The sequence below is a fragment of the Canis lupus genome, chromosome 6 (assembly GCF_011100685.1).
Source record: "Canis lupus familiaris isolate Mischka breed German Shepherd chromosome 6, alternate assembly UU_Cfam_GSD_1.0, whole genome shotgun sequence".
NCBI classification, from domain to species: domain Eukaryota; kingdom Metazoa; phylum Chordata; class Mammalia; order Carnivora; family Canidae; genus Canis; species Canis lupus.
Window position 1 is genome coordinate 67206259 of NC_049227.1, and position 144179 is coordinate 67350437.

At 34.8% G+C, this 144179-nt stretch overlaps 2 long non-coding RNA genes across 3 annotated transcripts; both read right to left on the bottom strand.

Moving 5' to 3' along the window:
* Nucleotides 1–4639: 4639 nt before the first annotated feature.
* Nucleotides 4640–65060, bottom strand: LOC102152021. Of its 2 annotated transcripts, XR_005360456.1 has the most exons (6): nucleotides 64928–65056; nucleotides 54713–54824; nucleotides 49253–49483; nucleotides 28951–29117; nucleotides 25190–25290; nucleotides 4640–4803 (listed from the first exon to the last, which is right to left on the bottom strand). It is a non-coding gene; the product is annotated as an uncharacterized LOC102152021 (long non-coding RNA). The 2 variants fall into 2 exon arrangements; XR_005360457.1 differs by lacking the exon at nucleotides 54713–54824 and having other exon boundaries at nucleotides 64928–65060.
* Nucleotides 65061–122067: 57007 nt separating this feature from the next.
* LOC119872369 lies at nucleotides 122068–129621 on the bottom strand. Its single transcript, XR_005360458.1, has 4 exons — nucleotides 129496–129621; nucleotides 123371–123463; nucleotides 122566–122625; nucleotides 122068–122193 (listed from the first exon to the last, which is right to left on the bottom strand). It is a non-coding gene; the product is annotated as an uncharacterized LOC119872369 (long non-coding RNA).
* Between the last annotated feature and the right edge of the window lie 14558 nt (nucleotides 129622–144179).

The window sequence follows — 144179 nt, forward strand, 5'->3', positions numbered from 1 at the left end:
GTAAACATAAAGGACTTTCTAAATGTGCTATTGTAATTTTAATGAAGGAGGGTTCTTTGTGGCGAGGCTTCATGCAGAAGAAATAAATTTTGCTGAGCGTAAGAATCTGAATTAATATGAGAAGAAAAGCTAAAATCTAAATAGCATTTGTGGGTGACTTTCAATCTCATTTTTACCCTCCACTACCCCTAATAATTCTTCTAGTAAACAAACCGGTAATGAACAGATTAAAGAAAAGGGTGCACGTTATTGGAGAAGTCTGGGTTATTATCCATGGTTGAAAATGCCTTGGACTTTAATCAGATAAAATACTGATGTCTTTCAACATTATATCATGATAACTCTGAGTACAAACAAAAAGAAACATGTTGATAAATTTATTTAATTTACCCTAGAGGGATTGTATGAAAAATCTATCACCACAATATGCCACTAACAAATTACCCCACAACTCAGTTCTTGGAAAAAGAACATATTCTCAGTTGGCACAAGTCTGTAGGTTGACAGTGGTTCAGCTGATCTAGAAGAGGCTTCGCAGGGTAGCTCTGCTTCAGGCTGTGTATTGGCTGTACTTGCATCTAGGCAAGTTCAGGGTTCAGGGTTTTTTTTTTTTTTTTTTTTTTTTCCATTTTTGATTGTTCTGGAACCCAAGTAATGATGCAGCAGCTGCCTCAGGCAAAGTCAAATATTATAATACAAGCATGAACAAAACACACATGCACGTTTAAAGCTTTTATATGAATTATATCCACTAAAATTGCACTGGCAAAAGCCAGTTATTATAGTCGAATCCAGTATCACTAGGGTGAGGAAATGTCTTCTACCTTCCAAGGAGTGTAGATGTAGTTTTCAACAGTAATTTAAGCTGTCACAGAAATCATCCACAAAGAAATTCTTTCTGCCCAAGTTGTCTTTAAATGGAGTTTCCATAATGCCATTTCTGATTCTGCTGTTCTTTAGAATCATCCTACCTACCTCGTGCTCACATCAAGGTAAGAAGGGTATCCACCGGCCACATCTTTAATTTGTAAAGTTTTTGGAATAGGAGAGAACATTATGTGAAATTAAGCATGCTATGTTCGTCATATTGGAGGTTCAAATTAAGATCTGCGGAAATAAATTTCTAGTTAACAGATATTTATTCATTCACGATTTTTTCTTTAAACATCTACTTTATGCTAGGCCCCGTGACAAGTACAAGCTGTAAGAGCAAAAAAGTCAACCTTTTCATGGAGCAGCCCACAGTCTCCATCAGGAGACAACATGTGAACAAACACAACACTGTGATACAAGTTTACCTTAACTATGGTGCTACTGAGAATGTCATGCCTGAGTGCAGATCTCTGAATGGCTAACAGGAGAACCTGATGCTTTCTGGAACCAAAGTGGCTAGGTACGAGTGACTTTGGGTAGAAGTTGGCATGAGGCAGGCTCCTAGACAATATCTAACGACCCTGCTTCTTTCCTGCCTGCTTTTGGGGTATGGGGTTGGAAACTTAAAAGAATTTTTAAATTATTTAATAATGCAGTTCAATCTGGAGAGTCACTTTCCAAGTATGTTTTTACTGTTCTTGTTTAATGATTATTTGTTTAAATAGTTATTTAGGACAGAGGTGATAGATTTCACCTTGACATTTTTACATAAAAGGGTTGAATAATTTAGGACGGTGGTTGCCACAGTTGAGTGTGCTTAGAAATCACCCAGGTAACTTATTAAAGGAAAGCTCCAGGCTTATGTGCCAAATAGTTCACATTCCACATGTTATGGGATGAGGCCCAGGAGATAGTATTATTAACATTCAGCCTTACTGTAGTCAATCCCCAGGTAATTCTGAGGTAAAAAGAACTTGTTTAGAATGTGAATACATTACTTCATTCCAAATCATCAATGTTAACACTGGCAATGGACTTTGCAAAATTCTGGCTTATGATTATCCAACTTAATGCTTAGAATCAGACACTCGGTTTTGTTAATGGAGATTTAGTTTCATGGGGCCAGGAGTGCCCATTAAAGGTTAAATGAAAGAAGAAAAAAAAATGACTGAGTTTTCCCAAAGCAAGTTTTCTCCTTTACTGAACAACACATGTGTGACTTCTGCAATTCAAATATATTTGAAAGTGATTAAAAGAAACCTAATGAAAATACATAAGCACAAGGTAAGGAATTTGACAATATATTTAAAACGTAAAATGTAAAAAAAAAAAAAAAGTAAAGGTGGGTTCGTGGGTGGGTCAGTCTGTTAAGCATCTGCCTTTGGGTCAGGTGGTGATCCCAGGGTGTTGGGATCAAGCCCCATGTTGGGCTCTGTGCTCAGTGAGGGGCCTGTTTCTCCCTTTCTCTCTGCCACTCCCCCTAGCTCATGCTGTCTCTCTTACTCAGCTGTCTCTGTCTCTCTCTCAAATAAATAAAATCTTTAAAAAAAAAAGTGAAAGCAAGTAATACAAATTTTAATAAAAGATAAAATAAGAATGAGAGATGGTAAAGCAACTAAAACCAACACTAAACATCATAAGCCTTAAATTGGTAAAATTTTAGGAAGATAATTAGATAAAAGTTATGTGTGAATCTAAGAAGAAAGACAAGAGAACTATATTACCAAGAAAAGACAAACTGAACAAAGAATTTTTAGATACAGTGAAACAGGTAAAACAATCAAAGAAGTAAAAAAAAAAAAAAAAAAAAAAAAGCAAAAAACATGAAAAAAAAACCCCACAACAACCCCAAAATAGAACTACTAAGAGATTATAAAGACATAACAGTAAAAGGAACTACAATAATAAAGGGGAATGTTTTAAAAAATTAAATGCAAAAGAGAAAAATGCTAACTGCTGAAAATGTCAAAGCTAATGGAGGTACTGACACGTGGTACAAGACCTAACCTTTCTAGAAGCAGCAACAGGGCTTTGCGTACCATCTGAAACTCAGTTTTTGAGATCGTGTGTGCAGTCTGTAGAAACATGTCATCAGGTTCAGGAGGTCAGCTAGCACAATTCTTGGCTTTTTGTCTTTTCTCTCACACTGCTGACAACTAGTCGACTAAATTTTCTGCGTGAGGAGGACAAAACTAAACATTTTGGGGCCACGGTTTTCAACTCCCTCAGACAGTGCCGCACATGCCCTTGCCCAGCAAGCAGCGTGCTTACTGGACAAAATCAGTTTTGATTTGTGTGCAGACTCCTCCCAACCCTACTTTTGTTGAGAAAAATGGGAGAATAGTACTTTCCTCAGCTAAATCGACAACTTCTACTCTACTTACTGATACATAGGATTTGTTTTCATCTGGAAAAAGAAGTACCTTTTCAATTATCAGGAAATAGTCCTACTAATGCTTTGGGCAAAATTCCTAAATATTAATTGAAAGTGCCATATTTATTAAAAGCCCATGTGTATATCAAATCTGGCAAGAATATGAGGATAGAGATTGCCTTGCACCTTTGTCACCCAGAGTTATTTAGCTATTTAGGCATTACTGCTAGAAAATGTTAGAGGTTTCATTTCTCCTTTGCTTCCCTTCATTTATTGATTGACTTGACAAATACAGAGCACCAGCAATATGTCAGGAGATACACTAGGTGCTGGGATCAGTGGTAAATAAGATGAACCTGATTGTTTTGACGAAGCTTATACCTTGACAGTTGATTCAGAGAAGAATAAAAAAATAGTCAAAATATCACACGAAGATATGTGTTATGGGGAGATTTTATTGTGTTAAAATGCTAGTGGGTAGCTACTATACTGGAAGTTTTAGGGTAGACTTCTCTGAAGATATGATTTCGAAGCTAAGCTATGAATCTCAAAAGTATCCTATCCATTAATAGATAATAATCTTTTAAAAAGAATAAAAGCATTGCAGGAAAAGTCCTAGAAAAGTCCTAAAGAAAGGGTATGTTGTGAGTTTAGCATGTTCTGGAAACCAGAGGGTAGCCAATGTATCAGGAGCAGAGTGGAAAAGGAGAGAGTAGCATGTGATGACATTGGCAAAGTGTAGAGAGGAGGCCAGATCTGAAATAGATTCTTGAATGTGGTGAGAAGGTTGTGTTTTATTCTAGGCACAAGAGGAAGTCATAGGAACATTTTAAACAGGGGATTGACACGACCTGATTTATATTTTTAAAAGGTTTCTCATGCTGTTGTGTGTAATGGGTCGGATAAGGGAAGAACAGCAACAGTTCAGACTGAAGTTCAGCCAAAGAGATCATGTGGGGTGGAAATCGATGAGGGACAGGGAGAAGCAGAAGGATCTGCATATGGTTCAGGTGGCAAAGTCCGTAGAGTTTGCTGATGTAGAAAAAGAGGAAGTTAAAGTATGATTTGAGGCCACCAGATGGAGGATTGCTGTTCTTGATTAGGGAGGACCGGAGAAGAGAGAACTCATGGAGAGAGCATGGTGGACTATAAAGGAAACCTGTCTTTTAAATTATGTCTATTATATTGATACAGGTATACCCAGGTAGTAATTGAAGGTTCTGGGAATGGAGAAATTACATCTTGATTTCAAGATTTGGGACTCCTGGTTTGCTGGGTCTTTAAAAGCTGTTCATTTCTTTGCAGTCATCTTTACCAAGAGGCCAGAACTATATGCCTACCCTATAATGACCTAACTTCCCTAGTTATCATTAAATTTGCTCATCCCTCTGACCATCAAGTACCCATCCAACTGTTACCTATGACTTGTGACTCAGGAAGATTAGTTCTTTTATTATTTAATGAGTATTCTCTGTCTTGCCTCTTTACTCCCATTACCTGTGTGTCCCTTGTCTGGGTTCCTTGAAAGCTTCTGGCCTTGGTGATGTGTCCCCTTTCTGGAATATAAACCCAACAGTAAATTTCTATCACTCTTTCTCCAATCTAAAACTTATTATTTTGTTATTATTGGTCTCTTAGGATTCTTACGAGATTTAGATATTTAAATGATCCTTCAATATATGCAGATAATTATATTCAATATTGTTGCTGTCAAAACAGATTTCACTGTCCATTTTTTTTTCCAAATAGGGCAATTATAACATAAACAATGTTATTAAGAGCTTCACTTAGAAGGAAGTAATCATATATTTTATTTACCTTGACGCAAGATTACTTTGGTTAGCTCACCTCAGCAAAAGAGAATTTAATGAAAAAATATTTAGAATTCTTAAAAGAATTAGCAGCAACAGGTCTTAGGGAAGAAGATGTAATAAAGTAGGAAGCTCAGCAACTATCCTGAAGCAAATCAGGCCTCTCCAAAGACTACTGCTGTTATGCCATAATAAATATTTCAAGGGTATTTGCTTGTCCTATTTCATCTAGATCAGCTTCCAAAATTCTGGAAGAGAGTACATCTTGGCTGAGTTCCTTTGAAGATCAGACAGAGAGATCTGACTCCTTTGGTCACTTTCAACAGTTTAGGCAAAGGGCTAGTAAAGTCATTGTTACTAAGAAAGAGTGTTATCGAAGAGGGACAGATACTAGATACCCAAAATGTAAGTACTATTGCAACTCTTTAGAGATAAATGCCTTCTCCCCTAATAAGTGAATAGTCTTTTGGAAATTTGCATATATATTTAAATGTATACATATTTACTGTCATATATATGAGTATATATTTATATATATATATGTTTTATATATAGTATATACATTACATTTACATATCTTATATTTAAATCCTAGACTTTGAAGTTTGAAAGACAGGGGTTTGAGTCTCAGGTCTTATACTTACTACTAATAAACATTATTGTGCTATTGCAAGATTTTAATGAAATTGCACCAGTAAAATACTAATACAGTGTTTGGGAAATGCTCAATAAACAGATATTGATTATCAGTGTTATCATTAATATAAATATGAACACAAGCTATTTATCTCTTCCACTTAAGGAAAATGAAATATATAAAATTTCTGTTAGATCGTATAATAGTTTAGCTCCAACATTAACAACAAAAAAAAATCTCATGACCATTATGAATCTATTATCCTCCCAGTATACATTTGTTCAAATGTGTACAATTCATTTTTTAATAAATACGTTATTTTTTTAAGGAACCAAACATCTGAAATACAATTCAAAATATGGCTCCTAGTGCAGTAAGTTCATTTCACTATAGTAACTCCTTCTCCTATAATACACTGTCAGGATTATAAAATACTGTTCTCACAATCTCCAAAGCTAATCAATGTTCAGAAAGATGCACCCACCATTATTAATCAACAAAAGTTTCTGTCAATCTCAGCCCTCAAATGTTAAATTGTATTCTCCCCAGCAAGCCACAAAGCCCTTTTTGATATTAAAATATCTTTAATCTCATCATGGTCTATTGCACAGTCCATTCCTTTAAGCTATTAATCTCATTATATAACCTCCCTGGCCAAGCCACTCACTTTAAAAGGACTTCCCTTTTGCCATCATTGTAAAGACCAAAGGAAAAGAAGATAGCTCTTTCCAAGCCTCAAAAGGGAAGGAAGTGATCTATTCTTTATTACACTTTATTATGTCCTTTTGAAAATCTTATCATGTATTAGCAGTAATATTCATGACACTGGAGTACACTTACAATAGTCAGCCCTCATGGTTATCAAAAAGCTTCACTTTAGCATTTAATCAACTCTAAAAGCCATTCATTGCTTTGGATATTCCCAGTGCAACGAACATTATCCATAAGCAATTTTTTTTTCATAGAGAAGCAAGATGGCATAGAGGATGGAATACAGCTCTAGTAGGGACTTATCCGATTTTTAAAAGGGCATTTTAATTTCCATAATACCTTCTCCAAGGAGTTTGCTGAGTGGTCGTTTAATCTACCAAGTTTAGAAAAAACTTAAAAGCATTGTCTCGCTTTCTGCAGTGAGGGCTCCTTTCAGGAAATGAGCAGGTGTTCTGGGGTAGCTACAAGAGAAGCAGCATGCCAGGGATTCTTCCTCCTGGTACGTAGGTGTTAGGACGTGGAAAGTTCTGCCAAATACAAACTACTTCTTTCTGTGGTGATAGTACCACTGTTCTTTCTACAGATAGCTTCAGATAGCTTCTTAGAAGCATGCTCATTAAATCTAGGTTAAGAGATTTGAATTTCTGAAAGAGGATGAGCCCTTGAACTTCTACTCCCATCCCTCTTATGTTGAAAAATATTATTTTTGAGGGCCCGGAGGAGCAATTAAGCTATTACCATCATCTCATTATTATTACTATATTATTATTAGCCTGATATAAATAAGTAGGTGCTCAATCAATGTTTCTGATAACATTAAACCTGTTTGTCGGTCTGGATCTGACAGCACTGAGGAAAAGGATCCTCTGCTCTCTAAACAATTCAACCAAAACCCAGAGATGTGTGTTTTTTTTTTATTTTTGTATACTTATCATACGTGATACCTAGGATGCAGTTGACACTTGATGAAATCTTTCTTAACTCTTTTATTTCCTGGTTTTCTAGATTTGTGAGCACTCATTACCTACTTTACTAATTCCTTTTAGTCATCCTCAATTTTGTTTTATGGAAGTTCACCAACCTCACAGCCTCAAAAACAACAGAAAAGGGGAAAACTGTTCTTCCTCTACATACTTCAAATACCTCTTTTATGCCTGAGCTCCAGTCTGACATCCTAACATTATTTTGAACTTTATGCTGGGAATTCTTGCAAGAACACCCCATTATCACTTCACACGCAACATTAAGCATGCACATACACAGCCATTTTTTCTTTCAGGTATGTTTGCATGCTTATCGCTTTGGCATCATAAGATCCTTGAGAGAAGGGACAATGTCTCTTCATTTATATCATTACAGTTCCTCATATTTTAACATTATAGATGTTTTAAAGATACAGTATAGGGGCACCTGGGTGGCTTAGTTGGCTAGGCGGCCGACTCTTATTTCATCTCAGGTCATGATCTCAGGGCCATGGGATTGAGCCCCTTGTTGGGCTCCATGCTAAGCAGGGAGTCTGCTTGGGGATTCCATCTCTCCCCCTCTCCCTTTGCCTCTTCCCACCTCACATGCATACACACACTCTCTCTTTTTCTCTCCCTCTAAAATAAGTAAACAAATCTTTAGGGATGCCCGGGTGACTCAGCTGTTGAGCATCTGCCTTTTGATTCAGGGTATGATCCCTGTCCCTGGATCAAGTGCTGCATCAGGCTCCCTATGAGGAGTCTGCTTCTCCTTTGGCCTATATCTTTGCCTCTCTCATGAATAAATAAATAAAATCTTTAAAAAAAAAAGAAATCTAGACTCATGATGAGCAAAGTCGCTCAGTATGAAATAAACTCCTGTGGTATGCTTTGTGTTCTTTTTATTTATTTATTTATTTATTTATTTATTTATTTTTTTAATTTATTTTTTATTGGTGTTCAATTTACTAACATACAGAATAACCCCCAGTGCCCGTCACCCATTCACTCCCACCCCCCGCCCTCCTCCCCTTCCACCACCCCTAGTTCGTTTCCCAGAGTTAGCAGTCTTTACGTTCTGTCTCCCTTTCTGATATTTCCCACACATTTCTTCCCCCTTCCCTTATATTCCCTTACACTATTATTTATATTCCCCAAATGAATGAGAACATATAATGTTTGTCCTTCTCCGACTGGCTTACTTCACTCAGCATAATACCCTCCAGTTCCATCCACGTTGAAGCAAATGGTGGGTATTTGTCATTTCTAATAGCTGAGTAATATTCCATTGTATACATAAACCACATCTTCTTTATCCATTCATCTTTCGTTGGACACCGAGGCTCCTTCCACAGTTTGGCTATCGTGGCCATTGCTGCTATAAACATCGGGGTGCAGGTGTCCCGGCGTTTCATTGCATTTGTATCTTTGGGGTAAATCCCCAACAGTGCAATTGCTGGGTTCGTAGGGCAGGTATATTTTTAACTGTTTGAGGAACCTCCACACAGTTTTCCAGAGTGGCTGCACCAGTTCACACTCCCACCAACAGTGTAAGAGGGTTCCCTTTTCTCCGCATCCTCTCCAACATTTGTTGTTTCCTGCCTTGTTAATTTTCCCCATTCTCACTGGTGTGAGGTGGTATCTCATTGTGGTTTTGATTTGTATTTCCCTGATGGCAAGTGATGCAGAGCATTTTCTCATTTGCATGTTGGCCATGTCTATGTCTTCTCTGTGAGATTTCTGTTCATGTCTTTTGCCCATTTCATGATTGGATTGTTTGTTTCTTTGGTGTTGAGTTTAAGAAGTTCTTTATAGATCTTGGAAACTAGCCCTTTATCTGATAGGTCATTTGCAAATATCTTCTCCCATTCTGTAGGTTGTCTTTGAGTTTTGTGTTCTTTTTAAAATTTCTTTTATAATAATCTATATTAGCATCTTCTATGAACTAATACAGATAAATATATATGTAGCTGCCAAAGAGCTAAACTTCTTTACAATATGCTTGATTATCTTATTCAGTATCGCAACAGAGTGACAGTACGGTCACTCCGGCAGTTTTTTATTACACGTATGAGAGCTGAAGAAATCGAGGCTCAGAACAATTAAGCTACTTGCCCAAGATGGCACAGCTAATAAGCAGCAGGGTCAAGGGTCAAAGCCAGGTCTGGCTAACTCTAGAAATTTACAGCCTGGCAACTTCTCAGGGAGACAGACAGCAAGGCTTCAGAGGGACGAGACCCAGTAGTGTGTTATGGTAAATGCATAGAATCAGACCTGAAGAGAACACATCAAATGGAATAAAAATATTCATGGAATATGGACAATGTGTTCATCAGAACTGGTAACCGATGAGAAAGAGGGGCTTCCTTGATATGTTGACATTGGATGTGTCCAAGTGCCTGCCTTCACTGGACGATAGTCACATTAAAAATAGCCAGGGCTGAATTTCTCCAGCACTAAGGGATGTGAATTCAGAGTAAAAATTGACACTTAGGGAAAATAAAGGCATGTGTTATTTTTACATATATGGTTACAACTGGAAGGATGAAGTTTTATATTTTCCCCTTTATTACAGCTTTAAATCATAAAAGTTAATTTTTAGATAGTCTAAACTTGCAGCAGTATTGCAAAATTGATTTGCCATTTGTGTTTCAGTTTGCGAATTCAAAGCTGTAATTTAAGAGATTAAAAATGTTCTTCTCCTTGTCTTAGCATTTTGTTTGTCTGGAATGGGACTGACAAGGAAAAATCAGGAGCTGTGCTCTCTAAAGGTAGACATGCAAGCATTAACCTCGTTTAAATTTCTGAGTGATTTGATGGTTGAATTTCCCAACAGTAAAGTTGCACCTAAAATTGATCACCTTCGGTGTCATCAACAGATGTCCCTAAAACCGTTAGCAACTAATGGATTGTTTAAAGGACCTTAATAGCTCATTTGTCTAGTCAAAACCCCATCAACTCAACCTTTGAAAACCGTACTTTGCTGTCATTAGAAAATTGAGTCCATTGTCCTTTAATTTTGAAATGACATGTATTTCAAATCAATTAAAGGCAGAAAGACCAATTATCTGGCGAATCTGTGACAACCAGAGTGTTTTGAATAGCTGATGAAAAAGATAGCTACAGTACAGCAGGCGGTGTACTGATGAGTCAGGTAGAAGAACCAAAAAAAAAAAAAGAGAGATGTATGTAATCTTAATATAAATATGTTAGTTCCCAAAGGGCTATTAAGTAAGATGTGTGTCTTCTTCCAACGGCTCCCAGTGGTTCTAAATAATGAAACCTTATATTTAAAGGCTTCTATCTTTTCTAGACCTCTTTGAAGGGTTTGGAAATATTCATGGCTTAAAAGTTCTCCATTGTATCTTACTCTTAAATACTTTTATCTCTCTTTTCTCATCTTTCAATCGCCATGGCTATAATCTACAATTTGTTGTGTAATTGAAACATAACAAATTTCATTTATAAAAACTGTTCTTAGAGAAAATAAATGAGGTGTTTCCCCCTCGTGTTTCTATATTATCTGTAATGATAACATCTGATCCCAATTATGGTCAGATAAATGCACACAGCCATGCAGATTTGCAGCATGCAATTTTTCAAAAGGCTATAGTCATGCGATGTTAATGTACTTTTAATTGTCAGAGCATTGCTGAAAACAAAGCCAGAATTTGCAAGTTACAAATAATGGCTTTGCTATCACTCATGGAAGACAGTTACATAAATTAAGAAATATGTGGTGAGGAAGCATATTTGGGCATATATGATACTCCAATGCCATAATATAGTCTTTATTTTCACTTTTTAATAAACATTCCATTATTTTTATCCATATGGACTGCATTTAACACAGTCTATTGGGGCAAAAAAACATGAACTTTTTACTTAGAGATTAATTGCCTTGCATATCATAGAGGTAAGTGAAGAATGATTTAGATTTGTCAATATAGCCAAGTTATTGAACTTTTCAAAAAAATATTTTATTTATTTATTTGAGAGAGAGAGAGTGAGAGAGAGCGTGCACAAGCAGTTGAAGCAGCAGACAGAAGCAGAGGGAGCAGGGGCTCAATCCCAGAACCCTGGGATCATGACCTGAGCCAAAGACACGTTTAACTGACTGAGCCACCTAGGTGCCCCCAAGTCATTGAATTTTTAATTTAATTGGGCTGTGACTTAGAGGGGACCAATTTAAATGGCAGTCTGTAAGGGACTGCCTTACTGAATATAGGATTTTTCCCCATTTTTAAAAATTAATTTTTAAAAAATTTTAGATGTGAAAGTACAATTTTGGAACAGCGAGAGTAATCTTTTTAGTGTAGAGTTATGCAAGTTTGGCAAATGCATATGCTTGTGTAACATCACTAAATAAAATAAAAGAGAACACTTTTATTACAGCACAAATTTTCTTCAAGTCTCTTTGTAGTTAACCCCTAGTCTTACCCTCAGTCCCTAGCAGCACGGATCTGTGATCTGTCAGTTTAGCTTTTTCCAGCTGGCATTATCAATGGAATTATTCATTAATCATTCATTCATTATGAATGAATCATTCATTCATTATCAATGGAATTATATAGTGGAATTATAATCAATATCAATATCAATATATTGATATAATTATATCAATGGAATTATATAGTGTCTGGAGTCTGACTTCTTTAGCAATGCATAGTGTATTTTTTTTTAAATTTATTAAATTCAAGGAATTAACATACAATATATTATTGGTTTCAGAGGTGGAGGTCAGTGATTCATCAGTCTTGTATAACACCCAGTGCTCATCACATCACATGCCCTCCTTAATGTCCATCATCCGGTTACCCCATCCCCCCACGACCCTCAGTTTGTTTTCTAGGATTAAGAATCTCTTATGGTTTGTCTCCCTCTCTGATTTTGTCTTGTTTTATTTTTCCCTCCCTTCCCCTATGATCCTCTGTTTTATTTTATTAAATTTCACAAATGAATGAGCTGATGTGATAATTATCTTTCTCTGATTGACTCGTCTCACTTACCATAATGTCCTCTAGTTCTTTAGAACCGTCTCTGTTGTGGGTACCAGTAGTTCATTCTTCTTTATTACTGAGTAGCATTCCATGTTACGGGTGCTTGTTCAACCATTCCTCAGTGCAGGGACGCTTAGGTTGTTTCCAGGCAGGGGCAGGTATGAATCAAGCTGGTCTAAATATTCAAATAGAAGTTTTTATGGGAGCATAGATGTTCATTTTCCTAGGGCCTCTACCCTAGAAGAAAGATTGTTGGGTCAGATGGTAAATATATGTTTAATTTTATGAGACTGCCAAGTTGTTTCCAAAGTGGCTGCCCAATCTGTCATTTCATACAAGCAATATGCAAGAGTTCCAGGTGCTCTGACTCCTCGCCATTTCTTGGTATGGTCAGGGGGGTCAGCTGTGGTATCTAGTAGTAGTTTCAATTTACCTTTCTCTAATGGCTAATGATGTTGGACATCTTGTCATGTGCTGATTGTCATTCTTTTGTAGAGTGTGGTTAAATCTTTCTTTTTCATCTTTGTTCTGTTTTAGTTGTTAGTTTTCTTACTGAATTTTAGACTCTTTTAATTTTTATTTATTTATGATAGTCACAGAGAGAGAGAGAGAGGCAGAGACATAGGCAGAGGGAGAAGCAGGCTCCATCACCTGGAGCCCGACGCTGGATTCAATCCCGGGTCTCCAGGATCACGCCCCGGGCCAAAGGCAGGCGCCAAACCGCTGCACCACCCAGGGATCCCTTTTAGACTCTTTTTGACTCTTTATATACACAATTATATCTATATTTTGTATATATACACACATATATAAAATGCATGTTTATGTATATATGAGCATATATATATATATATATATATATATACTCTAGACATATACGCTATATATTTTGTATTTTGAAGATATTTCTCTTGATCCATCACTCTCCTCTCTTCTTTTTTTTTTTTTTTTAAAGGAACCAAATTTTTTTTTTATTTTATTTATTTATGATAGTCACACAGAGAGAGAGAGAGAGGCAGAGACACAGGCAGAGGGAGAAGCAGGCTCCATGCACCGGGAGCCCTACGTGGGATTCGATCCCGGGTCTCCAGGATCACGCCCTAGGCCAAAGGCAGGCGCTAAACCGCTGCGCCACCCAGGGATCCCTCTCCTCTCTTCTCAACAGTGTCTCTCAAAAAGCAAATGTCCTTAATTTTGATGAAGTCCAATTTATTACTTTCTTTTTCTTTTATGAGTCATCCCTTTAGTTTTGTATCCAATGAATTTCACCTAAGCCAGGCTCATAATGATTTTCTCTTATGTTTTCTTCTAGATGTTTTATAGTTTTAGGAATTGCATTTAGGTCTGTGATTGATTCTGAATGAATTTTTTGTGTGGTATGAGATAAGAGTAACAATTCACTCTCTTACCTATGGACACACACTTGTCACATCATCATTTATTGAGAAGATTGTACCTTCTCTGTTGAATTGCCATTGTACCTTTGTAAAAAATCAGTTGCCCATATATGCGTGGGTTTATTATGGATCCTCAGCTCTGTTCCATGACCTATATGTCCATCATTTCTCCAATAACATACTACTTTTATTTCTACAGCTTTATAGGAAGGCCTAAATTCATGCAGCATGAGTTCTTAAACTGTGATCTTCTTTTTCGTTACTCTAGATCCTTTACATTTTCATATACATTTTAGAATCACCTTATCGATTTCTACACACAAAAAAAACTTTGAATTTGGATTGCAATTTTGTTGAGTCTTTAGAACAGTTTACAAAGAATTGACAATAATACCGAGTCTTCCAATCCATAAGCATAGTAAAACTTTGCATTATTTTAGATCTTTTCTTTTACTTTAGTATTTTGTAGTTTCCAGCAGAAAGATCTTACATATATTTTATTAGATATATGTACAAGTATTTCTTATATTTTGCTTCTACTATAAATGATACTTTAGAATTTTTAATTCCTTATTGTTTCTTTTATATTGAAATATTTATTTTTATATATTGACCTTGTATGCTGTAACCTTGCTAAACTTACTATTTTACTACATTTTTGTTATTATAGATTCCTTAGGGTTTTCTACTTAGACTATCCTGTTTTCCCATTTATATACATCTTATTTCTTGTTGCTGCTTTCTTGAACTTAATGTATCCTCTGATATAATGTTGAATAAGAATTGTACACTGAAACTTCTTGATTTATTTCTGATCTTATGTCATTCAGCAATAAGTATGATGTCAGCTGTAGGTATTTTATAAATCACCTTCATTAACTTGGAGATATTTCCTTTCTTTCTGGCTAACTAAGACTTTTTATCATGAATGGATGCTGAAATTTGTCAAATGCTTTTTTTTCTACAAATATTGAAATGATTATGTAATTTACTTCTTTTGTCTGTCAATATGGTAAATTATATGGATTACTTTACTACATTAAATGAATCTTGCATTCCTGGAGTAAACTAAATTTAGTCATGATGTAGTATTCTTTTTCTGTATTGTTTAATTCAATTTTCTAGTATTTTGTTGAGAATTTCTCTTCCTAAATTTCTGAGATGTAGGCCTTTAGTTTCTTTTTTTTGTTTGTTCATTTGCTTTTAATATCTTTGTCTTTAATAGCTTTAGTTTTTGTATCAGGGTAATGCTGGCCTGTTTAGTGACTTAAAAAGTATTAAATTAAATTTTCTTTAATATTCTAGAAGAATTGGTGTGAAACTGGAATCATTTCATCCTGAAATATTTGGTAGAATTCACCTGCAAAGCTATCTGCACCTGGGGTTTTCTTTTTTGTAGTGTTCTTAATAATAAACACAATTTCTTTAAAACATATAGAAATATTCAGGTTATCTGTATCTTCTAAAGTGAGCTTTACCAAATTTTGCCTTTCAAGGAATTAGCCTATTTCATCTAAAATATAAATTTTATGAGTATATAATTACTGCGGAATTTCATTATATTTTTTCATGTTTGTTGTCTGTACTGAAGTGACATTCTCTCTTTCCTTTCTAAAGTTGGTTTTGTGTCCCTTTCCTTTCTCTATTTCATCTCTTTCTCTCTCTCTCTCTCTCCCTCCCTCCCTCGCTTCCTCCCTCTCACGCACACACACCAATACACACACATATACTCTGTATATTTTGGGTCAGTATGGCTAGAAGCTTATCAATTTTATTATCTCCACCAAAAATCAACTTTTCATTTTGTTAATTTTATTGATTATTTTCCTGCTCTTCATTTTACTAATTTTTGGTTGCTTTTTCTTTCTGCTTGCTTTGGGTTTAACTTGCTCTCCTTTTTCTAATTCTATAAGCTTAGATAATTCTCTTGCAATCTACCTTCTTTTTGAATATAAGCAGATAATACCATAAATTTCCTTCTTAATACTGCTTGAGCAGCAGCCCTCAATTTTTCATATATGTTTAGTTATTCAAATAAACATATTCTCTGATTTCATTTTTATTTTTCTCTCCAACTATGGGTTATTTAGAAATGTATTATTTAATTTCCAAGAATATGGAGACTTTGCAGATATCTTTTTCATATGGATACCTAGTTTATTTTGTTATGGGCTAAGAACATATATGGTATAATTCTTTTATATTTGTTAAAGTTTGTTGTATGGTTCCGAATATGACACTATCTCTTTAAAAGTTACACGCATGATTGGAAGAAAGTGTATGTTTTGCAGTTTGGTGGAATGTTTCATAAATCACAATTAGGTCAAATTATTTATATTGCTTTCAGGTCCATTTAATCCATAGCGATTTTCACCCACAGTTTTGTCATTCGCTGAAATAGGTATGATAAATTCTTCAACTATAATTGTGGATTTGCCTGTCTCTCCTTTTAGCTCTATCAATTTTCCTTCATCTGATTTGAGGTTCATTTGTTAGGTACATAGCTGTTTAGGATTGTTATCAAGTCCTATGAACTGACTCCTTTGTCATTATCCAGTTTCCCTGTGTATCATTTGCAATAGTTCTTGTTTTAAAGTCCATGTTTTCTGATATCAATATAGCCACTCCAGTTTAATTTTGGAAAGAATATACTTTTCCTCTCCTTTTCGTTAACCTATCAATGTCTTTCTATTTTACACATTTTGTGCTGTTTTGTTTTTTTTAGACAGTTTGTAGGTAGGCCTTGCTTTGTTATTCAGCTGGGCAATCTGTCTTTTAAAATAAATGTGTGTTTAGGCCATTTACATTTACTGATGCTGATATGATTGGATTGAAGTGTATATCTTAAAAAAAAGTCTGTATCTTGTATATTTCTAATTTCTCCATATATTTTTTGCTGCATTTTTAGTCTTGCCATTCACTGAGTATTTTTGGATGGAGTATCTTTTACAAATCCATTTTATTTCCACTCCTGACTCATTACGTGTACCTATTGTTAAAAAATTTGGGGTTTGTCTTAGACTTCTATTTTTTTTTATTGTTTTTGTTTGTTTAGGAATCTCTATACCCACTGTTGGGCTTGAACTCATAACTCTGAGATCAAGAGTAGCATGTTCTTCTCATGGAGCTAGCCAGGCACTCCACCATGTGCCTCTTTAATCACAATTTACCTTCAGATAATAGATACTTCATGTGTAGGAAGCATATCATACAGCAGTTTCTCCCCACCATCCATTGTGCGATTTTATCATACATTTTACGTTTTTTAATAAAGATTTTATTTATTTGAGAGAGAAAGAGAGTGCACAGGAGCAGGGAAGGGGCAGCGGGAAGACGGAGAAGCAGACTCTCTGCTGAGCAGGGTGCCCAACAAAGGGGTCAATCCCAGGACACTGAGATCATGACCTAAGTGGAATGTAGACTCTTAACTGACTGAGCCATCCAAGCGCCTCATATGTTTTACTTTTATGTTTGCTATTAACACGTGGTACATTGGTACTATTTTTGTTTTAAGCAGTCAGTTATCTGTTAGAACAATTACATGAAAATTACATATCTATTCTATTTTCAATATTCTTAATTTCTTTGTAGAGGTACAAGTTTCGGCCTGGTATTTTTTGTGGCTGAAAAACTTTCTTTAAGATGTATTGTGGGATCCCTGGGTGGCGCAGCGGTTTAGCGCCTGCCTTTGGCCCAGGGCGCGATCCTGGAGACCCAGGATCGAATCCCACATCGGGCTCCCGGTGCATGGAGCCTGCTTCTCCCTCTGCCTGTGTCTCTGCCTCTCTCTCTCACTGTGTGCCTATCATAAATAAATAATAAAAAAAAAAAAAAAATTTAAGATGTATTGTGTCTAGGTCTTTAAAAACTGTTTCTGGGAAAAAAAAATATTTCTCCTTAATTTTTGAAAGTGTCTTCATGAGTATAGAATTCTGGGTTGACTTTTTTTTAAAAAAGCATATCAAGATGCGACTTTATTTTATTTTTACTGGCAAGAATTCTGATGGAAATTTTGCCTTTGTTTCCTCTATGTATAATTTGTTATGTTTTCTGATTGCCTTCAAGATTTTCTCTTGTCTTAGATTTTTAGCTGTTCCAATAACGTATGTGGTTTGTTTTAAAGTCATCCTGCTTATTGTTCTCTGAGCTTCTTGAAACTGTGTTCTTCTTTTAAACTTCTTATAACATTATCATCTTTGAATATTTCTTCTGTCCCATCTTTTCACTCTCCTCTTTGTACATGTATGTTAGATTTATATTTTCCCATAGTCCTTAGCTAATGTGTGCTTTCTTCTTCTTTTTCTTCTTTCTTCTTCTTTTCTCCTCCTCCTCCTCCTCCTCCTCCTTCTTCATCTTCATCTTCTTCCTATTATTTGGCATAATACTTTAGGTAATTAGTTAGGTAATTTCTATTGATGTATCTATCTTCAGTTTATGGATTATTTCCTAATCTGTATCATCTATGATGAGACCACTGTGAAACATTCCTTGCCTCTGTTACTGTGTATTTCATCTCTGGCATTTCTATTTTTTTTAATAGTCTACCATATAATCTTGCTTGTTGTTTACTATTTTCACTTCGCTCTTCAACTTATTAACTATATTTAAAATTCCAGGTCTGATAGTTCCAACATCATTGTCATGTCTGAATTTGGTTTTATTGATGGCTTTGTCTCTTGGGCATGTCTTATTCATCCTGCTTTATTTTATATCTTATAACTTGGGGATGAAATCCAGTATCTTATGTAGAATTGTAAAAAAAATAGGTAACTAGGGGCACCTGGATGGCTCAGTTGGTTAAACATCTGCCTCTGGCTCAGATCATGATCCCACAGTCCTGGGATTGAGCCCTGTGTCAGACTCCCTGCTCAGCAGTAGTCTGCTTCTCCCTCTCCCTCTGCCTCTCTCTCCTCTCATGGTCTGTCTGTCTCTCTCAAATAAATAAATAAATAAATAAATAAATAAATAAATAAATAAATAAAATATTTTAAAAATAGGTAAATAATAATTATGCTTGGAAATGTACACATCCTTTTTTTCTATTTTTTTTTTTTTTTTGGTGTCAGAGGTTGAATCAGTCTAGTCAGGATTTGAGTTAGGTTTGATCTGTTGTTGCTATTGCTTCCCTGAGTGCACCACAGGCTACAAATGCCCCTTAGTTATCTTTGTGTTTATGTTAGGAACTGGTCTCCCAGAGAGTTTTCTTATTGTTTCCCACACTTAGCTTAGGTCTTCACATTGCACTAATTTTCAGAGAAGGTAACTCTCTTTTGATTTTTTTTTAAACCAGGATTAGACTGTCATTACTCTTTACATAACACTTGCTAAGCTGTTGGACATGTGTACTGGAGAGAATCTCTGCTGCTCTGGTCCAACTTCAATCTCAGGGAAGTGCAATGCCTCAGGTTTTCAGGAATGAAGACTTCTCAGTGATATTACCCTTCTTCCAGCAGTAGGGGTATCATGATCTGGGCTCATGATGTATTTCTGCCCATACTTCAGGAGTAAGGGATTTGTTTTTTGTCTTTATGATATAAATTACATTAAATTTTATTTTTTATTCCTCTTCCCTTAGCTGTAGTGGGAGTTTGTATATATGCTGAGAGTGATGGTGTTCATTATGGTTCCCTTAGAAACTTTAGGCTTTTGTTCTGTGGGAGATGTTAGAGATAAGAGAAAAGGATCCCAGTAGGAATTTCTACCTTTCCCACAGCAGCTAGTTTTCTTCTCTCCCAGGCTTGCATTGTAAACAAAGTTTTCTCTATTCTCTTGTCTTCTAACCTGTCTTTTTTTGTGAGCATATAGAAAAGTCTGGGAAAGAACCTTCAAGGGGTGTGAATTCCTCTTGTGTCTGTTGCATCCTGGGTTTCTATACTTTCTTGTGAACTATCATACTCAGACTTTAGCCATTTATTTAAAATCTCAACTGAATTATTATTACTGGTGTGTCTGGCATTTGGCATCTGCTACAGGTGAGCAAGTGCTCCTATCCATTTTCTCCTTAGAGATTCTTATCTTTCAAATTGAGTTATTTGATTGTCATGTGGCCTCAAGTGTCTGGTAGATTCTTTAAAAGGACATAAACTTTGAAATTAACTAGCTTTTTGGGGTTAGTATTATGGTAGAAATGATACTTTTTACAGCTTTCCACAACCCAGCCAAAGCCAGTAGTGACAATTGACTGTAATTATGAGTAAAATCTAAGTCAGAAATATGAAGTAACAAATATGTTAAGATAATCAGAATTGTGTCATTTTATTTAGTTATTTTATTTTGGATTATTTTGTGTGTGTACATCTGTTTCTGAGTGTACATATGAATAAGTACATGAATATATATGTGTAAAATGTAGAAAACATTTTGACTTATGAAGTCAGAAAATAATGATATCCTTTTATTATAAAAGAGAGGTAACCCAATGATTATCTTTCACCTAACATGGCAAAGTTCCAGTTTACACACCAGGACAATAACTTCCTTAAAATACAAAAACAGGAGGTTTCAGTATGTGAAACAGTGAACATTTGTAGTCAATGGGAACATGAGTTTCTGAGAATTTTAAATGAAAATCATGATGAAAATCCTAATCTCATTATTCATAATGCACCATTTATTGATATGTTTAAACGGCTTCTGTGTTCTGATTATTGTGCCCCCCCCCCACTTTTTTCAAGAGGAGGTCTACTGGTTTGTTCTGAGAAATTCAATATTAAATTTCCAGTAGAGAATATACATAGCATTTTCCAAGATGGGACTTTGTTTTAAATATATAACAATATTTTTAAAGATTGCAAAACTGGAAAAATTAATGCACTTCCATCATAATAATGAAAGATTATATGTTCTGATTATGCTGAAAAGACTGATGACAGAAATGATTTGGGGCACACGTGTTGGACCTGTTTTCCTGACATGGGTGGTTCTAATAAAAAATATTTAAATCTGAACCTTCTGGTTTTTATTCCAGAAATGGAAATATCGGAATTAAATAGCTTGTACTCCCTCCCTCTGTTATAAAATACAAGATGTATATAATGGGGCACAGCTTGGATTGGAATTTTGTCTATTAATAAAAACACAACTTCATTATTTAAAGATAAAATATATACAATAGGAAAAAAGTGCTATGTTATACAATGAAAATATGAACACTGATGAAAAAAATAAAACCTCTTTCTCTCTACTCTTTTAAAAACTTTTTATTGAAGTATAATCAACAACCAGAAAGGATCACATATCATAAGTGTACAGCTTTATGAATTTTCATGGCTAAATAGCCTAGTCTAATCAACTTCGAGGTAAAATCCAAAAATGAACAAACATATACCCTAGATCATTACCAACACTACAGCAGCTTCTTCTTCCTTCCAGCCTCTACCTCTGTGAGAGTAACTGCTACCCTGAGTCTAACAGCATAAATTAGTGTTGTATGAATGGAATCTTGGTGTGGAGTGGAATACTCCTTCTGACTTTTGCTCAACATTATGTGTTTGTGCAATTGCTGGGCCATATGGTAGCTCTGTTTTTAACTTTTTGAGGAACCTCCATACTGCTTTCCAGAGTAGCTGCACCAGTTTGCATTCCCACCAACAGAGTAAGAGGCTTCCTCTTTCTCCACATCCTTACCAACAACTGTTGTTCCCTGAGTTGTTAATTTTAGCCATTCTGACAGGTGTGCAGTGGTATCTCATTTTTGGTTTTGATTTGTATTTCTCTGATGATGAGTGATGTTGGAATTTTTCATGGATCTGTTAACCATTTGTATGTCTTATTTGGAGAAATGTCTGTTCATGTTTTCACCAAAAAAAAAAAAAACAAATTACTAGAACCGATAGAGTAATTCAGCAAAATCACAGGATATAAAATCAATGCACAGAAGTCTGTTCCATTTCTATATACCAATAATGAAGTGGCAGAAAAGAAATCATGGAATTGATCCCATTTACAATTGCAGCAAAAGCCTTTAGATACCTAGGAATAAACCTAACCAAAGAGGTAAAAGATCTGTGCTTTGAAAACTGTAAGACACTTTTGAAAGAACCTGAGGCAGACACAAAGAAATGGAAAAACATTCCATGCTGATGGGTTGGAAGAACAAATATTGTTAAAATGGCTATTATTACCCAAAGCAAGCTACACATTCAATGCAATCCCTATCAAAATAACACCAGCATTTTTTGGCAGAGCTGGAACAAACATATCATCTTTAATTTCTTTTATGCTGTTTGGAGTTTTTAGTCTAGAGCAATTTTGTTCACATCTTTTGTTAGATTTATTTAAACATTTGATACAGTTTGTTGCTAAGGCTATTAATATCTTTAAATTTCAACTTTACCTGTGTTGCTAATATACAGAAATACCATTTATTTGTGTGTTGTCTCTATATGCAGCCTCCTTGCTAAAGTTATTTATTAATTCTAAAAATCTGTAGTCTTCTGAATTTTCAATATAAACAATTATCTTGTCTTCATAAGATGCCAGTTCCATTTCTTTTATGTAAAAATTACTGTTATTTCTTTGTTCATTTTTTCCCTTGCTTTATTGTATTGGCTGGTTACAGAGTGAATAAAATGTTGAATAAAAGTGAGATAGTTGCATTTCTGTCTCATTCCCAATTCTAGAGATAGAGTTTACAGTAATTGAGTATAATGATTGCATTTATATTTTCTGTAACTTCCCTTTCTTTTGCTCAATATTTTTCTTCAATCAGGTTACATTTAAATGTTCAATGGATCCATTAGTTCAAAGGTAAAAAGAGGAAATTTCTTTCCTCTTCTAGTAGGTCAGGAAAAAATGGACAAAGGGATATAATGGATTATTTCATTAGTTCTTATCCTGTGTGGAGAATAGGAATGTTTAAAGAAAACAGGAAGGCAGAGAAAGGATTCAAAGAGAAGAATTCTGAATAATCATTGACATTCTTTCGTAGCTGCAGTATTGAGTATAAAAAGAGATAGCACAGAAGAGTTGATTCTGTGACTTCCCTATATCTAAAACACTTCATTTTTAAAATACCATCTATATTTGTTAAAAAATTATACTCAAGAAATTTAATATACTGTAAAGAGATGCCATACTTTAAATATCTGTGTCTGTTATGATGTGAGATCATTCTCTAGATCCCATAAGATTTTAATGATTTTTATTTATTTATTTATTTGAGAGAGAGAGGGAGAGAAGCAGAAAGAGAGGGAAAGAATCTCAAGCAGACTCCCCACTGAATGAAGAGTCTAATGCAGGGATTGATCCTATGATCCTGAGATCATGATCTGAGCCAAAATCAAGAGTCTATTGATCAACCAACTAAGCCACCCAGGCCCCCTTAGATCCCATAATTTATTTACAATATTATTTTGATATATATCACCATTGAAACTTTAAGGCATGTTTTAATATCTGGAGTTTTGTTTATCTTCTCAAGGCTTAATTAAACCAAACTTTGAATGCCATATATTCCTTAGAAAGGTACAAAATTCTTTGGTTATTATGGTATGATCCATGGACTATATTATGGTCCCACCCAAAGATGCATATTTATTCTTTAATATAAAATATTTATTGGAATATATTAGGTCTGAAAAACTGCAATGGCATACAAATGCAAAGATAAAGCACATCAGGTGACTATCTGGAGCTTATTTTGTGGTATAGACATCATAAGGTGATTTTATTAGATTATCAAGGCATTGTCACAAAGGATTCAAGAAATGTTTTGCTAAAATTTATTTTAACAAGTGGTTTTCTGGGGACAAAATCTCAAATTTTTAGCACCCACCAATTACCATAATGTAAACTAAAAGATGCCATTGGTTTAACAAATTGCTCACAAAATTCCTGAAAATTTAGAAATTGGTTCTTTTGAGTCATATAAATTGGCTTCATTACATCACTTGATTTAAAAAATAACAAAAAGCTACAAGGGAAGAAAAAGCACTAACTCAGGGTAAGGCCTAAGCATAGTCCCAGGATTTTGTCCCTGGATCATATTATAATTTTTATTTTAGAAATGTCATGTGCCCTAGTAGAAAGTGGGATGGCAGGTCTTTAAAGAAAAAGTCACATTCAATTATAAGTAGTTAACATACCCTTACCCGAACTGGATATTTTTTCATGGGTTAGTTGGTATTGAAGATATTTGGGATATAAAGTTTTAGACTAGAGTTGTTTTTTTTTCCATTATGTTGAATTTTATTGATTAATACAACTCCTCTGGGCAGAATTAAGATACTAATTTTAGGCTTCTGACCTATAACAACTTTAAAATATAACCTGGCCAAAGATTTTCCTAAAACAGGTTCATAGTAAGAAATATTTGCTAGCCTAAGAAAGAAGTGTTGAAACAAACGAACAAAAACTTCCATTTAGTAATTGCCTGCTCTGGATGTAGTATGTACAGAACAATATGACAGGCTTTACCAGTAATATAGGAAATCAGATATGTTTCTTTTCATGTTGCTCTTAGTTATGTAATTGCCATAGAACATACTGCCAATTAATAGAAAAATAGAGTAATAAGGGAGATCATAACAGGGGAACCTAACATAGTCAAGAGGTGGGGTATGGAATCAGTTATCTAGTTAATACATTTTATTCTTTTTTTTTTTTTTTTCTAATCTACACTGTGGGACTAATATACTCTCAGCAAAATGAAAACAGTGATTAGAAAAAAGAGTATTGTTCTTCTGGTCATAAAATCTAGAGTCCAGTCTTTTAAGGGATGGAAAAATGATGCCCCCCCAAAAAAAATACCCAAATAAATATATACATTCAAAATGTATAAAACATTATTAAACAATGTGAAGGGTGTTTTAGTTGGATATAACACGGGACCTTACCTATTCTGTGGGTCAGAAAAGACTTTTTATGAAAGGTCTTTTGAGCTGATATCAGAAGGATGTATAAGAATTAACTGAATAAAGAATGGGGAAGGGAACATCCCCAGCATAGATAACAGCACTTAAAGGCCATGAAGGCAAAAAGGAACATGATGTTATTTCAGAAGGTCATTATGGTAGTAGCAAAAGAAGCAAGGGAGAAAGAAGCTAGAAATGAGGCTGGAAAGGTGGACAAGCGGTTTTTGTTTTGTTTTATTTTTTTTGTAATACATGGCAATAAACTTGAACTTTACCCTAAGAGCTATGAGTAGTTTTTTAAGGATTTGGCAGTGGAAACAAAAAGGAAAAATATTAAACTATGTTCTGGGTTCCCAATACAATCTACTGATAACGTTAGGAAAATAGTTTTTTATATTAGTCAGCAGTTGAATCTGCTCCACTGGAATTTGCTATTTAATGCAGATTTTATAGATTGACCTTAAAGAGAATCAGTGTACCTTACTTTCCCGTTTAGAAATGGTTTACACTACTATTTGTGGTAAAAAAAAAAAAAAAAAAAAAAAAAACATAACAAAAATGATCTATTTACCTGAAGTGTGATTATGTCTTCAAGGCCAGTTCGTAAGGCCATCTACCACTCTTGATTTTGTCCCTTTTGTTGGTTTTTCCCCTCTCTCCAAGAGCTGATGGCTAAGTAAAACAAGAATTAAGGCTGCAGATTTAATCATAGAAGTTTTAAGAGTTAAAATGACAGGTGTCAGAGGATTTTGGATTTAGAGAACTTCTTTGGCCCCATTAGGTGCTTCCTTTAAGTAGATGCAATCTGCCAGATGGATGATACATATGCTAGTGTGAGGTGGGAGAAAAGAATCTGTGTCCAGAGCTGATATCTACTGTTATCCACACTGGTATTGTTTGAACTCTCGAACTCTAAATCTTATAAAGTAGTCATTCATTCAATATTTATTTATTGAGTTCCTACTGTGTGCCAGATGCTTAGGATATGTCAGTGAATAAATCAGACAAACATGTTAGTCCTAACTGAGTTCAAATATTAAGAGAGGGAGATGTATAATAAACAAGCCTCCTAGTAAATACAAATATATCAAAGAATGAGAAATAAAAAACACTTTATATTATGTTGGAAGATGGTAATTGTTGTAGAATAAAAAGAAAAAGAACAGAGTAAGGTGAATTGAAGTGTTAGGAAGGAGGGGTATAGAGTATGAAATAAAGTACTTGGGATAAACTTTTTGAAAATATGAGATCTCATCCGGGACTTGAGTGAGGTAGGGAATGAGCAAAAACATTGTCTGGAGAAATACTATACCAGGAAGGGGGAGCAACTAAGACAAGTATCCTAAGGTGGAAGCATACTTGGCATCTTCTAGGGCCATGTAAGCTGTTGTAATGAATTTTGACTTTACTGTCAGTAAAAGGAGGATCCAATGAAGGGAAGTTTTTTGTTGCTGTTGGTTTGATTTTTCTTTGTTTTTGTTTTAATATAACATTCTGGCTGTACTATTGATAAGACTTCAGAAATGTAAGGATAAAGATAGGGAAAACATTACAGTAACCAAAGTAAGAGATGATAGTAATAGATGGTAGTCCAGACCAAATGTTATAATACTTGGTGAAGAAATAGAATCTGGATATATTTGGAAAGGAGAGCTGAAAATATTTGTGTATCAGATGTGACACAAAGAGATGTCAAACTGTCATGTCGTTTTTCCCTGAACAACTGGAAAGTGGCCCTTATCTCAAATGAGGAAGGCTGTTATTAGCGGAACAGATTTTGAGAAAAGATTATCAGGACATGAAACATCCCAGTAGAGGTATGAAGGCAGTTAGATACATAAGTTTGGGATTTAGAAGAAAGTTCTGAACTGGTGATATTATTTTGGAAGTCATTCACATAAATATTATTTAAAGCCATTACACTAAATACAGTCACTAAAGGAGCGAGTATAGATAGAAGAGGACAAAAGTCTTAACTTGTGGCAATCAGTATTGAGAGTGTGGGGAGAAAATGAGAAAGCAGTAAAGGATATTGAGAAGTGACCGTGGAGGAAGCTAGAAAACCAACAGTGTGCAGTATCCCGCTATCAAAGTTAAAGTAAATTATTTAAGAGAAAGTGAATAACCAACTATGTCAACTATTGCCAATGGGACAATTAAAATGACTGAAACATAACCATTGGATAGCAATTTGGGTCATTATTGCCTTAAGAAGAGCAGCTTCAGGGGGAAAGCCAGACTTCAGTCGGTTTTACGGATAACAGTAGGAGAGTTTCTAGAAACAGTACTAGAATCATATGGTGTTTTCATATAACAAGAAAATAATAACTGCAGTAGTAACTAGAAGGAGAAGGGAGAGCAATAAAGTATATTTTATGACAGGAAAATAATAGTATGTTAATATGTTGAAAGCACATTATAATAAAAAATGAAACATTGATGATGTGGAAGAAATGGAGGAGAATATGGCTGGAGACAGATGAGGGGGTAAGTGAATGGCATGTAGTGTAGGAGTTATAGAAAGCCTGGCTTAGGTGGAAACACGGAAATTGATCCACAGGTAACAGAAATGGAGGCATGTGGTGTAGGTACAAATGCTGTAAAGGGTGTTCTTAGGGTGTTGGCAATCTGTGAACATCCTCTTCTGATTGCTTCCGTTTTCTCTGTAAAATCATAGGTCATCAGCTGGAAGAGGAAAAGGGAAAGAAGTGTGTGGAGGACAAGGAGACAAGGTTATAAAAATAATCATCAAGAATAGTGAGAAAAGGTATGGACTTTGTTCTTATGCTTGGTCTCAGCCAATGAGAGTCACCAGTAAATAGATCAACGGAAGGATAGAGGAGTCAGAAATTCCAGTCCCCCCTGCCCCCCACCCTGCACCAGCTTCCTGCTGCCTGACTGAAGTTTGGCAGGGATCATGTTCCCATTGGGAAGCCTTTCCGATAGCTACAGGTCTGTCTGGAATTCAGTAATTACTCCTTTATCTTACCACTTCCAGCCTAAAGTTGGTGGTAATTTGCCACTGCCTGCTACTCCTGGAGTGTTTCATAATCCCCTCTTGGTTTACTTAAAGAAAAAAAAAATTGTTTCCTCCATTAAGTTTTTCTTACTACTCCAGTAGGGTGTGTCATCTGTTTTCTGACTAAAAAATGTAATTGGCCCCAGGAGTAGCTCCAGGAAGGGAGCCTTAAAATTAAGATTCTGAGATTTGATTGTTTACATATTATAGAAGCAGGTGGATATCCTTCTTACAGGGTGGGGAGGATAATGGGCAAGTGCTTGCATCTCAATTCCAAAAATGGATCATGAGCAAAAAAGCATTGAGGAAGTACCAGTGGAGGGTGATGTGTGGTGATCAAGTGTCTGTGTCACTTAGTGGCAATGGTGACAATAGGTGTTACAAAGATCATAATGTGGGAAAAGCTCCTCTGAAGGTCCTAGAGAGCCAACAAAGAGAAAATGAAAAGCTGAGGGTCTTGGATGCTAAACATAGCGTTCAGATGGAAATTTCTGAAAAGCTGGGAAATTCCCAAACCTAGCTAAAACTGTCTTGTTAATGGAGGCAGCTCCTGTCTCCATAAGCTGGAGCAGTTGCCTCACAATGGAATACCAGTTATCTCAGGTTTAACTCCCAGTCCTCTTTTGTTTTCTTTTTTTCTTTTCTTTTCTTTTCTTTTCTTTTTTCTTTCTTTTTTTTTTTTTTTTTTTTTTTTTTAACTCTCAGTCCTCTTAATGGCCTGCAGGTATAGGAAGAATCAGGTGACAGCATTGTTTAAATGGAGAAGTACAAGTACTAATATGAAAAGAAGTAGTTTATTCACTGAAAGAGTTGTAGGATCTTGCCAATTTGTATCCTGAGGAGTCTGAAGAGCATGAGTGGGATATGTGATAAGGTTGTTAGGCCAAATAGCATGAAATATAAGATGAGTATGGGTTGGTTGAATTTATTGAAAAGACTGTACTTAGCATTCATGATTTGTGTTTGGTTTAAACACTAGGGGTAAACATTAATAGTATTATGCTAGGATGCTGAATTGAAGGTGGGACTATAATCAATGAGCTTGAGATGTTGGAATTTGCAGGGCACACTGAACAAATTCTTTGAGCCTTTGGGCACAAAGGCTCAAAGAATGCATGTGGAGTCTGCTTAACCCATTGCTAGCTTCAACTCTAGGGGAGCCTAGAGTTGAAAATCAGGGACATGCTTTTCTCCACAGCTTAGGCACTCTGTAGTGACCGCAGTTGGTGGTGGGAGGTCATGTTATGGAATCGCGATCTCCAGGGTCCAGAAGAGTAGTGGAGTTCTGATATTCTGCAGTAACACAGACTTACCTGATAGTAGGAAGATAGGGACAGGGCAGCCCCTGGTGACTCAGCGGTTTTAGTGCCACCTTCAGACCAGGGCATGATCCTGGAGGTCAGGGATCGATTCCCATGTGGGGCTCTCTGCATGGAGGCTGCTCCTCCCTCTGCCTGTGTCTCTGCTTCTCTCTCTGTGTCTATCATGAATAAATAAATAAAATCTTAAAAAAAAAAAAAAAAAGATAGGGACAGAGTACTGTCCAAGCCAAAGTCTATAGCTAATTGATCATAGGATCTCTAGAGATAAAATAGGTGGGGAGGCTCTTAAGGTACTTTTGTAAGTGGGAAAATTCTAGATCAAGTAAACAGAAATCAGTTTCAAATTGCTGTAGGAGACTTATGGTCTCACAGAGTCTAGATCTAAGCCATTTCACAGAATTCAAGATGTGTGTTTATGGAGAAAGCCAAGTCTCTTGGAGAAAATATTCTTCAATGCAACCACAAGTAAATTTTCTCCACAGTTTCTCCTAGAGAGACTTACAGCAATTTTTAAACATGTGTATAAGGAAAGAATAGAACTCAACCCTTGAGTTTTGTGGACACTGGCTCTAGATCCATGCTAACCCATGGTGACTTAACACACTAGACAGATTTAGAACCTAGAGAGATTATAAGACAGACTTTTAGTGTAAGTCAAACTCATGCTTATTGTTTTCCTAGTCCCAGAATAAATAGTGAAAAATGCTATATTTAATGCATAACAAAATAAACCACATTAGCTCCTTGACTGCTGAACTATGTACTGTATTGGTAGAAATTGCCTAGCAGAAGCTACTGGAACCTCCCCATGATATACTAAAAACAATAATGCATGCCTAGGAATTTTTCAGAGATTAGCACCACTATTTTTAAAAGTAGAAAAAAGCAAGAGTAACAGTTCCTGTCATATCCCCACTTACCTCTCCTGTTTGGCCAGTGCAAAAGCCAGACAGATGAGCCTTAAAGCATGACTGGATTTTGCAAATTTAAGGAGGAGTCTTGCCCAAAAGAGCTGCAGCTCCAATGCTGTGTGCGGTCACTGGCCCTACCATGCAACTTAGATATAGATTTTTTTTCTAATTTCTACCAGTAAATTTAATCATGAGTCATTCGCCTTTACTTGAAAAGAAGAGCAATACACTTCCATTGTCTTATCTGAAGATTATGTCTGATCATTTGCTCTCTGTCATCATAAACCAGAGGTACCTTGATTTTCTGGCTGTCCTACATCCCATCATATTATATTCATGATATTTTTCTAACTGAATATACCAGTCAGGAAGTAAGAACTTTATTGCAAGAGGATGGAACTTGAACTGCAAAACCCTCTGCCAAATCAGGTTTCAATTATATCTCAATAAAACTGGGGAAAAAGTTAAAAATGAAAAACAAGGCACCAATTGACACTCTCAAAAAAAAAAAAAAAAGCTTCTGCAAAGAGAGAGAGAAATTGCTGGGCCATTTAGAGTTCATAAAGAACCTGGTGCTTGATGAAACTCTGGATGTTGGGGATAATGCACATCACCTCTAGATGTTCAGCTCCAACTCTTCTGCTACTTAATTCAGAAAGTATTTTAAATTGGGATAAAATAAAGGTTCTGTACCGCCTCAAGGCTATAGTATAAGTAGTCCTGCACTTAGACCTCCCACCCAGCAAATCCCACATTATAAAAAATGTCTATGCCAGATAGAAATATTGGGCAGAGCTTCTGGCAAACTTCAGTGGAAGATTCTGTTATGGAAGCAACCATTCTCCATTAGAAAAGTAGATTTTAGATTTCTACTTGGCCCTGTTAGTCTCTAAAAACTTGACCATGGGATACCATGCAACTATGTGACTTGAATTTCCCATTATTAAACAGATGCTACTTAATCCATAAAGTGGATGTGTACCACAGCATCCCATGCTGTTTCAAGCATGTCTGAAACTGTAAGTGCATAACCACCTGGCTCAGACCCCCATGATACGTGTTTCTGTCAGGATCATGTGTTGCCTTCAGCTAGAAGGTAGCCATCTACAAAGGAGGAAAAGAGCTCTCACTGGAACCTGAATGTGCTGGCACCCTGATCTCAGATTTCCAGCCTTCATAACTGAGAAAATCAATTTCTGTTAAGATACTCAATTTATGGTATTTTGTTACAGTATCACACGTAAATTAAGGCAAGGTTTTTTTGCTTCTATCCCATAATCTTATGCTATGTTCACTTCGAAGTTTTAGTGCTTTGAAGTTTTGTTTAATTAAAGTGGAAGCTGAAACCTCCCCCTTACCATTTTGAATGCTGTGGTCTACTGAACAACAGGCAGAGAAAAAGTTCATTCTACTCTTAGGGTAGTTGAAAATGGGGTTGCTTCTAGACACCATAAGCCAAGAGAGAACAGAACCCAAAGAATTCACTGGGGTGCTTCTTAGTACATTTTTTTTAAAAATAATCAGATCAATGAGAAAAAGAAGCAAAAACAAGTCAGGATGACAAAAATCCTTGTATTCTTCATGAATCAAGAGTTGAGTCATCTCACCAGGCAAAGAGCTCTTGAAATTGAGGTGTTGGCAAAGAGCAAATGGGAAGGAGTATGGAATTTGAGGGGGACAAAAGCAGGAGCGATACCTACTTAGGCTTGCTTAATGGCCAGCTACTGAGACAGGGACTGGAATGATTAAATTGTTATGATTTCTTTTCATCTTTCTGCTTGGATCTTAAAAAAGAAAGAATAAAAATATTTGTTGGGGATCCCTGGGTGGCTCAGCAGTTTAGTGCCTGCCTTCCACCTAGGGCGTGATCCTGGAGTACCAGGATCCAAGTCCCTGCATCGGGCTCCTTGCATGGAGCCTGCTTCTCCCTCTGTCTCTGTCTCTGCCTCTCTCTCTCTCTCTCTGTGTCTCTCATGAATAATAAAATAAAATCTTTAATAAAAAATTAAATAATATATTTGTTAATGTTTTAGGTTTCAGGTATTAGCCCAACTAAATTGATAGCGTGGCATGCCAGCCTGATAAGACAGCTGAGGGGATTTTGTGCATTCCTTATTTGCAAGACATGAGGAAGAGAGAGCATGGTAGAGACTGAGGGGCAAAAAGTAGACTCCTTCATTTATCTTCAGTTTTAACCTCCATATCCATTTTGCACCTCCTCCTCCCTTACTGCTCAACCTGGAAGGCTCACCTCTATGGACTGGTCTTCTATGAGCTTTGCCTACTGATTGGAATTGGCCAACTAGCCTCAGAAGAATATCAGAAGGAGGGAGAAAATTGATGTCAGAAACTTCATGTTTTGAGATCTATCACCTCCTATTTCCACTTTTGTAAGTGCCTAGCACCCTTTCACGCCATGCCATATAATCTCTATGCCTCTTCGCGTAATGTCCTCTGAAATTCCCTTCCTCCACCCGACCTTTGCAAAATAGTATTATTCAGAATAGATTCAGGTTTAGCCTTTTCTATATAACCTTCCCTGATTCTTCAGGTGACTCTTGTTCCTCTTCCTTGTATTCTTGTTTTATTTTTGTGTGTATCACGATAACTATCCTAAATATATTATATCATAACCACCAGTCTTAAAAGCTTTCTCTTCCCTGAGACTGCTGACCATATTTTATTCATGTTTATATTATAAGATATAAAAAATAATACCTGCCAGTTGGTGGGTTTTAACAATATGTGTGAAATCAAAGTGGAAATAAGCAGAAAGAAAAAGGTTGATGTATGGCATTTGGAAATATGGCTTTGGAAGGCAGGAACAACTGAAATTCCTGGTTCAGGGGATCTCAGGCTATTTGGATGATGCTGTAGGAGCAAGGACAGCTAGGCAACAAAAGATGGTGAAAGCAAACCTCACCAGTTCTTTTCTGTCTGTAAGTTGTAAAGCTTTGATGCAATGGAGGATTCAGTATATTAACCTTCAGTAGAAGATTAGTAGAAGGGAGAGAATGAGACTATGTTTAAGAAACATCTTAGAAATGTCAATATAGATTCATCTTTCCCAGCTGTGCCTGTTCCTAGGTATTTCTAAGCCTAGGACAAAACTGTTTTTTAAGATCTACTCCCAGTGTTCAGTGCCCCAGCTAAATGCTGAAGGCAGTTTAAAATTGAGCAATTAAGAACTCAAGAGAAATCCTCATGAACACTTTAAAGACACTGGCTTAAGTGTCCCTGTTTCTATTAAATTCCTTATCTGGTCTGTTCCTATGGGTAGTGATGAATATAACCCTAGTAGTCCATCACATAGTTTTGGGGAAGCAGACACAGTTGATTATCTCGATTTGTCATTATGTAAACATTTAAATTTTGTTATGTGAATTTGTCTCTGAAACGTTGAGAGAGAGACATTTGTAGTGCAGCTTCCTTCCCCTCAAATCAGTTTAATACGATAATCCAATTTAATAAAAACTCATAAAATAGTAGAATTTAGAGGAAAAAATCTGGAATAGAATATATGCATTCTAAAACAAATGTGTATCTGAAAACCTAGCATAGAGGAGACATTTCATAAATATTTGTCAAGTGTATAAATCTTGGGCCACATTCAGTGAAAATGAAAATTAATGGATCTATCATTACTAACAGAAATCAGAGACTTTTTTCTTCCCCTACTTTCTTCGGGAGTCAATAGCACTGCATGGTGACACCAATGTGCCACAGCAAAATGTGTGGTACGAGTCACTGCCTACAATCAGGTGTGAATAAGTCATTTGTTTATACCTCAAGTGTGTGTATGTGTGTATGTATGTATGTGTGTATTTAAAAGATTTATTTATTTTAGAGAGAGAGTATGGGGCAGTGGCGGGGTGGGCAGACATAGAGGGAAAGGGGAATCTCAAGTAGATTCCCTGATGAGCAATGGAGCCTGATAAGGGGCTTGATCTCATGACCCTGAGATCATAACTTGAGCTGAAATAAAGAGTCAATTGCTTAACAGACTGAGCCATCCAGGTGGTCACCTTGAGTGTTTTTAGACACATCCTTTCTGGGTCTGTATACAGGCCTGGCAGCTTTTACAGCTAGTGTGCTGAATTGGCTTTGTCCTTGGATCAGTGTCTTGTTGAGAATTATTCCTGTTCTGCTTCAAAGTAAACATACTGTTGTGAGAAATATGGTGAGAAATGTTTCTCAAGAAAACATCATCCACTTATCTTATTCCAAAGGATAATGAGTCATTCATCGTCTTTAATTTTGGCAACCATCTATGACTGGGTAAGCAAAATTGTACCTGAAGACACTTGAGCATGCCCATATAACATTTTTTTTTTTATGAACAAACACAACAACAAACACAACACTTCCAACAAATCAACCGGAATCTTACACTGAAAAAAAAAAAAGAGCTACTGGCAACACCACATGTGAGCATACTCCGGCCTTAACAGCTACTGGTGATTTAGAATTAAGAAAAAAAAAAAATTATAAGTGCAGTATATAAACATGCAATTTACATATATGAAATATACAAATGATTGAAATACCAGTTTATCCACTTCCTTTTTGGTTCAGATGTTGGTTGTTATTTAATGATATGGGTTTTTCTTTTCTTTTTCATCCTGAAATTCTGTGTTGCTACTGTACATTGCAACATTAAGAACTAGAGTAGCAGATATTTTTTGAAAGATGACAAAGACATAAACACTTTGATTTTTATGTTAGGCAAATTAGTTTATTTTCTTTTTATATTTTTAAAATTTTTATTTTTATTCATGAGAGACACAGCGAGAGAGGCAGAGGAAGAAGCAGGCTCCCTGCAAGGAGCTTGATGTGGGACTCGATCCTGGGACCTGGGGATCATGACCTGAGCCAAAGGCAGACACTCAACCACTGAGCCACCCAGGTACCCCAGCCAAAGCAGTTTAAAATATGGAATTGACATATGGGTCGATGAAATGACCCATATGTGCATTTTATTCACATTTTCACTGAATTTTTGAAACTCACGATGCCAAGTGAAACTATATTTCCATGTAAAGAAGGTAGTTGTTTCTTCTTTCTGACCTTGTCTCCATCAAAACTGGAATTTTAAAATTATCAGGCCACAGCAGGTCTGATGGTGATATGGGATAAATAAGATGAAAAGTGAAGTGGAACTTTCAATGTGTCCATTTGGCTCATTAACCTTTTCTTCTTTATAGTCTTCTTCATTCCCACAGAGACAGCAAAAATTTCAAAGTAGTGGTTTGATACGCTTTTTGAAGTTTCAGTTTCAAAAAGTGTTTATAAATTGCCTTGTTATATTTACTGTATATGAGGGAGCAAAAGGAATGCAGAAAAAATAGAAGGGATGAGGGAAACAATATATTCACTAGTTTTATATAAAATGTTCCATTTTTTAATAGAAAAGGGGCACTTGTAAAGACTTTTATAAATTAGGAAAGGTGTGAACAGTCCCTTTTAAATGTTCTGATCAAAATAAAGTGTTCTGACCAAAGTGATTAATTACTTGAAGAAATAATCACTGCTAGTACTAACCAGTGCCTTTGCTTGTATACTTCTTTTGAGTTTACAAAGTACTGAGAGTTCACAAAACCCCATCAAATAAATAATACCTTCACTTAAACTCTTCGACATACACGGCAAGCCATTTTACAAATGACAAAACCCAAACTGCAGAGAATAAATGACCTTTTCGTGGCCACACCCATTAAAAAGTGGCAAGGTCAGGTTATAACTCAGATTATGCTCAGATCTCGCTCTAGTTTTAGCACTGTATCACGGACATTTTGATTAGCATTAATTAGCTAATTAATTAGCTAATTTAATTAGCATTTAATTAGCATTCTGGTTAATGTGGCCAATTGATATTTCATACAGTTACAAATCCAGGTTTGTCTCTCTCCAACTCCTACTAAAAACATCACCTAAATTAAATTTGATAATATTTCATCTGTTATTTTAGAATCAGAAAGTCAGAATTCTTTTCTCAGACATGAAAACTGGTCTCACTTAGAGGTTTGCTTCTTAAAAAAACAAACAAACAAAAAAAAAAAACAAAAAAACAACAAAAAAACCATTAACCCCTTATGACTAAAGATGTAAACCCCTATCTGATAAAGTTTGAAAATGCTTTCATATAACCAGGATAATAATAAAAGTCATAGCATTTTTGGAACAATTCTATTTCAGAAAAATTTCCTGAAGGAAATCCCATTAACATTGGACATGTATAGTTCAAGGTCAGTGATACAAATGGGAGAAGATGGAAGGAGTAATGAGATACCCTAGAAGAAGCTTCTTTTACTTATTAGTTCAAGAACATAGGCTTCCAACTGAGTTCCTGGCAGGGAGTAAAAGAGATAAATACTCTTTTAATTCCCATGATGCTGTTGTGACACTGGATACCATTTCTGCATTACAACAAAATGCAACATGCCAAAGCTACACGGTGCATGATTGGAAGTAGATGGAAAAATTGTCTAACGCAGAACAAATTAAAATAAAAATTCTTATCACTACATTGTCCCTTCCCCTATTATATCTTCAAACAGTGACAGGTGCTGAGTTACATAGTAGTTGTAATTTCATCTGAGGTCAGATTATCATTCTGAAACACTAATTACAAGAGCCATGTTTTAGATAGCATGAGGCAAACACAGTGTGGCACTTTATCAATATCAGCCCAAACAGAAGTTTCTCCCTTTTCCCTTGATCTTGATCAGTACCTGGTTCAAACACTGTCTGGCACTTGGTTAACCCTGAACAAATGGTAGCAGTTACTGTCATTACCAACTCTTCCCAAATGAGATTTTTGTCAGTTCACTTCACACAGTTTCTTTACCTAGTCTGCGGTCCTCTACTTTGTGAAGCTTTCAATTTCATCTTTTCTGGGGAAGGCTCTTTTCAGAACTAGACCAAGCCACATGGCCACTAGAAAAACATCATTCTTCTAGCAGTTAAGTGGAAAGATTTGTGATATAGTTCACATGTCAAGCTTAGAGACATTTGACAGACGATTTGCAAGCTTGAAAGGGTTACTAGCCAAATCTTAAATCTCTGGAATTATTTCTCTAAACACTTTAGAGATTTTATTATTTAACTCCATTTACTCTACCACAGACCTTTCTTTATACCATGACATTACAAAAATACTTAAAACTACACATTTTCTGCAAAAACATAATGGTGTTCGAAATAATTTTTCTAAAAATAAGTTCTCTCTGGTTCATATGACCTGTATGCAGGAAATGGGGTATCTAGGTTCTCAGTGGTTTTTGTCTGATGGCCAGTTAGTTCAGCATTTGCCCGTCATAGTGGCCTGCTATAGTATTAAAACACTGATCCATTTTCATATTACTTTGATAGGGAGTTCTTATAGCAAAACAAGTTTCTTTACTCCAGTATCTCTTTTCTTTTTTAAGATTTTATTTATTTATTCACGAGAGACACAAAAAGAGAGGCAGAGATATAGGCAGAAAGAGAAGCAGGCTCCCTGCAGGGAGCCCAATGTGGGACTCGATCCCAGGACCCCAGGACCCTGGGATCTCGCCCTGAGCCGAAGGCAGATGCTCAACCACTGAGCCACCCAGTCGTCCCTACTCCAGTATTTCTTAAAGCCCTGGCTAGACAAATATATATATTATAAATCAAGAAGTTGCTATACAATAATGTAGTATTTGCCAAGCACATTTAGCTGTGGAGTATATTTTTTTAGGTCCATTGAGTACCATCTCCCAAAAAACAAGTGAGGACCTACTGGCATACCAAATAGTAATATTTTTGCGAATTTTTATGAGTGAATCATAGTTCAATTACAGAAAGTGCTTAATCAATGAAACAATATTAATGAAGATACAAACCAGAAGAAAATACATTTCATTATTTCTTAATTATTAGATTACATTATTAGATCAAAAAGGATCTATAAAAGCTTGTGAATCATTTTATTAGATTGTAGGTTTTCATGGAAAGACCATAAAATTGCTGCCAAATATTTCATATTATCTAATATATTTAACGATTTGCAAAACATGAGTCATATTTTATTGTTAAAATTATTAAATGAGGTTGATATATTTAAATTATATTTTAACTTGGAAAAAACCCTGAATTGTGGATGAGATGCAGAATAAAGAAATGAAAATGATACATTGAGATACATAATGATACATTATAGCACATTCAAAATTCACTGTTTCTTTCTCACTTATAAAAAAGACTTCTTAAAATGAACAATGAGGAATTTAATGGCTATATCATTCTGCACAAAAATTAAAAATAAAAATAAAATATGAAATGAAATGAAATGAAATGAAATAAAAGAGGTCTTTGTGACTTAAAACTCAATATATGTCAATATAAGCTGGGGTTTATAAAATGTAAGATGAAGTATAATCCTTATATATTTTCAACTAGAAATATTAGAATTAAGAGTCTGGCTTTAATGACATGTTTCAGAGTTTAAAAAGACATAGATTGGTAGTGAAGAATTCAGTTTAAAAAATTAAAAATAAAAATATGATCTAACAACAAAAGTGTATGTCAGTTAACTAACTTTGGGAACCGTAAATGAGGGTAGACATGACTATCTTCAGGATGATTTAATGTATAATCATTACATTATATGAAAGGAAATATTAATATGCCCATCATCAACTTTAGAAGAAAAAGAACAATATAGTTTGGGAACATTTTTGGGTTTTTAGATAGAAAAGAAGATCTTGAACTGTTTTTTAATGTAAAACTTAGGATATAGATGGTAATTTATTTTTTACAATGTTCTATACTATTTTATTTGAAGATATATATATATATATATATATATATAAGCACACATATATACCTAGTAGATATTATATATACATAAATAATGCATTCAGAAGAAAACCAAAATCTATGTGAGGTGCTACTTTAAAAATTTGTATGAGTCTGAACAGTGAGGATGTTCAATAATCTAATTAACAACTCAACCAACTCAAATTTTAAATGATCAATTTAACAGTGGAAAATTCAGTGAAGCAGAGTAGGGGAGGAAATTATGACAAAGAGTCACAAGCGTAGCAGTGAACAACTTTAATGTGTGTTATGTAGTACAGGGAAATGAACGTGTATGGGTTTAACATTATACAGATTTGATTTCTAACCCCACTTTATTCACTTATTCGTAGTCATTTTCTTTTTTTTAAGTTTGTATTCTAATATCAGTTAACATATGGCATAATGTTAGTTTCCAGTGTAGAATTTAGTGATTCATCACTTACATATAACGACCATAGCTCATCACAGCAAGTGCCCTCCTTAATATCCATCACCTGTTAAACCTCTCACCTCCCCACCCCACCCTCCAGCAACTCTCAGTTTGTTCTCTATAGTTAATAGTCTGTTTTATGGTTTGCCTCTTTTATCCCCCCCATGCTCATATTTTTCTTTTTCATTTCTTAAATTCCACATATCAGTGAAATAATATGGTATTTGTCTTTCTCTGACTGACTTGTTTCATTTGGCATAATACATTCTAGCTCCATCCATGTCATTAGAAATGACAAGATTTCACTTTTTTGATGGCTGAGTAATATTCCATTCCAGGACATCTTCTTTATCCATTCATCAGTCCATGGGGATTTGGACACTTTCCATCATTTGGCTATTATTGATAATGCTGCTAAAAACATTGGGGTACATGAGTACCTTCAAATCAGTGTTTTTGTATCCTTTTGATAAATATCTAGTAGCCCAGTTGTTGAATCAAAGAGTAGTTCTATTTTTAACATTTTTAAAAAATATTTATTAGTTCATGAGATACACACATACACACACACACACACACACAGAGGCAGAGACATAGGCAGAGGGAGGAGTAGGCTTCATGCAGGAGCCTGATATGGGACTCCATCCCAGACCCCAAGATCATGTCCTGAATCAAAGGCAGATGCTCAGCCACTGAGCCACCCAGGCACCCCTATTTTTTAACATTTTGAGGAACCTCCATACTATGTTCCAGAGTGGCTGCACCAGTTTGCATTCCCACCAACTGTGTAAGATGGTTCCGCTTTCTATGCATCCCTGCCAACACTGGTTGCTCCCTGTATTGTTAATTTTAGCCATTCTTACAGGTGTGAGGTAATATCTCATTGCAGTTTTGATTTGTATTTCTCTGATGATGAGTGACGTTGATAATTTTTTTCCTGGTAGACCTCTATTTGTCTTCTTTGGAAAAATATCTACTCATGTCTTCTGCCCATTTCTTAATTTAATTATTTGGGGTCTTTTGATGTTGAGTTTGAAGAGTTCTTTATAGATTTTGGATACTAACCCTTTATCAGACATGTCATTTGCAAGCATCTTCTCCCATTCCAAAGGTTGCCTTTTAGTTTTGTTGATTGTTTCCTTTGCTGTGCAGAAACTTTATCTTAATGTACTCCCATCAAGTTCATTTTTGCTTTTGTTTTCCTTGCCTCAGGAGATGTATCTAGTTAGAAGTTGCTACACCATTGTCAAAGAGGTTGTTGCCTGTGTTTCCCTCCAAGATTATGAAGACTTCCTGTCTTGTATTTGGGTCTTTGATCCATTTTGAATTTATTTTTGTGTTTGTGTAGGAAAGTGTTCCAGTTTAGTTCTTTTGCATGTTGCTGTCCACTTTCTCAACACTATTTGTTGAAGAGATTGTCTTTTTTTGTCCCCTTTGGATATTCTTTCCTGCTTTATCAAACATTAGTTGACCACATTCACCTATTCATAGTAGTTTTAAAGCATATTTAATATATAAATTTAGCATATTTATGATATATCATATTTATGAGCTACTGCTTCTTCATGTATAAAATGTGGGTAGTAATGTATTTTCCAGAGGGTTATTAGAGGAATTAAGTGTATTGTAGGTAAAGTATCTAGCTACTAATAGCACTATTTATTGATAATATGTGTTTTAAAATTAATTTTGGAGAGAACTAATGGAGACTCAGAAAAAGCAAGATATACAATACAAGAGAAATGTCAGATCTGAATCCAGCTCTTTGGACTTATAATTCAGTCCCTAAATACTACACCAGAACAACTTCTCCCTATCTTTTATAGTTCATCACAATTTCACATTTCCTTGTTGAAAATTTATCATTATATTTTACCTGTCTTCTTATATTTTTATGTATTACCTTTATTCATAAATTATAAGCTTTTTAAAAGCTCATGCATATTTATATCTCTCATTTTATTGCAAAAATGATTTAAATATCATGGATGTTCCAAAATGTCTATTGAATGAATACATTAATGAATTAGAAAAGAATGGCTGCAATAATTAGATTCCCTTTGAATGGATCCAAAAGCTTACCTAATTCTAAATTCTTAAGTGAATGCTACATTGATACGAGGTTGCAGTGTTTAAAAATTATTATAAATATCCCAACTTTACCTTCTGGCAAACCCTACTGAGATATATAATCATAATGCTAATTTGAACTTTACATTTAATGCTCTCAATAATTTTATTGCCATTGATAACAGCACTAATTTTTCAGTACTTGAAAGTTTAAAACTATTGTGCTTATAGAAAAAATTAACAAAAAATTCAGTTCCAGATTTTTAGCAAGAGCTCATGCAGTTAGTTAATAAAATGCTGAAAACTACACTAAATGCCATTTTGGAGAAAAAAAAATCAAAGAAATTCCTCTGTGGACACATATTGTACGTTTAAAGGCCTAATTGAGATATGTAAAATTTATAATTAAGTTGCAATAGGAAGACAAAGTCTTCTCTGGTTAATAAATTGGTTACTTTTCTAAGGTGGCTTAATATCATAATGTGGTGTTGTGTTGACAAAGATATATATGTCTCAATAACAGTGTTTAAGGAACAAACATTAGAATCATGGAAAACTATTTTAAATAAAAGAAAGAAAACCAGAAGTTTGCCCCTGAATTTTTTCAAAATTGCAAAATGCAAGGAGAGGAATTAGGCTGAATCATTTGTCTAACCTGCAATCTACGTTTGATGGGAAGCAGCTGAGTGATGATTACTGTGAAGAAATGACACCAAATGAAATGGAGACATCTGAAAGTACTCAAACTCACACCACCAAATGGTGGCGTATGTAAATTCTCCTGGAGTCTTTGAAAGCTTATGATTAAGTGCTCTAACAGCACAGTAGCAAATGTTTTCCTCTCCTTTAGTCCATGTTGAAATCCTCATGTTAATTAGTGTTAGGGGCAAATGTCACATGTGGATTTAAGTGGAGATTTCTAAAGGATAGAAAATACAGATCCCGCGTTTGATGGAAAATAGTGAAAAGAAGCACAAGGGAAGAAATCACCCTGTAGGGAGATTGTTAAGACAAAATCAATAGCTCTTTGGGGGACCTTATTAATTTAATTTTATCCAGGTTCATGTATAACACCTGGCACTTTTGTGAAACTGCAGTCCTAACGATATAGAACCAATCAGAATACACAGGTAATACATCCTACTGGGGAGACCAAGGAAAGGAATGTTAACAGGTATGGTCATAACCAAACTCTCACTAAAGGAGCCAACCGAGGTACGTATAATCCGTTTTTCCTTTAGCTGCCTTCACTGTTGTTATATAGCCCTATACATTTTTAAGTTCCTTTTGTTACAGACCGTGTTCAATAATTGTTCTGTTTTTAACTAGTACTCTTCATTTTTGGCAGAAATACCAACTTCTAGGTGCTCATGAAAGGTACTGGCAAGAATGCATGCCCATCAGAATTAATGGGATTTATTTAATCCGCGTGTAAGTGTGGTATATTCAGCAAAACCCTCTGTATTAGAAATTGTGTGGCTCTGAAAGACATGTCATAAGAGGACGGTAGATGTAAAGTGCTTGCAATTTAGTTCAGTATATAAGGTAAAACGAGTCTTCCATCTACCAGCTCTAGTGAATTATCTTGTATACTTACTCCTTTCATTCATTTTATCAGGAAGTCCTCTTGTGTGACCTCTAAAATCGACTTCATATCTTTTCATATCTTTGCAAACACTCCGCTCTAAGTTTCCATCATTCCCTCCAGGAATAATGCCAAAGCTTTCTAAAAGATATCTGCGTCCACTGTCCCCCTCTTCCTTGCTCCCCTCCTTCATCTAATACAGCCTCTGAAAACAGCATGAGTAAATTTTTCAAGCTAAATTCTTTCTCTGCTAAAATATCCATCAACCGGCTTTCCACCAAATTTGGAATAAATCCAAACTCATAGCCATGATCTTTATAGCTTTAAGTAAGTTGACTTCTTCCTATCTATTCAAGCTCACTTCATACCACTTTTATTTTCTCTCAGTGTATGAACCATATCAACCTGCTTTCTGGCTCTGATTCCAATGTATTTGTAATTCTTCTAGGGTCTTTATATTAGTTGTATGCTTTATCTAGAATGCTCTTTTGTGTGCTTCTACGTCTCCTTCACATAATGTATAGCTCTCCTTAAACATTTTCTCCTTAGGTAAACCGTATTGTTTAAATGTTTCTGTGTCACAAATCATACAATAGTTTAGTCACATAAAACAACAAATGTGTATTACATCACATTTTCTGTGGGTCAGAAATGGCTTAGAGTGACTTAAGTGCCTCTGGCTCGGGGTCTCTCTCTCACAAGGGATCAGCCAAGGCTCCAGTTCAATTCAAAGCTCGACTAGGGGAGGATTCACTTCCAAGCTCACGAGTGGCTGTTGTCAGAACTTGGGTACTACTCACTAAATAGTGGCAAGAGACATTAGTTTTTCATTACATGGGCTCGTTCACAGGGCTCCTTAAAACATGGAAGCTGATTTCCCTCAGAATGAGCCATCAAGAGAGGGAGAGCCCTGTCTTCCAGCTCAAGATGACATCTTTAAAGATATTCATCTTTGCAGTGTAATAGCTTTCTTAGCCGATCTCCTGCCAGTAGAATTGAGGGGATCCTCTTTACATTTTATCTTATCTTGGTCTCCTTCACTCCACACTAGGAGTATTTCTGCTGACTTAATTCTTTTTTGAGGGGAGTGAGGGGTTCATTTTAAAAAAAAAAACAATTCCAGTATAATTAACATACAATCTTTTATAGTTTCAAGTTTACAATAATGTGATTCAATAATTCTATGCATTGCTCAGTACTCATTCTAAGATGTGTACTTTTAATCCCCTTCACCTATTTCACCCATCGTCTCCACCCATCTCCCCTTTGGTAACCATCAGTTTGTTCTCTATAGCTGAGTCTGTTTTGTGGTTCGTCTCTTTTTTTTTTCTTTCATCATGTGTTTCTTAAATTCTACATATAAGTGAAATCATACTGTATCCATCTTTCTCTGACTGACTTATTTCACTTAGCATAATACCCTGTAGATCCATCCATGTTATTGCAAATGGCAAGAGTTCATTCTTTTTTATGGCTAATACCTCAGGTATATACATACCATATCTTTTTTAACCATCATCTATTGATGGACACTTGGTCGGCATCATAACTTGACTATTGTAAATAATGATGCCATAAACCTATAGGTGCGTATGTTTTTTTTATGTTTTTTTTTAAATTAGTGTTTTCATATTCTTTGAGTAAAAACATAGTAGCACAATTATTGGATCATATGGTAATTCTATTGTTAATTTTTGAAAACCTCCATACTGTTTTTCACAGTGACTGCACTAGTTTGCATTCCTGCCAATAGTGCATGAATGTTCTATTTTCTCCACATCCTTGCCAACACTTCTTTCTTGTATTTTTTATTTTAGCTCTTCTTTTTTTTTTTAAGATTTTTATTTATTTATTCATGAGAGACAGAGAGAGAGGCAGAGACACAGGCAGAGGGAGAAGCAGGCCCCATGCAGGGAACCTGAGGTGGGACTTGATCCCTGGTCTCCAGGATCAGGCCCTGGGCTGAAGGCGGCGCTAAACCACTGAGCCACCTGGGCTGCCCATATTTCAGCTCTTCCGACAAGTGTAAGGTGATATCTCATTGTGGTTTTGATGTGCATTTCCCTGATGATGAGTGATGTTGAGCACCTTTTCATGTGTCTCTTGGCCGTCTGTATGTCTTCTTTGGAGACATGTCCATGTATTCTGCCCATTTTTAATTGGATTATTTGGGTTCTGTTGTGTTGAGTTGCATAAGTTCTTTATATATTTTCAACACTAACCCTTTGTCAGATATGTCGTATGCAAATATCTTCTTTCCTTCATTAGGTTGCCTGTTGGTTTTGTTGATTTCCTTGTCTGTGCAGAAGATTTTATTTTGATGTAGTCCCAATAGTTAATATTTGCTTTTGTTTCCATTGCCTCAGGAGACATATCTAGAAAAATGTTGCCACCATTGATATTAGAGAAATTACTATCTCTGTTATCTTCCAGGATTTTTGTGATTTCAGGTCTCGTATTTAGGTCTTCAATTCATTTTGAGTTCATTTTTGTGTAGGGTATAAGAAAATGGTTCACTTTTATTCTTTAGAATGTAGCTATAATTTTCCCAGTACCATTTGTTGAAGAGACTTTTTTCTCATTGCATATCCTTGACCCCCCCCCCTTTTTTTTTTACCTAAGATTAATTGACCATGAAACTGTGAGTTTATTTCTGGGCTTTCCATTCTGTTCTATTGATGTATGTGTCTATTTTTGTACCACTACTAAACTGTTTTGTTTACTACAGCTTTGTAGTATATCTTGAAATCTGGAATTGTGATACCTCCAGTTTTTTTTTTTTTTTTCTTTTTTTCTTTTCCAGTATTGCTTCGGATATTTAGGGTCTTTTGTGGTTCCATACAGATGTTAGGGTTATTTGTTTGAGTACTGTATAAACGTTGGTGTTTTCATAGGGATTGCATTAAATCTGTAGATTGCTGCTTTGCATACTGTGAACATTTTAACAATATCTATTCTTCTAGTCCATGAGCACGGAATATCTTTTCATCTGGGTCAACTTGAGTTTCTTTCATCAATGTTTTATACTTTTCAGAGTACATGTCTTTCACATCCTTGGTTAAGTTTATTCCTAGGTATTTTATTATTTTGGGTGCAATTGTAAATGAGACAGTTTTCTTAATTTCTCTGTCTCCCACATCATTATTAATGTATAGGAATGGAATGTATTTCTGTATACTGATTCTGTGTTCTGTCACCTTACTGAATTCATTTATCAGTTCTAGTAGTTTTTTGGTGGTCTCTAGGGGTTTCTAGATATAATATTTCTATATATAATATAGAAATATTATATATAATATCATCTGCAAATAGTGAAAGTTTTACTTCTTCCTTACTAATTTGGATGCCTTTCATTTCTTATCTGATTGTTGTGGCTGGAACTTCTAGTACTATGATGAATACAAGTGGTAAGAGTGGGCATTCTTGTCTTATTCCTGATCATAGGAAAAAGCTGTCAGTTTTACCATTGAGTATGCTGTTAGCTGTAAATCTTTCATACATGGCCTTTATTAGGTAGAGGTCTGTTACCTCTAAACCTAATTTGTTGAGGGATTTTATCATAAATGGATGTTGTACTTTTGTCAAATGCTTTTTCTGCATCTGTTGAAAGGATCATATGGTTTTTATCCTTTCTCTTGTTGATGTGGTGTATCATACTGATTGATTTGTGAATATTGTATTTTTTAAATGTGATTGTGAATTATTTTTAAATGTATTATAGTGAATGATTTTAAATGTATTATTGGATTCAGTGTTAATATTTTATTGAGGATTTTTGTGTCTATGGTTATCAGAGATATTGGCTTGTAGTTTTCTTATTTTGTAGTGTTGTTACCTGGTTTTGGTATCAGGGTAATGCTGACCTCATATAATAAATTTGGAAGCTTTCATTTTCCTTCTATTTTTGCAATAGTTTGAAAAGTATAAGTATTACTCTTAACTGTTTGATAGAATTCAGCTGTGAAGCTGTCTGGTCCTGGACTTTTGTTTGTTAAGAATCTTTTGATTACTGATTCAGTTTCATTGCTGGTAATCAGTCTGTTCAAATTTTCTATTTCTTCCTGATTCAGTTTTGGGCATTATATTTCTAAAATTTATCCATTCCTTCTAGGTTTTCTATTTTTTGGCATATAACTTTTCATAATATTGTCTTAATCCCTTGTATTTCTGTGGTGTCAGTCATTATTTTTCCTCTTTCATTTCTGAGTTTGTTTATTTGAGTCCTCTCCCTTTCTTATTTTTTTGGATAAAGATGTATCAATTTTGTTGATCTTTTCAAAGAACCATCTCCTGGTTTCATCGATTTGTTCTATTATTTTTTTAGTTTCGATTTGATTGTTTCTGCTCTGATCTTTATTGTTTCCTTCTGTATGCTGGTTTTTGGGTTTTGTTTGTTCTTTTTCTAGTTCCTTTAGGTATAAGTTTAGGTTGTTTGTTTGAGATACTTCTTGCTTCTTAAGGTAGGTATGTATTGCTATAAAATTCCTGATTAGTATGGCTTTTGCTGTAACCCAAAAGGTTTGAACTGTTGCATTTTCATTTTCTTCTGTCTCCATGTATTTTTTTTTTCTTCTTCTTTGATTTCTTGGTTGACCTATTCATTGTTTACTGACATGTTATTTAACTTCTATGTATTGTGTTCTTTCCAGTTTTTCTCTTGTGGTGGATTTCTAGTTTCATAGTGTCATGTTTGGGGAAAAAAAAAAATGTATGCTAGGACTTTAATCTACTCGAGTTTGTAGAGACTTGTTTTCTGGACTAACATGATCTTTTCTGGAGAATGTTCAATGTATACTTGAAAGGAATGTGTATTTTGCTGTTTTAGGATGGAATGTTCTAAATATATCTTTTAGATCTAACTAATTCAATGTGTCATTCAAAGCCACTGTTCTGTTGGTGAATCTTGATTTGGATTATTTATCCATTGATGTAAGTGTAGTGTTAAAGTCCTTTACTATTATCATAGTACTATTGATTATTTTGCTTATGTTTGTTATTAGTTGCTTTACGTATTTGGGTGCTTCCCATGTTGGATGGATAAATATTTACAATTGTAAATTCTTCCCTTTATGATTATGTAGTGTCATTCTTTGTTCTTGCTATAGTCTTTGTTTTAGGCTGTTTTCTCTAATTAAGTATTGCTACTTCAGCTTTCTTTTCACTTCCACTTACATAGTATGTGCTTTTACACCTTTACTTTTCATCTGTATATGTCTTTAGGTCTGAAATGAATGAGTCTCTTATAGGCAGCATGTAGATGGGTCTTGCTTTTTCATCCATTCTGCAACCCTCTGTCTTTTGATTGGAGTGTTTAGTTCATTTAAATTCTTAATAATTATTGACAGGTATGTACTTATTGCCATTTTGTTATTGTTTTATGGTTGTTTTGTAGTTCTTCTCTGTTTCTTCTCTTGATCTCTTTTTTTTTTCACAGTTTCCTGGCTTTCTTTTTTTTTTTTTTTAATTTTTTTTCCTGGCTTTCTCTAGTGATATACTTGGATTCATTTCTCTTTATTTTTGCATGTCTATAACCAGCTTTTGATTTGTGGTTACCATTAGGCTTATAAATAACATCTTCTGCATATACCAGTCTATATTAAGTTGATGTTCACTTAAGTTTGAAACCATTCTAAAAGCACTAACTTTTCACTTATCTCCCTACCATGTTTTAAGTATATGGTGTCATGCTATACACCCTTGTATTTTGTGAATCTCATGACTGATTTTTATAGATATACTTCCTTTATGCTTCTTTTATTATTTCTGCTTATGATCTTTTCTTTCCACTCAAAGAGTCCCCTTTACCATTTCTTGTAGAGCTGGTTTAGTGATGATGAACTCCTTTAACTTTTGTTTGTCTTGGAAACTCTTTATCTTGTCTTCTATTCTGAATAATAGCCTTGCTGGGTAGGATATTCTTGGTTATAAGTTTTTTTGTTTTTCTTTCGGCACTTTGTCTGCCAATTTAATTCTTTCAAAACCTGTGGGGCCCTATAAATCTCAGTGGAGTTTACTCTGAAGCCACATCTGTAAAACTCTTCTGACACTTGTTCCCTACCTTGGGGTCCTCCAAGAGATGGCTGCTAGACAACATTCTTTGGTTTCTTAAAGGACCTATTGATTAACTGAATCTGTGAGGCACATCTTTAATTTTTTTTGTAACTGACTAGTATGCTGTGGCAAAACCTTTGATTTTTCACCATTCTTGACAACAACAAGTTTCACAGTCACACCGTCAGCTTCTTCTCTACATAATGTTTTTCAGGCAGAACTTGTATTTGTTCTTTTCAAAGGCATTTATTGATTTTTATTATTACTTACTGTGTGGAAAGGCTAAGAATTCTCAAACCATCAAGTCCTGACATTTTTTGTTTACCAGTCCTTCCTTCTATTTATCCCTCTTATCTTCCACTTTACTATAAACAATAACAAACATGTTACTTAGCATCTTAGAATATAAGAAATAGTAATTACCTCTAGTTTCCATAGGTCAGGAATCCAGATACAGCTAACGGGGTGAATGTCTTGGTGTCTCTCATGGCTCCAATCCCACTGTCAGCCAGGACTTCAGTCATCTCAGTGTTTAACTGGAGCAGGATACTCTCACAAGCTCACTCATGTGGCTCTTGTCAGGTGTTAGGTTCTCATGGATTGTTGGCCAGAGGTATTACTTCCTTGCTATATGTGCTCTCCAGAGAGTGAGTCCTAGACAGAACCATCATCTTTGTAACCTAATCTCAGAATGATATCGCATCATTTTTGCTGTATTCTTTACTGGAAGCGAGTCAATAAATCTAGTCCACATTTCAGCAAGGATATTAATATAAGAAGAGTATGAACACCAGGAGGTGGTGGTCATTGGAGGACACTTGAATGGCTATCACTGCAGGGGTAAGCATGACAACCCTAGGTAAAATAACCACTCAGTCATTTCTTGTATTATTTATGCTAATTCTCCCCATCATACTTTCTATCTGATATCCTCGATTTTTAAAAAAATTATTCCTGGCACTCATCTCATTGTCACAAATTAGAGTTATAGCACAGACTAAGACTGCAAAAAATAGACAAAAGCAAGTTAATTCAAAAATATGTCAAAGGAATGATACAATGAGATCTGCATTTTAGAGTCAAAAGTAGGGCTAATAACAAGCCCAGTGTTGCTTAGAGCCAAAGACCCATTTAAAGATAAGAAAGGTTTGGCATAAAAGATAGGAATTAATTCATCCTTCATGAATGTGGCTTTCTAGACTTTGGAAGGCATAGAAGTAGGAGAAAATGTTAGATGGAGCAAATAATGTGACAGAAGTTTGGAGAAGAAAAATGTCTATTCTAGGAATTGTAGAGAGTTTGACAGGAGCAAGGAGAATATTGAGAGACAAGATGCTTAAATATAAAATTGAGATAGTAAGTCTTAATAGGTAGTCAGGGATGAATTTTTGACAAAAATGATTAGCCCATCTGTTCTTCTTAAAGCCACCCTACTGAGTTGACTCTCATTATGAACTGGGATTTTATTATCTTGGATTGGAGATCCTTATTATTATTCTCAAGGGCAAAGGCCCAAGACAGATCCTGGAAATGAAGCAGCCTGTGGAGTTTATCTAGTGTGGTCTACCTTTAGGAAATGTAGCCTTGAGAGTTCGGAGGTATTAGGACAAGACTCTCTAACAAAGTAAGACAAGACAGTAGATTATTGCAAGTAACTCTAGAACAGTTTGTGAATATGGCTGAATAATTATGTTAAAAATCATGGAAAGGGAGGAGCTTTATGTAAAGCTCCATTTCCCACCTAAGAGGAGCTGTCTACATGTTATCAACAATGCGACATTCTCTTAATTTGTTAATAGTAAGATCTCAGCACATGTTTTTCTTCAATGTAATTATGTTGTGCCTCTAGTTTTGTAATTAATTCCTCAATATCACTGAAGCAATCCCATTTGGTGCTTAAGAATTAGTCTGCCATGTGATGTGGTATGGAGCATTAATAATAAACAGCATTTGTGCTCAATGTCTGAGGGAAGGCAGGCCATTGCTAATGATCCTATAGGCTGCTGCTATGGACTCACACCACTGGACTAAATGACAGCTCTTCCTCTTTTCTATGACCCACAACACTCTTTGTCATGATTTTGCATGAAAAATTGAGATCATAAAATGTATGCTTTAATAATCTCTTAAATTGCTTTTGACTTAACTTTTTAAATCTATAGAGTTTAAAAAATCCAAATATTGCTTTCACAATATCGTCCCCTAATATTTATAACATGGTAAAATTCAAAATTCATTCAAATCATGTATGTTGAGTGAAGAATATGTGCAATAAATGAATGAAGCACGTATCTATTTTTAGCAGTGCTATTTTGGGACAAAAAATAAAATTAATATTTCATTTAGGCCTTACAGGTATTGATATTTTAAATACTGATTAAAATTCATATGTATACATTTATAACAAGTATTCCATAAGGAAACATATTCTACCTTCCAAGTCTAGTACTTTTTAGGAAATTAAAAAAAAAATCATATATGCAGTATTTTAAAAATGTAATCTGAGTAGGCTAAAATAAGCTTATAAATGATTTAAAATTAAGGCTCCAAGGGAAGTATAGTTAACTAAGATAAAAATAAAAGGAAATAATGCCCTAAGACATATGTGTTAAAAGTCTGAAGAACAAACCAAAGCTTATTATAAAAATATATGTTTTTAGAGCTAGGTATTTTGTAGGGATGAGATAAATTTTTTGGTTTGTTTTGTTGTTGTTGTTATTGTTTTAGTGAAATTGTCGAAGGTAGTTTATCCAATATATTTTTCTAAATATATAAATATATTTTTCTACAGTATATTTTTCTATATTTTTAACATTAAAATTATCAAAGGATAGTTTTTAGGATAATTTTTAATGTGATTATCTATTCATTAGTTTGAATAGTTTTTCCCAAGCATAACAGAAGATAGATAGCTTAGTACATTTCAATATAACAGATAACTTGTAATTATATCCATACAGTTAGATATTATGTAACTGAGTTGCCAATGCTTTCTTTACTATTATCTTTGTTAAAGTGAAAATAATTATTTTTTAAAGCATGATATATTGGTCAAGGACATGTCATACTGACTCATATGCTTACTTTTCCCACACTGTGTTTTGAATTGTGTTAACATCATATTGCTCACAGAAAATTTTCTTATTATATATAAGCTTCAAACTCAGAGTTATAATAAATCTAAAGAAATAACATAAACCAAAAACATTTCATGCTGCTTTCCTATGTAATTCATTTTTTGAGTTTCAAATACAACTTGAACATTGTAAATATCACTCACAGGGTTTGGGCAAAGACCCCATTGAGTCCTATTCTCTCACAGCTAAAGGAATCATCAGTGATCTTTGCTGACACTTCAGTATTCTGGCTTTCTCTTCTCCAAACTACCTGTAAATCCCACTCCATTTGGTGCCCCCTCCCCTTCTGAATCTTCAGCTGGTGGACTCTGTCCATTTTTATAACGAATTTGTAAATTATATGTTGACATGATCCTAACAAAAACTCTGTTGTTGCAAAGGAGAAACTAGGAAGACAAAAATGAGTTCCTTTGTTCCAAACAGAACAAACCTGATGGTTTTACAAACTACAGTAGGTAAATAATATGTCATTGATTCCAATGTGAATAATAAAGGTGTTCAGGGACTGCTCTCATATATGAGGTTTCAGTTTCCATATCTAGCAATCTGGATACTTGCCATAGTAATAATTATTTCATGTAGGTCACAAACCACTTCAAAGTAAAGAAATAGTATAATGGAAAATACTTTCAAGAGTAGTTCATGAAAGTGAATAAATGGAGTAAAAATTCATATTTTATTACATCAAAGATCATGTTTGTTCTCAACATTACAATTGCAGTGGACTGAACATTTTTGGTTTAAACATGTCTTCTCTAATTTATAGTGAATATTACAACAATGTATTAGTCTCCATCATAATCACTTGTTGGGTTGTCACTCAAGTACAGTAGAAGTTTTTTAATTACCCATAAAGCAGATTTTAATAGTTTATTTAAAAATGAATCATATTGTTTATTACAGATATCTTAAGCCAAAAGCTTTAAAGCATTAATTTAATATTTTCTTCCTCTGGAAACAACTTTTCAGTTTAGAATCTATCCTTATTTGAAATACTCTAGAAAAAACAATGGTATCAGTTACTTTCTAGTAAGTTCTTTTGGTGCTTATACTATCAAGAAAATGAAAACATTGCTAATATCCAAATGGGCAGCATTTCATTAGTTTTATCACCTATCCCATACTCAACAATGGCATGATCATATAGGTGATTTAAATGAGCAGAGCAGGCTAAGTAAGCATGTTGGAGTATAGAATATCAAACAACATGTTTTACTTACCTAAAGAAAATTCAGTTTGATATTCAAGCAGACAAATAAAAACTCTGGGTACTCAAACAGAATCAATTCAGAAATTGAGTAGAGGGAGGGGAATGGTCACCAAATTTTAACCCCTTGTTTCTATAGCAACCATTTATCCTGATCCTGGATTCAAAAGCAGAGGAAAACATGAATAACTATCCCTTATTTATCATACACTTGAAGAAATGATATATTTTCCAATAGACTTATTTTCTAATATTTTAATTGGAATATGTGCTATTATTTTGACACAATATTCTTGGCCCTCTTTTTTCTCTATTCTCTGCCTGGAATTTATTGTAATATTTATCACCAAAAATTGGAGAGTTGTGACAATCCTTTCTATTCTTTTTTTTTTTTTTTTTTTTTTTTTTTTGTAGGCGAGAAAACCAAGGTGTCAAGAGGTTAAATGCTTTATTCAGTATCCCAAAGTCAGTTAGACCAGTTTCAAAGTTTGAATATATGTAAAGAATAAACACAGAACTGACACATGATATATGTTCATGTATCACATTAATCAGCATTAATTTCTTTCAATTAAGATTGTGCTATGCTTGTTGTTTTAACTGCATTCTACATTAAGCCTGGGTGGTATTTATCTGGTAAACTACAATATATATTTTATTGACTTTTTAAGTTATTGATACTTTTAAAAAGAAATTGGAAGCGTTATTGGCAAAAGTAAATTCTAGGAGATCAAGATTGTGCTAATCTGAGATATACACAGTGATCTCTATAATCTAGCTTGCAGGATATAGTTCAGTTTTTCTTATTACCTTTTTATACCAAACCTTGTTTAAATATTCAGAACATAAAAGATGTTTCAAACAAACAATCAAACAAACAAAAACCAGGTGTATTGAAAAAGGAATTATTCGGGATCCCTGGGTGGCGCAGCGGTTTGGCGCCTGCCTTTGGCCCAGGGCGCGATCCTGGAGACCCGGGATCGAATCCCACGTCAGGCTCCCGGTGCATGGAGCCTGCTTCTCGCTCTGCTTCTCTCTCTCTCTCTCTCTCTCTCTCTGTGACTATCATGAATAAAACAAATAAAATCTTAAAAAAAAAATAAAAAAAAAAAAAAAAAAAAGAAAAAGGAATTATTCATTCTTCACAGAATTATCCCTGCATAAAATAGATACAGCAGAGACAGACATAGTAATAAGACACGTCTCTTTTAAAAGTAGTTCAGAGACTCTGGAAGCAAAGAAGAAAGGAGGTCATGAATGTTTATAGTCCAATTGGACAAACAAGATGGCTGAGAGTTGATACTATCTCTTGGTGTTGCAAACAGAGAGGTGTTAAGGTGGAAAACAACACATTTAGCTGTGTAATAATCTGTTCACTCTGACATGTGCTCCAGAAATTCTGAAAATGACCTACAGAAGCTTGTATGTAGAAGGGAATATAAATCAATATTTTTAGAAGTAGGACTTAAATACAGAAATCAAATCATGATTAAATGAAGAAGCAAGTTCTGACTTTCCCCTGTGCCTTAGTTTCCTCACCTGAAGAGTGGCCACAATAGCAGAACTTATCTGTGCTGAGCAGAATTCTAAAAGTGATCCCTGAAAACTCACATCCTTATGAAATCTCCTCTCCTTGAAGTGTGGGCGGAACCTATAAATACAATGAGATATTATTCTTGTCATTGTGCTAAATTATATGGCAAAAGGGAGACTATTTTGGTAGGCCTAATTTAATCACATGAGACCTTATAAAAGCAGAGAGTGCTCTTCAGCTGGTGGCAGAAGAGGAAATCAGAGAGTCTATACATGAAGGGGATTTGATGTACCATTGCTCATTTTAAAGTTGGAGAAAGCCATATGCCAGGGAATATCGAACTTTAGGAGCTGAGACTGGTCACAGCTGATACCCAGTGGAAAAGGGGAACCTCAGTTGTACAGGCACGAGAACAAAATTTGTCAAACCCAAATGAGCTTGGAAGTGAATTCTTCCCCCAGAGCCTGTAGAGAAGAGCCAACCCTTGATTCTGGCCCTGTGAAACAGTGAGCAGAGATCTAGTTGAACCATCCAGCACTTCTGATCTTCAGGACGGTGAGATAATAAATGAATATTGTTTTAAGCCACTAAAATTTGTGGTAATTTGTTATGTAGCAAGAGGAAATTAATGTACTATATCACAGGATTGATATGTGGATTAAATGTGGTCTTATCTAAAGCATTATTAAAAAATGTCAAGGTATAAGCACTCAATATATATTGACTTTATTTTCTTGTTAGATGTGTTATTCTGAGTAAACCGTAGACTGGGAATCTCAGGCTCCTATCTTTGAGAGAATGATAGATCTAAACCATATAATTCTTATGAATACTAAGTGATAATGCATAATTATTCATGTTTTAGCACAAATTCATGTGATAGATTCATCCCCAAAGAATGTTATTTCCCTAATCTTAGAATAATTAACAGTTATGATGGTGTAGAAAGTGAAGATTTAATTTAAGAGCCAAGACCTGGACATGGCATATAAGAGGGAAGGACAAAGAAAATCACTTGGGGGAGAATGTGTGGGGAACCAGATGAATCAAGGCCTGAAAGCAATATGGGCAAAGAAGATGGCTACATTGAACAAATGTCTTCTTTATCATTGTTGCTATTATTTAGCGTAGACTTGTAGACTTCTCAGAGATTGATTGCAGCATGCTGATCAGCATTGTTAATCTCCAACTGGAAGTGGAGGCAGTTTGTGAAACTTATTCGATTATAGCATGCTCTCTCTCTCTCTCTCTCCTTTTTTTTTTTATTTTTAAGATTTTTATTTATTTATTTGAGATTGAGAAAGAGAGCAGGAAGGTGAGAGAATCTGAAGCAGACTCCACACAGAGCACAGAGCCCAACTCGGGGCTTGATGCCAAAGTCCAGAAATCACAACCCGAGCCAAAACCAAGAGTTGAGCGTTCAACTGACTGAGCCACTCAGTTGCCCCATCCCTCTCCTTTAAAAAACATCTCTTCTGGTTTCTGCTTCTGCATGAAATAAGTATAGAAGTCATCACCACATCCTAAAAATAAGTAAAAAGCTGAACAAATTGAAAAATCTACTTTTTAGATTCATTAGAGAAATGAAGTCACAGGCCAAATCACTGCTCCAAAATTTGGTAGAGAGGCAGATAGATAGAGAGATTCACAACATACAGGAACAGAAACCTCCATGATAGTCAGTGCTAAGGGAGGAAAACCTGAACTCAAATCGATGAATTGCTGAAAGCTAGATGTGGATTAGTCTGAGTTGAAAACTCCAACGGGACCCACTCATTAGGGTGGACTGGGACACTTTTGTGAGTTTTACTTATGGGAGCTTGACTAGGTTCTCACAGTAAATGTCAGAGAAATTCCCTTACACATCTAGCAAAGGTAGGAAAAAGGAAACATTTTGAATGTGCAGGAGCACTCAGTTTTTCTTAGCAAAGACTGTCTTTAAGAGACAGTAGTTAACCTGAACTTAACATATTGGGTTTTATTAGAGCATAACTGGCCTTAGGGAAAGGGAATACTCAACTCTTGCCCACTCTAACTTTCCACGTGAGGGAAGATACATACCTAACTATAGGCCACTCTGGCCATCCTATCCCTCCTGGTGGGGTGGGCAGGTTCTGAGAAATATTTGTAGAGTTCAAAGTCCAGAGACAAAGGTTCATTACTCATAAGACTTTAGACTGCTTCCCCATTCCCCACACTTCACCACCACATTACTAAAGCCCTACTTAGAGCAGTTTCTTCTGCTCAGCATATCATGTCTGACTCTCAGAACAAAATTACAAGGCACACCAAAATGCAAAATAAAAAATGCAAAAATAAAAAACCTCACAATTTGAAGAGACAGAGCAAGCATCAGTCATGGATATGACATAAATGTTGCAATTATCAGGCCAGAAATTTAAAAATACTAGGAGTAATATGTTAAGAATGCTGATGGATAAGTGGACAGCATGCAAGATCAAGTGGGCAATTTAAGTACAGAGGTGAGAATCTTATGAAAGAACACAAAAGAAATGCTAGAGATCAAGAATACTGCAGTAAAATTGAAAAATGCCTTTGATGGGCTTATTAGTAGACTGGGCTCAGCCGAGGAAAGAATCTCTGAGCTAGAGGATATTTTAATAGAAACCTCCAAAACTGCAAAGCAAAGAGAACAAAGACTGAAAAAATATCCATAGAAACTGGCATAACTACAAAAGATTTAACATATATGCAATTGGGAACTAGAAGAAAAAAAAGAGAGAGACAAGAGAAATATTTGAAATAATAACAACCAAGAATTTTTCCAGATTCATGTCAGACTCCAAACCACAGATCCAGGAAGCTAAGAGAACAACAAGCAGGATAAATGCCAAAACAAGCAAACAGACAAAAACTACACCCAGGTGTATTGTTTTCAAATTATAGAAAATGAAAGATTAAAAAAATATGAAATAAGCCAGAGGACAAAAACACCTCACTTATGAAAGAGGAAGTATAAGAATTATATCTGACTTCTCAGAAAACATGCAAGCAAATAGCAGGAAGATTTAAAGTGTTGAGGGGAAAAAATAGGTAAACACCAACCTAGAATTCTTACCCTGTGAAATTCTCCCTGAAAAGTGAAAAAGAAAAACTTTCTCAGACAAACAGAAATGGATAGAATTTGTTACTGATAGACTTGCCTTGCAAAAAAAAAAAAAAAAAAAAAAAAAAAGTTAAAAGAAGTTCTTTAGAAAGAAGAAAAATAAGTTACATTAGAAATTCAGATCTACATAAACAAAGGAAGAACACTGAAAAAAAAAACAAGTAGTTAAAATAAAAACTTTCTTTCATATTTTAATCTAACAGATAACAGTATATTAAAAATAATGGTAACAGAAATAGATTATGTATGCTTACATATAAATGAAATTAAACCAAGTAGACAAGGGACTAGAAAGAGCAGGTAGGATTATTTTGTTGTTTAAAGTGCACTACTTTTGAAATGGTAGTGTTACTTGAAAGTGGACTTGGGGGAAGCCTGGGTGACATAGTGGTTGAGTGTTTGCATTAGGCTCAAGTCATGATCCTAGGTTCCTGGGATCTAGTTCTACAATAGGCTCTGCACAGGGAGCCTGCTTGCTTCTCCCTCTGGCTATGTCTTTGTCTCTCTCTGTGTATCTCTCATGAATAAGTTAAAAAAAAAAGACAGTAGACTTGGATGAGTGTAAATGTATTTTACAAACTGTAGGGCAATCACTAAAAACGATGAAAAAGAAAGTATAACTGATATGGTAAGACATCCAAAAAATAGAATCATATAAATTCTCAATTACAACCATAGAAGAAAAAGAGTGTAAGACAAAAAGAGGTACAAAGAAAAAGAGTAATAAACAGAATAGTAACAAGTATAATATGTATTGATCCAACTATATCAGTACTCATTTTGTTTTTTTTTTTTTTTTTTTTTTTTTTTTTTTTTTTTTTTTTTTTTTTTAAAGATTTTATTTATTTATTCACGAGAGACACAGAGAGAGAGGCAGAGTCAGAGGCAGAGGGAGAAGCAGGCTCCATGCAGGGAGCCCGATGTGGGACTTGAACCTGGGACTCCAGGATCATGACCTGAGCCAAAGGCAGATGCTCAACCGCTGAGCCACTCAGGGGTCCCTCAGTACTCATTTTGAATATCAGTTTTTAAGTGCACTGATTAAAAGACAGACTGATAGAGTGACTCAAAAACAGGTCCAAGTGTCCATTGTCTACAGGAATCCCTTTTCAAAGTACACAGATAGATAAAGATTAAAACTAAGTAGATGAGAAAGATAGACGATGATATACTAATCAAAAGAAAGCAGGAATACCTATATTAATTTCAGACAGAGCAGACTCCGAACCAAGGAAAGTTATCTCGGATAAAGAGGGGTACTACACAATGATAAAGGGGTCAGTTCCCCCCAAAAGACATGCTGATCCTTAACGTGTATGTGCCTAATAAGAGAACATCAAATACATGAGGCAAAACCTGATAGAACTGAAAGGAGAGCTAGATGGATTTATTTTCATTTGGAGCCTTCAACACTCCTCTCAGAAATTGATAGATCCACACAGCAGAGAATCAGGGAGGACATAGTTTAACTCAACCACATCATCAATCAACAAAATGTGATGGATATATATGGAATACTTCATCCAACAATAAGACAGTACACTTTCTTATGAAGCTCATGGGAAACAGTCACCAAAATAGACCACATTGTAGGCTGTAAAGCAGATTTAAACAAATTTAATAAAACAGAAGTTGTGCAGAGACTGCTCTAATATCACAATGGATTTAAAATAGGAATCAACAACAGAAAGACACCTGGAAAATCCCTAAATACATGGTGTTTAAACAATATACTCCTAAATGACACATGACTGAAGAAGAGATTTTGAGAAAAGTTCAACACAATGAAAGTGAAAACACAACTTACCAAAATTTGTGAGATGCAGCAAAAGCAGCGCTTAAGGGGAAATTTATAGCATTAAATGTATTTATTTTTTTAAAAAAGAAAAAAAAACTAGATCCATTAAACTCTAATCTTCAACCTTAGCAAACTAGAAAAAGAACAAAAATCAAAATCTGAAGCATTAAATTCAATTTAAATCCAAGTAAGCAAAAGAAAAGAAATAAAGATCTGAACATAAATCAATGAAATTGAAAACAGGAAATCAATAGAAAAAAATAAATGAAATTAAAAGCTGGTTCTTTTAAAAGATCAATAAAATTAATGTGTTTAGCCTAACTTAAAAAAAGGAGAGGTGGAGAAAGGACACAAATTATTAATATTAGAAATGAAAAAGACATCACTACAGATCCCTAAAGGAATAATATGAACAACTCTATACCCACAGATTTGATAACCTATCTGAAATGGACCATTTACTTGAAAGACAATCTGCTGAAGCACAAGGAGAAAAAGACAAGCTGAATAGACTTATATCTATTAAATAAGTTGAGTCAATAATTAACCACCTTCCAAAATAGAAAGCACAAGACCCAGATGGGAACACTGAAAAATCCTATCAAATATTAAAGGAAGATTTTATACCAATTATCTAAAATCTCTTTCAGAACATCCACGCTGAAGGAGTGTTTTCTAATTCATTTTTTAAAATATTTTTATTTATTTACTCATGAGACACAGAGAGAGAGAGAGAGAGAGAGAGAGAGAGAGGCAGAAACACAGGCAGAGGGAGAAGCAGGCTCCGTGCAGGGAGCCAGATGTGGAACTCGATCCTGGGACTCCAGGATCATGCCTTGGGCCAAAGGCATGTGCCAAACTGCTGAGCCACCCAGAGATCCCCTCTCATTTTCTAAGTCCACTATCACCTTATTACCAAAACCAGACAAAGATGTTACAAGAAAAACTACAGCCCAATATCTCTCATGAATATACATGAGATATCCCTAACAAAAAATAAGTAAATTGAATCCAACAATATATAAAGGAATTATACACCATAGTCAAATAAGATGTAATCCACATGGGCAAGGTTAGTTTGACATTTGAAAGTCAATCAATGTAATCCCCCACATCAATAAGCTAAATAAGAAAAATCACATAATCATAAAAATAGATGCAGAAAAAGCATTTGAAAAAATTCAACACACATTCATGATAAAAAATATTCTCAAAAAATTAGTAATAAAAGGGAAATTCCTCCACTTGATAAAAAATATCTTCATTAAAAAAATCTACATTTAACACCATACTTAATGAGAAACTACTAGTTTTCCCCCAAAGATCAATAACAAAGAAAGATGTCCCCTCTTACCACTGCTTTTCAACTTTGTATTTGAAGTCCTAGCTGAAAGCAATAAGAAAGAAGGAAATTTAAAAATATACTAATTAGGAAGGAGGAAATAGAACTGATTTTGTTCACATGTGGCATAATTGTTTACATAGACACTCCAAAGAATTAATAAATATACACACATACAAACAACCCTCCTGGGACTAAAGCGATTATAGAAAGGTTGCAGGATACAAGGTTAATACATTAAAATCAATCTCTTTCCTATATATGAGCAATAAACAAGTGAAATTTGACATTAAAATCACAGTATTTATATTAGTAATCTCCAAAAGTAAAATATTTAAGTATAAATCCAACAAGGTATGTACACGATCTATATGAGAAAAGCATAAGCCTACAACTGAAATGAAGAACTAAATAAATGGAGAGAAATTTCATATTCATAGACAGGCATACTCAAGGTTGTCAAAATGTTGGTTCTTCCCAATTTGTTCTATAGGTCCAATGTAATCCCCCTCAAATCACTTTGAAGATATTGACAGACTGATTCTAAAATCTGTCTGAGGGGGGAAAAGACTCAGAATAGCAACAAAATATTGAGAGGGATCCCTGGGTGACTAGTGGCTTAGTGCCTGCCTTCAGCCCAGGGTGTGATCCTGGAGACCCGGGATCAAGTCCCACATCAGGCTCCCTGCATGGAGCCTGCTTCTCCCTGTGCCTATGTCTCTGCCTCTCTCTGTGTGTCTGTCATGAATAAATAAATAAAATATTTTAAAAAAATATTGGCGAGAAACAAAGTTGAAAGACATACCACTGACATCAAGATGTAGTGTAAATCAGCAGTAATGAAGACAGCGTGGTACTGGCAAAAGAATAGACAAACAGGATCAGTGAAAGAGGATAGACAGCCCAGAAATAGACCCACGTGTACATGTATTAACTCATCCTTAACAAAGGAGCAAAAAGGCATTTACAATGGAGGAAAGATAATCTTTTCAACGAATACTGGAAAAACTGGACATCTACATGTAAAAAAGAAATCTAGGCAGGCAACTTACTTGTATTATAGAAAGCAACTCAAAGGGAATCAGTCCTAAATGCAAAGCACAAAACTATAAAAATTGCTGAAGATAACATAGAATATCTAAATGACTTTTTAGATACAATACTAAGGATATTATCCACGAAAGAAAAAAATTGATAAGCTTCATTGAAATTAAAAATTTCTTCTCTGGGAAAGACACTGTCAAGAGAATGGAAAGACAAAACACATACAGGGAGAAAATATTTGCAAAAGACACATCTGATAAAGGACTGTTATTCAAAGTATACAAAGAACTCTTAAAGCCCATCAAGAAAACAAACACGCCAATTAAAAAAAAAAAAAAATGGTCCGAATACCTGAACTGACATATCACCAAACAAGAAATACAGATGGCAAATAATCATATGAAAGATGCTCTATATCATATATCAGCAGACAAATGCAAATTAAAACAGTTAGCTACCATTATACACCGATGAGAATGGTCAGATCCAGAACACTGACAACACCCAAATGCTGGTGAAAATGTTTAACAGAAACTCATTCATTTCTGGTAGGGATGGGAAATAGGACAGTCACCATAGAAGACAGTGTGGTGTTTTCTTACAAAAGTAAATGTGCATTTATCGTATGATCCAGCAATCCAGCAATCAGACTCCTTGGTATTTATCCAAATGAGTCGAAAACATAAAAACTTCCCTACAAAAACCTGCACATGGATGTTTATAGCACCTTTACTCACGATTGCTAAAACTTGAAAGCAATCAAGCTGTCCTTCAGAAGGTGAATGGGTAAATGGTGTTACATTCATACATTGGACCTCTTTCCATGCCAAAAATAAATGAGCTATCAAGTCATAAAAGACATGTAGTGAAATTAAATGCATATTACTAAGTGACAGAAACAAATCTGAAAATATAAATACTGTATGATTCTTTTATATGACAGTCTATAAAAGGTTAACTATAGAGATGGTAAAAAGATCACTAGTTGTCCGGAATTAGTGGGGAGAAAAGGATGAATAAACAGAACGTGGGATTTATAGGATATTGAAAATATTCTCTATGATACTATAATGGTAGATGCATTCCATTATAAATTTATCCAAAATCATAGAATGTACAACACCAAGGATGAACTCTAATATAAACTATGGAGTTTGAGTAATAAACAGTGTCAAGTTTGTGAATTGTAACAGATGTATCACTTTGGTGGGGGATGTTGATAATGGGAAAGTCTATGTGTGTGTGAGGGCAAAAGTATATGTGATATCTTTGTACCATTCTCCCAATTTTACTGTGAGCCTAACAATGTTGTAGAAAAAAAAAAAGTCTAAAAACATCTCGTTTGTTTTATTCATTCAATTAGCAAACATTTATATTTATATTTAAATCCATGATGTTTTAGGCTCTGTGCCAGAGCTGGAGACAGAGTAGCATGCAAGACAGTTATAACTCCAGCCTTAATGGGAACATACATATTATTTCTGCTCTGATGAGTAGAAATGGATCTGTGGTCTCTAGTATTGTGTTCTTTTTTTTTTTTTTCTTCCAGCTCTTTAAGTTTATTTTCTTCTTGTTTTGAAATTCTATGTTAGGCTTACTCTTTGTTTTCAGCTTTTAGATTTGTTTTAAGCTTTTAACAGTATTAGAATGTTTAATGAGGCTTACATTTCTTCTAAGTAGCTATAGCAATATTAGCATCAATGAGAGGTAGGGACTATTTTTTCTGGCTTTAGAAAAGTATTCTCAGTAATCATATCCATGTATAACACCTTAATGTTCTGAATATAAGTAATGAGTTTTACAGTCAGTATTGATATTTTCTAGAACACAACTTTAGACAGATATCCTTTGGTGGTTATATGAGGCACTCATATCTGGTATGAGTTTCAGTGGCTAGAAGTAATAGCAATTGAAAAGAAAAGTGGCTATTTTTCTCCTGTCCAGTTGAAAATTTATCAGTTTTGAGTTTTATCAATAAAAGAATTCATTGGAGAAAAGTATTTTTCTTGCAAGGCAAGCAGATACTCTGAACTAAGAATTGTTCCTAAGTGTTCCTGGAAGAAATTGCTTTTTTATTTTGACTTTTTGATCAAAGTAATTTTCCATATTCCTTTGGCAATATTTGTGCTGCACGATACTATAATACTTGAAGTCTTAGTTACATAAAAATGTTTAAAATAAATAATTTCTGGACAAAGTAATAAAAAATGGCCTCTGGCCTGGATTCTCTTCTATGTGACTGTTTATAATTCCTGACAGACATACCAATCGTGAGTGATAATACCCTTAAGGTGTGTTTATGGTCTCTTAATTTCAATGATATTTCACCAATAACACCAATGATATTTCACCATTTGTGATAATTTTAGTTGCAGTTAGATAATAAATTTTCTTTGAAAAATTGGGGAGGATATCATTAAACATGTTAGCAGTAGGATACTTGTAGGATTATACAAAAAATAAAAAATACAAGTCCTAATAGCATTCATTTATATAAGAATGAGTTAATAATTTTGATTGAAAAATATTAAAGTATTTCTTTCAATAACTTACTAGCAAATCTATTATTTCTCAAGTCGTACATTTTTACTAAGGATAAAACCAAAGATTTTTACCATATCCTTTGATTCCTAACAGTCATTGAGCACTAGTCATAAAGCAGAGATTGAGTAAGAATCAATAGAAAGTACAGGAACAAGATTCTGAATGTATAAATAGGTAAAGAAATCTTCTAAATATCACAGTACTAACTAAATGAAACCAAAGGTGATCAGTGCTTAGTTATACCAAGTAAAGGGTAAAGTGAAAGCAAATCATTAGGAAAACAATGTCACAATCAAGGTGAATCTTAAAAGAGGACTTCAATTATGAAATGTGATGTTTCATAATTTTAAAAGGTAATATATTACCCAATGTATGTGGTAGGAATCAGTGAAACATCAATTTGTAGCTTCTCATGATGCTGAGGTTTTCATCAAGATTGTTGTAGACCCTATTTTACTCCATGACTTGGAATGTATCCTCAGATCTAGTTGATTTTTGCCTGTGATATGTCTTTGGATTCTGTTCATCAATGTTTACTGTCTTGCCAACTATCCATGACACCCATCTCATCTGGAACGTCACAATAGCCTTCTATTGAATTTTCACTTCCCTTGCATGCCAAGTCAAGGAAAGCTATATAATATAGTTTTAAATTGCAGCCTTTGGGTTAGGGAAAGCCTGATATTATACCATTTTTGTTATTAGTTCTTTTTGTGATATCGTGCAAATTACTTAGTGTCTCTGCAACTTGAGGATTAAAGATATCACACACTTAATATAACGATAAATATCAAATGCAAAAATGGAGGTAGAACACTTGGTGCCTGGTGGGTAATAACCAATGATTTATTTGCTATTATTACTATATTGTATAAACGTGAGAAGATACTAGATACATTTGAGCAGAAAATGACAGAGTTGGTGCTGTTTCTTGTAAGTTCTGATCGCAGAATCCTAAATAGATTGATATTAAGAAGCTTAGTTATAATCCCAGTAGAAATGTTGATATAATATTCCAGGCAGAAAGCGATTGTCCTAGCTCTGGCTGCCATATCAAAATACCAGAGAAGAATGGCTTAAAGAATAGACATTTGTCTTCCCACAATTCTGGAGGCTGGAAGTCTGAGATTTGAGTGCTAATATGGTAACTTTCTGGTCAGAACCCTCTTCCTGGTTTGCAGGTGACTGTCCTCTTGCTGCATGCTCACATAACCTCTTCTTTTTACTCTGAGAGATGATTGGAGAGGGAGGGAGGGAGGGAGGCTGGGAGACAGGAAGGGGCAGCAGTTCTGGTGTCCCTTCTTTGATCAGGGCCCATACTTATGATCCCATTTAATCTCCTTACAAGCCCTATCTCCAAATACCATCCCATTTGGATTAGGGCTTCAACATACACATTTGGGTCTGGGTGGGGTGGGGTGGCGGGGGACGCAATTCAGTCCACAGCATTAATGAAGCCTTAAAATAGAGTGGCAGTGGGAATGAGATAAGATAAATGAGAGCAATGAGTCAGTTTTGTTAGAGTGTCACTATTTGACATGTGTCTGGCAAAGGGAAGGAAGATAATCATCAAATTGAAGATGACTTCAAGATTGCTCACACAGGTGACTGGAAGAAAGTGGTACACTAACAGAAATTAAAATGGAAGGGAAGCAATTTGGTGTAGGAAGGTGATGGTTTTAGTTATCACTTTCCAGAAGGCAGTTAAAAATTCAGTCATGATATTGTGCACACTGAGCCCTGACCCTGAGCGTTCTACTGGGGCCTTAAAAATGAACGGTGAATGGAGATGGTTCTATCTTCAAGGGATTCACAGTCCAATGAAATGTTGGACTAGAACTTAGTGGAAAAGTCAGGGCTAGAGTTTGGGGACTCACACACATTGAGGTGTTAGTGGAAATCATATGTTTGGCAAAGAACCAGGATGATATATGGAGAACGCTTTGTTTAATTGTCCCAAATTATTCCAAATATTACTGTTTCACAGTAATTGTTGCATAAAACTGTATGGGGTATAAATGAAACATTTAGCAAAATATTTTTAAGAAAAAAATTAAAATCAACTGTATTTGGAAGTCAACGCAGACATTTCATGCCTCGTGAAATGAAATAAAAATTGAATCCTGATTAACACTTGTTTATAAAGGGTGGTGATGACTGTCACATGCTCCAGGTATGCTGTGCAACTACTTAATATCTGGTGAAGCATAAATCCAGAAAATATTCTGTTACCTCTTTTCTACACTTACTTTATACGTTCCTTATCTTTACTCCATAAAGGTGAAATTCCCCGAAGGAGCCCTAGTGACAGACGTGAAACAACTAAGTGTTCCAGAGTAGTCCCAGGAAACCTTGGTTAGTTCTTTGCACAAAGTGGCAGACATTCACAGCAGTTCATGGAGACTTTAGGTTTTACTTAGCTTTTCCAATAAAAATTCTACATGACCCAGGGTGAAAGTAGAAGGCAGGCTGGGATTTTACAGCAAAGGACTCAGGGAGAACAGGTCATAACTTTTGTTTAAAATGAACTTGTCAATGGGTGAGGGGGGCAGTTTGTACAGCTGCAGTAGAGACTGTGAGAACGTGTCCGACGACTTCATAAACACACTGTCTTCATTCACAATTTGAAATTGGAGTAGGGTTAGAAAACATTCCCTTCCCCCATTCTCTTCATCTTACGATGAACAGGTTAGTAGAAGAAAGGAAGGACATATCACCATTCACGTGAGAATTTTCTCTTTTTGTCAAGAAGGAAAAATTATAGACAGTCCTTGTCATCCTCTTCATACAGGCAATGAAGGGAAAAAGGTATTAGGCATATGTTGTTTGGCTCAAATGCTTTATAACTTAGGAGTTTGGACAGTTTAATGATTTTATTAATGACTGTATTTGGTACTAAAAAAATGTATGATTTCCATTTCAGTAGGTTCTTGTGGATACCGAGGAGTATTTTTGTTAACAGGAAATTCGAGCAAAACCTTTGGGAAAATTAAAAAAATCTTTTCCAGGTGTCTTGCCCATAAATAGGCACAACCAATTCTAAAAGGTCTCAATCCCTGTTTTATGTGTGTTGTGTTTCAAATAGTAAAAGGGTTTACTGACCACTTAAAATGCGTATATCGCATACTACAAGATGAAAAAGGTCCCGTTATTCTGAAAACTGTAGATCTGTGCTGTCTAATACATTAACCACTAGTCATTTTGGGATATTTATTTATAAAATAACATTCTCAGAAATTAAAAATGTAGTTCTTCACTGCATTTCATGTCCTCACGAGCCAAACAATCTTGTGGCTACCATGTGGGACCGCACAGGATTCATAGAACATTTTCCTCATCGTTGGAGAGATACATTGAATAGTGTAGTGATTGTCTAAGTTTAGTTTTAGGCAGAGGCCCTACCCTCAATGAGCAGACTGTTTAATGGGAAAAACTGAGATGAACTAGTTGACTGAAACGTTCATTAAAAACGTCAAGACAAGGCTAGATTCTAGAAATAGAGTGAACCTGAGAAAAGTAAGTTGTCTGCTCTGGCAGTGTTTACAGTTCTCAAAATTAAGAATTTTCTAAATATCAGACTCTTCTAAGAGGCATGTCTTCCTTCGGAGTGAGGCTGGCACATTAATTCTAACCTCATTAAACTGTGAACTTGGTACATAGGACTCCACATAATCACATTAGCCCTTTGGAAGGGTTGCTCTAAACGTAACCAAAAAATCGTGGCCAGGTAATTATCAAGCAACAAGTCTTGTGATAAACATTGTCTTCCATTTCCAAACTGCTGTCTCAAATGCATTCAGATGCCATATATGAAACCAAGGAAGAGAATGAAATTATTCACAAGTTGTGACCAACTGGGCACTCTGCACTCTGTATCTTGTTTATTATGCCACTAATAAAGTATTATTAGTATTGGATACCGAAGCCAGAGGAGTTGCTCTGAAGCAAACCCCACCTGGGTGGACAGTGAAATGCAAGCACGCAGCAGTACAGCTCTCCACAGTCTGGAATTTGCCAGCAGCAGACAGATTCACCTGGCACATAACAGGACAGCATCAGGCGGCTCTGTTTGAAGTAAGGCTCCATGCAGCCAGAGAGATGAAGAGACTAAGCCACAGAATGTGACGAGTCTTAAATATGAGTGTCCCTGGCCAAGCTGGTATTTGTTGGCACCAGGATTACCTGTCACACCCAGGGATTTTAGTTCCACCTTTACATATGCATCATGAATCTGTCAATGACATTTAGAGACAAATTATGAACACTCAAAAAAAAAAGAGTATACTTCATTAATGGTTTGAGGGAATCAGTTTCCTTGTCCTTTATTATTTATTTTACAGATTGCAGGAATAATGAAGAGCATTATGAAGGGTTACAGTTAATTCTTTTCATTTGCTTCTTTTTATTTGGTTCAAAGTCTGTGTGCGAATGGCATTTACGCAATCATCTCAATCTTTATTATGATTTAAGAAATGCTTTACCCACAGAGAACTGTTAGCCATTTGTGAATATCCCATGGTGTTTATACCTCCAGGCTTTTACTCAGCATATATTTCTAGAATGTCCTTTACCTGGGCAGTATTTTTATTCATCTTGTATGTTCAAACTCAATTTCTTTCATTCATGCACTCCAGAAACTTCTGTTGGGTAGTCACTATGTTCCAGCACATTTCTCAACTTAGGGAAACAGCAATGAAAATAAGAAACAAGTTTTTACCTACATGAAGCTTATTGTCTTTGGAAGAGACGATACAAATAAATATATAATTTTAAAGGCAAGATTGTGTTCCATGAAGAAAGGTACTACAGGGTAGAGAGTATGAGTGAGTTACCCTAGGTAAGTGTCAGGAAAGACTGGTTCAGAAAACTTCCAAGTGGAATGATAGACTGAGTCACAGCAAAAGTAAAGCTGCTAAGTTAGCACAAAAAAGACAAAAGTACTAAAAGCAGAAGTGGTGAGGAGGACAGGAGTGAGAGAGGAGCTCGTAGAGTGAGGCAGAAGCCAGATGAAATAGTACATTGTGAGATCATGGCATTGAGTTTATACTTTATGTGCCTGGAAGCCATTGGAAATGTTGAGACAGGAAATGATACGATCTGTTTTAAGATTTAGAAAGGTCAGTTGGCTGCCAAGTTGGGAATAGATTAAAGGGTCAGAAATGGAAGCCAGGAGACCAGCTGGGAGATTATTGAAGTATGAAAGACGATAGAGGCTTAGTTATGGAAACTAATCAAATTCAGGATAAATTTAAAAGTTAGAGGTTACAGTACTTGCTGATATATTGGGTATGGCATGTAAGGAGAAGATAGGAGCCAAAGAGACATTTCTGTCCTGAATGATTGGGTGAATGTGTTCAACTAGAGTAGGAGCAGGTTGTGTGTAGAGATGTCCTATAGAGAGAGTTACACTTTAGCCATGATAGCCTTGAGGTGCGTACTAGGCCTAAATGTGGAAATGTCACGTAGATAGTTGGATACATGTATTTGGAGGTCGGGATTCATCAGTGTATCGATTACCCTTAAAAGCCAAAAGATTGATAGAGATTACCTAGGGAGGTTCAAAGACTAAATTTATGGACCCTATATCATATATAAACTGGCAGGAAAAGGAAGCTGACAACCTAATCGCTTCCCCCAATGAACTACCAGAAAACCCAATAATTCTACTATATATATAGCCTATGTATATATTCTATATACAATATTTTATATATAACACTCTATATAATATATAAAATATTGAATATATATAGGTCTTATAGAGGCCAGTCACATTATACTGTGGTTAACTTATTTTGCTCTTCATGTCTTTCTAATAGGTTTATTTTTGCGTCTTATTTGTAGCTTATTTTCCTGAGCTCACCACATAGTAAATATTCCAAAAGTGCTTGCAGAATAAAAGTATGTCTAAATAATTTTTGTGACTTGTCCAATATAATTTTCATAATATGTTTATGGAGAAAAATGATGCAAAATAGCCCTTCAATCTATTACTGAAAGACAACGATAATGTATGTCTCCGTAAAACAAACGAGTTACTGATCTCCTCTCAATTCCCTGTATCATTGACACAACAACAGCTTTCATTTCACCTTTATCTCATTTCTTCCATATTTATAACTCCTTCTTACTCTGTTAATTACTACTTTTCTTTAGAGACCAAGCACCTTTTCTATCATGCAGTTGATTTCTATCACTGGCCATGCCCTCACCACCCATTCCAAAGGCACATCAGTTTCCACAAGGATGTGCAGTCACTGTCTGTTGGCTCAATGGGCCAGACTTTGAGTTACATACAGCCTGTGAAGGTAAACACTATTGACCTAAGAGTGTAGAGGCTCTCTGATAGCACACCTATGCCTGTGGGCAGGTATCCGCAGATGACTGGCTTCAGGTGTTTGCCTGCAGGAGCTCATTGAAAGTCAATGCAAATGAGGGCATTTTGCCTAGCAGAAGACATTAACCTGCAGGAACCTTGTAGGCACAGGTGTATTTTAGGACCGTACCGGTGTACTTCTTAAACATACGTATAATATCATACATTAATCATAAATACTAGGTCAACAGAGTGAGAGATACTCCATAAAGTAGGTGAAAGAGTAGATGTGTCAAAAAGCAAAATCGTATGATTACAGAGAAGGCATTTGTCTACCACGTTGTGTGCTTCATCTCTGCCACCATTCTGGCTCTCATTCCACCATGATTGTAAGAAAAGATCATTTGAAAAATCATCTTAAGGCATGTTGATAAGTGAAAAATATAACTGAACTGAAAGCAACCTAATTGAAATTCTGCTGTGTTTTAAATATAAGAGAGTAATTACATTTTTAAATGCCACATAGGGTTCAAAAACATTTTTTCTATTTCTGAATTAACACCAAGTATTCAATGCTAAAGTTTAACAAATCGAGGTCACTTTGAACTGCAAATCTGGATGGTAATTGAAAGGCTCTTCTGTATTGTCTGCTTTTTAAAATTGTTAGCACTTTTAGATGTATTTTATCAGTGAAAGTATTAAACACACACACACACACACACACACACACACACACAAACCTCACCTCCTTCCCTAACTAACTACCACATGGTGATCCTTTCCTAAGCATGAATCCCTTTAGGGCTTTCACAGCGTGCACTTCATCACTTCACCGTCACACTCAGGCCTAAATGTTGCCTCGGGAACCAACGATTTCACTTATGTAAGGTTTTGGTTTTTTTTCCCCTTCCTCACTGTAACTTTCCTCAAGCTGGTAAATGTATTCTTTATTTTCTATACATCTTTCCTGCCCCCCTGCCTCCACAATGTGAATTCTTATTGAAATGAATTGTATAAAAAAAACTCTTAAAAAGAAAATGTTGGAGAGGGTCAGAAAAGAGTTATACTTCTTTACGCGTATTATGCAGCACACAAATTAAAACGTATATTTGACATTTGCAGGGGATTTAGACTCTGCTATAATTTGATATGCAGGTGGGTGCTTAATAAATAATTTTTGATGATAAGCCAAGAATATGCTGTATATAGGATTCGAGCATATGCTCCATGATATTAATGATAAAACATATGTTTAAAAACATTTCCATCCAAGCCTGGGACATATTGCCTCCATCTTTTACTGAACATCTCCTCCAAAAAGGCCTTCTCATCTTGAAATAAAAACGTTTTAAAATCTAGGAACAGTCCCCTGGTCTCATTCTTTTTCCTGCTTGCCAATAGCATAACCTTCAAAAATATAAGTCTGCTAGTGCCTGTCTTGCTTTAAAACTTTCCCAGTCTGTAACATGGCACCTGGGACCCTTTCACACATTTACAGTCTGATCCTCATCTACTCTGCTTTTCCTGTCTTGTTTTTCACCCTGTTTCCCCACCCACCCTATTATACAGTGATATTGTTCACTGTTCTCTGAACACATGATGAAGTTTCACACCTCCATGCTCTTTTTAGTACTATTTAATCAGGCTGGAATGTGTTTGCCAACCTTCTCTGCTTGGTGAGCTCTAGTCCGACTAATCCCCTGTTTAAAAAGTTGTGTCCTCTCAGAGCTCTTCCCCACTTTCCTGACCCTTCTCTGCCCTGTCCAACTTCATCTATCAGCCTAACGCCTCCAAGCTGGCTACTCTCTTACTTGCATCTCACGCTCCCCTTGGCTTATCTTTACAGAGTGTGGGACATAGCACAGGCGATGGAGATAATCACATGATCACGGGTGCACAACATCCTTTAGGAGCTTCTTCAGATAGATTCTGCTCATTTTGGATACTCCATTAATTTTATTTTTTAAATAGATTTTAAATGTCAGAAATAACATGTTTTTGTGGGAAGAACATAAGCATTAACATTGTACACAACTAAAATGTGGGGAAAATATGCAGAAAAAGAAAATTATTCGATTTGTTTTTGTTTTTGTTTTTTTTGGTGTGGTTCTTTTTTTGCATACTTTCTCATATCTAGAAAGCCAAATAGATTTTTTTTAAGAAAAATTGCATCTTTTTTAATATACAGCTTGATTTTATTCAGTTGTACTCTTTGTACATCTAAATAGTCAGGTCTACCTTATACCTTTATATTTTATTTTATACCCTATACCTTAAACCTTTAGTGTCTGCATAGGTGGCCGTAAATTATTGACGCATTGTTTTTATTGGTATGGTCTATTTCCAGTTGTTTAGTATGAGTCAACAATGCTGTGGTGTATTTCCTAAAATATGTCTTTTCCCATTTGGGACACCAAAAACTGGGGTCCATCTTGCTCAGTTTTCTATCCATAAGAATGACAAAAGATTCATTAATCCAGAAGAAAAAAAGGTAAAAAAGGGAATTGTAGAATTGATTAAATACATACTATAAAACATGAATTGCATATGTGGCTAACTTATTCAAGCATGATTATATGTAGCAAACCATAAATATTAAGTAGCAGATACTCATATTATTTTATAATCTCCCCACCTTCATTTAATCTTGGAAGCCCTTGGTGTGTGGCTAAAGAAATGGCCTCTGACCTGATCTGATATTTTGCTTAACAGTGTTCTTCCTTCTTTTCTTTTCTTTAATTCCATGAAGTACTTTGTTCACACTCAACTAAACTAGTCTGGTTTTTCTTGTATTTGGGTTCTTAATACTAATTAAAGATTGCTTCCAGTCACTGAGTTCCAATCACTATTGCTCAGGGGTTAAATGCAAAGTTTCCAATCTCTGTATATAACAGGAATTACTTTCATTTAATATGTTGTGAAATGTCTATTTCTTTTTTTCATCAGATTGTTAAGGTTATTACCACTTGTGAGGCTCTGAGGAATCTCTATCTATCTATCTATCTATCTATCTATCTATCTATCTATCTATCTATCATCTATCATCTATCTATCATCTATCAACCATCTATCATCTATCTATATTATTTTAGCTATATTTATGTCTCTGACCAATTGTATCTTTCAGTGAGCAGCTACTTTTAATTTCTTCACAAGCTGCCATTTGCCAACCTTCAGGCAAAGAAAATAGCTCTCCTTTTCAGAAACAAGAACTCCCAAAGTCAGGATGGCCTATTAGGCAGGTTCTTGTGGAGAAGTACTAATCTGTACCTCTCTGGCCAAGCAGCCTCTACTTTTGCCATTTAACCATTTCCCACCACCATGTTGTGGGCGGTAATGACATCTGCATTCACATGTTATTATGTCTATTTGTATACATGTCTTTCCAGCAGAAACATGAACTACTTGTAGAAAGGGCATATTCATCTTCTTCCCTTGTTCTCAGAGTACATGACTCAAATTAATTGCTCAATCAATTTTTGATGAAAGAATTACTGTATGTATAAATAGCCTTTTATTAAAGATGGAATTATAAAGACAGTGCATTTTTAAGTTATTTAACGATACTGACCAGATTGATTCCATTGAAATTGTATGTGTCGTTGAAAAGAGAAAGGTAGCCATAGCTCAGAATTTTTATTTCCAAGTAAAGTCTAAAAAATTTTTATGAGGGCTTGAACAACCTCTTCTTTGGGATATGACCTTCTTAAAAATAAGGATGAGAAGAAAGTTCTGGAAAACCTTTTTGCTAGGAAGCATTGGAATCCATTTTTAAACTCTTGCAAAGGATTTTTTTTTTCCCCTAGGGGGAAAATGTGGCTGAAAGGAAAGTTACAGGGCAACTAATATTTAGTGAAAATAATGCTTATTTGAAAAAAAGGAGACTGCTTATGCTTCAACTTGAGGAATAATTTTCCCTCATCATAATTAGAGCTTATTCTTTACAGTTATTTTCTTCATCTTTCTCTTAGAAGACAAATTAGAAGGCAGCTAGAAAGGGCACTCTACAATTTTGTCACAACCAACTCTGTCCATTCATGTTCTCTGTGAATATGTTGACCATCTGATGATAGAATGAACATATAATAGAGGCAGCAAACTACCAGCGCTGTTTAAACCCTTCATTTTCATTTATGCTAGTTGCCTCTACCATACTTCTGCAAATAATTATATTCCTTTGTAGGAACAATTTTGACTGTCATTGCTCCTAGCAGATTTCTTTAAATGTGCTCTTTGAAAAATCTAGCTAGAAATGTTTTCTAAAACCATATATGCAGTGCTTTAACCTCAGAGCCTGAGTATATTACGCGCCTCTTGAATGAGAGTAGGAACTAGGGAATGCAGTTTCCCTGAATTTAGTCTCCTGTGTAACATGGGATCCACGTTTTGCTTTCTAGAATATACTGCCTGGCTACTGGTAGTAGCTTTTACTGTAAAATAATTCTTTACATACCTACTGACCTTTGCAGCCATACTCTCTGATCATTTTGTATATTCCAACAATTTCTATTGAGTGTGTATGTGCCCAGTCTGGTTTTGTGTAATAACTGATTAATTTTCTCTCAACAATCATCTCCTGTATGCTCTCTCAATCCTATTCTTCAGGCAAGTGAACTGTAGAAATAGAAACATCAGCCTCCAAATCATTTGAAAATATTACATGTGAAGTTGTATTTATTATTTGTTTGTCCAGAGGACTACCAATGCTTTGTATTTTGTGTTTTGAATTTTTTCCTCACTATGCTAATTGTCAGTACAGACGGAATCCTCCAGGCCTGCTTAAAGACATGTAACCCGCTGAAGTCCATAATCCTATGTGTCAGGCATTTTATATTGATTTGTGTATTTATAAAGTGTTTGGCTTCCACTGTCTCCTTCCATACTGGAAAATGAGCAAATATAGGGCTATAATATATTCACTACATAGGAGCAACTTTAAAAATATCTAAACAACACACGGGGGTAATGCCAAATGGTTTTAGCCTTTCACATAAGCATTTTATCAGTATGCAGAAATCTTCAAAATACAAGGCAATTATGTACCTTTACTAAACATTTTTTCCCTGACTAAAAATATCCACCCAGAAGTCTCAAAACCCCACGGAATTATACCAAACTGGTACTAGACATCCAATTGTCAATTTTAGTTGACATATTAATCCATCTCTCCCTTGGCTATGCTTTGGTAAGTCAACTGCATTGTATTAATCAGAAGGCTAGTGGATGAAATTGGATAACAATTCTGTACAAGGGGAAGAATGTGGGGAAAATACATAAATTCATATCTGGCTTAGCATCGAAGTAGAAAATTCTAAATCTATGAGTTAGCTGTCAATTTACATGCACTAAAATCAGGAAGCAGCAACCGCCAAAGATACTAGCTGATTTAAATGAATATAATTTTCAAGGAATTTGGAGATATACTAGAACTTATTTCTTATGAGCAGACATTTCAAAGTATGGGTAGTCTTATTCATACCATAAAACCAATAATAAGATCTCACTACACCTTGATCCATTTGGGTGGCCATTCTGACCCTGTTCAGTAATTCTAAGTTAACCTCAAACTCCACTTGATATTTACTACTAAATGATATTTGGAAATCCAATTCCTAGCCAGTTTTTATTTTCTGGTTTATGGTGTATTTCTAGAGGACGAAGAACACTTTTCAGGTCATTATTAATTCAAAATGTATTTATTATTCTTATCAAGAATTTAGTAGTGCTTTCATTAGCTCTGCCTTTGTAACTCCCCAAAGAGTTGCATTGTGTGGATTTATCAAGTTAGTGTCTTTTTTATGACTTAGTTGATTAGAAGTGATGGAACCTTCGAATTACATGATCAAAGTGAGAAATAATTTTCCTACTTTTCTAGTTCTGATATTTTTGGGGAAATAAAAAGAAGCTTCCGTCTTATTTTTCCTCCAAGTAGCCTTACAATATTTGACCAAGTTAAAATAATAAATTAAAATTCACACAATATTTTTTTATCTCTGCTAATAGGCTAGAGTCAGGAATGAATAGAGGATAAACATGAGAAGACAGAAGAATTGGGAACATTTGGCACACTAGTAGGAATTCATGACTATAATTGTTCCTCACAAAGGTACATTTAAATTATTTTGTCGGTTTGAAATCTAAATTTTACCACCTAAGTATTTTTTTATTCAGATGACAGAAAATGGATTAACTTATAATTATAACTAATTAGGAGAAATTTAGCCATTTTTATTTTATAGGTGAGTTTTCCAGGAAGGTTGTATAGAATCTGCTCACATGTCTACAAATATTATAAAAAAAAGAAAAAGAAGAAGAAAAGAAGAAGTGCAGTCAGTTCCCTAGAGACTTACAAGCTATATTTGTCACCATGTAATAAAACACTTCTCATCTATGTTTCAGTCTCCAATGTCACTTTCAATCTCTCTCTCTCTCTCTCTCTCTCTTTGTAATTGGTTAATAATAAAATATCTGGATTTTAGGCATGGAAAGAAAAGGAAAATATTGTGTAAACAGAATGGAATGCCTCTCTAAACCATGTCCACTAAAATGCACATATAATGTTCAAATCCTATGAATGCTGTCTTGAACGTTATGGCCCAATAAAATTACAGATAAATTTTAGAATCAAGTTTTAAAAATAGCAAGCTTATACCTGTGGAATCTGAAAGCTCTGTGTTTGCAAATAGAGCTAGTTTGTGGATTTCAGTGTGACAGTAGGAAAAGCTTTGCAGCAACAAAGTAATGGTGGATGGAAACAGTCTAGTTCATTAACAGCCAGCTCTTCAAGACCCCAGGGAGGGGATAGTCAGAGCCAATTCTGCATGGGTAGTAGAGTATCTCTTTAAGACATAGCTGTAAAATTAATGCGAACTTAGAAATAGATGCCAAAGGCTGTATTATCATCTTACAAATCCTACATATCTTCAGGACACTGATTTTTTACAGCAAACAAACAATTCACAATTTAGATAGATAAAAAGAGATATGCCTAAGCTGCTTTCATACTTGAAGGGGAATTAAAAAAAAAAAAAAAAAAAAAAAAACCTTGTTGGTAAATTCTTTGTATCTATGTGCAGGACTATAATATATTCCCTTGCTTGGGATAAAACAACATCAATCCAAATCACTAAAAAAAAAGTCCAATTTTCAAGAGGAGTTTTGGATAATTGTAAATCATCGTAAAGATAAGTCCATATTCAACAGTGCACCTGAAGTATTTGGAGTGATTGCCTTGGATGCTTGCATTGTAGCGGTGCCCTAACTCCTGAATATGAAATATTTTGCAATATATAGATTCTGAAAATATACCCAATCCAAAATAAAATTGTATGTACTCAGTTCTTTTGTTCTTTCTACCACATTACTTTAAATCATTTCTGAGAAATGATTGGCAGCTTGATTTCCAATTTCACAGATTTTAGAGAGAAATCAAATCCCTTCTTGTTGAACCATGCATTTTGCATGAACTTATGCATTTAATTTGTTACACCATTTTCTTGTTGCTGGAACACATATTCAGCAGGATTTTGTCTGGTTGTTTGTTTATTTTTTAGTATTGCTTTGATGTGTTTATTTGTCTCAACCACTGACATACAATGATAGGACAACTAACACCATTGGCAAGAGCTGGGGGATTTCTTATAACCTCACACAGTGTTTCTTTAAAGACAAAATCAGTATAGAGAAAGCTAGGGGATACATCCAGAAATTACACAAAAATCATAGTGAGTGACATTAGGCATTTATAGCACAGAATATACAAACCCTAAAATGTTGCCTTGCAAATATCCATACTTCATTTCTTAGGAAGGAAAAGAAACTAGATGTGATGCAGTTAGAAAGGTAAGTCATGGGATTATAGAAATGAATCTGTTTTTAAATTTTCAGGATGCTCAGTTCTCATCATACTTGTAACTGCCAGTCTAGTTAAAAAAAAAAAAAAAAAAAAAAAAAGAAGGCCAAGAACTAAGACTTTGCTTCCTATGCTGTGCTTATCTCAGAGGATTTCAGGGTTCTCTTTGCACATTTTACTCTTCTATTCTCAGAACGTTGACTGTTAAGTGCTGCTCAGTTACAAACCTAATTTATAAGTCAACTTCATGAAGATAAATCAGTGCTAAATAAGAATTTTTAATAATTAACCTGTGAGCTTATCTGAACCAACTAATTCATAGTTTATATAATCCTACTTTAAATTAAATTTGTATTAATTCACAAAGATGTTCTATGAGGTTTTTACCTTTTAGCTACTTCAGCATAACAATTAAATTAGATAACACACACACAAGCATTTTCATAAAGCCATCCAACTAAAAAACTAGCTCTCATTATGTTATGAAAATCAAATTGTCTTCCTGCTAATTTTCTTTGTTCTTATTTATTCAATGGCTATATAGTCATACCCAGGCCTCTTTATTATGCCATTAATTATTTATAAATGAATACTGTTACAGTAACCTTTTTGCAACATCCAACTAAAATGTCTCAGAAAAGATGTATTCTGGGACTCAATTGACAAAGAGATGGTAAAGGTATTGCTGAATCAGCTCAACATACCATACTGCTTAGAGTAAGCATTTAGGTTTCACACACACACAAATCTAGTTTTCTTTTCCCAAGTTACTGTCAGTTTTGCAAAATGGCAGGTTAAACTGATGTTTCTGCTCTTTCATAAATGTTTATCTGGAAATGATTGGGTACTGTCAATTGAAGTCATGCAGAAAAGGGCACGGCGGTGAAAGAATCTATCTTGTTACGTTAATTACTACCTAACATGGGAAGGTCTTATATTATCATATATGTTTAAAGATTTGGTGCTGACAGGTGATCGTTGTAATGAATGTGCCTGGGACCCTATAGACTTTAGGAGAGTAAATTTACTGTGGTCGTAAAAATGGGCTTTGATTTCTGCCTGCTTTGACCTCTTTCACGGAGACAACCACTAGAGAAGGCTACCCTGAAGTTTATTCGTTATATCGGATTTCAATGTAGGTAGCTCCAAAGTGCATGCTCTTTCCTACTGTGTCCCATTGACTTCCTCCCCAGCTTTTCTTCTTCCACTCTCATTCTCTCTCAGTTTTAATTTTTAGGCAAATCCAGGGGATTCTTCTTTTCCTCTTGCTTTTTTCTCTCTCTTCTTTCTGCCCCCAAATTTCCAAAGTTGTACACATTAAGCCATTCAGCGAATCAGTTACTCTTGAGAAGGAAGCCATGCTGCCTGTTTCTGCCCCTTCAACTCTGTCAAATTTCGTAACAAGCATGAAACTTGCCATATTCTCTATCACAAGCTCTGTTGCAATGCTTAGTAGTTTAATACTGCCTCTAAGGTTTCTGACATTTTCATTCCATTTGTTTCACAAAGCTTATGTTAATTCTGCTCTAAGAGACTTGATTAGTACATAGCATCTACAGATAATACAGGATTCGAACAATCTAAAACTTGAGAACCCACTGACCTTGAGGTATGTCCAATCTATAGCACAGAGCAATAGTAGGTGTTCAGTCAAGACAGTTTGTTAAATCAGGTTCATATTTTGCTGTCATTTTAAGGCATAAATCGCCTTCAAGAATATTCAAAATATTCACGAGTTATTTAAAAAACTGGGGAAAATAGAAAAAATATAAAGAAGCAAAAAAGTGATCCTTTCTAGTAAAGTAGCACCCATTTGCACAATTATTTTCAGTTGTTCCTTTATGTATTTTTTTTTTTTTTTGTATCACAAGGTGATCCTGGACATACAAGTTCATCTCTTGCCTTTAGAAATTTTTCTCAGGTACTTTCATATCATGAGCACTTTCTAATGACCTTATATAGTAATTAGAACACAGACTCTGGAGTCCATCTTCCTAGGCTTTCTCCTGTCTTTGCCACTTATCGACTGTATGTGAAGTATTTAATGCCTGTTGTATGATTCGCGCTGAATAAGGGTAAACTATTCTTTATAAATATTTTAGACTATTTAGTATTCCATTATAAATTGTAGTATATTTTATTAATGCTTTTCATACTATTTGACAGGCTAGATTTAGTTTTTGCTATTATAAATAAATTCTGTTATTATAAATACATCTTTTAAAGGTATTTTTCTCCTTTCCCCCAAATTTCTCCTTGCTTTCTTGAGAAGAGATTCATAGATAGAGAACGACTGGATCAACAGGAGTTGCTATTTAAATGCTCCTGGTACATATTGGTAAATTAATTTCCATTAAATGTCACCACATCATTCTCAAATCCTCTATGAAGGAGCCACACTCACTACATCCATGTCACATGCAGTCCCTTTGAAGTGATGCTCCTTTTAGTCTCTTTTATTGACATAAATTTATCTTCTCAGATTTAGAGAAGTTTTCAGTTCTGGAAATGTCTACGTGTTAGTGTATCATGTACAGTGTACCATGTACTGGGATTGCACCTGAAACTTCTCTGTAAACCGGAATTGTTTTCCAGAATAGAAGAAGGATTTTGACATTTTTCTCGGTCTATAGGTGTTTATTTACATAAATAAAGAAAGCATATTTTTGCATCAGAGTTACTCTCAGGTATGCTGGCTAATATTTTTGCCCAAATACCTATTTGACAATTATAGATGTAATGGCTAATGGTTCTTCTTACTTGGCAAACTTCATCTTCCTGTACATCATCAGTAAACCTTACTAAATACTTTGCCCAGGATACTTTGATTTCACTATGTGCGTGTGTGAACCTGTTTTCTGGTTGGTCAGCCCTTATGGTCTAATCCCTAGCCTCTCCACCAGAAAGTGAACTCCTCAAAAGCAGATACAGGATCACCTTTGTTTTACATTAAAAAAAAAACAAAAAACCAAAACTATATATATATATATATATACTATATATATATATATATATTTTATGTATATATACACACAGAAATTATTACATTTAAAACATATTTATATATGCATATTAAGGAAAAAAATTACACATTGTTTACAAGTGAGCATGGACTAATGTAAAAACTTTTAAATTCTCAATACGAACTCAATATGAACTGAAACGTGCTAATGGGTAAATTGATTGTTTCGAGGATTATCAGAAGAATTGGCATGCATTCGAAACTAAAGAAAGATTAAGACCTGCAAAGTATGCTTTGACCTCCAGGTTAAAAATGGCTAAAGTATTCTTTTTCTGAATTTATTCTTCCGATTTCCACCTCCAGGATTTTAGAGATGGTCATCTCTTTGATCATTAAAACAAACAAACAAAAACCATGCAAGAGGGGGACGTGGGTGGTTCAGTAGGTTAAGCATCTGCCTTTGACTCAGGTCATGATCCCAGGGTCCTGGGACCGAGTCCTGCATTAGGCTCCCTGCTCAAGGGGGAGCCTGCTTCTCCCTCTCCCACTGCCTCTCCACCTGCTCCTTCTCTCTCTCTCTCTCATTCTCACTGGCTTTTTCTCTCCTAAATAAAGTCTTTAAAGAAAAAAAAAAAAACATGCAAGAAGTGCAGACAAAAGGATGGATTTAAGAGTTCTAAAAATTAACCTGGGGCTAATTTCTGTAGTTTTATCTTACAATATGTCCTTCTAGAAATAAGTGCTGCTAATGAAGTTTCATATTCCTCCCAAATTTTTTGCTGCTTTCAATAAAACCTCACGTAGAAAACTCATGTTTTAGAGGAGTCTTATAGTCATAAACCAAATGCATTCAGCTTTAGAAATTCTCAAAGTTCATCAAGTTTCTTTTTTATTTTTACATTTTTTATTTAAATTCAATTTGGCAACATATAGTATAACACCTAGTGCTTATCCCATCAAGTGCCCTCGTCAGTGCCTGTCACCCAGTAGTTTCTTTTTTTCATAGAAGATTATAAAAGTCTCAAGTAGAATTCATTCTTTAAAATAAATTAATTTGATATTTTGGATTATCTGAGATCACTAAATAGTATGTCCTGCATAACGTAACTTTATAGAGAAAGTTAACAACATGTTTGGAGAGAGAGGCTGTAAGGGGAAGCTAACCATGTACTGTCACAGCTCATTTTGCCTTAGCTTCTACTGCATATTTCTGACCTTGCTGCTCCACCACTTGAAAGTTAACCTCAGTTTTTTCATCTGCATCCTTAACAAAGGAACTCATGGCATTGTTGAGGGACAATTTTTAAAAATCTAGATACAGTGTTTATTATTGTATTTGAAACCTAAAAACCACTAAGTAATAGTAACTACCATCATAATTATTCACAGCAATATGTTTCCTAACTAAAATAGTGATATGCATTATGAACAATATAGTACAAGCAATTACCAAAATTCTTTTATTCAGTTAAATTTGCTTTGTTTGATTTAATTCACATTTCCTTAAAAATAAAAAAACCTTAGTACTGTTCTTGGTATTAAGGGTACCAGACTAATAAATGTAATATTCTCTGATATAAATAAGCACAAGATAGAAACAACCAACTCTATCTTTCCTCCAACTAGGTCCTACTATGTTTTGTTCCCCTGCCCTGGCTCCTATTTTCAGCAACTACTATCATGAAGCTTCACTTATAGCTTCCGATTTTCTTAGTGTTGAGTTATCTGACTTTCTTCAGCTCTGTATGTCTTCATAGAAGGCTTGCTCTCAGGTCTCCAACTTCACTTGTTGGTAGACACTTGATGGGCCCATATTTAGAGAGGAATGGCAGCATGTTCTCAAACTTTCTAGGTTGAGGATGCTTTTGGTTCCAATAATTATTTCATGGCTCTGAGGCCAAAATAAATACCTGACAGTTTCATTTATTAAGTAGTTAGGTCCAAGGCATTTAATGAGCATCTGAAAAAAAAATAATGCATATAATTTTTTTTTAAGATTTTATCTATTTATTCATGAGAGACATAGAGAGAGAGAGAGAGAGAGAGAGAGGCAGAGGGAGAAGCAGACTGCCTGCGGGGAGCTTGATGCAGGACTCCATCCCAGGACCCCGGGATCACGTCCTGAGCCAAAGGCAGATGCTCAACCACTGAGCCACCCTGGTGCCCCCAATGAATAAGAACTAAAGGAAATTCTTATTTTCGCATACAACATAAATAAATGTCTGTACCTGAGTCCTGTACACTTGACCCGTATAAGCCGAACTGATACCACCATCTTAATTTCCCGTTAAATCACACATTTTGCTTGGGGCTTGGTTTTGTCACAGGAACTGCCAAAATCTCAGCTTTGCAAAAATACAACATCATCAAAAGGAAAGTAAAAATCTAATGTTGGAACTGTGAACTATCTCAGGCTAGCAGTTTGCATGGTATTCAGCACATATTGAGTAGAGGAATACTTCGGAATTCTTAAATATTTCATAGTGGTTCTGTGAGTTTCTTATGATGCTCAGGGCACCTTAGTGAAGTATAGAATCCATGAGACTACTTTATGGGTTGGTCTTCAAAGCCTATTATTCATGTTTGAGTTGCCCTCTCTCATTCTGGAAGAGAATTTTCTGGAATTGACATTTTTATTTAGGTACTTCCAATTGTAGCTGAGGAAAAAGAGAGTCATACAGATTTGTCACTAAAAATTTGACTCTAGCATAAATTTCTGACTCTCTTCTCCGATTAAGAGAGAAGAAGTAATAATATTGACCTACATGTGTTATTAAACTCCTATCTGACATTAATAGCCTTAAAACCGTGGGTAGTCATTGCCTCTGTGGCCTTAAATTTCCTTATGGATAAGATGAGGGTATTGAGCTAGGTAGTATCCGACTAAAGTTCCAAACTAAAAATTTTTTGTTTCCATGGCACTAAATAGTAGATTTCTTTGGCTCTGTTTCATCAGCACAAAGTACCTTGCTAGCTAGCATTCTGTGGATATTGGCATTTACTAGTAATTAAAATCACACGCACGAAGCTGATTTGTATTATCATATCTTATTTCTAGATATGCTTGTTTTCAATTATTTTCCTTTCTTTGCAATTTCTTTGATTGAAATTAAATCACAGGCAGCAGATTTTTTTTCGTTCTTTTTTTATCTTCTGAACTGCTATACACACAAAAATCTATCAAAATCTTCAATAATGGAAAAGTCAGCAGTTTGGAACTATGATTTTCTTTCACAGTAAGTTATGTAGGTCAAATTTCTTTTAGAGAGAAAGGATTTCAGCATCTAGTGTTAATTTATATGTGAATATACCATCAGACATAATTTAGTCATCAACATTTTGGTTCTCTTTGGACTATATTTTCCTTGGAATACTAAAAAGGAACAAATGAGAAATGGAATCTCTATTTCATCAAAGAAAGTAAGAGAAATAAGAGTGGATATCCCTAAGAAGGCTGAGTTATAACACATCATTATCTAACCCAACCAAAATTAGAAGAAGAAAGTTTAACTTATATATTCATGAGTGTCTGTTACCCATTGAAAATGCTATGAATTTTGGAAATTTGTTAAAACATGTTGATCAATTAAGAATGAGAAACATGTTCAAAAGGGAAATTTGCACATATAAATTAAGTATTCTTAAAAATATGCCTTGGGTTTTCCAAACATTATCAGCTAGTGGGTAAAAAGAAGTCTATATTAACAAAAGTAATTCAAATGGTTCTTTCTTTAAAATCTCACCTAGTATTGTGTAAAAGTCATCAAGAGCATCTCAATGACATAAAGCACTTTTATCATCCGTTATTAACTTCTGTTTTCTCCCTTACTTTTTAATCTTTTAGAAGCTTCTTGGATGTTGTTCCTAACTGTTGAAAAAATTGTTGGTGCTCTGTGAAGTCTACTGTGACAAATGGCAATGAGGAGTTTGGCATTGGTTAAAATGCCAGAGAGGCACCATCTCCAATTTTTAAATATCTGGCTATTAAATTCAATTTTGAGCTCAAGATTTTAAAAAATCTATGGGGCATCTTTGGCTAGATCTTACATATGTTCTTCCAGTGAAGCAAATTGAAACTCAATAAATTTCCCATCTGATCTGCTTGGCCTCTCTACTTCCCATTGTAGCTACTGGCATCATTATACCTCCAGTAATTTAATTTAGAAAATATGAAGCCATTTTCAAGTCCAACTTTTTCATCAACTTTTATGTTCAACAGGAAACTAAGCTCTGTAGAATTTTTCTCTATGGTTTCTATGGAATCTCTCTGCTACTCTTGGGAATATTCTTTCCTATGATGCTAATCTCATTAGCTGTCTTCATACTCTTCTCTTTCTTACATTGATTTTAATCAATATACTAACTCCACAATTTTCTTTATATAATTGAAATATGTTACTTTGTTGCCTAAAAAAAAACAAAACAACTCACAACTAGAAACCCTTTAAACACCCTTTGTACTCAATTCTCAATACAATTGGATCTTCATAGTACTTTTTTTATACTTATTTCCTGAGATATCCCTCTCACAACCTAGGCTTTCTAGTTATGGACAAATTCACCATTCATCATATTTGTCTGACAATTCCCTTTGCCCGAACACAAAATTCTCATATCTCAGCCTGAAATGCTAAAAACTCTTCCTTGCCACCTTAAATTCTTTGCTCAAATTTAGCTCAGGTTTTTTTTTTTTTTTTCCTTTTCAAGGCTCAATATTTATGGAATATTACCCAATACCAATATCAAATATATTTAATTGCTTTAAAGTTGCTTTAGCATCTAATCTTTAGTTTCATTATGTTAGAAGTCTGATATATCATAGTAACCATCTCTCCTATAAGGTTGTGAGTTCCCTGGACAAAGGACTCACAGCACCTTCATCTTTGTACTAACATTTTTGCATGGGATACATGCAGAATAAATAGTTGTTACCCTGAAATATATTGTAATTTAAGAAAACAGAATTATTACAAGGACTGAGTGATTTGGTCAAGCTCAGAATGGAAGAAATAAATTCCCCAGTTCCCCAAATCACAGTACCTCTGATATCAGCAGCAAAGATGCCACTGCCATTTTAAGAAACCACCAAATCTGGAAGCTGCAGGCTATAGAACATCACTGTCTTTGATCCAATGGGGAATGCTGCCCATACCATTGCAGGGAGTCATCTAATTGGGATCCTTGATGCTTCTGCTATAAACCTTATCACCAAAATGGATGCATCATATTCAGCGTCTCTTGCCACATAACTCAGTTCCAAATCTAAGACACAAAATGCATTTGGCAGAAACTAAATTACAACAGAACTCTAGATATGAGGGGACTGGGAAATAGAATTTTTCATTTTTCCAACCTCTGTAGTACAAGATAGCACAGTAAAGAGTATCTGAAGCTAAGGTTGCATGCCAATGCATGGTACCTAAAAGTCGTCTCCTAGAAGTACTTGCATCCTATTTACTGTTCATCCTAAATCTAAGTTTCAAAAGAAGAACAACTGGAGCTACAATGTGATCCTGGCTAACATGATGCAACTTTCCCTTTATAAATGAAAATTACTCCTATCAAGCTCTGTTCCCATCTCTATGTGATCAGTTCTTTTTTAGAGAAATCTTAATATCTTAATATCTTGTAAACCAAGGATACAAGTATAAAGTTAACCACTACCCACACTGAATATAAAATTATGGGACAAAGGAAGCTATGGAGGAAAGTGCAGCTAATATAAAAAATATACCCCACAGAACAAGGAAGAAAATGTGGTTATCTACTGAAGACCTCATTCATCCAGCTGATAGTGATGCCATGGTTATTTATAATCTTACTCCCCCTCTTTCAAGTCCATGTTTCCTTTGCTTCTCATCCAGAGCCTCACATGATTCTTGACTTGGATGGATGACTCAGGCATTCATACCTGGAGGGTGTGAGCTCTCAGAAGGCCTCTCTATGGTGAGGTGCTATAGTTTTTCCATTAACTTTTTAGCAGAAGATATGACAGTTCTGTCAGAAACACCAGATGATTCACTGGGTTCCAAATATTTTCTATGTGCAACAGCCACCCTCTTTCCCATGATTAATGAGGATTGATCACCATAGCCCACACAGTAACCTTCTTTCGTGTATGTTAATTAAATGTCATGAGACTATAGAATGCCTGGGTGGCAGGCTTAATTCCGAGTCTAGTAGAGGTATCATTATGTTCCCTTGTGGAAGAATTTCTTCCTCGGGGACTAAAATCCTTAAACTCAGAGAGGCCAAGATCACAGGGATTGGAAGCAACATTTTGTAAATGGGTCATAAAGTGGAATAGGGAGGGATGCAACTCCTCTTCTCAGAGTTGCTTCCCAGATCCATGTGTTCGAGCTGTGGCAAAAACAGCACCATTACACCAGTTGTTGGTTAAGAAAATTATCATACATCACCAATTCTTATAAGGTTATTTTTAAGTTGACACCATTACAGAGTAGTAAATATGGTCTTCCGTTCTTTTGTAAGGCTCACTGTCTCTGGATGATGGAGCACGTGGGAGGACTATTGAATTGTGGCATAACTATGCCCTTGCTCTACTTTGTTTGCTATAAAGTGATATTCTTGGTCAGAAATATGGTCTTCTTAGAGTGATGAAGGCATTCAGCAAGTTTATGGATATTGTTTGCAGAAACATTGTGGTCAGGGAAGACAAATTTGTATGCAGGATAAATATGTATTCCAATGCTGGCAAATCGCTACTTATTCTATTATCAAAGGAGAGCAAGATAAACAACACTACCAGGTAGTGGGTGGTTGTCCCCAGTTATGGTGCCATATTAGAGGTTCAGCACTCCTTTTTTCTCTGCCAATAAACTGAGAACTGAGGCTTAGAAAATACAACATATATTCCAGGTATTTATGTGGCCAGCTAGAAACTAAGAATTTTATTACTGAGGAAGATGTCAGGATGCAACTTGTAGTCTCTGCCATGATACTTATCCAGCGATGCAGATGTAAATCTAGTCTCAGCTTAAATTCAAATTATTTTAACAATAGATATAAGTGAAATTTATAAAGCATTATAAATTAAATGCTTATATAACTTTATGGAGCAACGGTGTTAGGCAATTTCACACACTATCTCACTGGATTTCCCAAGTAGTCATAAGGCTAGTTTTAACACAGGCATCTAAATATTTGTTTTAATATAGTCATTGAATATGGACATTTAAAAAGCTAAGGGATTTTAAAGATTTTTCCAATAATCAGAGGGTTGAAACTAGAAGACAAGCTCAGTGCTTTTCAAATTCTACCACTATTTCTTAAGGAGAGATACTGTTTAACTTATTATGTGGTTGGATGGAGTAGCTAAAATATATTTACAGTATTTACAATGTACCAGGCACTAGGTTAGCATATTGGACAGTTTCCCATTTAATCCTCTTATTGACCACACAAAATACATATGTCATCTCCATTTTGTAGTTGATAAAATTGAGGCTTAAAGAGTTTAAACAATTTACCCAAGATCATAGAGCTAATAAGCAGGATTCAGCCCAAGGCCATAAGACATCAAGGCACATACTGCTAAAAACACACAATGCTGTCTTTGGAAGTAAAATTAGATGAGAACCAGGTTAACAGCTTAGACACTAGCATAATTTGTTTTAAGATTTAAGAAAATGTAGATCAAGGGAGCTACCATAAAGAAATACCCATTTATTCATGAGAGTTGCATACACAGTATTAAAAATTATCTAAATAAAAATTCTGAATGTAATTTAGATCCTATAAAAATATTGAAGTATGAATGTCGATAAATTCCTTTTAAATCTAATTTATTATGGAAAATGAGCATAGCACACAAGTATTGTCACCCTAAAGATGTAGTTATTCAACTTTATATAAATATATCTTCATAAAAGTCTTCTTTTTACGAGTCATTTTATGACCTAAATTATGCCCCATAAATAATTGATTATGGACATTTAAATCAGACATTTGTGTTGAGAATTATAATTTTTAAGAATAATTCAACATTGATATGAAATGAAAGTTTAAATATTCTGATATATTTTAAGAGTTTTTAAGTTAAGAAAATCTTCAAGTATCTTACTGTGCTCTAAATGTAGAAAAGATTCATGTACAATACAGATCAGTGCAAATACTTTATCCAAAAGGGGAAAAAAAAGCAGCACTCTGAGAATAGTAAAATGCTTAGTTTCCATGGAATGTGTTTGACAGTAAGATTTTTAAAAGATCTAAGAGGCTGACCTTTCTCCCCCCCAAACTAAGTAGACTTTTTAAAAATGAGCACATCTGGTTTATGTTCCTAAACCTCTGGCCTTTAAAAGCTTTGTTCCCAATTCACACAAAATACCATTCAGGATTGCTTGACATAGTGACCCTTCCCTGTAGGTGGTTAGGTGAATAAAGTGATTAAATAGAATCAGGAATTCAATATATGTATATATATATATATATATATATATATATATATATATATATCAAGTTAACATTTGCATCCTGAAATGATTAGTAAACAGTTGCTGCTCATGAGCATATCTTAAACAATTTTACTTTTTTGAAGTTCTAATTATAAAATATTGTTTTTCAAGAAGCAAATTTGTCTTTTATGTAAATAGTTATGCTGGAAGTATTATCTGGTAATTTAGAACAAAATCCATAGTGTTAAAAACGGAAGGTTTTTTTGTTTTATTTCAAAGCTCCAGTGCTGTAACTAGGGGAAAAAAAAAAAAGCCACGGAAAGGGTAGTCAGGTTGGATCCATAAATCCAGATGGCCATTCAACATTTAACAAACTCTTTGGTACTCAATTGAGTTAAACATTAAATGGTGCATTGGCAAGGACGATTTCATTTCTATGAGGCCCACTAATAAAATGCTCAGAGTTATTTGTGTAGAGTGTAATTCCTTGTGACTTTGCCTTCCATTTGCCTTGAGGACATACCAGTTTAAAAGTGTTCAGCACAGTACACCATGCATAACAGGTAATCTGCCTAATTAAGTCCTATAAGGATGTTCTAAGTAAAACGCTGAAGAGCTCCCATAACCTCTGCTTCACCCTCCCCATGCACCAGAGCTTCTGAGATTGAGAAACCCCAGCCCTTAACTCAAGTGTTTACACTTGAAGCTCAAATTCTACTTTGCCAGAATGGCTCATTTCACATTTTACAAATCTGTTTTCTCATTTGTAGGCAGAAAGAATCTGTCAATTTTTTATATTATAATTCGTAACTTGTTCTGATAGTGAATGATCTAACATATAACTGCAATTCATATTGCAAAAATCACACTGTGACTGGGACTGCTATATTCAGAGACCTAATAAGATTTACATCCATATTTTGAGTGCATTCATTTGGTATATTTCAATGAATTATTAATTATGACCAACAATAAAATATTATTTTGCTCAGATGCACAGCAATAGGAAAGATGCCCAAGAGAAATTTATCTGACAGCTCAAAACAGAATGGCCAAAATCCACTCATAGGTTACTCATCCAACGCAGCATGAAGCATATTCGCCCATCAAATGCACTCAGTGAATGTTTTTCTCAACTTGTCAATGTTTTGTCAAGAGAATAAAAGTCAAACTTTACAATTCAAATAAGAAACCTCGATTTAATGATTAAAAATAAAATGTGATAGGTGAATAATAAGCTGCTTGGAAAGCTCAATTATACTAGAAATTGATAACAATGATTTTTATTCAACTAACATCAATATAGCTAGAATCGGATATGGTACATAATCAAACTGTGTATTGTATATTATTTAATCTACTTCTATTGACACAAAATACTCCCTTTTATCACACTACCTTATAACCATCCTTTCCATCCTACTCAGTAGAATCCTAGAAGAGACACGTCATGTTAATCACTGACTCTTATTTCCTTTTACTGCACACATTGGACTGATTGCCAAATCAGTACTACTTATTTATTCTACATACATCTTTTAAGGTTTTTCCTTCTTTATTTATCCTTAGGTAGACTGCTTCAAGCTGGGCTTTGGGCAGCATTTTTCCCCTCTCAACTGTACAGAAAGCTCAGTCATCAATCCTCCAGTCTTACCTGGCAGCTGTCTTAGAGATATTGTAGATGTGTCAACTAGTGTACCAGCTAGTTACTGATAGAGTTCCTTGAGCCACCTCAGTTGAGACATCAGTGTCTAAAGAGTAGTCACTAGTTTCCCAGGCCCAGAAAGAAATTAATTGTAAGCTCCTAGAGACAATGAGCCCCATGAATTGCTCATGTTAGTCGGCTAAACATACACATACCTAATTTTAGATCCAAATAATTGGAGGCAGGCTTTGTAGTCCAGAACTAGATTTGACGCCTTGTTAGATGAGGACTTTGGGGAAAGTTCTTTAATTCCTGTGCCTCAGTTTCCTTATGTGAAATAGTAACACAATATAGGCCCATGTGGAAGATTGAAAAAATATTGTGTTATGTTTACAATGCCAGGCACATAAACAAAGCGCTAGCAAAGACTAGTTAATATAATTGGATTAAACCTTATAGTCCAAAAATCAACCTTTGGTGTCAAAATTGTTCTTTTTAGTCATTACTTCAACTATATCTGCCATTATTCCTTCCTTAAATTTCCATAAACCACTCACGATCTTCAAGCCTCTACTTCAGAACAGGTAAATTGGACTTTTTAACATATCTCCAACTGCGGCCCTTAATTTTACCCCCCCCCCCACATTTCAATAATCTTTTATAAAAGCTTTAAACAGAGATCAGAGACTACCAGTTAACACTGGGATTTTTTCTTTTTTTTTTTTTTCTACCTTAAATATTTTTTGGAATTATTTGCTATTTTAAAAGAAAATGAATTTTCACATAAAAATCTGGACTTTGTCTTCTCTTAAAATATCTAAAGTTAGGTATTATTAGGCTCATGTTAGCTCATGGCAAAACCTGTTGGGCAGGAATAATGGCTTCCCTCTTTTAGCAGGTTATCCATCATAAATCAACCTGCTTCCCACATATCTGTTACTTGTGTGTTCCTTAAAGGCATTTAACCTTGTGTTCTCTGCCTCAGAATCTTGTCCTATGGCTAAATTATGAGTCTAAAATACTTGCATGTTATGTTTTAATTTTCTGTTTTCTTCCTTATTTTGAAAAGATATTTGGGCATCACTTAATTTAGGCTTATCTAGGCATGAATCTTTCACAACTACCTTGTCTTAACTTCCCATTCAGTATTTTATTTTAGCCTCTATGTTTCTAATAGCAATATATATATATATTTCTAAAATTCAATTAAAATCAACAGACAGGGGATCCCTGGGTGGCCAGTGGTTTAGCGCCTGCCTTTGGCCCAGGGCGCAATCCTGGAGACCCCGGATCGAATCCCACGTCGGGCTCCCGGTGCATGGAGCCTGCTTCTCCCTCTGCCTGTTTCTCTGCCTCTCTCTCTCTCTTTCTCTCACTCTGTGTGACTATCATAAATAAATTAAAAAAATTAAAAAAAATCAACAGACATTAAGTGCCAACTATGAAACATACAACTATTATGACTTTATAAAAGGTGATGCAATGTAAAGAAAAACAAATGCAGCACAAGGCTTAATAGGGGAGAGAAGCAAATAAAATTCTAATACAAGGCTAAGTATAATGTGATATAATAGTGTTGCAAATAAAAACACTAGAAGCACAGAGGAAAATCCTCATGGAAACATGAAAGGAGGTACCTGGAGAAAGTGACATTTGAGCCAGAACTTGAAAAGCGGCATTGATTTAAAGAAGGGGAAACAAAAGTGCAGGGCAAGAGGAATGACAGCATAAATGAAGGGAAAAGCACACATGTAAGACGTGATTGCTATTTTGGAGATTAAGGTGTCATGAGGAAGCAGGTAGAGTGGAAGATAACTATATTAACACTATTGCAACAAAAATTGGCATTCGCTTGACTCCTAGGCCAAAGAATTAGGACTATGTTTTTAAGATAATTGGCAACTTTAACTTTGTTAAAGTCTTTAAACAAAATAGTCATATCATGTGAGTTTCCTTCTAGTGTATAAGAATAAGATCCGGTAAGATCCCACAAGCATAAAGTATCAACGAGCAGAATGAAGGTAAATGAATGATGTCCAATAACATTTTCCACTGATTTAGGAATAAACCTATACCACCATTATTGACAGATGGGCATGGCTCTATAGATATGAGGGACCGAAAAAGGTAAAAACTGGAATGTTGGAGATGGGCATAATATGGAAGGTTGGCTTCTGTGTTTTTGTTCTGTCATTGGCAAGATTAATAATGAGAATCTATTTTCGTGTTCATTCTGGACATAAGTGCACCATGGCCTAGTTCCAGATTAAATGCCAGTCATTCAGTGCTACATAAGAGCAGCTGTGGCTCCTCAGTAAACCCTTTCCCTAACTGATCGTTTGTCTTCTATTTTTATTTTTAATTATCTGACTTCCAATTCATCCTGTTTATAGAAACTTTTAAAACGCTGTGATAATATATTAATGTGTATTTTTTATTATGTTAAAACCATCTCCTTTTTCAAGATCACAGAAAATATTATTATTCATACATTTTTATCTCTCTGGGATTAAAATTTGCAGGATCAACGTTACTAATGAATATTCCACTAAAAATAAACAGACTTCTTTTACTTTCAAGGTTACTATAAGAGGTGTTTTCCAACTTGCTGTGAACAAATAATACTTGCACAACTGAGCTTTGTTGTCTTTTTCTTCTAAGTGAAAGAGACTAAAGAGAAAAGCTAGGAAGTGAGATTTTCTAAAAGTAGTTTGTATGTATGGCTCTCGATGTCTTTATTATCCTTGACTTACATTTTTTTACTTCTAAGATCACATTGTAAAACAATTTTGATTTTTGATGTTACTTAAAAAATAATCACATACCCTTGATTATGTTTGTTTAATGTTATCCTTATAATCCATGTATTAGTTCTGCATTATATGTGCGATTATTTCATAATAAATTTTTGTGATTGAGATCTTGAAGAGATTCGCCTTTTAGAAAAAGGAGATGATAATTCCTTTATAATTCAAAATATTGAGAATTTTGTCTTTTCATTCTAATCCCCACCATTGACCAGTTACAGTTAACATCAACTTGTCCACAGGAAAATTTACAGCATAGTTACAAAAAAACTATTGTAATTATGGAAAAAAAAAAAGTTAATTAGCATATTTTCATTAGAAATCAGGATATATCAATAATCAGTATAACTCAATAATTATTCAGCTGTGCGGGACTCCTGAAAGGCACAGTTGTCCTATGTTATATAAATACTCCATAAAACATATGCTCCGCAGGAGACAAAGAAATTCTATCTAGAAAGTAATCATTGTTCTTTATCAAGATATGCAGTCAAGGGCACCTGGAAGGCTTAGTCAGTTAAGTGTTTGCCTTTGGCTCAGGTCATGATCCCAGGATCCTGGGATCCAGCCCTGAGTCACACTCCTTCTCAGCAGGGAACCTGTTTCTCCCTCTCCTCTCTGCTAGTGTTCTCTCTTATTATCTCTATTGCTATCTCTGTCTCTTTCTCTCAAATAAATTATTAAAAAAAAAGAAAGAAATGTGGACACTTTTGGGTAATCTAGTTTATAGTCCTTATCTCTTACCTTATTCCTTCATCTTGGCACATGAATTTTTGTTATCTGCTCAACTGATACACACTGTCTTTGACTTGTAATTTGTAGCAAGGCACCCTCATTGCTTAACATATATCCCCTTAATATCACACTCTTTTAAATATCACAAACATTTAGATCCAGATCTTCACTAGAATATTAGCTTCAGGAATGAGAGTCATGATCTCTCTTAGTCACTACTGTAGCTTCAGCATTTTAATTGGCTTTCTTTGATACCACCCCAGCAAAAGAAGTGGTTGTGTTGCCTCATTTTTACACATGTGTGTAAAATTCCAGGTTCCTCAGTCATCTTCCAAAGAAACCTGAGACTTTTCATGATGCCACACTGGAAGAGGGATTGGAGTACTATGTTATAACATGAGGAGGGTGGAAGCTCACCCCTCAGCCTTTGCTGTCATGGGTGAGGGTGGGGCACTATTTTTTCTGCAGTGTTTGAATGGAATAAAGTGGTCTAAATTATTATCTTCTTAGGCTGCCTATTTACTAGTCATTTGGTTAGAGAGAATATACTTTCATTGTTGCTAGTTTTTTGTTTGTTTTTTATCTTCACTCTGGTGTGGCTACATTGCTAACCTCTTCTGCTCTAAGTCTGGGATGTATGAAGTGAGAAGAAAACAGAACAAACTTACCACCATATTGTTCCTTTGGGTCCCAAAGTCCCTATCTAGTCTTCTACCTTTTATGTACCTTTCAGAATCTTCTTACATTTGTTTTATGTAATGCCCAGAGCTTATAGTTGTACTTAGGAGAAGGAATAGAAAAAAGTATAGCTACTTTATTTTTCAAACACTTGGGAACTAAAGAATATACTTTTAAACAAACCATAGGACAAAGAGGAAATTTTGAAGATAAAAAATATAAGAATCACTGAGAATTAAAAAGTGAATATGGAATGAAAAGAGATACAATAATTTATCCTTTAAAGAACATTTCCATTGTCTCCTGGATAGCACAATAGATTAGCTATTGATGATTTTTTTTGTCTGTTTTAGTATGCTTTTTTGTTGAAGGGAAACATACTCTTGGAAGTGTTTTAGGCTCCATGTTAAATAGAACTTGGAAGTATATATATGTACATATTATGTGTATGTGTGTGTGTGTGTGTGTGTATCACTTGGCAATATTGAAGGCTCAGAATTCATTCAGTGTTCTGAATGTCTACACATTGAAAGATTAATATACAATTAATACTGAATTTCTTATTAATCAAAGATACCTAAAATATAATTATTTTATACCCCTAGAACTTTTAGGCAAGAAATTTTAAATTAAAATTTTACTTTTGCCTTATATGTTTCATGTTTCATTTTTTGCCTTAAAGTTAATTCAGGAGTTCTAAGTTCCTTCTGTAATATATAATTATTAAAAAAAAGGAATTTCTTTCTCAGTTATTATACCTTTGTGTTTCTTTTCCTACAGATTCATGTACTACAAAGTAGTCTATTATACTTTAGGTTTCAGAAATGTACTGAGCTGCTTTGGAGAAAAACTGCTTTGCCCAAAATTCTGCAGCACTGCAGCAAATCTAGATAGCTCTTTATATACTTTCTGTACCAAATCATTCTTTCCCCAGCCATTACTTTTTGGACTAAGAATAGAAATTGATTGGCTGAAATAGGGAATTTGATGGTTTGTGACTTCTAAACTAGCAGGAGATAAGGTTTAATTGCTTGAGAATATAATTTTCTGGATGATATAGTAACAGAAAATTGTCAATATATTAAACTGCTATTGGATTTCTAGAACTATCACTGTGCCCTGATGGCAATATTCACTATTCAACTTACTCTAGTAAAGTCTACACCCCAGAGCTGATGGTCAGGAAAGGACAATGACTGTCTGGATCACTGCAATCCTGGGACCTAAGAAAGAAAAGCCTCTGCCTATAGTTTCTTCCATTCAACTATATTGACCTGTCCAGAGCCAGCCATTGGGAAAAGACTTGCTATAAATATCTTCATAGTTGTCAAGTACATATGATTGGATATAGACATTGGTGTAAAATACAGAGAGCCATGCTTTCTATCCCCTTGTTAACTGTATCTGTCTTTCCTCTTAGCACTTCTCTTGAGAGGGTCAGTACTACCTCTGGGTTACCTACAGTGCTGCTTACTGAATTTGGCTTATCCAAGTAGAAACATGACATCAAAATAGAAGGAATAGATAAATGTCCTGGGTCATCTTGTTTGGCCCTTACAATTTTGCTACTTGCTTGTGCTAACCCTAAAGCTCCTTGACTTTATGTTCAAATACGGGCATATCATATCATACTGTTTATATAAATAAGCAGGTTTTTAGTTTCTATTATATTTTATGGAGACAGATGAAGTGAAATTGACCAATTTTTATCTTTCATTGTCTTTGTGCTGTTGGTTTATTTCAGTTTTACACTGTTTTTCTTCAAAAAGTCACAGATTTTTCTACTGCTATTTATGTGTCAACATACTAATACATTTTACTATCAACTTTATTACCTATCAGTAGGATTAAGGAGTTCATACAATGCAAATAAAAGCTCTGTGTATGTTATGAAAGGTAAATAGAAGACCACTTGCTTAACTCTCTTTTCCAACCAGATATCCTATGAAAAGCTCCTGATATTAGGAAATTCCAAAGATCTTTGCAATAAAACCTCATTACTTGAGGTAATCTAAGTGAGGCCTTTGTTTCTTGCATCCAAAAATGATTAACACATGCAATTCTTCATTCTATAAAGATAACCTGTCCTTTCCTATTAGGATTTACTAGTATCTCAAAGAAACCAGAAGACTTTCTATAAAAGATTTTAGTAGCAAAGTTCTTCCTTTAATTGTTAATAGTACCACCACTTTGCAAGTGTAACACTAATGTCTATCTATAGAATTTCTAGTACAATAATTCACGTTGTTTCACTGAATTATATAATCAAAACTTTTTAATGTAAGCTATTTTTTAAAACTTCCCAAGTATTTATTATCTGTTGGATGATATTTGGGAATATTAATTTATGTTTTGATCTTCTATCTGCATTTTTCTTTGGCCCTTCTCTCTACTAAGGTAGTTGGCCTTGTGATTTATTGCTTCAGAATGAGTATGTAGAGACATTGAAAGCAGTGGTTACCTAGAAAATGTCCTGAAATTTGTTTTCTAATAATCTCAGTATAAGGAAAAAGATAAGGTCTGAGAGAAAATAGGTCTTAGAGAAGTAGGAATGAGAAAAAACCATAAGGCTCAAGAGACTCTTTTGAGAGGAGAGAGATGTATAGGTTCTGGAATGGTTAGAACTGGGGCCCTATTTTCTGACAGTGTCCTAGTAGAGACAGCAAGACCTCAGATAGATTAAGCTCCAGAAAGTATCTCGGATATAAGAACAAGGGCATCAACAACTCTCTGTCACATATGATCGTCATATACCAACAGACACCACATAAAATCAACATATCTCCCAGACCTGATGGTCAAGCACAAATAGGTAAATCCCATCCAGCTACATGGACCCAGAGCAGGAACCTTGAACATGATGTCAACGTGATGATTGGATAGAAGATCCAACAGTGACTAAGTTTAAGTTTGTTTTAATTTAATGGGATGTAGATTAGATAACAGAACTCTAAGTTAATTTAGAAAATAAAATGTATTTTCCATATATCTTAGTGTTTACTGAGAGTTTTATGTTTTATGAAAATTATAAGAAATCATTTGCATCGTACCATAAAGTATTACTCTACTTTAAAATACATTATACTACTTAGCTTTTTTGATATATAAGTTAATCTTATTTATCAATGAGGATAGTAGGAAGTATTTAAAACCATATTCATATATTGTCTTTTATCTCTGTTCACAGGGATATCACCATGTTAAAGATGACAAAAATATCTTAAGCCAAGAGTACTGTTTTGTTACACAGTATATGCTAGCTCAAAACCCAGAATTAAGGCCTAAAGACAAGAATTAATTTTAGAAATGTGAGATCTTCAGAAAGACCTCATGAGACTTAGAATGTCTAAAGATTTCAAGGAGCATCTGAGATTCTATGGTCTTTCCTAGACTTCAAAGGTTCAACAGTTTATAGCCTCCTGTATTTCTTTCCTCTCATGAGACCAAATGCTTTAGAGAAATGACCTTCTAAAGCAGTAAATTGAGATCTAACTACTAATTACTAATTGTTATTGCAATTCTTGACCTGATCTCCAGAGCTAGAAATCAAATCTGTGTCTCTGGAGTGTAACCAGATCTAATAGGCAGCTTCTGAGTTGACACAGAGAAAATGTATCAGCAAATGAGTGACTTCCAAAGTGTTACCTTAATGAACGGCATGTGATGTAATGTGTTTTGAAGCTCAAACTAGGTGAATGTACCCTCCTTTTCACTGATAGTAGTTAAGTACAAACTTTCTCTATTCCTTTATTTAGAGTGAAGAAGCATATTAGTGAAAAAAGTATAAGAAAGTTCCCTATTGGTACATTTTTAATAGCTTCAAGCTGTTAACAGTTACATTGTCCCTAGGTATGGGGTGGCACATGTTATGGTTAACTGATTAGCACAGAGACTCTTTTGACATACAGACATTTTTCTGTTACTGGTATCAGCCATGAAAATGTATTTCCAAGCAATTAAGCCTTAACTCCTGCTGGTTTGGAAGCCATGAACCTTCAAATTCCCATTCAAATTATTCAACACCTACCACTGGTGGAAAAAAAATACAACTTCATTAGTAAAAGCCACAAAGAAATCTATTGATAAGTTTCTAAAGTTTCTTTAAAATAGGAAAAATGCAAAAGCGTTCAGATTGTAAATTAGCCACACAACTCCAAAATGACCTCACTTTCTCTTTTTCATAACTGCAAGGATTTACTTTATGAGGTTTTAGGTTTAACAGCATACTTCAAGAAGAATGTGGACACCAAAATAAATACATGAAAGGTTGTGTGTAAGGAAGCAGGGAGAAAACCGGGTGAAGGAAGTAGGATCATTTCAAAACCATGTAGTTTCAACTTTTCTCAAAGTTCTATATGAACTAGATATTTATTTGGCAATTCTAAATAAGAACAATAGGATATTGGAATTTGCCAAGTGATTCTCATTATGTTTATGGACAACTTATTCTTCCCTTTCTCATTTTCCCAGAAAAGAAGAGATGTTGACATAGGAATCTGTTTTCTTCTCTCCAAAGAGAATTACTCTCCAAGAGAGTAATGTGAGGTGGGAATGGCAAGGAGCTCTCGTCAGTAACAATTTTGCATAGTATCAAGGGATATTATAAGGATATATTTTTATTCTAGAGTATTATATTATCATTTTCAGGGCCTTAAAAATCAATTTGTTCCAATATTACATAGGCAGATTTCCTTCTACAAAGGAAGCATTATATTTTGAAAACATATGTGATAATGTTATATGAACTAGATTTTATATCATATCAGTGAGAACGAGAGTATGTAACTTTACCAAATTATTGATAGTGAAATGCTATACAGTGGTTACCATATTTTCTTTTTATATTATGCTCCTTGATGGTAGTTTGATATTTTTGTTTCATAAATAAATCTAAAAAGTTCTATTTTTAAAGAAAGTTAAATCATTATAATGTAAGACTCCGCATAGATAGATGACTTTTTTTATGCTTTAAAAACTGCCGTAGAGTTGCTAGATGATCTAGGGTCATTGTGCTAAACATTCTCTCATTTAAATTTTAAATTTGGACTTTGAGTTGTTAGCTTTTCATTCTCACAATAATGGCAGGTTATCACGTTTTTAGCTCTTCAGACAGAAGTTATTATAGACATTACCAAATTATCTTGATAACTTCCTGGGTAAATCTTTCAAGGGTGAGAAAGGAGAAGGAGTCACATAGAACATCTCTGACAAAGCTACACCACTGGAATAAATCTCTACTGTAAGTGTATTTTCTCAGTCAACTACCAGGAATTACGTTTATGACAACAGCATGGAAATGACCTTCACTAGTGAGTTAGCTGATGTTTATCAGGGTTGATTATAGCAGATTTAGAAAGGAGCAAAATTTTTTTCATCTATTGCCACTTTAACCATTATTGCTTTTATCCATGGCCTTTTAAATGTTTTGTAAGGCTCTTTATTAAAACCTACCAAAGGTCCTCTGTAGAACTAAAAAATAACAAAGAAGTGATGATTCCTCTTCAGAAACTTACTGTATCATCAGGGAGATAAAACAAGCATTTTAAGTAACAACCCACCAAAGAGTAAAATATGTCAAATTAGTAGGGACAGTACAGACTTAAGAGAGAGACTTCATTTACATATTAGTTGTTGGAGTAAAGCTTCCTAGAGGAAGTGGGATTTAAACTGAGCATTGGATGATGGTTGGAATTGTCCCTGGGCATGACTAATTCTAAGTATCTGTGGGGAAGGTAGTAAGGGGCAGGGCAATTATTCAAGATTCTTTTTTTTTTTTTTTTTTCCTTACAAACAAAATAGAATATTCGATTATTTTGAGACTGGAGAGTGGCATGACGAATATTTCTGCTCCACAGATTTAATCTTCCAGGGGAGAAATTTCAAGGGGAGATGGTGGAAGTAGAAAAGTCTATGAGAGTACTCTAGGTATGGGATGATAAGGCTCTGAATGAGCACGATAGCAGAGAGAATGGAAAAAGATACCCAGAAGGGTCCTTATCTCAGAAGAGTATATATAAGACTTCATTATTGATCGTATAGATAAGTTACAGAAACTAGCAGACTTGTTTCTTTGCAACTGAGAGAACAATAATACCCTCAGAGTAATAGTATATGATAGCATATTATGTTAAAATTGAGGTTCCAACTAAGTACAAATGTGCAATAGATGATATGTACAACATCATCAATGAGTCTTATACACGTGATGATAAAGGGAGGAAGTCAGACACAAAAGAGTACATACTGTATTACTCCATTTATAGGAAGTTCAAAAGTAGCCAAAACTAAGATGTGGAGAAAAAAGTCAGAATACGTGTGTTAATCTTGATGGGTACTGACTGAAAGGAGCAACAAGGAACCTTCTGAGGTGCTGAGAATGGACATTTTCATCTGGTTGTGACTATGTGGGTATTATACATCTACGTAAAAATTTATCAAGCTGTACCTTGGAGTTTTGTGCATTTTACTGGCTTAAGTATTCAGGCAAAATATACAGAGAAAATTTATGTCAGGAACTCAATGCAAATATTATTTTCTGAAATGTGATATTTGAAGTATTTGCTGTCATTTACTTTTTAAATTTTACAATTTGGAATTTTTTTCTCACTTATACTACATATTCGCTTTTGAATCTCAATTAAGGATATATAATGGATATAAAATACCAAGGGAAGTGTCAAACCTTCGCTTGCAGATATTCAAAGGAAATCTGTGAAAACCACTTCCATGACCCTTGGGCCCATCAGCTAAAGTAAAGATAAAGAAAGGAAGGATAGATAGATGATAAAAACGCTTTTGAAAATATTTTTTTATATAGAGCTATTGCCATTCTCTGTCTATTCCTCACTCCAATTTTGTGGGACTGGGGGTGGGGACACAGCTACCTCCTTTATGCAAACGTGATTAGGTAATTGGCAAAGAAAATGAACAGCCATTTCACCTAAGAGATTATATATACAGTTAACAGATAAGCACGTGAAAAGATGCTCAACATCATTAGCCATGAAGTAAATGCAGATTAAAATCAAATGAGATTTTACTACAAACATATAAGAAAGAGGAAACAAAAGAAGAAAGCACCAAAGAATACCAAGAAAGAACAATCAAGGATACCAAGTAAGAAGAGGGTTGTGTAGCCATATGAAGAAAGTGCATTAATGGCATTAACTGTAGAGAATGCTGCTGAGGGGTCAAGGTAAGAACTGAGAGTTAACCAGTGGATGTGACCTGCTTCTGCATCAAGCATGCCCACCAATATCTAGGCACGGTACTATACACTGCAGCATTTAGAACCTCATAGAAATACAGGCTTATTGGGAGAAGAAATTGTGGTGCTCCAATATGGTATTTTGATTTATAATGAGAATATAGATTCCATCTTAGGCCCTATTCCTGGCAGAGTTCCTAAAACCTTTGGAATTTCCTAAGTGATGAGATTGATCAAGGTCTTTTGTTATGTTAATGAGGGGACTTCTGGAAGGCACCTAAAGATGTGGGCTGGTTGAGTGGGGAGCCAACCTCTGAAGAGGGGAAGGGGCTAGGGTTTGAGTTCCATTACTAACGGCTACTAGTTTAGACAATGGTGCCAATGAAACGTCCCCTTCATTAAAAAACACAAAAGGATGGGTTTTGAGGGCTTCCAGTTTTGGTGAATACCTGGTGGAGGTGCTGAGAGAGTGCATACCTGAAGAGAACTTTGAAGCTCCAGGCCCTTTCCCCACACCATGTTTCATGTATCTCTTTCATTTGACTATTCCTGAATGATGTTACTTTATAATGAACGAATAATCTAATAAATTGAATGTTCCTATGGATTTTGTGAGCTGTTCAAAGAAATTAATTGAACGCAAGGAGGGGGAGCATGGGAAGCTTCCACATTTAGACAACTGTCACAGATGACCACCTGGGCTTATGAGTGTCTGATATACAGGGTGGAGGGATAATTTTTTTTTTTTTGAGGGATAAGTCTTATGGGACTGAGCCTGTAACCTATGGAATCAAATGCTATATCTGTGTAGATAGGGTCAAAATTGAGTTGAATTGTAGGACCCTCAGCTGCTGTCCAAGAATTACTTGATGGTGTAGGGAAAGTACCCGCCAACACATTGGAATTAGGACCCAGAATTTTTACTCAGTATTCCTGGAAAGTGCAACCTAACAACTGGTTCTATGTGGGAGGAAAGTCCACTTAGTTTCGTGGTGTAGACCACTGCCATGACCTGTCTCAGGTTACAAAAATGATTTCATTGAACATGGAATCAGGAAGACATCTGCATGGGCTCTAGCACACCAGCCCCAGCATACAAAGTAGAAAGATGTGAAAACCCCAGTCATTGAGTATGCTATTAAAAATAGCATGTCAGTTTAAGCAAAAGTTCAAGGTAATGTTTTCCTATGGTCCTCTCAAGGAGTATGTATATGTCAAAACTATTCACAAATATCCCTATTCATATGATAGATGTGATAGTAAACAATGCTCTGTTTCTTTCTCAAATTGTGATCAATTCATTTGCACAATGTTAATCTTAAAATGGTCAGTTATTTACTAGCAAAAAAAAAAAAAAAGTTTGTTTTTTTTGAGTTTATTCGGGAAGAGCACAGAAGTACAATTTGGGACCTGCGAGCTATTGTAAAACCATAGGCAAGCCCAGAGAACAGTGGAGATGAATCCCAATTTATAGAGGAATGGGAGAGTTGGGAATGGTTTTTATAAACAAATTAATTGGAGTAAACAAGAATACAGAGTGGCTTTTCATTTACTGAATTGTGGCAGTCTGTCTGTCATTGGCTGAGTATTGTCAGGCAAGCTATTTCTTTCTCTCGTTAGGATTGTGCATTATAGGTTTCTTCCTGTTGAGAGTTTAGAATGTGTCCCTGTTGGCATCTGCAATTGATGGCCAGTGAAAGGGTGTAAGAGCTCCCCTTTCTGGCCTCCTGACCTCCTGATTCCATTTTCTAAATCTTTATCCCAATATAATTAACATTCAGTGTTAGATTACTTTCAGGTGTACGATATAGTGATTCAATAACTCTATACCTTACTCAGAGCTCATAATAATGAGTGTACTTTTAATCCCCTTTACCTATTTCACCCATCCTTCCACCCCTCCCAACCCTAGTGGTAATGATCAATTTCTTCTCCGTAGTGAAGAGTCTGTTGGTTTGTTTGTCTCTTTTTTTCCCTTTGTTTTGTTTCTTCAATTCCACATATGAGTGAAATGGCGTGGTATTTGTCTTTCTCTGAGTTATTCCACTTACCATTATATCTGGTAGATCCATCCATGGTGTTGCAAATAATAAGATTTCATTCTTTTCTATGGTTGAGTAGTATCCTACTATGTATATATACTACATCTTTTTTATCCATTCATCTACTAACGGATATGGTTGGTTCCATATTTTGGTGATTGTATATAATGCTGCCATAAACATAGGCATGCATATATCTTTTTTGAATTAGTGTTTTCATATTCTTTGGGTAAATACCCAGTAGTTCAATTACTGGATCATATGGTAATTCTATTTTTAATTTTTTGCGGGACTTCCAGAGTTTTTTCCACAGTGGCTGTACCATTTTGCCATTACACCAATGATGCAAAGACTTGTTTGTGTTTTTGATTTTAGCCTTTCTGACAAGTGTGAGGTGATATCTCATTGTAGTTTTGATTTGCATTTCTATGGTGATAGTGATGTTGAGGTCTTTTCACGTGCCTGTTGGCCACTTGTCTGTCTTCTTTGGAGAAATGTCTGTTCATGTCCTCTGCACATTTTTAAATTGGATTTCTTGTTTGTTTGTTTGTTTTTTTTGTGTGTGTATGTGTTGAGATGTATAACTTCTTTATATATTTTGGATACTAACCAACCCTTTATCAAATATGTCATTTTTAAATATCTTCTCCCATTCAGTAGGTTGTCTTTTAGCTTTGGTAACTGTTTCCTTCTCCATGCAGAAGCTTTTTTGTTTGTTTGTTTTTTTTTTTTTAAATCTTGATGCACTCCCAGTAGTTTACTTTTGTTTTTATTTCCCTTGCCTGAGGAAGCATACCTAGAAAAATACTGCTATGGTCAGTATCACAGGATACCGTCTGTGCTCTCTTTTAGGATTTTTATGGTTTTAGGTCTCACATTTAAGTCTTTAATCCATTTGGGGTTTATTTTTGGGTATAGTGTAAGTGTATAATTTTTGGGTCCAGTTTCATTATTTTGCATATAGCTGTCCAGTTGTGGACAGCACAATTTATCGAAGAGGTTATCTTTTTCCCATTGCATAGCCTTTTCTCTTTTGTCAAAGATTAACTGACCAGAAAATTATGGATTTATTTCTGTGCTCTCTGTTCCACTGATCTATGTGTCTATTTTTGTGTCAGTACCATACTGTCTTGATTACTATAGCTTTGTAATATATCTTGAAATCTAGGATTGTAATACCTTAGCTTTTTCTTTTTCAAGATAATTTTGGCTTCTTGGGGTCTTCTGTGGTTCCATACAAATTTTAGGATTGTTTATGATAGCTGCGTGAAAAATGCTGTTGGTATTTAGATAGGGATTGCATTAAATCTGTAGATAATTTTGCACAGTATGGATATTTTAACAGTGGTCTTCCAATCCATAAGCATAGAATATCATTCCATTTGCTTGTCATCTTCAACCTCAACTTCTTTCATCAAAGTTTTATAATTTTTCGAGTATAGATCTTTCACCTTTGTTAAGATTATTCCTAGATATTTTATTATTTTTGGTGCATTTGTAAATGGGGCTGTCTTAATTCCTCTTTCTGCTACTTCATTATTAGTGTATAGAAATGGAATATATTTCTGTATATTGATTTTATATTTTGTGACCTTACTGAATTAATTTATGAGTCCTAGTAGTTTTGGTGGTCTTTGGGATTTTCTGTTTATAGTATCATATCATCTGCAATTAGTGAAAGCTTTACTTCTTCCTTACCAATTTGAACTCCTTTTATTTACTTTTGTTATCTAATTGCTGTGGCCAGGACCTCTAGTACTATGTTGCATACAAGTGATGAGAGTAGATATCCTTACCTTATTCATGACCTTAGAGCAAGATCTTTTAGTTTTTCATCGCTGAGTATGATGTTCACTGTGGGTTTGTCATATATGGACTTTATTATGTTGAGGTATCTTACCTCTAAACCTACTTCGCTGAGGATTTTTATCATGAATTGATGTTGTACTTTGTCAAATGCTGTTTTTTTTTTTTTTTTGGTATCTGTTGAAATGATGACATAGTTTTTATTCTTTTCCTTGTTGATGTATCACATTGATTGATTTGTATGAACCACCCTTGCGTCACAGATATAAATCCCACTTGATCATGGTGAATGACTTTTTAAATGTATTATTGAATTAGGTTTGCTAATATATTGTTGAGTACCTTTGCATCTATTTCATCAGAGATATTTACCTTTAGTTCTCTTACTTTGTTGTGTTGTTATCTGGTTTTGGTATCAGGGGGATGTTGGCCTCATAGAATGAATTTGGAAGCTTCTTTTCTATTTTTTGGAATGATTTAGAAGAATAGGTATTAACTCTTTTGAAATGTTGGTATTATTTACCTGTGAACTTATCTGATCCTGGACTTTTTGTTTGTTGGGAGCTTTTTGATTACTGATTTAGTTTCTAGTAACCAGTTTGTTCAAATGTTCTGTTTTGTCTAGTTTTCTCGATTCAGTTTTAGGAAATTATGTTTCTAGGAATTTATCAAGCTTTTCTGGGTTGTCCAAATTGTTGGCATATAATTTTTCATAATATTCCTTTATAATGAATAGTTTGGCTCCTGAGCATCTCTCTGCCATCCCTACCCTTTTCAATGTGTCCTCTTCTTTACATTTAGCTGTAGAGAGTCTGTTATGCCAGTTGTCAGGTCATTTTCTGGGTTATTTACCCTCATGAGGTTATTATCTAGATATACCTGTGAAATGAAGTGAGGCTAGGATCCCTCTACTCTGCCATCTTCCCCGGAAGTCTTTCCCTCCTGACTCCTTCATAATTAGGTTTCCAGGCACCTGAGTGGCTCAGTTGGTTAAGCATTTGCCTTTGGCTGAGGTCATAATTCCAGGATCCTGATATCCAGCCCTGCATTGGGCTCCCCACTCAATGGGGAGTCTGCTTCTCCCTCTGCTTTTCCCCTCCTCCCCCCCTTGTGCTCTCTCTTTGTCAAGTAAATAAATAAAATCTTTAAAAATAAATAAAGTAAATAAACTAGGTTTTTTATCAAGTTTTACAACATATATATAAATTATTAATATACATAATACATATCACTATTTATATATAATATGGTTGCACATTATCCATATAAAATATGTTTATTATATGTATATTTAGAATATTATATGTAAGTAATTATATATTATTAATTTGGAACTGCTGTTTTCAAATGTACATCTGCAAATAGATAAAATTGTGTGTTGATGAGGCTTATTTTTTTAATTGGTTTCATTCTGTCGTTTAGAAAGCAAAATCCTACCATCTTTACTACAGCAATGAAAGCAGGAGAGTGCAAATAGGTGCCCTTTTATTTCTGGAAACTGAGGCAAAATGGTAGTTAAGTTGCATTTGGTAACTCAGGGGAAAGTAATCTATAAAATAAATTTCACAACCTTTAAAACAGGTCATGTCTCTTTGAGAAAGTGATCACAATATTACAAAGTGCATATGGAAATAGATTTCAAAATATTGAGCATACAACAAAATGCTGCACAAAATTTTGTATACCTTGCTCAATTTCTATACATTCCTTCGAAGTACCTTTTACTAGCAATCATTCCTGACCCCTTACGAAAACTGAAAACTAAAACTCAGTTAAGAAGTAGAGAAAGAATGACATAGGGTATCCTTGACTCAACTATCTAAAACTGACTCTGGTTACAATTTGTGGAAACAAGTAATCATCAAGTTTCTTGTGTGCTTTTTAGTTATGAGAAATTAGTGTCATTGGTAAAGCAGTAATCTCACTTGAATTTTAAAAATTCAAGTCAAAAACTACATATTTTTTAAAAAGTCTTTTTAAAATCTTTTCAAGATTTTATTATAACCTAGGTTAAATATTTCTCTAGAGAGAACAGTTTATCATGTACTAAATAGTTCTTCAGGAAAAAAAAGAAAAGAAAAGAAAAACTCTCTGTAAGATTATATGACATGAAAGGAAGAATATATGTTCAATCACTCACTCATGGTTTTGGAAGGAAATAAAAAATAATAATAAGGAAAGGTTTTCCAGTATTTATTTATTTATTTATTTATTTATTTATTTATTTATTTATTTATTTTCCAGTATTTATTTTACAATGATTCCATCTTGCCATTTCATTAGCAAGAGTCACATTTGGTACTCAGAATTTAGAAATGAAATATTTGGTCATAAAATTGATTATTTCTTGCTTCTTTATATTCTTGCTGAGAAGTTTCTGAGCTTCCTGGAATTTCTATTAAAAATTTTAGATATTCCCGTAAAATTCTGAAATGCTAAAGCTTCTGATGATAATGCGAACTTTAGTTAAGCAGGTAGTGGCCTAAACCATTTGAAAAATTCCACTTGGTTCATATATGCTTTGTTTTCAAGAGTCATGCACAATTGTCTTTCTTCTGTGAATATTTTAATTTCCTTTTTTTTTTTTTTAATAAAAAAGGACTATATAACCATATTTTCCTAATAGGCTTTGGTGAGAAACAACTAATGAAATAAGACAGTACAGTGCTGTGCAGTTGCTTACTAGTAATATTTTTGTTATTAAGACATCTAAATTGAATTCTCTTTAATGTTCAAGGATCCTTGCCTCATTCTGTCAAGCTACTCCCCACTAGTCTCATTATTTCTCACAGCAACCCAATGAGATTTTAAAGTGACAACCATTACTATTTTATTTCAGTAATGGGAGAAACTGAGGCAAAAGGAATCTAAATGCATCACACAGCATGCCGGTGGCAGTCCTGGGAACAAAATCAGTGTCTCTGATTTTCCTGCCAAAAGCATACTCCAGAAAACTGAAGAAATTGCTGTATCTCAAAAAAAAAAATTAAAAAAGGAAAAAACTATATGGTAGTACAATATCACAATTGCTAGGTGTTATGAGGCATAATTCGTGTTTCTGAAAAAAAATGTCTATAAGGTTTATTCATTCTAATAATATATGTATTATTTAACAACTGTCTAAAGAATTTCTAATGATTATATGTAGAATAATTACAAAACAACAGATTACAAGAAAAAGCACATATAGAATGAACACATTACTTTTAATTACTTAGTTTTTATATCTCAATCTATAAATCATTACTTTGTAAAATATTTATATTATTGTCCCCAACCCCTCTGATGCACACTCGTACACACCTCTAATCCTTTTGCTCAGAAGGACTTTAAAATACAATTTTAATTGTTAATTAATTCTTATGAATAAGCAGAAAGACATTTTCATAAACTGATCAACGGATAGTAATGCATAAGCTGAGTAGAGTTTCTAGTTAAGTGTGAAATATAATGTCAATGTCTAAAATGCAGAGTTTGGGGATATTGCTGCCTGTGACTGCCCTTCTGCGGATTCATCTTTGAGTATTGAGATATTTACGAAGCTTGTGGACTCTTCACTTAATAGAAGTTACCTTGTCCTGCCAGTCATTAATAACATGCATGATTTAAGAGTTCCCTTCAATCCTCTTTTCTAGACAAATAGCCTGTATTTTCCATATTTTCCAGCGGTGAATTCCCCATAACTGAGAAGCATGTGGACTATAGAAGTTTATTGTAGAAACTCTCTGACAACAAACATATTCAGTCTTTTCCAATTTAATTCTACTTTATTCATGCAAAACTCAATATTGTTATTTCAAAACCTCCTGGTTTCATTTCCTCCTCCTTGAAAAGCATTATACTTTATTTAATCAGCATTACTGAAGCATTGTTAATTCTCTTACTCTTGTTATTTTGCTGTGGGACTCTGTTTTTAGCATATCAAATAATTGTGTTTCTTATAAGCTTAACATTTTAAATCTTATCAAATATTTTATTATCTTTGGATTTGGAAACATGATAGAATACATTATTTTTTAGCAGAACTTTGTATATTATTTATATAAACAGGGGTTGCATTTCTTTAGTTTTTATGATACCCACATGTTGGAATTCTTATTAAGATTTCATATTCTCTTTTAATTTTTATGTACTTGTTCAAAAATTTAGAACTAATTTCACTTATTTGCATGTCTTTATTTCATGGACTTTTTCATGGCACAGTAATTTTTTATTGTGGTTTAAAAAGCCCACACATAGCATGAGATCTACCTTCTTAACCTTTTTTTTTTTAAGATTTAAGATTTATTTATTTTGAAAGAGAAGAGAGAGCAGAGTAGGGGGGCAGAGGGAAAGGGAGAGAGAATCTGAAGTAGACTCTGTGCTGAGTGTGAAGCCCAACACAGGGCTCCATCTCATGGCATTGAGATCACAATCTGACCTAAACCAAGAGTCAGTCGCTCAATCCACTGTATGAGCCAGGTGGCCCCCACTGAACATATTTTTAAGTGAACAATACAAAGTTATTAACTATTGGCAAAGTATTATGCAGTAGATCTCCAGAAATTGTTCATCTTGCATAACTAAATTTTTTTGTCCATGGAATAGCAATTCCTTATTCTCTTTGTCCCTTAGTGGTCACCATCTTATCTCCTCTTTGATTCTTTTATTTAATTTCTTCATTTTATTTATTCATTTTTATTTTTTATATTTTATTTATTTATTCATGAGAGACACAGGGAGAAAGAGGCAGAGACATAGGCAGAGGGAGAAGCAGGCTCCATGCAGGGAGCCCGACGTGGGACTTGATCCCAGGTCTCCAGGATCACACCCTGAGCTGAAGGCAGATGCCCAACCACTGAGCCACCCAGGCATCCCCATTTTATTTTTTGTTATTTCTGTTTATTGCTTTTATGTCAGCTCCCCCAGTGGCTTTTATATCCTTCAGTCTTCCAATGCTTGTATGCCACTTTTATTTGTTTAAGAAATATTGTTATCAGGTAGTAAAATGTCCACAAATATTGATGCATAAATGGTCACAGCATCTTCTCATGTGACAGGCACCCCCTCTACTCCTTCAACTTTAATCCCTCCTACCACTACCATCATTCTAAGAAGGATTTGTCAAATCCTGTTCTCTTGAATATTATCATGAAGATCAAATTAATGAGCAAGAACAAGAACCAGAAGAGCTGAAAATCCTACTTTGCACTGTAAAGAATGATTGAGAAATGTAGATCTAGAAACAGTGGGAAAATGGATCAGGTGCATTAAGAGCCAATGTGTGTTTGATGAAAGGTGGAGCTTCTAAGAGTTTTAGATTTTTGATTGGAGAGTTGAAAATATTTTGCAATGCAGAATGAATCCACAACTCCTTGAAATTTTTCAAGGAAGACAAATTAAGATTAAAATTGCTTCTATTTAGTTTTAGTTGACAAACGATTGTTTATTGAATTTGAATAGCTATGTATATTGGGGGGCAGTTGCTTGGGATATTATACATAAGATAATTTACGATACATCCAAGATGTATACGTGAACCAAAAACTTGACTTCCAAAGACCACCAAACATGAAAAATGATCATGTTTCTTGGAATGTGACAGCATTGTTGGTGGAAATTTCAGAAACCTCTCTAAATTATACTTTTGGAGGACAAAGATACAAATAGGAATGGGGCAGCCCAAAAAGAGAACCAAACGTAGGAAGCTTACTAAGTTAAAGAAACCCAATACAATCCCTTACAAAATTACAAAATGGGCATTAGTTTTATTCCCATTCTCAATGGATTCTCAATTTCATGATAAGTAGAATCTTAGTAGATGAAAAAAAGAATCTTCGTAGATGGAAATAGATCAAAGTTAGTTGCTTCTATCCAACAGCCCTACATAGAGCTGATACCTTGAGTTTTAGGTATTCACCCTACATTTGTAGGGTGAACTAATTTCAACCAAAAGAGGGTGATGCTGTCAGAAGATTAAAAATGAAAGTGATGTGAAGGAAAAAAATAATTGGTCACTACGAAGGTGCTGGACATTTATACGTGTTTCACTTCTCTTATAAACACACACACACACACGTGTGGCAAAATTAATTAAACTGCCCTGTTAATGAATCTGTACAACTGAACTTTTATCTCATTTGTATCTTTTACTACAGTTCTTGAATTACCTTTATTGATATGTGTGTCAAGCCTTGTGTGTCACCTACCCTTTAACCTATGAACAGCTTCTTCATTGATAACAATATTCCACTATCGTTTTATTGCTAAATACAGGATGCCCATGCCTAGGTAAAATGGTCTATGCCAGATATGACGATCATGTTTCTAATTCCTCAACTCCTTTAGCATGGTTTTCTGGGAAGCTTTTGCTTTGCTAATAAAGGGGATGGTTGCTGCTGGCACTGTCCATCTCCATATGGATTCCTGTATTACATACAGATCTGATGATTTGGTATCTGGAACTGTAATGTTCATCTTGCAATCACAGAATGACAACATGAGGAAAGCTAATGGGTTAATGATAATTCAGTGGAACCATAGAATCCCGTTCCTTTACTGGGACCCACTGTGCATGTGACCTCCATCTCAGCCACCATATGGCCCTTGCGGAACTGGGGGACTGGATGGAAATAGATGTGATCATAAAGGTCATGCTGCTTGCTTTATCATGACTAACAAGGTCTTTCTCCCTAAATGGCTAGCATTCAGAAAACTGTGGGAAATTAATTTCTTAACCTGAAAGTAGAGTAAAAGGTCAGACAATTCAGAATTTTTGACAATAAATACATGTCTTAAAGTTTTCTTCAGATTGGTCTGTGTGTATTTAAGCCATTAATGCTAAATGTAATATTGTATGAAAAAAATTTGTATTTGCCCCTTTGTGGACTTGTGAGACAGCACTTGTTTATTTAGGAGACTATTATAAATCCAAGAGCAGGACAGCTCTAAATTATATATATATATATATATATATATATATATATATATATATATATATTCACACACACACACACACACACACACACTTAATGTGTGTATTATTAGGGTCAGATTGCTCTCCAGAAAGGCTGCATCAATCTATACTCCCATCAACAATTCATGTGCCTATCATCTTCTGCATTTAGCATTATTCAGTTTTCTATTTTTAGCATTATTCAGTTTTCTATTTTTTGAAAACATAACAGTTATAGAATATATTTTTAGTTCTAATTTGTATTTCTCTTATTATTAATAATTTTTAGCATCTCTCCATCTGCTTCTTAGCTTTGCAATTTCCTCTGCAAATTACCTGGACATATATTTTCTTTATTTATGTATTTATTTTTGCAAACCCTAAAACAACCACACTTTCATTTTCTGCTAGAAACCACACTAAAGATCATCCTTCCTTGAATGTGTTCTTTCATTGATATCTCTATAGAATGTACTTGACCCATTGCACATTTTCTCTCTAATTTATTTACTTTTTTAAAGATTTTATTTATTTATTCATGAGAGAAACAGAAAGAGAGAGGCAGAGACACAGGCAGAGGGAGAAGCAGGCTCCATGCAGAGAGTCCAATGTGGGACTCGATCCCAGGACTCTGGGATCAGATCCTGAGCCAAAGGCAGACCTCAACCACTGAGCCACTCAGGTGTCCTTTTTTCTCCCTAATTTAAATGTCACCTTTCACTAGGCAAATTAGTAGTCGTAGTAGTACTAGTAGTAGTAGTAGTACTGTGATAATAATAGGTTGTACAAATCTATGTTTTTTGTTTTTAAAGATTTTATTTATTTATTTATTTATTTGAGAGAGAATAGAGGGAGAGGGAGAGGGAGAGGGAGAAGTGGACTCCCTACGTAGCAGAGAGGCTGATGTAGAGCTTGATCCCAGGACCCCAAGATTATGACCTGAGCTGAAGGTAAATGCTTAACTTGGGGAGCCACTTCAGCACTCCTAAATCTGTTTTGATGCAATTATTAGTCCCTAATAATAGGAACCATTCCTTGTTCATAAAAAATAATTCCACTAGCTTGAAGCTGATAAAAAAGATAATCTGTAACAACTTCTTGAGTTGGATCTCAATTCTTCAGTTTAGGAGAGTCCTGTAGGAGCAATCATTATCTCTTGAAAAAGTAACTTGGTAATCAGGAATATGATTCCCTTAAGCCATTCTTTTTCATTTACATATAGAATACTCTTGCCGATGACAGAGACCCTTGGTTCTTTCATAGAAATAAGCTAATAGGCAATGGGGACATACGTAGCAGTAATTGTTGGAGCCAGATCAGCTTTGAGAACTTCTCATGCAAGGGTATGCCTTGCTCACTTTTGCCCAGTCAAATGGCACATCGTTGGACATCAGCATGAATGAGTGAACAAATCAAAGGATCTGTTATTTTCAAAATTTTTACTTTTAGATACAGTCTTTTAACAGTTCTTCTCTCAAAAGCAGTGAGGTCTGAAGGTTAGACTGTGCTGGGCAGTTGTTATTTGTTTATAAAAATTACTGGAATATTAGGGGTAGATAAAATTAAATATCAGAGTCTAGCATTCTAAACCAGGATTTTTGCAAAGAGCTGAGCCCTACCCTCTACTCCCTTCCTTTTTTAATTCAATTTTATAAATTCATGCATTAAAAGCAATGTTCCCATTTATCTACTGGTGTGCTTAGGTGGTTAAATCAAAAGATTCAAGGTGAAGGAAGAAAATAGAGAGGAGAATTGCAGATTGAGCCATATACACAAGATGACCCGGAGGGACACAGGATATTATAGTTGGAGCTGGAGAGGAGAATGGAAGGAATAGGGTACATATAATGATTTATGTATTTTGACCAGAGTTTAGGGTATGTGCAGAAGAGTGGTGGAAGATCATTTTAGAAATCCTCTTATGGAAATATTATAGGCAACTAAAAATGATGTAAGACCTGAGGACTAAGTGCAAGGTTCTGAGCAGGACAGGAGAGCAATTTAATAAGAATCATATTGAGAAGCTCGTTTGGCAGTTTCCTGCAACTTGAGTTAATATAGAATAAAAGGGGAAGCCAGGTGACCCTTTCGCAGATCATGGTAGATGTCCAGCTGGGAGGCAGAAGAAGTGATGGTATTAAGAATGGAAATAAAGACATGACAGATGGAATTTGGAAATTCTCAGGTGAAGGCAAAAGGCGAGAGATGGAAAAATGTATGATGGCTTCCAGGTTTGAAGTTTGGGTTGCTGAGGATTCAGCACCTTTATAAAAAAAAAAAAAAAAAAAAAAAAAAAAAAAGCATCAGGACAGTTACACTATTTTTATGAAGTCAATGGTTAAGTCTGATTTAGTATCAACAATGTTTACTGTGGTGATCCAATAACTGAGGGTAGATGTTTATCTGGCCTTTAAAGACAAAGATAATGAGTAAATAGAATGGTTCGGCTAGGTTTACAATTTAGATATACATTTCATTAGAATTGATAATCAATCTTTACTTGGTAACTAATTTGTTGAGGAAAAGGGTAGAAAGGAAGAAAAGAAATTCTTTAAAAAGACTGTGCCTATCTGTAGGCAGAAAAACATCTCTTTGTCTCATCTTATAATAGAGACCTAGTCTTATAAAACCCTATGTCACTCAACACTAAAGGAAAGTTGTGTTTACCAGTGAAAAAATATTCCACTGGCCAAATTCAGTGATATTTCATTGGAGAGTGCTTTAGCCATGGAAACTAAATGTAATACTGAAACTGCTTGAGAGTGAAGTGCACATAATTGTTTTTGCATGAGAAAAGGAAATCAAATTATTAGCTTAGACTTTAAGTCTTTTTTGAAGCATCATAAAAATTTGTATGATCAAAACTATAAATTAATCTCTCCCTTTATTTTTGGAAACTGGATAAACTCTGTTATGTAAGGCAGTGATTGTATTTGTGTGTGTGTGTGTGTGTGTGTGTGTGGCAGGGGGTGGGTTACTTAGCTGTTTTAACGGAGTATGTTATTCAGCAATCTGATGTCTTTTTATCTAGAGCTAGTCATATGAAATGCAGTTTCACAAAAAAATAAGGCCATTTGGCACTCAGAGTGAATATCCTAAGGCCTGTTGCAGAGGTTGGTCTTACTAATTTAATCACCACATATTCTCTAATTAAACACTTACTATATCCCTTAGAGGCAATAGACATTAATTCTCAAGCTTTTGTTGGTAGAACTAGCACCTGCTTTACTTGTTGAAAATTCAGATTAACAGTATAAATATTATTCCTAGATCCAAAAATTTTTAGTTGTAAATCAGAGTGGTACCGTAATTCTACATTTTTAGTGCATATTCTTGGGTGTTTTTGTTACAGGTTTTCTATGGAAGGTGCTGACTTAAGAACACGAAAGGGAAAAAGGCTTAGGCCCTGCCTGCAGTACCTAATTTGGAAAGCAAACATGCAGACTAGTAAGTGTTCTAGAATGCGATTCTTTAGAAATCTATTTAGAGAGGGGTGTATGAATGGTGCATGTGGAAAAATATACAATTTATAGCAACAGAGGCAAAGAAAGGGCATTACCAATATTATTCATTATAAACATAGAAGTGACTCATGTTTGTCTTTCATGTGGACACCTACCATGTCGGTCAAAGTGAAAGATAACTAAGCCCAGTGAGCAAAATGGCAAAAAAAAAAACATGGTAATAAAAATCTATACTATGTTACTAATACACTAGTCACTAAAAACCTATTGCACAATTTTAATTTGCACTGCAACAAAAGATGAGAGCTATTATTTTAAGAAGTTTGGATTCATGCTGTATTGTATGCATGGGAGCAACTGAAGGATTGGAGGTGAGGTAGTGATACTAGCAGGACTGGCTCTAGCCTGGAAGAGAATACACTGGAAGGCAGGGTAGTGACTAGGGTAAGCATTGAGGTCATGTGGACAAGAAGCCACTGCAGTTTGAAAATACCTGAATAGGTTCAGTCCTTGCTGAGAACCAATAGATGGTCCTACGAACCCCTTATCTACGAAGATAACAGATCATCTCCTATGGCAGTTTTGGTTAGGAAAATGCTTTTCAAATTTATTTGAAATTTGTTTTCAAGCAACAGCTTTTTCTCAATAGAACCATAAAAGTTAAAAATGAGAACAGTAGAGATGCTCTGCTTCCATTGGGTATGGCAGGAAGTAGAGAAAAGATTCTTTCAGCATGGCCTTCTCTTTATATCACCTGCTGATATGACTTTTTAGGAAACTTTTTGTAAAATCTTAGGGTTGTGAAACAGTTTGAAAATGACTAGATTAGGGTATTCTGTAGGTATTTTAAAGTTTTTTTAAAAAATTTAGATTATTAATTAGATCATAAATGAAGATGACCGCAGCCACATTGTATTAAGAATGAAACCTTAAAGCCCTATGCAAGGGAAAACTGTTTCTAAGGCTTTGTGTATATATATATATATATATATATATATATATATATATATATATATATATATATGGAATGGGCATACATATGCCACATAAGAGGAAAGAGGCAAGGTTGATTCTTTAAAAGAAAAAGGCAAAGAGGGGTACCTGGGTGGCTCAGTTGGTTAAGTATCTCCCTTTGGCTCAGGTCATGATCCCAGGACCCTGGGATGGATCCCTGCATCAGACTTCCAGCTCATCAAGGAGTCTGCTCCTGCCTCTCTTGCCCACCGCCCCCGCTTATGTGCTCTCTCCCCCCCTCTCTCTTTGTCGAATAAATAAATTTTTTTTTTTTAAAAGGCAAGGCTAGGGGATCCCTGGGTGGCACAGCGGTTTAGCGCCTGCCTTTGGCCCAGGGCGCGATCCTGGCGACCCGGGATCGAATCCCACGTCGGGCTCCCGGTGCATGGAGCCTGCTTCTCCCTCTGCCTGTGTCTCTGCCTCTCTCTCTCTCTCTCTCTCTCTCTCTCTGTGTGACTATCATAAATAAATAAAAATTTAAAAAAAATTTAAAAAAAAGGCAAGGCTAGGATATTGTTAAATAATTTTCATGAGATTAGACATTATCATTTTTAGACCAACTTATTTTTACATTTAAAATGGAAAGAATTGTAAATCAAATATTCTATGTATTTCCATGATTTTATGTATTTAATAAATATGTATTCCCTTAGCTCCAGTCTCAGAAACAAATCACTACCATTTTCTTTTAAGCCTTAGTCTTTTCGCCTTTCTGTGTAACACTTTATAATAATAGCCTAATCATTCTCAACTCCTTTGGTATTTATTGCAAGGACATTAATTCTGATGGGCTCATTTAGTATTAATGTGGATGTCATAAGTACTTCAGTAGGAATAGGATTTCTACTGGAATTCAGCATTAATTAGCCAGGTCATTACTTCAAAGTGTTACTCTTTCCTTTTAGAGCGGCTGCACTTCAGCATACTCCTTCCTGCAAAGTACATCAAGGCGCTTTCTCTTAGAAGGGGCACTTCCAAGTATTTGAATCTATTGAGAGAAAGTTGTAGAAGCAAACAGGATACAATAGACAAGGTGTGGTAATTACTAGACAACTGATTAATAGAAAGCTGGTGTTTTAATTGAGCTTCTGTAGTCCCTACAATAGCTTGAATTGAATAAGGGGCTTGCTTGCATTCTAAATTTCTGTAAACGACAAAGAAGCAATAGTATTAAATTAAGTGTTCAAATAACTCCTTCAACTTTTCATGGAAAGTCTCACACACACACACACACACACACACACAATCACAAAAACCATAGCAATAGGTGCATTAATCAAGGACTAGAAGTTCTTGTGTGTTCATAACTGAAGGCATTTTTCTTAATGCTAACACTATGGGTCTGAATTTTCGTGGTACTTGTGTGAGGGAATGTAAATTTCTTATGTTACTGTGATTTTATTACGTTATTCTCAGTGTTTCTCAGTATCTTAGAATAGTTACTTTTATGTGCATTTATGATGCCAAGATTAGCCTAGTGTTCATTAAAATAACCAGGAAACTTACTGTCTTAGCTATATTACTGGAATATCTCCTATATCATACATCTTTAGGAAATGAATGTATTTGATAGAATGGAAAATTATTTTAGACCCATGTAAATGGGAGGATAAATTCACTTTTACTCCCCATGAATATTCAGTAATTAATTCTTTAAGGATTTTGGTATTGTAGCAAATGACTTTTGAAAAATTCTGAGTTTTATTCAAATCAAGGGCCATTTTCTACCACCCCTAAGAATGACATTTTGATTTCTAGCTTTAGAGATTACAACTTAATTTCAAAATAATTCCAGGTATTTTCTTTGTAAAACCACATATATCAGACCTAGCTTTAAGTTTTTTTTAGGACCTATCAACGACCATGATTAGAGGAACTCATTAACTGTAACAAGTGATAATTATTCCTCTTATGCTATAAAATTACCAGAACAAATTTCTAAATCAAATAAAGGCAGAATTTGTAAACTTCCTAGCAAATTTCCTAATCAATAAACTACATTTTTTTATGTTGGTTAATAATGTCCTGAAATGATTTTGAAATACTTTCGGTTTAGAAAGTCATTGATTTGTATTTCCCTGATGGCCAGTGATGCGGAGCATTTTCTCATGTACTTGTTGGCCATGTCTATGTCTTCCTCTGTGAGATTTCTGTTCATGTCTTTTGCCCATTTCATGATTGGATTGATTGTTTCTTTGCTGTTGAGTTTAATAAGTTCTTTGTAGATCTTGGAAACTAGCCCTTTATCTGATACATCATTTGCAAATATCTTCTCCCATTCTGTAGGTTGTCTTTTAGTTTTGTTGGATGGTATAGTAAGAAACAAACAAAGAAAAAAGTAGACTGAGTGCCACAGTTGCTAAATTCAGATTCTCAATCCACCACTAATTCCTTAAGTTTGAGAGTCATCATTAACCATGATTAAGCCTCATATCTCCTCTTGGTAAAAGAGGACCAAGATCCTAAGATCTATTCAGTTCTAAAATGCTGTAATGTGTGTTACTAATGACAAGTACATTTTGATTCACCGTTGTTCTCAAAGTATCAATAAGTGGTACCTAAGGCATCTGGTACAGCTAAGGGTGAGTATCTGCATTTGGCTCTTGTAGAAAATCTTCTAGGGAACAGAGTAACCAAGAGTGACTGCCATTCACATGAGGCTGGAGTAACCTGGAAAGACCTTAAATCATATGACAAGTCTCCCATCAATAAATCTGCAAATTTTAAAACTTCATGGGGCAAAAGATAAAGAGCTGGGATTAAAGCCTCTAAAGGGCAGAACTAAATATCCTATAATCATTTAGGACTGAAAAGCTAAGTAAAAAAAAGGGTCACAATGAAAAGGTCAAGCTCTGGGGATGGGGGAAGTAAATTAGAAATAGACTGAGTTTTAACCGATCACCAGCCAAAATCCAACTCACCTCCAACTCCAACTAGACTGTGAGAAGAGGTCTTCTGCTCTATACATACTACCATAGAGAAAAGCAACCCTCTGTTGTGGAAGATACATCATGTGAAAGATCTACAGCCTTTTATTACGTAGTACTACAGTTCATTCATTAGTAGATTGAATTAATGATTTAGTCATTAAAAGTTTGTTTCATAGCTATTTTAAGAGAATTAAATATAAAGAAGCCAAATATACAATAAAAATAGATCCAATAGATTGTTCTTTAAAAAGATAGATAAAATTGATGAACCCTAAGCATGACTATATAATAAAAGAAGTAAAAACATAAATTTCAATATCAAGAGTGAAAGGAGAATAGCATCACAGAGACATTAAAAATATAAAAAGCATTATGGACTTTAGAAATTTAGATATTTATAAGATGAATAAATTTACATCAGTAAATTTGATAATTTGAGCACCTGGGTGGCTCAGTGGTTGAGCATCTGCCTTTGGCTCAGGTTATGATCCCAGAGTCCTGGAGTCACCTGCATCAGGTGACCTGCTTCTCCCTCTGCCTGTGTCTCTCTGTGTGTCTCTTATGAATAAATAAATAAAATCTTTTTTTAAAATTTTGATACTTTATATAAATGGGTAAATTCTTTAATAATACTTTTAAACAAAAACTAAAAGAATGAATACACATTAGAATAGTTATCTGTTAAAAAATATAAACTTTTATTAAAACCTTCCCTCAATACAGCAGGACTGGTGGTCTTCACTAATAATCTTTCAAAAGTGAAGGAATAAATGACCAGCTTTACACATGTTTCTGTATATCAGGAAAAGAGTAAAGACTTTTCACCTTGTATTGGGAGACAAACACAAGGCCAACATAAGAATATTATAGAAGTAGAAAATTAAAGATCAATTTACTGCAAAATTCTAAACAAAACATTAGCATTTGAATCCAGTAATATAGAAAAAAGAAATATACATTAAACCAAGTGGAGGTTAATCCAACAATATGAGTGGTTTCGCATTTAAATGTAACTCATATAACCATATTAATGGAATAAAAGAGAAAATTATTTGATCATTTAAAATAAAAGATTCGATAAAATTCAAAACCTATTTATGAAAATATCTCTTAGGAACCTTGAGGAGAATGGAACTTGTTAACCTGATGAAGGATATAAACATACACTTATACTTACAAACTTTCTTAATAAATTACCTCTTGAGTCTGCATGTCTCCTATCACCATTGCTGCTCAACAGTATACTCATAGTCCCAGCTAGTGCAATTAGGTAAAAAAAAAAAAAAAAAAAAAGGAAATACAAAACACAGTTGTTAATGAGAAAAAATTTCATTGTTCAGATATGATATGATTGTGTGTGTAGAAAATATCAAAATACAGAAAAACTGCTAGATGTATTAAGCTTATTAAGCACTTTGGTCAATGTAAAAATAAAATAGCATGTTTATACAACTGCAATAAATAGAAAATAAAATTTTAAAAACATAACTTATAGCAGAATTAAAATCTTTCAAATACCAAGGAATAAATCTAACAAAATTATGTACAAGGCCTCTACATTGAAAACTGAAAATTATTTAAAGACATTAATTACGGGATGCCTGGGTGGTTCAGCGGTTGAGCATCTATCTGCCTTTGGCTCAGGGCATGATCCTGTAGTCCCGGGATCGAGTCCCACATCATGCTCCTTGCATGGAGCCTGCTTCTCCCCCTATGTCTATGCTTCTCTCTGTGTCTCTCAGGAATAAATAAAATCTTAAAAAAATAAAGACATTAATTAACTAAATATATGTAGAAATACACCATGTACGTGGATTGAAAGACTCAATACAGAAAAGATGCCTAGTAAAATTTCTCTTCATTAATCTACAGATTGCCTGCAATCACAGAGGGTGGAGTCACAACCCAAAGAATTTTCCCTATGCCTTGAAGTCTAACATACAGCTGGATTTTGAAATTGCTTGGAACCAATGACTTTTATTCCCCCCTTCTCTTTTCTCACCTCTTAAAATGGGAAGTACGAAGAATTAGTTCTATGCATGTTTCACTGGTGTGCTTTGGGAATCAGATAGCTGATTTCTTGAGTTTCACAGGTCTATAGATGGAGAAAGAAATTTTTCCAATTTCTTGTATCAGACACCAATACCTGATTTATATGATGAAATTTGGGACTCTTGAGGTGATGAAACTTAAGTGAGATTTGGGGCTTTGAGTTAATGTTGTAATACAGTGAGTATGTTAGGGTGGGATGAACTGATTTTGTATGTGGGACATGCAAATCTTTGTAGGCCATAGAGTAGACTATGGTAGTCAGAATAATGCAGAATAACGCACCTACCTCCAAAGCAGTCTATATCCTAAACACTCAAAATTTAGACTACATCACCCTACATGACAGAAGAGACTTTGCAGATGTGATTAAATTAAGGATTTTAAAGTGGGAAGATTATGTCTGGGTAGACCCAAAATAGAAGTTCTCAGGAGCATCAGTGTCAGAGACCTGGAAATATTATGTTGAAGGTTTTGAAGACAGAATAATGGCCTATGAGCCAAGGAAGCTAGCCTCTAGGACCTGGAAAAGATAGGGAAACAGATTCTTTAACAGGTGCTTGCAGAAGGAACACAGCCCTGCTAACACATTGATTTTTGGCCATTCCAGATTTCTGATTTCCAGAGCTGTAAGATAATAAATGTATTATTTTATTTTTCATTGTGCTAAAAACACCTTAGGTCTTCTCTGAACAAATATTTAAGTATTTGGTACTGTATTGGTAACTATCAGGTCAATACTGCGGAGCATATACCTGTGATATTATCATTTTGTATAATTGAGTCTCTATAACACTGAAGAGCAGTACCCTATTTTCTCAGGATCTAGAAACCTCATTATATGTTCTGTGTCTATGAGTTCAACTATTTCAAATACTTCATGGAAGTGGAATCATGCAGTATCTGTCCTCATGTGACTAACTTTTTTCACTTAACATAATGTCCGCAAGGTTTATCTACGATGTCACATATGACAATATTCTTTCTTTAAGGCTAAATAATTTTCCATTATACATACATAGTTTTTTTCATCCATTCATCTGATGATATACACAGGTTGTTTTTATATCTTGGTTATTATGAATATCGTTACAATGAACATGAGAGTGCAAATATCTCTTCAAGATTTTGATTTCAATTCTTTTGATTAAATATTTCACTTTGGAATTGCTGGGTTGATCATATAGTAGTTTTGGTTTTAAGTTTCTGAAAGAACTTTCATACTGTTTCCTCAGCAACTGTACCATTTTATACCAACAGTACACAAGACTTCTACTTTATTCACATTCTTGCCAATACTTGTCATTTTCTGGGGTTTTTTGGTTTGGTTTGGTTTGGTTTGGTTTTTGTTTTTTTTTAATACTGGGTATCCTAACAGATGTGAGGTCACTCTGATTTTGATTTGCATTTCTCTGATTAGTGTTGTTGAATATCTTTTCATGTATCAATTGACCACTTAAATGTCTTTGAAAAAAAAAATGTCTGTTTGTATCCTTTGCCCATTTTTAGTTGGATTATTTGGGTTTGGGTTTTGGTTTATTTGTTTCTGTTCTGTTTTTTCTATTTTGTTTTGTTTTTGTTTCTGTTCTCTGAAACCTTTTCTGTAGATGCATGTTCTCTCAACTTGTACATACAGATTCCTAAAGAGAGAATTTGCTCTCTCTTTGTAGGGGGTTGGAAGAGGGGGTTAGAAGCTTTTAATCCCTTGTTCCCTCTACTGTCTGTCTACTGAACGCCAGCATGCCGGCCCCCGCCACCCACCCCCCCATGCCTGGCCCAGCCCTTTTGGTTCTCAACAGCCCCTCAGTCTAGAGTATTTCACATCTTGTTAGCACACCAAGGCACACATGACAGAAACCAGTCCTTTGTCATCTTCCCTACAAAAAAAAAAAAAAAAAGAAAGAAAGAAAGTTGGATGTACATTCCACCTGTGTCCTTCCTTCTCAGGGGAGAATTCTCACACTGTGTGCCTTTTCCAATTGCACAAACCCATGCCAGGTACAACAAGCTACCTGCTTCTTTCCTTTGTTCTCAGCAACTCCCATGCATCCAAACCATGTCAATTTAGTCAGTGCTTCAAGTGAGGCAAATACAAAAATCTGTCCCTCATGCAGCTTTAAATGACCAGGAGGTTGAACTCATGCTCCACTCTCTCTTTTTCTCTGAGGAAGAAGTCACAGGCCGGGCAGGACGTTCTCTCTTGGCACTGAGCTTTGCTGGCATGGGGTCGGGATTGATTCAAGGAAATTGAGATTCTTCTTCTTACTTATTTCAATGTGGCTGTTCTCATCTTTGTGTTTGTCTGGGGTACTGTAACTTCTGCACTAGATTCTGGAATTCACATACAGGTATTTTGGTCCATATATCACCATCAAATCTGTGTTTCTGTGAGGAAATGAGAGCTTCTGGGACTACTATTCTGCTATCTTGATGATGTCATTCTCAAGTTTATGTTGTTTTAAGCAAATAAGTTTGTGGTACTTTGTTACAATAGGGTTATAATACTTGGAAGGTTTAATATATTAAATATGAAGACATACCCTAAATATTTATGATTAGGGAGACAGTATAGAATCAATACAATAAATATGAAAATGGATCACTAAAACAAACATAGAATCCAAAAACGGCCCATATATGGTCACCTGATATATGAGAAAAGTGCTGCTGTAGTGCAATGCGGATAGGAATGATCTTTTCAATAAATTGTGTAGGATAAATTAAATATCCATCTGGAAAAATGTCTTGACCTCTACTTCACACCATCAACAAAAATCAATTCCAGATATATTACACATATAAACCTGAATGGTAAAACAATTAATATCATAGAAGGAAACATTGAAAAGCATCTTTGTGATGTAGGAATAGGCAAATATTTCTTGATCAGGCATGAAATTGTTAAATATGACTGAAAATTGATAATGAGATGATATTAAAATAGAAACTTCTTTTCATTAAAGCACATCATCAAGGGAATTAAAGGGCAACTTACCAAGTGGGAGAAGACATTTGCAAAATATATATCCAACAAAGGATGAATAATCTATTAAAGCTTTTATAAATCAGTAAGAAAAAGGCAACCAACACAATTTTTTAAAATACGTAAAGCATTTCAATAGACATTTTACAAAAGATAATATATTAAACGTCACTAAGTATGTGAAAAGTTGTCCCATTTGAGAAGTTTCCCAGGAAATACAAATTAAAACCAGGATGTGATGATACACTTTCATAACAATGGTTAAAAGGCAAAAGAGGAAAAATACCAAGAAAAAGCATGGCTGTGGCACCTCATGCAATGCTAGTGGGATATGAAATGTTATAACCACTTCAGAAAAGTATCTGGCAGTATCTGTTAAGATTGAACCTTTAGGGGCAGCTGTGTGCCTCAGTTGTTGAGTATCCAGCTCTTGATTTCAGCTTCGGTCATGATCTCAGGATCGTGGGATGGAGCCCTGTGTCCATGGTGTTTCCCACCCGCCTCCAAGTGGCATTCATATGTTCTCCCAAAGACATGTATTTAGGATCTTCATGTCAACACTATCCTCAGAAAATGTTTCCTTTCCTTAATCCTAAAGTGACATGTCCTAGGTAAGCTCTGCTCCTTCCCATAAGATTCACAATTAATAAAAAGTAATGACCAGCAGCCAAACATAATGAATTGAACATGGCAAAGACTTTGTTGTTCTAAGACATGGATATTTGGGATTTGTTTGTTACTGCAGCCTAATCTGAGAAAGATATTATTAGTAATAATAATAGTAGTATTACTATTTATTACTATTAAAATTATTATTGCTTTGGGAATATTTTTAATTAGGAATTGTCTGAAAGTGCAATTATTGTGTTCTATTTAAAAGGAGGTAGTAAGAGGTGCTTTCACTACTTGAAAAAGCACATTTGTTTACTAGGACAATCAATAATCAGAAAGCATCTACTAAAGGAAACTATTGATGCTTGATCTTAGTAAAATTCATGCTTTGGTTATAACCTCTTGTTAAATTTAAAGCAGAGATCATATCCAAGTGTAATCTAAAATATTGTGATCATGCATATATGGAAAACTCACTGAATCCTTAAAAATGTGGTTTTTTAAAATAGAATTTTATATTTGAATTTTCAGGTATCACTAAAATAACGTTTATTTATGACCACAATCAGATGGGGATTAAGGCTACTTAGTGACATTTCTATCAGGAGTCTTTAACACCAGGTGTGTAGCAAAAGGTTTTTTAAATTATATATTTAATTATAAATACTTATCATTGCTGGATAATTTAAGTAAGTCTTAAAAATTCCATAGAACTGTCAGGATAAGCTTCAGGTGACTCTAAAGGAAAGAGATATTATAAATGACCCCTTGATGAGAGTTTGATAAAGGCGGTCAGGATATGCAACCCCAAAATATGCCACTTTGGAATGTGGATTATTTTGGGCTGATGTCAAGCAAGACACAGCTGATTCAAGGAAAACTTTTATTTCTCCAATTACTACCTAAAAAAAAAAAAAAAAAAAATAGATTTCATACCTGGCCCAGAAAGAGTTATTGCCAGAGATAACATTATCTGAAAGACTTATCTGTATGGCAGGACAAACATTTAATTAGCAAACCTCTCTGGGCTCTTTGTATAATTCTGTGAATTACCCTCCTCCCCTGTGAAGCTCCAGGACCCTATCCTCTTCTTTAGTCCAGGATGGCATCTAAACCTCATCTGCCTAATTGCAGGTATAACTTCAGGGATCTTATACATAAAGAATTTTTTTTACCCTGTCAATCTACATAATAATTATGCCAATTTGATTATTAGACCAGCCAAAAAACAAAAACAAAAACAAAAAAACCAAAAAATAAATAAACAAAAAAAAACTGGAAGGTAAGAAGGAACTATTTTTTTCTGCCCCTATAATGACTTCTTAAATTTCTTCTCTTTTTTTCTTCTTTTAAGTAGGCTTCATGCTGGGCTCAAACTCACCACCCTGAGATCAAGACCAGAGCAGAAATCTAGAGTCAGACACTTAACCTTTTAACCAACTGAGCCCCCCAGGTGTCCCTTAAATTTCTTAAAATTTGAAAAAATTAAAATCACAGAGTAAGATTATTATTATTATTATTTTTTTTTTTACAGAATAAGATTCTTAAAAGGCAGAAAACCATTTATCTGAGCATAAGGTAATAAAACCGAAAATCAATAACAAAGGTATAAACAAAACTCAGCCACTTCAAATTTTTAAAAATGTTTTTAAGCTATTACTGATTTAACAGAAAAATTAAAGTTACAAATATAGAATAGTTGGACAACAATAATCACATGAAACTCTCTTATATTAAAAGATTTCTAATGTTATTGTCCAGGGAGGCAAAGTCATAAATTATCAGTGTTAAATTTGCCACACATTATGGATTCCAGGTTTTTGGTTTTGTTTCATTTCGATTTTTTTTTATTATTATTATTATTTTGTGGGTTTTGTTTTGTTTTGCTTTGTTTGTTTGTTTGTTGCAATTTTACCCGGATTTGTCTTTCTGTTTTTGGATTTTTGCCTAGCCTTTTCACATTTGGAACTGTTTAAGAAGGCAGATTGTTAAGGCGATTAGCTTGTTAAATAGTACAATGTTATTTTTGTGTAGGTGTGTGCTCGATCACCACTCAACCTTCTCAAAATTTTATAAACTGAAAGAAAATAAGCAATTTCATTTTTTGAGGAATTGAATGATGCCATTAAAAAAACACATGCTATACAATTTTTATATCAAATATCACATATCTATAGATATTACATATATGTATAATAAAATATATACTGTTTTCTTAAATTATTTTAAGTCTACAATTTTCCTTTTAGTTTTAGGGTAAGGTCTATTCATTTCACAGTCAAAATTAATGGGGAAATTGCACATAAAAAGGAGAGTGAGGGAAATACTATACGGAATTATTGTTTATTTTTTCTATCTTATGCAAAATATGGGAGTTGGTTGTAAAGGAGTATGTGAGGGATTTCAGAGACAAGGATATATCCTAAGCTGGGGAATGAGCTAGAAGCTTCAACTTGAACTTGACCCCTCTTTCTTCCACTCACCTCTGCTCTTCTCTCTCTCTTTTCTTTTTTTAACACTTATATTTTCTTACAACAGTTTTAGGTTCATAACAAAATTAAGAGGAAGGTACAGGGATTCCCCACACATGCATAGAATCCCTCATTATGAACACCACTCTTTAGAATGGAACATTTGTTAACAAGGAACCTATGTTGACGGATCATAATCACCCAATCTTTAATTTGCATTAAGTTTCCCTCTTGATGTTGCAGATTTTGTGCATTTGGACAAGTGAATGTATAATGACATGTATATACCATTATAATACGATACAGAGTACTCTAACTCCAGTAATAATCCTCTGTGCTGTTTACCACCCCTGTCCAATCCCCTTCCTGTCAACTACTCATCTTTTTATTGTCTCCTATCGTGTTGTCTTTTCAAGAATGTCCTATACGTGGAATCATAGAGTTCGTAGCTTTTTCAGATGGCCTTTTTTTTTTTTTTAAACCCAGTCATATGCATTTAGGTTCTTTCATAGCTTGATAGCTCATTTCTTTTCAGCAGTGAATCATATTCTATTGTCTGGATGAACCACATTTCATTTTCCATTCACCGTCAGAAGGACTTCTTGATTACCTTCAAGTTTTGGAAATCATAAATAAAGCTACTATCATCATCCATGTGCATGTTTCTGTGTGGACCTACGTTTTCAACACCATTGAGTAAATCCCAAAGTGTACAATTGCCGGATCATATGATAAGAGTGTGTTCAGTTTTGTAAGAAACCACCGAATTGTTTTCCAAAGTGGCTATGACATTTTGCATTCCTACCAGCAATGAATGAGAGCATCTATTGTTCTATGTCTTCCCCAGCACTCAGTGGTGTCAGTCTTCTGGATTTTAGCCATTTTTAAAAAATATTTATTTATTTATTTTGAGAGCGGGACAGAGGAGTGCCTGGGTGGCTCAGCTGGTTGAGAGAGGGACAGAGAGAGAGAAAGACAGAGAGAGAGAGAGAGAGAGATCATGAGCAGGGGGAGGGTAAGAGGGAGAAAGAATCCCAAGCAGACTTCCTGTTGAGTGCAGAGCCCAGTGTAGGGCTAGATCTCAAGGCCCTGATATCATGTCCTGAGCCTAAATCAGGAGTCAGTTGCTTAACCAACTGAGGCCCCCAGATGCCCCCGGATTTCCATCATTTTAATTGGTGTGTAATGGTATTTTGTAACTCACATGTGAAGTGGAGAATCTTTTTATGTGCTTATTTACCATCCTTCTGTCTTCTTTGGGGATGTCTATTAAGGTCTTTGTCATCCACCCTGCCCCTTGTTTTGTTGCTGTTGTTGTTGTTGCTATTTTAATCAAGTTGTGTTTTTTTTTTTGATGTTGAGTATTAAGTATTCTTTGTATAGTTTGAATAACAGTCCTTTATCAGATGTGTCTTTTACAAATATGTCCTCGCTGTCTGTGGCTTGTCTTATTCTTTTAAGAATAAGATTATTATTATTATTCTATTTTTTCCAGGGAAGTTTTTAATTTTAGTGAAGTCCAGATTATCATTATTTATTTCATGTATCATGTATATAAAAAGGCATCACCACACCTATGGTCATCTAGAATTTCTCCTGTGTTACCTTTTAGGAGTTTAACAGTCTTGCATTTTCCATTTAAGTCTCATCCATTTTGAGTTAATTTTTGTGAAGGGCATAAGGTCTGTGTCTAAATTTTTTTGGTTGTGTTTGTTTGTTTGTTTGTTTGTTTGTTTTCTGCATGTGAATGTCGGCTGTTCCAGAGCCATTGGCTGGAAAAACTAGTTTTGCTTCACTGTGTTCTTTTTGTTGCTTTGTCAGCGATCAGTTGACTGTACTTATGAGGGTCTGTTTCTGGGTTCTCTATTCTGTTTTATTGATCTGTTTGTCTATTATTTTTCTAATACCACCACCTTGATTACTTGAGCTTAGAGAGAATCTTGAAGTTAGCTAGCATTGGTCTTCTAGCCTTGTTCTTTTCCTTCAATATTGTGTGCATATTTCTGGGTCTTTTGTCTCTCCCTAGAAACTTTAGCATCAGTTTGTTAATATCTTCACTGTATATTTGTAGGGATAATGATTACTTTACTTTTTAACTAAATTAGAACTCCATTGCTGTTTTTATCTCCTCTCAGATTTGGGTTAATAAGAAGGACATTGCCTTAACTGAAAACTGCTGGTGGTCCACATTTGGTACTTCTCTTTTCTGAAACAGAAGTAATAAAGACTATGAGCATGTACTCCCCAGTATCACCAACAGTAAGGAGTATATATCATGATGAAAATAGCAGCAACATGTGAAACTTCTTTTAATCAACTATTTTTCGTAAAAAGAAATAAAGGCAGCTGGTTTATATATTTGGCACCTTCATTAATAGATACTAAATTGTTTTGTTTTATTTATTAGGTTCAAAAAATTAAAATTACATCTCCCAACAAATACATATAAATAATTAAACCCAATTAAGAGCAATTTCAAGGGTTAGTATATCTGGCTTTTCAAAAGTTTAATAGAGTACTAGGGCAGTCTCACAAATTCTTATGAGATAAACGATGGCATTCTGGGATATTAATAACCAATGTCTACTTCTGTAACTAACACTATGTAAAAATGACACCTAGAAAGCATTTTCTGAACTCCACAGAGAAGCATATGCTACATGTTGGACAGTATCTATTTGCCCATCTGTCTCTGCAAAATGGCATCTTTAGAGGCCTTGGCTTGCTCCAGAAAGCCCACTGTTCGGCTGCTGAATGTTCAACTGAGAACGTTTGTAGGGATGTTGACCTAAAATCCATTTATCAGAACAACTCCCTAAAGAATTATTTTCATATTTTTAGTTGTATTTTTTTAATTGTAGAGAATAAAGAAACTAATATTACACACAGTTGGATATGTATAATTTTGAATAAACAAAGGCTAACATTTCTATTTTTGCTATAGAATCACTAGTTGTTCTTTTAATAATCCTTTAAAACTAAAGACCTTTTAAAAATCCATCCCCTTTTTCTATTTCTCTTTCCATTTTCTTCTTCATATAGAACTCTATTATGAATTCACTGTGTATTCTTCTTACTCATATTTTTATTTCACTGTGTACCTATTATCCATGAACAGTATCTAACATTGATGTGTTTTTAAACATTATTGCAAGTGCTATCATAATAAATTATCTAGGACAGATCCATGGACCATTCTCTTGTTTAATTGAGTGAATCTTTGTAACATTTATGGGAGATCTATAAAAGTTTTTGAGAATTTTATATCAGCAGAAATACTGCAGGTTAGACTGAAAGAGAGAGAAAAGACATAAAATAAAAAAAGTATTGGATTCCCCAGATTCTCATGGCAAGAAACAAGTTGATAGAATTATTCAGCTGCAAAGACCTACTACCACTTATGAAAAAAGGATGATTCAGAGCACAGAGCCCTGAGCCAGAGGACAGAGGTGCAAGGACAGAAAGAAGATTCTTCTTAGACCTTGAAACCTAATGGCATTTGTGCGACTGAATTTCAAGATTGTATGAGATTAGTGTCTCTGTTTTCCTTCCTTTTTTTTTTTTTTTTCTGTTTTAAAATGATGTATTAGCTCTTACTCTATTGTTGTTCTACTGTTGGATTTTGGCAGCATATAAGCTTTTATTAGTTTTCCAAGTCCACAGGTGGAGAGAAATTATGCTGGAGGATGGATTATACTGAGACTCATCCATACCCAGTTGAGATGATTTAGGTGTTTGGGATGCCTGAGTGGCTTGTAGATTGAGTGTCAGACTCTTGATTTTGGCTCAAGTCAATATCTTGGGGTGATAAGATTGAGCCCTGTGTCGGGCTCTGCAAACAGAGCCTCCTTGAGATTCTCTTTCTCTCTTTCCCCTGCTGCTCCCAACCATGTGCATCCTCTCTAAATAAGAAAGTAATAATTAATTAATTAAGATTATGACATTTTGTACTTCTGAGATGAAACTGCATTGAGATTGTTGGATTTAGAGATGATTCCAGAATGGATTGGAGATGTTGGAATGCAGATAATTATATTTGATATATATATGAGCCTTTGACTTTAAGTTGTTGGGTTATATTGTGGGCAGGATAATGGCCTCCTGGGGTATATCCATGCCCTATTCATTGGCACCTGTCAATAGGTAACAAACAGAGTAAAGGGGATTTTGTAGTTCTCATTAAGGTTAAGGACTTTGAGATAGGGAGATTATTCTTGATTATTCAGGTGGGCATAAAGAAATCACATGAACCATTAAAATTAAAGAATATATCCTGGCTTTGGTCTGAGAGATTGATGACAGAAGGCAAAAGACTGAATCTTAAGATAGTCCTGCAACTACATGTAAAGGTTCTCCTCTGGAGTCTACAGAAAGGAAGACAGTCCTAACACCCTGTTGATCTTAGCCTGATGAGACCTATGTTAGATTCCTGACCTAAAAAACTCTCAGGCAATGCTTCTATCTTGTTTAAGCCACTGTGTTTGTGTTAATCTTTTATGGCCACATGGAAAACCAAAAAAGTATAGGGTAAGTCAATAGTGTATTTTTAGATTCTATCTAGGGCTACATTCCCAGGTAAAGTTTATTCATTTTAATTGCAGTATTATATTTTAACATACAAATAAACCACACTTTACCCATTTCTGTTCAGATAAATATTTATATTGTTTCCCGTTTCTCTCTATAACAAACAATGCAGACAGAAACAAAAACATTATTCCTTATGTCTGTTAGTACTCAGTGCAAAAGTTCCTAGACTACATCTAGAGATATAAAGTATTGTGTCATTAATTATGCATATTTCAAAATTGTTAGATATTTCCAATGCTTTCTAAAGTAGTTATCCCAATATTAAATTATGGCACCTGTTGATATATTTGATAACCTCCCTCCAAATAGTTTCTTATTTTTTGTTGAATTGATCCAATTTTCATTTTCCCCACTCCTCCCATTCAACTTTAGAAGTTTTGCATTTTATTTTCTATCGTTCAGTTACCCATACACTTTAACATGCATGAATATTTTAATAAAAAACTCCTTATTATCCTTAAATTTCTTTTAGAATAATATAAGATCATTAGCCCACTTTAAATCTGCTTTTCCTCATTCTACTTCCCTGTAATTTAATTTTAGTTTCATATTGTTTTTAAGTACTCCATTGCTCATTATTATAAATTTTTCAATTTTTATTTAACTATACTAGCATTTTTCAATTATTAATCATTAATTCTTATTGAAACCTACTCTTCCCAATCCCCCCTTTTAAAATTCAGTTACCTTCTTCCTAAAGAACATCCATTGATAATTTTCTAAGGGATGATTTGTAAATAATTCATTTGAAATGGACATTTCTTTTACCTCAGGATTTTGACATTATTATCCACATTTCTGGCATTTCTTTCTTCTTTTTTTTTTTTTTAAGATTGTATTTATTCATTTAGAGAGAGAGTGTGTGTGTGTGTGTGCACGCAGAGAGACAGAGGGACAAGCAGACTCCATGCTGAGTACAGAGCCCAGCACGGAGCTCAGTCTCTGGACATTGAGATCATGACCTAAGCAGAAACCAAGAGTCAAATCCTCAACCAATTGAGCCATCCAGGTACTCCTGCCCCTTTTTAAAAAAAGATTTTGTTTATTCATTTAGAGAGAGAAAGAGAGAGAGATAGACATTTATTTTTTCTAATGTGAAAACTGCTATAAATCAAATTACTGTTTTTTAATAAGAAATCTTTCCTTTTTGTACATTTTTTAATGTTTCTGATGTCTTGCAAGCTCACCACTATGCATTTAAAAGTGGAATATTTTTGATCTTTTTAATTTTATTGGGACTTGATGGGCTTATTTAATCTAAGAATTCATGTATTCCTTAACTCTGAAGAGAAAACAGCTACCATTATCACTTAAGACTCTGCCTCTTTATTATTGTCTCCATTTTCTCCTCCTGAAATGTCTATTAACATGCAGGATCTTCCCATTATATATATCATGTTCAATTTATCTTTTATATTTTGCACCTCTTTATTTTTTTCTCTTTGCATTCTAGGTGATTTCCTCAGATCTATATTTAAATTCTTCAATCTTTTTCTCCATTGTATTCATTTTTTAAAATGCAATTCTGCTATTCTAAATGGAATTCATTTCTAGAGTGATTTTTGGCAGGGCTTTTATTTTTTATTTTATTTTATTTTATTATTATTATTTTTTTTTTTGGTGCTTTGTTACATTTTCCTGTTTCTTTTTTATACCAATCTTACGTTTAGCAAGTGGTATCGGTCACCTATTATCAGGAGTCTAAACACTTCAGCTCACTGATCTTAGCATCAGAGTCACCAAAGAGAAGACATCAGTCAAGTACTGGATGGAACAATGCTTTGCTCACACAGAAAAGGCAGAGCAAGATCAGTTTCAGTTGTGTGTGCCAGCAGGTCCCAGGGCCTGCAGATCCCTCCTGGCAGCCAAAGCAGGGCAATTGGCCTGCATGCACTTCTTTTGTGCTAAATCAGAAGAACCCCACCTCCCCTCTGCAGGGGACAAATATAGTAGTGGGATTGGCCAGGTGCCATATGCCACACATGCTCAAGCAGGACAAAGGAGTACACAATGAGTCTGAAACTGGGAAAGATAATCCCACACAAGGCAGCAAGTCCAGTACAAGCCATAAGAATCCTTTATCTCATGGTAAGGAAATGTTCCAGGCCTAAGGACCTATTCTATGGGGCTGAGTTGGGGTTAAGAAACTGTGCATAATACTGCCTTTCTCAATATCTCATATTTTCTATTCTTTCCTTTTCCTCTCTGATAATCTTAAACACACTTTTCCAAAAGCTTCTTTAATAAGCCTGGTTTATTTCTTCTTATGGTTTATAAAATGTCAGTATAAGTTTATTTACTGTGTCGTTTATTTTCCACAGAGTTCTGTGTTGTTAGAATTTTCTCCATGAGGTATATTTGTAGGTGACTCTGCTCTGGGCCCTTTGTTTTCTACTGGTTCCAAACTTGCTTTTAATTTAACTTTGCGTTTCTGCATCATGCTTGTAGAGTAACAGCTATCCCTCACATATGAATGAAAATGGATGCAGTTTTATAATTTTTATCATCAGGCCATAGGTGCATAGAAAATTTTCTCAGTGCTTCCAAAGGCTTGTATCTAGAGCCTGTATCCTGAACCCATTCTAGAAGTCAGTGTTAGAGCTTCAGTCTCATCATGTAAGTTTATATTTCATTCATATATTACTGACTCTTCCAGATACCTCCCTTACCTATTCTTTAAATTTTGACTCTTCTTTTTATTTCTGGAATTTTGTATTTCTCTTCCTTTGATATGTCTAGTAATACATTTAATCTGTTATTCTGAGGTGTTGGGCTTGAAGTCAAGCCTTTCTAAGTCAAATTGGCCCCCCATATTCGTTATCTTTAATATATGTATCATTGGTAAAATATAGTAAGTCACCAACTGCGGGCTGGTTTTCTGTATTTTCTTGCTCTTCTCTTATAGACAATGCTAAAGAAGAAGAGACTTTAATAAAATATCTTTCTATGTATTTATCCCTTTCAAATTATTTATTTAGAAGAGAAGCTAGGGGCAGCTGAATGGTTCAGTCGCCTAAGCCTCTGCTTTTGGCTCAGGTCATGATCCCAGGGTCCTGGGGTCGAACTCCATGTCAGGCTCCCTGCTTAGTGGCAAGCCTGCTTCTTCCCCTCCCTCTGCCCTTCCCCTTGCTCATGCTCTCTCTCAAAAAGTGAAGTAAAATCTGAAAGAAAAAGAGGAGAAGCTGATTCTGGCATTTCAACACCCTGAATTGCTGGTGCTTATCTAGATAGCTGTGCCACATGGCAGCAAACCAGAAATGTTGGTACCACTGCTGGTATTCATTAAGGGTGATGGGGTATTTTGGTCTGGAGTGTATTCAACTATTCCCACATAGAACATCTCATGTGCATGATCATAGGGAAGAAATGACTAGTTTCAGGAACAACTATGAAATGACTATAAGGTTTAGGGAGAAGAAAGAGAGTGGAACAAATAATAATTTTATGTGGCAATGCAGTAGGGCTATTCCAGGGTTAAAAATAAACACAAAATAGCATTTCTATGATTTTTGCATCTTGTGCATATTGCACAAGTGGTTGCACTTCCATTTCTTCCCAGCTAGTTTTGTAGATTTCTTAGGGGGTGACTTACATGTACCATTGAAGTTGTTCTCCTTGATCACCACATGGTTTCTAGCATTTCCGTATGCTCCTTTTTGGGCTTGCTGTGATACTATCTCCTCATGCTGCTGGGGCTGAAATTACCAATGCCAGCAAGGCCCACTAAAGGCACAAGAATAAGCAGATGCAGATATTCCCTTCTGCTTTCCACTTTCCAGTTGTAGGTGAGTCCAACTTCCAGCGTAGCCTGAAAAAAAAATATATATATATATATATATATAAATTATAATTCAATTATATAATCTTCTAGTAACACCAGGAATAAATTAACTAATATTTGTTATAAACTTAACCTGTGCCCAGCATATTATCACATCCAAACAGAGCTGATGTAGGTAGGCACTTTTACTATCTGTTTTTGCATTTGAGGAAACGTAAGTATCATAAATTTTTAAAAAGCCTTCCCAAGGTCTCAAGGCCAGTAAGGAGTAAATCCTGGACAATCAACTATACCCGAAAGCAGACCTCAAGCTCTTAAATAACATACCATTTTGTGTATTTATAAAACATATTTTTGAAAACTTATTTGTGGCTGCCACTGTGCTAATGTTTTATATGTTATATTGCATTACTTCCTTGAAAGTAAACCAAAAAAATAAAAATAGACTACCATTGTTTTTTTTAAGGTTTTATTTATTCATTTGAGAAAGAGCAGAAGTGGGTAGGAGAGGCAGAGGGAGAGGGAAAAGCAGACCCCCTGCTGAGCAAGGAGTCCTACATGACAGGCTACTGGGACTCAACCCCAGGGTCACCCTGGGATCATGACCTGAGTTGAAGGAAGAAGCTTAACTGACTGAGCCACCCAGGTGCCCCTAGGCTATTATTGTTTTAATCCCAATTTAGAAGTCACTAAACTTCAAAGACATCAAGTAACTTACCCATGACTATGCACAATAAGCAGCAAAAGGTAGTTTAAATCAAAATCTGTCTGGTGCTCACACTCTTCAACTATTATTTTGTTACACATCCTCAAAATAATAGTACATTAAATTCTTGGTGACTTGCTAAATTTTAAATAAATTCTTGGTGTTATCATTTGTGTTCTAGTTTAGGCTCTTCTTCCAAGACTAAAGCTGAGAGAAAAACATTGGTGCTGTATTTAAAAGCGATCTTTCTTATCTATGCTTATCCTACACCCTGAAATTAAAATGTGATTCTTGATCAGTTTTCCAAAGAGTAAATTATTTACCTCAGGAATTAATGTAAAGTGGATCACCACTGCACTTAATCCAAAGATGGCTACAGTTGGGGTTCAACTTGGACCCTTGGGAAAAAATAAAGTGCTTTTTTTGAGTGTAATACTTGAACATAAAAACAGGAGTCAGAGGTGTGCATTAAGAGATCTCTTAACTTCACAGCAAAAACATCAAAGGTAGTTCATACACTTTCTTTTCTTTTTGAAGTGATAGAACTTTTCCTAATGTCTATTCTAGTGCCACTTTATATAACAGCTCAAACCATAATATCTTCTGTGCATTTTTATTTCAGGTGGCTTACACTGTTTCTAAAAAAGAAATTGAGAGAATCTAATTTCTATGATTTGATATAGGCACAGAAAACTAGAAAAAGATTAATTGATCATTTGAAGAAACGTTGATTTGAAATGGTTTCTGATATCAGTGCTAGTTTTTGCCTTTATTGATGTATTTGTTGTCCAAAAAAAAAAAAAAATGCAAAAGAAGTTTACAAGGACAAAGGTATTCTGAGTAACCCAGAGTCTAAAGTATTATCCCTCAAATGTAATTAAAACCAAATAACAGTTTAAGATTTTTCCCTCCCTCCTACCCACAACTACCACTCTACAACGCAGCACTAAAAAATCCCTGGAGGAAGTTATAAATGTTTCCAACAAACAAAATGAAGAGAAACATTAGTCAGTTTCAAGCCTCATTTACTCAATGATGGGCGGTAACAATGTCATAAATCACTGACTACCTTTTAAGTCATATGATCTTTTGTGCCACGGGCCTTTCTTAATCTTTTTCTTTAACCAACATGGAAATATTTGAAAAATAAATATTTTCAAGAGCTCAAGAACATGGAATGTGAACAATATATCAGAGTAATGATGAGTTCTCAGAAATAATCCAAGGCAGTTGGAGGCAGCAGTTCATAAATGTCATTTATTAATGATATTTGGTAAAACTATCCTTTTAAAGAAATTCTATGTGAGAGAAATGCATATTTAATAACAAATGGAAATCCAGGCTGCAGTGCCTTAAGAGATAATTTCAGCGTTTCCGAGATGAAATACACCTTCAGTTTGACCAAACAATGTCCCACTATTGCTTAGCTAATTAACTACATATGCTTCACATCATATCTTAAGGATCTGTTTTAATATTTAGGATGGAAACAAGACATTTTAATGGAGGTTTAAGATTATGAACAATAGTTTATACTTCAAACCTAAACCATGTAATGAGAGAACATATTTTGAATAGTACAAGCCTATTTAAATGCCAGATTTGCAGTTGTAAATCATATGCAATTTATTTAAAGCTTAGATTCATTCCTTAATTTAAAATGTTACTTCCTTTTATTAATGGGAAACAATATTTAAAAGCCAATGGCATTGCTAAAAGAAAATGGCATGCCTAGAAAAATCGTAAATGACTCTAAGCACTTTACGTTAAATCTACCAGAAATGCAAAATAATTACATACAAATACTATTTAATGAACATTATACCTCTGAACAGTCTATTGACACTTCTGAAAACTTTGAAACAAGTATGTGAGAATTATGTATCATTTTGTGCCTCAGTATCAATTATAAATTAAAATAATGCTTGCATTTAAAAATGGAATTATTAAAAATATCCAACACATACTTTTTGGCTTAAACTTAAACATAATACATGCAAATATATCTTTTGTATGTAATTCTTGACTATTATTTTTTCCCCTCACTTTAATAGCAAAGACTCTCATTTTCTTACTGATTTTGTTGCCCAGAATATATCCTCCAATGTGGGGTTTACAAGTGCAGAGAAGGATGAAAATTTGGCTCCTTTGAAGATGTTACAGAAGTAATATCTTTCAAAGCAAAAGGAGGTTTTAGACTTTCTGAATGTCTTTGGCAGAGTCTATTGCAATGGGTTTCATACTTTGGTAGCATTGAATTCAGAGAACAAATGACTGTGCTTTTGTAGGAAATGTTCACTTGTCCTTTTCTTCTGCTTTCTGAGGATGGAATGAAAAAAAGAAATGCTATAGAAACTAACCTCTCTGGTCTTTGTTAAATGTGGATACACTTTTTTTTCCCCTTCCATATAACCAATTTACTCAATTCACAATCTAAAAATATGAATTGCTTAAAAAACTGCTTCAATTCTTATTTTTTAAATTCTCATAAAGCTTTACAAGTTCCTTTTTAAAGATAGTTACATAAAAGTCTCTAATAGAGCAAGCCATTTACAATTTCCCTAATGCAATAGAAAATATAAATTGGCAGATAAATTACCATTTTACAAAGACAAATGTTTTTACATTGACATCATGTTCTTATTACTGTACTTGTAAAACATAATATCATTAACAGAATAAGTGTTTAGTGACAATTAGCATCATGGACCAAATTAGTTTGGTTTTGAAAAAAAAAAAAGTAGCTGCTTTATACAATGTGTGTTTACATGAGTAGTGAGTGCTCCAGAAACTGAAAGAAAAAAAAAAAAAAGATTTTTAAAAAAATCTAATGAAGATAATTGCTTTTGCCACATGCCTAATTCATAGTACATAAGTTAGAAATGGGTTGAGCACATCATTCAAAACAAAACAAAAATATTATTTATTTTAGAGAGAGCACGAGTGGGAGGGGCAGAGGGAGAAGGAGAGAATCTCAAGCAGATTCCAGCTGACATGGAGCGCAATGCGGGGCTCAGTCACAACCCTGAGATCAGGACCTGAGCCGAAACCAAGAGTTGACACTTAACCAACTGTGCCGCCCAGGTTCCCCTTGAGCATGTCATTTTTACCCATTTATCATCATTAGCACCATTAGTGTCATCATCACCATCCAAAACAAAAATAATTCCCTTTAGAGAAGTTATTTACTTATATACGAGAATTGTTCAGTTGTCTGTGGAAATACATGGTTTGAGGTTGAGATTCCTGTTCTGCCTTTTGAACTATTTGAATAAGTTGGACAGTCTACTTAATTTCTCATTTTACACTTAGTAGGTTGGTTAAGACACTACCTCATAGATTATGAACAATTAATAAATACTATTGTTATTACTTTGACTATCATTAATGATACTATACTATAATTATATTATAATTATCTCCTTTTTATAGATAAATTTTAAATTTTATTCTTAGGTGATACATCTAGAAAGTAAACATAGGGATCTAAATATAAGCAGTCAGTTGAATTCAGGGCCGAAGCTACCTAAATGTAAAAACAATTTACAGTTTTTTTAAAGTATTTATTTATTTATTTATTTATGATTTTATTTTTTTAAGTAATCTTTACATCTAACACGGGGCTCGAGCTTACAGCCCCGAGAACAAGAATCACTAACTCTACTCTCTGAGGCAGTCAAGTGCCCCAAAATAATGCTTATTTCTCTCTAAGTGGACAGTCAGTTAGCTCACTCAAGACCAGATGCATGTTTGAAAAATGATATACTGTCAAATAAATATGTATTGGATAAAAACTTCTTGTAAAGCATATGGTATACTCAAGTGCAGTGAAAACATATAACTATATCTGATAAAGATGAAGAAGCAGATTTGAGAAAACAAAATGAAATTAATTAAATAAATTTACAAAGCAAACCTGATTAAAATATATTTTGAGAAAAATTGCTTATAGTTCCAATATTAGTTGCCTGGGTTTTTTTTTCCTAAAAGCATATAGATGTAAACACATCTAGCTCCAATAAAAAGCAGAAAGAAATGAACCACCTATCATCATCTGCTGCGGGAGAAATCAGTATAGCAAAAGTTCTCATCAGGTGATGAATAATAAACATTTCAGCCTGAGTTTTAGAGAAAACGAAATAAAAGAATAAGATTCAGGAGCACTCATTCTCAGAAAGAATTGCAATCTAGTTCTATGGAAGATTAGAGCAAAATCCAGTTTACAAGCAAACCTCCTGGTTAACATTCTTCTAGAAAAAGAACAAAAGCATACTTGATATTAAGTTAGTGATAGACAACAGATAAAATATGAAAATGTCCATGGAAATTTCTGGCAAAGGACTTGTCCACATGAATTGAGAATATAGCATGAAAAAAAAGAATATAGCATTAAAGTACAAGAGACTGTACTTTATTGGTCCATTCATAGATGGATCGCATCTCAGGCAGAGGGCCACAGGTTGTTATCTAGAATATTTTTAAATTGAATCATTTCACAAGACCTCCCCCACACACATGCACATATTGTGATCCAAAACGTAACAAAAAATGAAAATTTATTTATTTACTTATTTATTTATTGAAAATAAATTTAAATTTAAGTAGCTCTCCAATTGACTACAGTACAATTTCTCTAGGTATACAAATTAATCCCTAAGCAGTAAATACATCATGATTAAGAAAGATGCTGCACTGAAAATCAGAAGAATATCTTGCTAAAACAATATAGAAATTTTGGTCTAATACATTTGCATTAAGCATCAATTTTATGGAAAATTCTAACTAAGGCCTAATTGCATTAAATTTTTAAAAAGTTCAGTTTTAAAGCTCTATAGACTATTTTAGGAAAGTTAAAAAATACTGAAGACATAAACACAGCCTTATAGGGCAGGAAAACGTCTGAAGTGTCCACATTAAATAAGGGATACAATAAAACACTTCATGATTGCTATTTATTTATTTTTTTTTAATATTTTTAAAAATTTGTATTTATTTATTTATGATAGTCACAGAGAGAGAGAGAGACAGAGAGGCAGAGAGACAGGCAGAGGGAGAAGCAGGCTCCATGCACCGGGAGCCCGACGTGGGATTCGATCCCGGGTCTCCAGGATCGCGCCCTGGGCCAAAGGCAGGTGCCAAACCGCTGCGCCACCCAGGGATCCCTTGATTGCTATTTATACCATTGGAAAGTATCTAAACACATTCCAAAAGTAGAGATAAATATAAGGTAATCAATGTCTTTGTTGGATCGTCCAGTGGATGAAGTCAAGGAACATTTTTTTTTTTTTAAAGATTTTATTTATTTATTCATGAGAGACACACAGAGAGAGGCAGGCAGAGACACAGGCAGAGGGAGAAGCAGGCTCCACGCAGGGAGCCCGATGTGGGACTCGATCCCGGGACTCCAGGATCACACCCCGGGCTGAAGGCGGCGCTAAACCGCCGAGCCACCGGGGCTGCCCAGTCAAGGAACATTTTGAACTCAATGATAGGCTGTCCTGAAAACTTCAATTAAATTATATGATTCCCTACCTAATGTTCTAGATATTTCTTAGCAGTTCTAGAGTAGTCTGGGCACTCAGAATCGATTTTCTTATTACAAAGCATTGATGAATCTTC